Source organism: Polypterus senegalus, chromosome 11 (genome assembly GCF_016835505.1).
Source record: "Polypterus senegalus isolate Bchr_013 chromosome 11, ASM1683550v1, whole genome shotgun sequence".
Taxonomy (NCBI): Eukaryota; Metazoa; Chordata; class Cladistia; order Polypteriformes; family Polypteridae; genus Polypterus; species Polypterus senegalus.
In genome coordinates, this window is record NC_053164.1 from 68959898 (window position 1) to 69104076 (window position 144179).

At 36.6% G+C, this 144179-nt stretch overlaps 3 protein-coding genes and 3 pseudogenes across 3 annotated transcripts in view; 4 read left to right on the forward strand and 2 right to left on the reverse strand.

The window, feature by feature from the left end:
- tap1 (transporter 1, ATP-binding cassette, sub-family B (MDR/TAP)) overlaps nucleotides 1–1080 on the forward strand; it is a 20209-nt gene extending 19129 nt beyond the window's left edge. The window contains 1 exon segment of the mRNA XM_039768949.1: nucleotides 123–1080. Within this exon segment, the coding sequence (XP_039624883.1) occupies nucleotides 123–353 (231 nt within the window). The 3' untranslated portion in view covers nucleotides 354–1080.
- A 10364-nt stretch (nucleotides 1081–11444) lies between these two features.
- Nucleotides 11445–50806, reverse strand: LOC120539141 (proteasome subunit beta type-9-like). Its single transcript, XM_039768947.1, is given in 7 exon segments — nucleotides 11445–11571; nucleotides 11574–11636; nucleotides 34903–35044; nucleotides 38540–38669; nucleotides 44029–44160; nucleotides 46800–46867; nucleotides 50575–50806. Coding segments are annotated over 7 exon segments (648 nt in total). The 5' UTR covers nucleotides 50626–50806; the 3' UTR covers nucleotides 11445–11509.
- Nucleotides 50807–61503: 10697 nt separating this feature from the next.
- LOC120539143 lies at nucleotides 61504–87757 on the forward strand (annotated as a pseudogene).
- A 1849-nt stretch (nucleotides 87758–89606) lies between these two features.
- On the reverse strand, nucleotides 89607–98782 carry psmb12 (proteasome 20S subunit beta 12). Its single transcript, XM_039768950.1, is given in 6 exon segments — nucleotides 89607–89791; nucleotides 90065–90199; nucleotides 91405–91559; nucleotides 97652–97783; nucleotides 98198–98268; nucleotides 98624–98782. Coding segments are annotated over 6 exon segments (681 nt in total). The 5' UTR covers nucleotides 98684–98782; the 3' UTR covers nucleotides 89607–89663.
- Nucleotides 98783–99923: 1141 nt separating this feature from the next.
- On the forward strand, nucleotides 99924–107062 carry LOC120538577 (annotated as a pseudogene).
- Nucleotides 107063–128790: 21728 nt separating this feature from the next.
- LOC120539142 lies at nucleotides 128791–131770 on the forward strand (annotated as a pseudogene).
- The last annotated feature ends 12409 nt before the right edge of the window (nucleotides 131771–144179 follow it).

Genomic DNA, 144179 nt, shown 5'->3' on the forward strand with positions numbered 1-144179 from the left:
CGAGGCTGGGTAACACAGTTAGTCTATAAGTATTTTAGAAATATCCCAGGCAAATGATTAATGCATGGCTGGATGGATCATTATTGAGAAAGTTTTTCTTATTTTGTTCTTGCCTATTGCAGGTGCAGTCAGCCATCTTCAATAGAAGACAAAATTGCTCTATTCTAGTGATTGCTCATAGACTGAGCACAGTGGAGAAAGCGGATAGAATAATTGTGCTGGAGGATGGCAGGGTGGTGGAACAAGGAACACACAAAGAGTTGCTGCAAAACCAAGGCACATATTATCTGCTCATCCAGAAGATGATGAAAGGTTTTGACCGCAGTGGCAACCAGGAGTCCGAGTGTGAATAGAAATTCAGACAAATGACGGGAAAAGCACTTAGGATAAGAATTGGACTAATCTTTCCTTATATAAAAGACTTAATGTTTTATCCAATACAAAGAAAAGACATTTCATCACAGTATTGTGGTGCAGAAGTGAGAAAACAAGTTCTGTGCTTATTTTAATTATTTTATGTTATGGGATAAAGTTATTTTAGTGTGAAGTTACCTGCACATTGTTGCTACCTAAGGTGTAATTTAAAAATGATTCTAGCACTGTAAAAATAATAGTATTGACAAAGAGCACAAGTTTGGTTATTTATAAAAGCTGATTCTAAACTGTTTATTTATCACTGCAGACCTATTATCCAATTTAAAACTCAATTTCCTCACATATTCAAAGTTTTCTAACCAATTTTGTTACCATACTGAAAATTTAAAATGTATGTTTCTTTCAGTAAGATTTTATTTTATTCATTCAGTGAACACCAGGTGAGGTCCAGTTTAACAGAGAGTGATTATTAGACATGTCTGTAAAGCAATTTTGGTCTACTCATTAACCTAATAAGATTGTTTGCTTTAATTCATACCTTCAAGATTACCAGTGCAGACTTAGTTTACTGTAATGCTGACAAATCAATATAGAACTTTCAGAGGGAAAAAAGTCCCAGTTTATTAAGCAAGTTACACTAACTGAATACTGTGTTTGAGGCTCTAGTGGGGCATCTGTGCATAAAAATATTGTTTATTTCCATAATAAGTAATTTTTGTGTTATTGTGTTGGGGTATTACATATTTTCTGACTTGCTAAAATGCTAAACCCTATTTTCAGACCAAAACCGTCAACTGCGAACTCAGTTACTGAATCTTGACTCTTTTGTCAAAACTTTAAACAGTCATCTGGTTTGACTCAATTTGCAAATCTGTTTCATTCTGTTTACAAAACTACAAACACATTCTTATTCAGAAAATATTGTTGTCATTGGTAACACACTGTGCTACTCAAAATTATTCACGCATGTGTCTAATCAGTGATATTATATGTTGGGCCCAATCAATTAACAGGATATAGGCCAGTTTAAATGCAAGTGGCAAGTGTGAATTGAAGAGGAAGGGGAGTGTGTGTGTAAAGGAGGGGAAGACGAGAAGGAAAAGCAAAAGCAAGAGCTGTGATTCCAGATAAAATTAGAGCAGTAATAATAGATCATGCTCTGGTTCATGGCATGACTATGAGAGAAACAGGCCAATGTGTGCAGGTGAATTTAAGCAGATTCTCAGTAGTCTGGACATTCAGAAAAGAAAACTTGTATTATATGTCTTTGGTACATGAAGTACTGTAAATGTAAACAGCTGAATGCCTCAGTAAATCACTCTACCCAATACACTAGAAAAGATACAGAAAACAGTCTTTCTTACAGTGCTATACTATATCTGTGAAGTGTGAATCTTACAAATACAGTATTACAGTATGAACACATCAAACAAAATGTTCTTTTCTTGCAGAATTGAAAGATGGCCACACAAGGGTGGAGGGATATGCAGACTCTCATTATTCATATTGTGCTTCAATATAGTGTAATTCACCTGTGTGAAATACAACAGCACATTATTAAAGACAATAGTCATTTTAAAGAAGTCAAGTGTGCACCTTGGCACAAATGACCATATCCTGCAACGCAACCATACCCGGATAAAACAAGCCTAATGAGTGCAATTTGAGCAACAATATCAATATGTGCAAACTTAAAGTATTACTACAGTATATACTGTTCTGCATTTAAAGGAGAACATGCATACAGAAACATGAAGGCTGTCATGCTACTGCACTTACAAGACTACTCATTTTGCTCTATTTAGAGAATGTTTGAACTGGATTCCATGGAGAGGCTTCATGAATGCATTTTCTTGGATGAAGCTGGGTTTAATATGATGAAAATGAGAAGGAGAGGTTTCAACATAACTGGTGAATGTACAATATAAAGATGTGCCCGCCAGTGTGGTGGCAACGTGACGCTATGTGCAGCCATCAGCAACTGTGATGTTCTCCACTTTACATTAGGGCCATACAACACTGAACAGTGCCTGATGGGGAATCATGCGCAGGCAGAGCATCCTGTGTATATTGTTATTTTGGTTAATGTGGGCTGTCACCCTGGTCCATGAATATGTGAATCAGTGTTTTATAAATGTTTGTCTTCCAACTGTACTCTCCTTTCCTAAACCTCATAGAAGAATTTTTCTCAGCATGGTAATGGAAAGTATATGACTGAAACCTCTACACCTAGGAAAATCAACTCCAGTCAATGGATGTGGTATGTAATAATGTAAGAGTGGAATCTGTGTAATGCTGGATTCAGCTTGCCAAAGGATTCTTTCCCCATTGTCTAGCAAGGGAAACCCTTCCCTTTCACGTAAATCAAGTTCTGTGGCCTGACCTAACCCCGAGGCCTGATAATGAGCCAGAATTATTGATTACAGTTTTTCCGATTGCTTACAAATTAAATTTAAATCCTTCCCACAATCACGAAAACCTGACACTCAAGGAGCAAAACACCAGACCAGATTTGCATAAATATAAGCACATTGTCGGCTTCACACTTTTGCAAAACACTAAACACACTTGTGCACAAAGAAGAAGACAGCCAAATCTGTCTAATGAAATTTGTGCTACATTTGTGGACCATGCAATAAACCACAGACTAACACTGAGGGAGGATGGACTGAGAGTATTTAATTACTAATACCAGACACATTAAGAAAATGTATGTACATTGCAAGTCTATCACAGTCAAGTCAGTAAATGTTTACTATTTAAAGAACCAAAACTGTAAAAGGAGCATTTAAAATGCTAGAGTAGGCATTGTGTGATAAAGTCCTGTACTGAAGAAGGATTTTAACTTGCCCAACCCCAAGCACATCAAAACAATGTAAAATGGGAAAGGGAATTTAACCCACTTAATTAACTATCAGTTTTCCTTCTTCAGTGTCGGTAACAAATTAAATTGTTTGGTAAGGCTCTTACTTTATTTTCCTTTCCTTTCACTGTAGGAGTAGGTCTCTAGCCGTTAGACTTATATCTTGGCACAGATACCAAGTCTTTAAAGATGGTGTCCAATGTTGTCTGCAGTTTTGTTATTGTTGCTGCTCTTGGTTCTTGTGGAAAATTCTTCTTCCATTATTGTGCTCTTTGTGACGTGGTTTTTGCTCATGGTATGCTGTGCTTTTCTCAGTTAGGCTCTTTGCTGTGTCCTCTGCAGCTTCACAGGGACAAGCTTTTCTCTTTTTTGCTCAAGAGTTTAGATGCCGAAGTTTCCTTCTTGAAGTAATGGCTGCTTCTCAATCTTCCCAGTCACTGGGACAAAGGTTGGCTTGGCAGAATGGACCTCAGCTTTCAGGTACACAAAGAGAAGAGATTTTCAGCTTTTATCTCCCAAAGAGAGAGTAACTCGTCAGCTTTTAGGTTTCAGAGAGTGTCTCTTCATTTCAGAGTTGAGTGCAACTATTTTTAAAGGAGGGTGTAAACCTTGGTGACTGGATCAAAGTTGCTTCTAGCAGCAAAATCAATGCCTGCTCATAGATGTGTTTTGTCCTTCAATTTTACTTATCCTTGAGTTATAGGTATTGCTGGCTGCAGTTAGACCCATCTTTCTCTAATCAAAGCCACACATAAGGTAGTAGTGTCTGTGTGGATACCCATTATCATCTGGCACATGTGACAATGTATACCCGGTCAGGCGCAGGTTCTGGCACTTGAGTAATCAAGTAATGATATGATTGTGATACAATGAATACTACAGGCCATATTAAAAACTGATGGTTCAGGTAGTTACCTTACCAACAAGCCAGTCACCACAAACAGAGCCATTACATCTGTCAAAATTACTGTGCTTCAAAATAAATAATTCATGGGTTGATCCAGACAAACAGCCATGACATTTGTCTTATCTTGGCATCACAGATGACCTTTGTGTTAATGGAACATACATATAGTTGAAATGATTCTACAGATTTGTCAGTTGCACATTCAAATTGTGAATCTCCCATTCTACCTCAACCCAAAGGTGTTGTATTGGATAAAAATCTAGTAACTGGGAAGGCCACAGAAGAGCACTGAATTCATTTTGCATGTTTATATGTACTTGATAACCCAATTATTCACAGAAACCTTATTTCTAAAATGCCATATAAATCCTTATTCTGATTAGAGAAATCAGGTTATTGGCCTCTGAGAAACCTGATATGTAGCAGAGGGAGATTTATCTGTGAAAAACAAATATGAGACCATGAAAACTCTTAAACAGGTTACTGTTAAGAACTGTGCAGTCTGCACATGTCCATTGCACTTTACCTTCACTTTCAGCAGCCATGGGTAGAAGCGTACACAAAATGCATTTCCAGAGGCAAATTTTCAGGTGATTGCATTATTCGTTCTCTGAAATAATGTATCTCAATATTTCATAAGTTGTTACATTTATGTTAATGAGCAGAACGTACAGTGCTAAGCTTAACAACACAATCTCGAGGGAAGTAAGGTATACATGTTACAGTAATGTGTGTTAAGTAGTCATATTACTTTTAATGTAACAACCTAATGCATATATTATTAAAGTAATGATATATGAATTATTATTATTCCAGCAGCACTGAGTCTAAGGCAAGAAGCACATGTGCAGCACAGTACTATTTTTTTACAGGGCTCAATCGCAGAGCCAATCAGAACAGAACAGAGTTTGTTGGGTGCAATCCAGTAACAGAAACCGTAAACCTATACATAAAATCTAAATTTGACTGAACATATTTATAAAACAAAAGAAAATCTTCACAGGCATCATGCTTATTTTAGAATTCACAGTGACCAATGATGACATTTAGCTCCTTTTGCCCAGTTTATTGATGATGGAGCATTTTACCAAAAGAGAACTCCAGAAGATTACTTGTGCAATAATGCAGATTATCAAGAAACCAGGTTTCTGTTTTAACTGGTAACCTTAACCTGATTATGTGTGTGCATGTAAACGTGCTGTTTGTCAAGTTCATGAAAACAGTTTGAGATGAATTTCACTTTGTGACATGGTGCATTATCATGCTGGAAGTAGTTATTAAAAATAGGTAAATTTTGGCTATTAACGGATATACATTGTTAGCAAAAATGCTCAAATAGACATTAGATAGATATTCAAGCAATGATTGACTGATAGTAACAGGTTCAAAATGTACCAAGAAAACATTTTGAAACCATTACACCACTACCACCATTGTAGACTGTTGACACAAGACAGTTTGGAATGATGTCACACACGCGATTAGGAGACAACTAAAGGGCCTGAATAATAGTAATTCCATGCCTGACCAGGGGCAGCGAGGTGCACTAATTGTCTCCCTCAATCCCTTACAGACCATTCTCGGAAATCCCACCTGGTTCTGGCTCCACCAATGATGTAATTTCCAGTTTCAGGCTGCTGCTGATGTCACTTCCTGTTCCAGTGCTGCAGATGATGTCACTTCTGGTTCCGACCCCGATGACGTCACTTCCGCTGCTTTTCTTTAAAAACCGCCATTTTAAGGCAGCAATTCAGTTCTGTTTTGGACTCACAAGAGTAAAGAAACCTCGCCAATTTACCTCTTTGCAGCCAGGATATAATATACGGGTGGCTGCCCCAAACCTTTTCATGTCTCATCGTGCTATTTTTGACAATGAATTCATATAGTCACTGCCAAATTCTGACCCTACCATCTGTATACGTCCAGAAGAAATGTAGATTTATCGGACCAACCTATGTTTTGCCAGACTTCAGCTGACCTGTTTTAGTGAGTTGGGGCCAATACAGGCTTAGCATTTTGTTTGTGAGTTACAGGAGTGGAACCTCAACATGTTTTTGCTGTTGTAGCCCATCTTCCTCAAGGTTCAACGTGTTGGGCATTCTGAGGTTTTTTCTAAGTTGCACAAAGTGGTTATTTGAGTTACCATAGCCTTTCTGTCAGCTCAAAGAAGTCTGGCTATTCTTCTCTGACCTTTTCATCAACAAAGTATTTCTGTCTGAAGAACTACCAATCACTGGATATTTTTGTTTTCTCAGACTATTCTAACTAAACTCTAGAGATTGTTGTGCATGCAAATCTCTGGAGTTCAGCAGTGACAGAAATACTCAAACCAGCCCATTTAGCACCAGCAATAATACCATTGTCAAAATCACTGGGATCACATTTTTCCCCATTCTGGTGTTTGATGTGAACATTAACTGATACCCCTAATATGCATCCGCATGGTTTTATCGTTGTACTTCTGCCACAATATTGGATGATTAGATACTTGCATGAATAAGCAGGTGCAGGTGTACTGGTGTTACTAATAATCTGTCCAGTGAGAGTATATTTTAGCCATTAAAAGGAGAATACTAACAGTATTTCTTGATCTTATCAACTAATATCATGGTGTACTCCTCCAAAAGGCAATGCAGCCATTTGTAATAAACACTGACCATCAATCTGTATAAAATGTGCTGTAATTCACTTAAAATTGTGCATCTAGAATATCTTTCATGAGTAAAATTATGCAAAATATATTAGGAACAGTACCCTAACTGTGAACAATACAATCTACCATGCCTACCTTGGTCATATGTTTTGAAATTGATGCTAAAATAATATTCTTGTTGGAGAAGAGATTTTTCGTCTGCCAAATCCCCATTATTCCATTGCTTAGAGTATTAGTGTGTCAGCTACGACTATGTAGCAATAAACTCACTGTGATTTCCTACATTACAGTGCTAGTATTTTTAGTATTTTTGCTAAAAATATTGTTTAGCAGAATTCTTTTTAGTCTTTACACTTACTTTTTGTCAGGCTGCTGATAATAGTAATGTTTTTCTTTTCTTCTGAGAAATTGAGAGATTTCAAACAATGCCATGTGACATGAGAGATGAACTCTGCTGTTCAATTGTTTGTGCTTCCCAGCCTTCACAGCAGAGGCTGTACATTTCAAAACAGGAGAACTTTTTATAGGAAGCTGACATCAAAGCTTATCAGCTATGATTAAAGACATATGAAATATTTACTTGGATTTTTATGAACAGTTTCAAGAAACTTTCTGTTACAGTGCAGCCTAAGTAAGGTGTTACCCTTACTTAAAGGAAAACAATGGCTTCTATAACAGAAATTCTGTCTTATGACACTTGACATAGCTCCAGTTCTGCAGAGTTTCCATAAATCATAAGACTTTTAAGAAGGAATTGGTTGACTTTGACGGCCCTGGTTTTTGCAGCTGTCATACTAATTAAACTTGGGATCATCATGTACCAAAATGAACTAGGAAATGGTGGATACAGAACAAACAAGACATGGTGCAAAGTGCACATAGTGCTTTTATTACCAGTCACAAAGTACAAATGGTACAGTGCAGTCTTTCCATAAATAAGTTGATAACACAATAAGAAACAGTGTTCATGATGGAATTTAAAATCTCATAAATAATCCAATAAATAATTCGTCCATAAAAATGAGGTTAAAATCACAGCTAGGTTATGTCCTATAGAACCAATATGAGCTCAGTGTGACTTTTAAACCTGATGTCTAATCTGCTCATCCTTTAAATGTCTCCTCAGCTTGAGGAGCTGTCCACTAGCAAGTGTAAGTATTGTACACTTCCTATATGCCACCTGATTAATTTACCACTGGGGTACTCCAAGCCTGGCTCACATTCCTGTCACTATTCCATGGCCTTCATCTGGGAACTCTACAAGAGCTACTCCTCACTCTCGCCACTGTCCCACAACATTCAGCAGGAAGTCACTTGGGGTGGGTGGTTGCTTCTGTTCCTTGGGCTCCCATCAAGAGTTATCTTGCCCTATGAGTGCCGTCTGCTCATTTATCCCTTGGGACCTTTTTCTGACTACTTGCCTCCACTCTACTGTGCCAGCTCTGCTATGATCCTGCCTTCTTTTTATTCTTTTACATCTTTAAACCTCCAAGTTTCCGTTCCTTTCTTTGCCCTTCTATCTACCTGCTTGGGCTCCTTTTTATACTAATAAGGATGCAAGTGCACTGATTACAGACCCCTGGGAGCTAATGAGGCAATTGGCTGAGCCATGCGCATCTACATGTGACGGATGATTAGCTGATCTCCCCATCAACCTTTGGAGCTGATCCACAATGTACACCTACACCCCTCTGGAGCCTGGGCACACTGTTTTATATAACTTCCTCTCTTTCATCATATTACCAAATTGAAGCTTGCCATGTCATACTGTGCAAGTCAATAAAAAACAAATGAAAGAATACCACAGAGTCTCCAGTGTTGTTCTTTAATATGAATTGCACTTGATAAAATATAACGAAAGTCACAGACAGTAAGAAATACTGTATACTGTAAATAATAGCAAATACTGGTTATTCAACCAATACAGAAACAAACAACTTACCAAGGTTCAAGGAGAATCCCAAAGCCACTGCAGAGTGAAACCAAAACACTGTACTCTTTTCCTAGTTCTCCAGGTGTCATATATTCATGGAATATAAATTACTGAATAGAATTTTAGGTATAAGTACTTATTTAATGTGCTCATATTTGATTGTATAATAAGGTCTGATGTCAGCTGATGTCAGAAAGGATGTTTCTTGTTCTGTTCAACATAATGAATGCAAGAGTATTCTATGTGAGTCCACTCTCAGGTCACTGCTTAGAGGACACAGAAGCAGAATGGACTACAATGCCTTAAAATCTTACTGTTTAAAACTATAAAGATTGCCTGACTATGTTATACATTTTATGTTCTTTGAGATATATTTTATAATGAAGCATAAATACACAAAATAAAAATGGTGTCTGCTTTATTAATTTAACTGAAGAATTTAAAGTCTTCACAAACCTACTGAGTACAGTTTTACATAACAACAAGTGATGTCACGGATGGGCATTAAAATGTTTTTCTCTGCTCCATCTTTTTGTATCAGAATCAACTGTTTTCACAACATGATTTAACATAACATATAGTAATTAAAAAGGATGTGAAAGAGATGTTTGCTCCTATTGTTTCATTTACTGGTCCACTGAAATATTCATTTCACACTTCACATTTTAAAAACAGAGATCTGAGCTAATATGTTCTGATGATCTACGATTTCTCATTGTCAATTCTTGAAACTGAGAATACAGCTACTCATAAAAGCATGTGCTTTAATTGATATTGTTCTATTCCAATGGCCCATGAAAGCAGAAAAGATGTGCAGACAAAACTAAATGAGCAAAACTAAGGACTTGATCATAGATTTCAGTAAAAACGCTATCCACACTCATACCTGAATCAGAGGAAAGTCTGTTGAGATAGCGTAGTAGATTTAAGTTTCTTGTAGAAACCATCAATGAAAAGCTAAAGTGGACAAAAACATCATCACTTTCATAAAGGATACTCCCAAAGACATCTAAGCAAAGCCTAGATTTATGTATCTCTGTTTACCAACCCCTACAGTTACAGAGTGGTGTCCATACACATTAGATATGTAACGTTCTTGTAAGACGCCTCCTCAACTCAGGCTGACAGAGCACAACAGAGAGTGATGAAAGCTTAACTATAGAAAGAAAATGAGCCATCATATAAAAGTTCTTTCCATAGTTAAGCTGGTTAGAAATTTCACTTCAATGAATTTATGGATTTTAATTTAATTAAATTCATTCTTTTATGGCCTACGATTTTATTTTTAGTCACATATGACCAACAAAATCTTACTACAAGAAAAAAAATATTTATTACTTTTTAGTGCATTTTAGAATAAAATCGTGTTACTTAAAAGTCTAATGCCACACAGTCCTGACACGTTACAAAAATCTTCAATTGGGTGGGAAGGTGATATGACAGAAATTACATTATCAACAGAGTGGAATCGAACCTACAATCTTTAAGTGAAAGTTAACATTCATTTATGTTCATTTCTCATAAATCCTAATTACGGTGAAACCTTACACATGTAAAGTACTGGGAATGAGCATTTCTCTATTGGATAATCGAACCTTCAGTCTCCTTAGAAAAACCCAACACTTTATCCACTGAGCCAATATCGCCAAATCACTGAAAAGAATATTTCACCAAATTTGTGTATAAATGATGAAAAATTGGTAAAATTAAAAAAAGTTTGTGTACATTGGTCTCGAACCATTTGATTGAAAGTCCAACATGCTAACCACTTGAGCAACACTGCAAATTTTTATATGTATGTGTGTAATTGCTAAAAGTATAATATAAAGAAATGAGAAATTTAAATGTGATATAATTAACATACAGATCCCAGGTCAAAACTGATGAAATATTGCATTGTCACTAGAGATCAGGATGCATACAAAGCTTGAAGGAAATCTGTTTGGCAAAAGTGAGTAAAAATTGATTGCTAAATCTGACCTAGACAAATAAAGAGGAAAGTTACACTAAATAAAATCATGTAAACGTCCAGCACACTAAGCACTTGACCAATGCTGCTTAATTTTTATATTGAAATAATATGACAAAACTTCAATATCAATTAAACAAAGTGATTTTTTAAAATTAATTTCTCTGAATTGATCTTAAACCTTTGACCGTTTGATCAAAAGTGCAAAATGCTAACCATTTCACTAACACCACTACTTCATATATTTGTGTATTTGCTAAAAGTATAAGGAAAAGAGAAATTTTAAATTTGACAAAATTAACGTACAGATCTTGGGTCAAAACTAAATTTGAAATACTGCAATATCACTGGAGATCAGCATGCATGCAAAGTTTAAAGGAAATTGGTTCAGTAAAAGTGGGTACAAAATTGTTTGCAAAATTTGATCCAGACAAACAGAGAGGGCAGGATAAAACAATTGTGTAATAAAAGTATTTTCTCTATTGAGAAGCTACATATTATTGTGAGTATAAAACTCTTCCAATGCCAATGCTGAATTATACCAGTGTTTGAAATTGTATGTACAATAGAGGCAAACCTCCTTCTCCTTATAGGTAATTTCCTGTTCTTCTCTCATCGCTGTCAGGAAAGGCTTCTGTTCCTACAGGCATAACACAGGTATGCAAAATAATAGCTAGTAAGAAAGATTTGAAAAAATAATTTGAAATTTGTATGATCTAATAAAAGTGAAACAGTAGAAGATGGTTATTATATTATTATTATTTATTTCAAAATGTTTCTGTAACACAAATATAAATACATTAAAATGTTCATTCATCAAAATATTCAGGAAGGTCTCCTCCAAGAATAACTTTATCTTCTGCACCTTTTCAGTAATGGTCACAAGGTAGATCACACCTCCACTTGAACCATCTCTGCTCATGGCCAATGATAAAGCTGGAAACAAAATACAAATTCAATAAACATACTGGTGTTTCCATATTAAACATTACAACAACAAAATGTTATTAAGTGTATACTTTCTAGTTTTATGAAAGTTTTGATATCCATCCATTCCTTCATTTTCTTATGCTTGCCAACCTAATTCCTGTTTAGGGAAGTCAGAATCTATAGTTTAAAATAAACAGCTCAAAAAAATTAAAGGAATACTTTGAAAACACATCAGATATCAATGGGGAAAAGAAATCATGCTGGATATTTGTACTGATATGGAATGGGTAATGTGTTAGGAACAAAAGGATTCCACATTATTTGATGGAAATGAAAATTATCAACTTACAGAGGGCTGAATTCGAAGACACCCAAAAATCAAAGTGAAAAATGATGCGGCAAGCTAGGCCATTTTGCGAAGTTTAATTGCAGCAACTCAAAATTGTACTCAGTAGTTTGTATGGCCCCATTTGCTTGTATACATGCCTGACAATGTCGGGGTTGGGGGAGAGACATGATCCTAATGAGACGACGGATGGTGTCCTGGGGGATCTCCTTCCCAGATCTGGACCAGGGCATCACTGAGATCCTGGACAGTCTGAGGTACATAATGTCCCAAAGGTGTTCTATTGGATTTAGGTCAGACAAGTGTGGGTGCCAGTCAATGGTATCAATTCCTTCATCCTCCAGGAACTGCCTGTACACACTCATCACATGAGGCGGACATTGCCGTGCACCAGGAGGAACCCAGGAATCACTGCAACTGTATGTCCCTCCATGGATATGCCTCCCCAGACCATCACTGACCCACCACCAAACCAGTCATGCTGAACAATGTTACAGGCAGCATAACATTCTCCATGGCTTCTCCAGACCCTTTCACATCTGTCACATGTGTTCAGGATGAACCTGCTCTCATCTGTGAAAACACAGGGCACCATAGGTGGACCTGCCAATTCTGGTATTCTATGGCAAATGCCAATCGAGCTCCATTGTGCCAGGCAGTGAACACAGGGCCCACTAGAGGACATCGGGCCCTCAGGCCATCCTCATGAAGTCTGGTTCTGATTGTCTGGCCAGAGACATTCACACCAGTGGCCTAATGGAGGTAATTTTGTAGGGCTCTGACAGTGCTCATCCTGTTCCTCCTTGCCCAAAGGAGAAGATACCGGCCCTGCTGATGGGTTAAGGACCTTCAATGGTCCTATCCAGCTCTCCTAGAGTAAGTGCCTGTTTCCTGGAATCTCCTCCACGCCATTGAGACTGTGCAGGAGACACAGCAAACCTTCTGGCAATGACACGTATTGATGTGCCATCCTGGAGAAGTTGGACTACCTGTGCAACCTCTGTAGGGTCCAGGTATTGCCTCATGCTACCAGTAGTGACACTGACTGTAGCTAAATGCAAAACTAGTGAAGAAACAGTCAGAAAAGATGAGGAGGGAAAAATGTCAGTGGCCTCCACCTGTTAAACCATTCCTGTTCTGGGTGTTGTCTCATTGTTGCCCCTCTAGTGCATCTGTTGTTAATTTCATTAACACCACAGCAGCTGAAACTGATTAACAACCCCCACTGCTACTTAACTGACCAGATCAATAGTTCAGAAGTTTCATTGACTTGATGCTATACCCTGATTAAAAGTGTTCCTTTAATTTTTCTCAGCAGTATACATTGTGCAGAGAACACATCAACTGGCAGAGTGGTGGATGTGAGGCTAGAGATCTGCACTGGTAATCAGAAGGTTGATGGTTCAAATCCTGTAAATGCCAAAAGGGATTCTGCTCTATTGCTGAGCTGTGAGAAACGCACTATATAAATGCAAAGAATTATTATTATAACTGCCAGTATGTGCCATGTTATTACAGAGATCATGCAACATGACTTCCAATATAAGTTTAATGTAAACCTTGAAAAACTTGAAATTGAAATCCAAAGAGTTTGGGTACTACCAGACAAACTAATGTTTACAAATGTCATTGTATTCTGTGGTTATTTTTGTTAAGGTAAATGAACTAGCATTCCACTTGAAGTAAGTATTAAATTACGTTACATGTTGCGGAGAGTTTTCACCTTCTAATACAGCATGTACTGTATTATGCAAATGGGATATGAAGTTTCTCTTAATATTTTGAAAGTTGTCATTTTGTGTGGAAATAAACCTAAATGTTTAACAAAAATAGCTATAAGTAAACTCATGTAATTAATCCTAGGACAATGAACCTCTCACTAAGCTTCTCAGTAAAGTTTACCATTTACTTTTTCTTTTTTTTACAAATGGTTACATACATTTCTCAATTCAAGTTCCCTTTTCTAAAACAATTTACGTAAAATAGTTTACGTAACACTGGTTTAAATGGACCAAACTGTGAATCATTTTACATTGTTGTTATACAATATGCATTCAATTACTACATGTCTCAAAATTCATAAACACATTTCTCACTCAAACTCAAACTCAAACATCCCCATTTTTGAAATGCTTAAATATTCATTTCAAAACAGTTAAACTTAAGTTCAAAAGCAAACATAAGCAGGGTTTTCTTCATTTACACAGTAAAGTTTTACTTTTTGTGTTTTAATACAAATGTCTGTTTCACAAATGACTACCAACTTAGATGAAGACCTATCCAGGTGTTCTTATCTCTTGTCATCAGGGTTTCTACAAATTAACTTTGCACGATTTGTACAAACAACATGGAGTCATCAAGACAAATAGAAGTGGTTGGGATAGGAAGAAGAGTGAGCCAGAAATTGAGACAAGTGCATATATGTAGTGGAAAAGTACAGGGAGAAAATTCATGAACTGTAGTAACATATGAAATCAGGGCTACTGTCAAAATCGAGGCTGGTTTGAGAGTGCAGCCAAATCGCCACATTCTACAGCTGTTTCTATTGTGAGAATTTTCTAGCAAATTCAGTAATTTCTTGAACTACAGTAAATTTCTTGAAGTACTTCTGAATGAAGTCCATGATAGAATGATTGTCCTTTTCCTCTTACCAACACCCCCATCCCCCCACCCATCCTGAGCCCCATAGAGGATTTTTTGCTTCATAGAGGTGGAAGGTATATGATCACCATCTGCATAATCAAGTGACCTTAAATGATTTAATGAATGCTGGATTCCATGACATATTTGGAGAAGACTGCCAGGGATGGACAAGGCATTCCAAGTGTTTTTCCCAAGATGTATTACAAGACAGAGACATAAGATGTGATGTGGATGCAAACGTATCCAAATGCTGAAGACGTTGTTCATTACGTCACTGTAATATGTGTGTTCAATCACTATAAGTATATATGTTGTCACACACGCGCGCATGGGAGGCAGCTAAAGGGCTCGAGTGAAGGCAGTTCTGAGCCATGCCGGGATGTGGCAGAGCGCACTAACTCTCTTTCTCACTTCCCTGTAGACCTAACCGGGAGGTTCCACCTGTCTCTCTGGACGTCACTTCTGGGACCGAGCCAATGGAGACAGACCTTGCCAGCTCCGCCCCTGATGTCACATCCGGGACTAAACCAATGAACAATGAACACGTGCCCGACCCTTATGACCTCACTTCCTGTCTCCCCTTTAAAAGCCTTCCCTTTTCCCTTCTGTGTCAGTCTTGTTTTGGACTCTGTTGTAAGCACTTCAGTGCTGGTATTTGAAAGAAAACGAAGTTGCAGCCAGGATACCAAATTACATGGGTGGCTGCCCCAAACCTTTTTCTGTCTTTGACTCGTTTTGTGACAGTGGCGAGTCGGCAGGATGGAGAAGTCCCAGAAGAGAAGGGGACAGGACCTGCAAAACACCCAGGTGGGAGCGTGCGGGCCGAGTATTCAGGCGGGAGGGTGCCCGTGGTTCGGCGAGACCCGGTGCGGGCTCCGCTCCCAGCACGCAGAACTAGGCCATCTAGAGAGGCCAGGGAGTGTGCGGGTGGGGCTCACCGAATTGGGCTGCCCTGGGGGGGGAGACAAGAGGGACTCAGTATGCTCTCTTGGGGGAGAGTGCCTGCCCCCCAGTGAAACCACAGCCCCTTGTACCACCTTGGGGTGCCCCAGACTGGCAGGTGAGTAAAATAACAAGTGGAGGTTGGACCCTGAGAGGCCGACCAGTAAACAAGCCTGGTCCTTATGGGCAAAAGTATGGCAGTGGCTACGGCCCTTGGAAAACAAGCCCTACCAGGTCATTGAGCAGGTAGCGTGCTATCTGCTCCTGAAAGCACTTCCCCAGGGCTTCACCCAGCCGGTCTGGGGCGTGCAGTTTAAGAACATGTCTGAGCTCATAGAGCTTCTGGAAACACAGAGGGCGGCCTCACACTCTGGGAGAGCAGAACCGCCCTTCTGCCAAACTCAGCCGGGTATGTCCCAAGACCTAGCCCCTCCCTGTATAACCCGGAGCTTGCATCGGCGTCCGCGGCACGCAAAACCGCTTGGAGGCGAGGAGGAATGCAGGTGGAGGGGGAGGAGGGCTTGGTGTGCTCTGACAAACCCGTTGACGGTCCCGCATACAGGCGTGGTGATCGTTAACGGGCTTAAAACTTCCGCTCTGCTCGATTCCGCAGCAACATTTCCATTGTTGCCCGCCGCTTTGTGCTACCGCGACAATGGCTAAAATTCAAGACCAGTATAACCTGTGTCCACGGGAAACCCGCTGGTACAGCACCGCCGCTGTGTCATTAGCTACGGAGGATCAGTCCAGAAAGTAACCGTGGCAATCCTTCCTGATCCTCCGCACCCGGTGATACTAGGGCGGGACTGGTCTGACATTAAAAGCGGTGAGACACATACCACTCCCGGGGTTAAGTTGGGCCTCGTTATGGACGGAGATGAACCGTCTCAAGCTGCCTCCACGCCGTGTAATCAGCCGGCAGAGAGAGGTGAAGCAGCCGTCCTGGCTGACGTGGCAACTCCCGGGCGTCGCAGGCTGACACCGTCATCCACCAACGCCGCGGCGGCGCGGGAGGAAACCACGCCCATTGAGGTCGGCGCTGACCCTCTCTCCGTGTTGCGGTTTCAATTTAAAAAGACGCCGGCTTCTTTCAAAGGGAGCAATGGAATGACGACTCCCTGAAGTTTGTAAAAAATGCAGTGGTCCTTGTCAATGGCCAGCGCACTAGTCAGTCGATGCCACAGGGCCCCTACTTTGTGTTAGATAATGACCTCCTTTACCGTGTAGCAATGCATGACGGGCAGGAGACGAGGCTGCTGCTAGTGCCGCGTACCTTCCGCGGCAGGTCTGCGAGCTAGCACACGCCCACCTCCTAGGTGGCCACCTGGGCACCGAAAAAACTCTGGAGCGGATCAAGCTCCGGTTTTACTGGCCAGGAATTAATGAGGAGGTTCGCTCGCTTTTGCGCTTCCTGCCCAGAGAGTCAACTGCGACAGATTCCTAGGAGGGACCGTGCTCCTCTTGTTCCTATTCCCTTGATTGGCGTTCCCTTCCACAGAATCGGGTCGACCTGGTGGGACCTCTAGAGCCCTCAGCCCGAGGACACAAGTACATTTTAGTCCTCGTGGATTATGCTACACGATACCCCGAAGCTGTTCCGTTGCGCTCAGCTACCTCTAAAGCCATCGCACGGGAATTACTAGGGGTATTCGCGCGTGGGGATCCCCAAAAGAAGTCTTGACAGACCAGGGGACCCCCTTCACCTCGGAGACGTTCAAGGAGACTGCCAGATTACTGAAAATAAAGCATTTAAAACCTCGTGTATCATCCTCAAACCGACGGATTAGTAGAGAGGTTTAATCAAACTCTCAAGCAAATGCTACGTAAGGTGGTCAGCGAGGATGGAAGGAACTGGGATCAGCTCCTCCCCCTCGTCCTTTTTGCCTATCGCGAAGTCCCACAAGCCTCCACGGGTTCTCCCCTTTGAACTACTGTATGGGCGACAACCTCGGGGCATATTGGATATTTTGAAAGAAGGCTGGGAAGAAGAGGCTCTTCCCACCACTAACATACTGGAGTATATCGCAGTTACGCGATAGATTTGGAAAGATTCGCCTGTCCTTAAAAGTCACATGGAGGAGGCTCAAGCAGCACAGGTTCGCTACTACAACCGCTGCACGTCTCTTGGGAGTTCCACCCGGAGATCGGGTCATGGTCCTAGTGCCTACCTCCCACTCTAAGTTGCTTGCCCACTGGCAGGGCCCCTACGAAGTTAAGGAGAGGAAGGGACTGGTCGACTATTTGGTGAGTCAACCCAATCGCGGCCAAAGGAGCGGTATATCATGTGAACCTGCTGAAACCGTGGAAGGACAGGGACCCGATCCCTCCTCCGCCAGCCCCGCTCACTCTTCGCCACACACACGACCTTAACTTTGGGCAGACTTGAGACCCAGGCAGCGGCAGGAGCTGGAAACAGTTATCCGGACCGTTCGAGAGGTAGTCAGTGAACACCCCGGAAGGACCTCTCTGATTGAGCACAACATTGTGACAGAGCCCGGGGTTGTTGTCCGAGAACGCCCGTACCGTCTTCCCGAGGCAAAAAAGGCTGAAGTGGAGCTTGAGATCAAGCGCATGCTGGAACTAGGTGTAATTGAGGAGAGTTATAGTCCCTGGTCCAGCCCCATTGTGCTCGTCGGTAAGCCTGACGGGAGTTGGAGGTTCTGCAATGACTTCCGTCGGCTTAACCAAGTCTCCCAATTTGATGCCTATCCAATGCCACGCGTGGGCGACCTCCTCGAGAGGCTTGGACAGGCTCAATACCTGACCACACTTGACATGACAAAGGGTACTGGCAGGTTCCTTTAACGGACTCCGAAGGAAAAACGCGTTTAGTACCCCTAGCGGACACTGGCAGTATCGTGTCCTTCCATTTGGGTTACACGGGCTCCAGCAACCTTTCAGCGTCTGGTGGACAAAGTGCTTCGGCCTCATAACTCATACAGTGCTGCCTACCTAGATGACGTGGTCATCTATTCCAGCACATGGAAGGAACACCTACAGCATGTCCAAGCGGTATTACGGACACTTGGTGAGGCCGGGCTCCGGATTAATCCCAAGAAATGTTTCTTTGGATTAAGCGAGGCCAAATATTTAGGCTACCTGGTGGGTCGGGTACCGTAAGGCCACAGTGCTCCAAAATTGATGCCATTCTGAAATGGCCCGTCCATGAACCAAGCGGCAGGTCCAAGCCTTTCGGGTTAGCGGGTACTACCGCCGGTTTGTACCCGGTTTTGAGAAAGCGCGCTTGACTGATTTAACAAAGAAGAGGGCCCGAACATTGTGGTATGGACTGCAAAACAGACACTGCATTTGGTGACTTGAAGAAGGCCCTTACGTCCGCACCTATTTTGATGGCACCTAACTTTTCTTTGCCTTTCATCCTCCAGGCGGACGCCGGACACAGGCCTGGGAGCCGTGCTGAGCCAAAGTGTCGATGGTGTGAACACCCGTCATGTTCCTGAGCGGAAACTGTTGGACCGGAGACCAGGTATGCGGCGGTGGAGAGGGAGGCTCTGGCGATTAAATGGGCGATCACTCAGCTGAGGTACTACCTGTTGGGCGTGAGTTCACCCTTGTCACGGACCATGCACCTCTACAGTGGATGGCCCTGCACAAGGAGTCGAATCCGCGGGTCACCCGGTGGTTTCTTGACCTGCAGCCGTACAAGTTTTCTCGTTCATCGCCGGGTGCTCTCCATGCCAACGCCGATGCTCTCTCGGTTTACGACCTCTCGGTTAAGGTCGCCCGACCCGGACGGGTCTGGGCTGAGGGGGCCTTGTCACACACGCCGCATGGGAGGCAGCTAAAGGGCTCGAGTGAAGGCAGTTCTGAGCCATGCGGGATGTGGCAGAGCGCACTAACTCTCTTTCTCACTTCCCTGTAGACCTAACCCGGGAGGTTCCACCTGTCTCTCTGGACGTCACTTCTGGGACCGAGCCAATGGAGACAGACCTTGCCAGCTCCGGCCCCTGATGTCACATCCGGGACTAAACCAATGAACAATGAACACGTGCCCGACCCTTATGACCTCACTTCCTGTCTCCCCTTTAAAAGCCTTCCCTTTTCCCTTCTGTGTCAGTCTTGTTTTGGACTCTGTTGTAAGCACTTCAGTGCTGGTATTTGAAAGAAAACGAAGTTGCAGCCAGGATACCAAATTACATGGGTGGCTGCCCCAAACCTTTTCTGTCTTTGACTCGTTTTGTGACAATGTATAAATGTATGTATATTTAATGTGAGCTATACAGATATTTGCATGCTGCAGTAATGGAGTGGCTATAATTTTGTTTTTGAATTACCCTTTGCAAAACACTGGAAAAATAAACAATTTTGATTCAAATGGCAGATTTTCTTATTTATTTTTCTAACATGTTCTGCAGTACATTTTATAGAGAAAAGATATTATTTTCTGTTTCTAAAAATATGTTTCTAAAAGGGAATATATAAAATTGAAAAAAGCAAAATATTCCAAATATAAAGATGATTCATTGTGTATTGTTGTCTGGTTTTAGTATTTTTAGGTCAGTGTGTTACGAGTGTTAAGATGTTCTTATTGGGAAAGAACAATTGTTCGTGGTTTGGAGGAGTGAGTTGGCTTTCAGATGTTTATGAACTGTTTTGGTGCTTTTAGTGCATGTTGAAGGCTGGATTAATCAGGGTTCATAAGTGCATGCTGGCAAAGACAGCTGTATGAGATTTGAAAAACTGAATTCCACATTGAAAAATGAATGTAATGTAATAGCTAAGTTGTCCCAATATCTCTTCCAGATATTATTTAAAGGTTGTCAAGGTTTCCGCATCAGCTGCATGACCCCTTAATTTACATTTGTATCCTCAAGTGTTTCACTATACATCAAAAACATCTGTTTTATAAACTTTATCAATGCCTTTGAGATTTTTGAAGATACGGATTAAGTCCATGTATAGAAGAAGCTTTAACCTTTTCATCTAACAGATTTCAGGTAAGAGGTCAAAGGCTGTAAGTCTTGTCAGGCTGAACAGACCTGAAGTGTATTCATGGAAAGTTAAAAGACAAAACAGAATCCAGAATATTTCACATAATTAGAAAGTGAAGAAGGACCTGTTTTTATAGCCAGTCTGTTTACAGCTTTAAGAAGTCTTTGAGTTCTGTTGGGAATTGATCTTGGCTTGCGAGATAATGAATTAGAACTGTCTGCTTAGCTAGTAGAAATAAGCCAGGTGTATGTGGTTATTTGAGCAAGAAAGAAAGGAGTAGAGTGACTGGCTTTTATTAGACTTTTTTAAAAGAGTTCTCTCAGTTTTAGTTCAGTTGTTGCACAGTTACAAAAGAGTTCAGTTACTTTTCTGACACTTTGGTAAAGAGTGAACACTTTCTATCTGTGGTTTATCTGCTAGACATTTGGAAAAGAGATTTCACTCTCTGGCAACAAATCTTTCTTCTCATTTTTCAATTAAGGATATACTGTATAATCTGTAACTAAGGAAGTAGATAATCTGGGAAATGTCATCTGGAACTGAATGAGGAATAAACTCAATCAGATCATATAATTCTTTGTATTGCTTATAATCCCTACTATTAGTTATTATGCAGATAAATCTGATTTTTAAGTAAAAGCTTAAACTCAATGTCTCTGTCTGACATTATTACTAGTGAGCTAGGAAATTATAATTGATTATTTTTCGTTTAGCTGCGGTCCCTTAAAGGCTCAAAAGGATGTTATTAGGACACCCCTATTGGTGGTCAAACTTGTTTGAAAATGTTTGGAAGTAAAGAAAGTGCCATTCTTTGAGCAGTTTGCTGATATAGGACCCTTGGGTTGAATGCATGGTGTATGAAACAGTAAGATGAGTAATAGCTTACACGTGCCAGTTACATAATTGGTTTTGACATTTCTTCCTAACCCCCATTAAGAAAAGATATTTCATAGTAACAGCATGCTACAGGTGATCTTATAACACAATAAACAGGCTCCAAGCTGTCTATTCTGCTTGAAAATAAAGAGGTTTAATTCCCTTAATCTGTCAGAGCAGGCCATGCCCTTTAGTCCTTGGATATACTTAATTGCTCTTCTCTGTACATCTTTAAGTGCTGCTGTGTCATTTTTTTTAGCTTGGTGACCAGTACTGTGTAATGCGTTATTCCAAATGCAATCTTAATAGTACATTATGCAGTCTGAGCATAATATCACCTGGCTTATATTCAACAATTTGTATAATAAAACAACATCACATTTTATTTGCTTTCAAATTTCTTTTGTATATTGCCTAGACAATGAAAATGTTGTGTCAACATAACTCTGTGACTGATGGCAGCCGGTGCCATTAACTGACCGAACGCCTCTGTAATGGAAGGACAGGTGGAGATCAATCAATGAATCAACATTTATTTATATAGCACATATTCATACAAAAAATGTAGCTCAAAGTGCTTTACAAAATGAATAGAGAAATAGAAGACACAATAAAAAATAAACATAAGTCAACATTAATTAACATAGAATAAGAGTAAGGTCCGATGGCCAGGGTGGACAGAAAAACAAAAAACACTCCAAAGGCTGGAGAAAAAATAAAATCTGTAGGGGTTCCAGACCAAGAGACCGCCCAGTCCCCTCTGGGCATTCTACCTAACATAAGTCAAACAGTCCTCTTTGTATTTAGGGTTTTCATGGAAGGACCTGATGATGATGGTCACGTAGACTTCTGGCTTTAAGTCCACCAATGTTGGTGCATCATGATGCTTTGAGTTTTTGAGATGTCTTATGAAGGGTGTTATCTCCCTCAAACTGCTGTTTAGCAGTTTCCCTGAGTGTAATGGCCCTCGAGTCCCACAGGGCTATATGGGATGTGGTATTGGTGGCTGTTGGGTTCCATGGATGGTAGGTAGAGCTGTGGGAGCTACAGGAACTGCAGAGCCCTACTTTTGGCCTCCACTACACCTGGGAATATTTCCGGTCTTCCTAACAAGCCACCTGGAGTTCTCTCAGGTGTGGCTTAAAAGGTGTCAGCTACCTCAAAGAAGAGAGCCTGAATTGGGAGGAGGTGGATAAAGTTCACCTATGAGGTGTAGAGTAGGAAGAATGCTGTAAGACTCAGGAAGAAAGGGACAGTTGCATTATAGTACTTGTAACTGTGGGTTTCAGTCCAAGGAGACTCCCTGGATTCCTTTACCTAAATAAATGGGCTTCTTTTGGACAGAACTGGTGTCTATGCCAGTTTATATCAAATCGGGGTGGCAGGTGCACCCCTGGTTTCCACAACCCTAAATCCTTTCAGAGGTTGCACCCTGTAAATAGTGTCTCCTATTTTGTTTTATTTTTAAAGTTCGTTTTGTCTGTATGTACCACTTGTACTTTCTACATTAAAATGCATTTTCCAAGAAACCACAATCAACACCAGAAGTGGCAAAACCTTCTGCACGCTACAGGGTATACAGTCAAAGTACTTATTTTATAATGCTTTTCTTTCAAATGGTGCTGGTATATATCCAAACTGCTGTAGTGTATACTGAACTTGTAAAATGATTTGGATAAGAATGCTGTCCAAACGTAAATCAAATGATAGACAGATAGATAGATAGATAGATAGATAGATAGATAGACAGATAGATAGATAGATAGATAGATAGATAGATAGATAGATAGATAGATAGATAGATAGATAGATAGATAGATAGATAGATACTTTATTAATCCCAAGGGGAAATTCACATAATCCAGCAGCAGCATACTGATACAAAAAACAATATTATTATTAAAGAGTAATAAAAATGCAGGTAAAACAGACAATAACTTTGTATAATGTTAACGTTTACCGGTGGAACTGAAAAGTCACATAGTGTGGGGAGGAACGATCTCCTGTCTGTCAGTGGTCAAAGTTGACCCTATAAAGAGAATTTCGCTTTTGAATAAACTTTAGGAGATGATATGTCATTTACATTTTACTACCATAGAGACCATCAATCAAACAGAAGGCAGGGCTCAGAGAATTAAACCTGTTTAGTCTCGAGTAGATGAAGCTACTTAAGGGACATAATCTAGGTCTTCAAAATTTTCAAAGGTATTGATAAAGCAGCTATAGTAGAATTCTTTCAACTTAATGATAATCAAATACTTGAGGACACCAGTCGAAATTAAGGGAATTGAATTTAGGACTGAAGCCAGGAAGCATTCCTTTACAAAGAGTTGTGGGAATCTGGAATAAACTACCAAGATATGTTGTTGAAGCAGAGACCTTGACAACCTTTAAGAAGCACCTGGATGAGATATTGGGACAGCTTAGCGATTATCTAAGCAGACAAGCTTGATGGACTGGTCTCCTCTAGTTTTTCAGATTTCTTATGTTCCTATGACTTAAACCAAAATTAGCAACACCAGCAATATCTCAATAAGAGAGATGTACCAATTGTACTGTGTGGGTAATAGTTTTAAATGATGAACCAAGACTTGAAAGATATATATTTTAAATAGTTCAATAAGAAGTAACTAATTTTTCACTTTTATCAAGGCAATTTCGGTGTGATGTTTAAAGTGGACACTAGACTCAAAAGTTTAAATTATTTATTAGTGTTCAAATGGTCCTGAGATTTAGTTGCTAAAATATTAGGATTACTAACAGAAATTGTGATGACAATTTTAAGACCGCCTGGGGCAATACTAGAGTAAAGAGATGATTTAATAATATCAGTAAAGCAAAAATGAGGGATAATAGGCAAGCCTGCGCTAAAACAGAGTGAACTGGCTTACATTCATCAGTGGATGAACTTCAATTTACTGTTTAACTCTCATACTAAAGATCGCTGACTGAGTAAAATCTGAAAATATGTTGTGTTAAGAAAGTAAGTATTCATTCAAGGTCCCTGTGACTATAATGGTATGCTGTTAACAAATTTGTAAGTGGCATTGGTTTTGGACTGGAAAATAAAACAAGAAAATCTGAAGAAATAGTAAAATAAACATTATCCAGAGACTGCAAAGTGTATTGTTGACAAAATTGTTGAATTTGCACATGTTTTATGCCACCTCAGAGAGAAATGAGGCCCTATTTGCACTATCCATTGCTACAGATGAAAATGACTGTTTTTTAAAATAAAAATCATGTAAAAGCAGAGATATGCACAACCCCTTTGGAGTGCAGAGACCAAAATGGATAGAAGGGCTACTCTATGGGCAGTATTTGTTACTATTTAATGCTGGACACAAATCAGTGTCCACTTTTATTTTTGTGCTTAACAGTTTCACTAGAATTTTGGATTAAACTTTGGGGCATTACAATATTCATAGCCTTAACAAAATGTTTGTGTATAATTGTTGATTATGTTAGATTATCAGAGAAGAACACTAATACCCCTTTACTGCATATTCTTTATTTCCCTAATACAATTAATAAGATGAAAGAGCACATAGAAGAAATCCCATCTAGTTACATGAAATACTAAAACAGTTTCTTTCCATCTTAATAGCAAGAGTTCACATCACATCACATCAAATCAAATATTTTTACATCATAAAGTGACTGTTGTGAGTCATACATGAAATAAGCCACTAGAACTGATCATTTGGTGCCATACACTAACATTGTTTTTGTGCATTAGACTTTCTGTGAGGTAAAGCATAATTATTATGATCAAGAACCATGAAGAACAATGTAAAATAATTTTATATGCTATACTATAAGCATTAAAGCTACTTATTATCAAAAACAAAACAAAAATAACAATACTTTTGTTTTCTATATGTTGACAGGGTTTAGGCTTTATATTAAAATCTTCCCTTATGATTCCATGTTTTGAAAGACTGCAAGAAATCTGTCTTAGTGAAATTTCTTTTTGAAAAAGATAGCAAATCAGAGAGCCATTCTTGACTATGTATGTTTCTGAGTTTAGACTTGAATAATTGAATTTGCAAAAACTTTGTTTAGCAGCTGATGTAGATTGAAGCAATGTACCCAGCATTCCTTGGCACAATTCTTTGGGCAGGTGTATGCAGAATGAAATACTCTTAATTCTGACCATAGGCCAATCTGACTAAACAGAGCTTGAAAGTTAGTGCCAAATCTGACACACATACCTGAAATAGTTCCCTCACTTTTTGCACAGAGCAAGCGGATACTGCTGCAGACATGGAGATACACTCACAGATGCCCACAGTTTTAGGATGTCTTTCTTGGTTTCAATGCACATGAGGCAGAAAATGTTCCTGCTATTAAAAAATATAAATCTTAAAATACTTTTAAAATTGTGGAACATGTTGCAGACCAAGTACACCCCTTCATAGCAATGATATTCCCTGATCGAACACACCCTGCCACACTGTAAAAATATTTCTGAAATTGTCTGAACAACATGATGCTCAAGGTGTTGTCCTGGCTTCCAAATTACTCAAATCTCAATCCAATCAAGAATCTGTACGGTGTGTTGGAAAAACAAGTCAGATTTGTGTCGGCTCCACCTTGCAACTTACAAGGGTTAAAGAATCTGTTGCTAATGTCCTAGTACCAGATATCACAGTATTCTTTCATAGATCTTTTAGAGTCCATGTATCAGCAGATCAGAGCTATTAGTACCAGCCAACCAAACTTTTTGTACTAACTTGCGCTACTGCTAGAATACAAATTTTGCACCAGGTCCACATAAACAATGAATAAAAACTAAAATGTCTGTACATCTCCTGAGAAAAACAAACATTAAGCACTTCTCTGCAGCATACTTCTGTGCTCCTACAGTGTAATGTGTCTCTGTCTCTAGCTTGCTTTTCTGAGCCTTCAAGCTCAACAGATCAAATTTTGATCTTGATTTGAGGGCTGAGCAGTCGGTGCCACTCTTTTCCTTTTACTGTTCACTTGGTTACAGTTGCCACAGTTTAAGTCATAGCAAATAGTGTTCAGACCTTTAGTTACTGCGATTAGTGGCTTCATCATTAATTCCAGGACAGCTTTTAACTACACTTTCCAGGGTCCCACACTTAAAACATTTCATTGGCTTAGAAATTATTATTACCATTATTCAAAGTTATTGTCTGTTTTACCTGTATTTTTATTACTCTTTAATTTAATATTGTTTTTGTATCAGTATACTACTGCTGGATTATGTGAATTTCCCTTGGGATTAATAAAGTATCTATCTATCTAACAAAAGTAATGGATTCAAAACTACAAGCCTGAACTCTTGGAACTACATTAAGCTCTTCATTAACAAGATATGGAATATCATAAACACTTGTCTCCAAAATGAAACCACGTAGTGACTCTGGGTCCAGAACTTAGAAGAAAACATTTTCCAGGAAGCCGTGGACTGTAGAGTTGGCAAAATGCATGGAGACCCTCTCTATATAAGTGTCCCATGAAAAGCACATAGTACAGGTGGCTAGCACATCCAGCACTGAGCATTTTATTATGTGTCACCTTGTTACTAAGAACTATCAGCATAAGCATGACTGCCAACAAGACTTAGATGGACCTTGGCTTTGGGTCATCTCATGGAACACAGGGATAGTGTGGTAGTTGGGTTATCTCTGACACTGGCAAAGTGGAGTGAGTCTGAGCCGGGTGGTGCACATGTGAGTGAGTGGGCTGAAGGGTTGAAGTAGCTGGGCATGCATGGCACCTCAGAAAACCTTTCAGCATGGTGAAAGCACACTGAAGTAATCCAGTGTCCTTTTCAGGGTTACACCAGCAGTCTGGCATAAAGTGGCTGAATCCATTCTTACATCTCCTACATCCCCTGCATCTTTACAATATTTTAACTGAGGACATTTACAATGCCAAGGAAATCTTATCTTGGACACTTATTAGCCAATAGCAGAATACCCGCTTCCTGATTTCTTATTCTTTTGCATGTTTGTCACACAAAATGTTTCTGATCATCAAACACATTTAACCATTAGTCAAATATAACACAAGTAAACACAAAATGCAGTTTTTAAATGATGGTTTTATTATTTAAGGAGAAAAAATCCAAACCTACATGGCCCTTTGTGAAAAAGTAATTGCCCCTGAACCTAATAACTGGTTGGGCCACCCTTAGCAGCAATAACTGCAATCAAGCGTTTATGATAACTTGCAATGAGTCTTTTACAGCACTCTGGAGGAATTTTGGCCCACTCATCTTTGCAGAATTGTTGTAATTCAGCTTTATTTGAGGGTTTTCTAGCATGAACCGCCTTTTAAGGTCATGCCATAGCATCTCAATTGGATTCAGGTCAGGACTTTGACTAGGCCACTCCAAAGTCTTAATTTTGTTTTTCTTCAGCCATTCAGAGGTGGATTTGCTGGTGTGTTTTGGGTCATTGTCCTGTTGCAGCACCCAAGATCGCTTCAGCTTGAGTTGACGAACAGATGGCGGACATTCTCCTTCAGGATTTTTGGTAGACAGTAGAATTCATGGTTCCATCTATCACAGCAAGCCTTCCAGGTCCTGAAGCAGCAAAACAACCCCAGACCATCACACTACCACCACCATATTTTACTGTTGGTATGATGTTCTTTTCTGAAATGCTGTGTTCCTTTTACGCCAGATGTAACGGGACATTTGCCCTCCAAAAGTTCAACTTTTGTCTAATCAGTCCACAAGGTATTTTCCCAAAAGTCTTGGCAATCATTGACATGTTTCTTAGCAAAATTGAGACGAGCCCTAATGTTCTTTTGCTTAACAGTGGTTTGCGCCTTGGAAATCTGCCATGCAGGCCGTTTTGCCCAGTCTCTTTCTTATGGTGGAGTCGTGAACACTGACCTTAATTGAGGCAAGTGAGGCCTGCAGTTCTTTAGATGCTGTCCTGGGGTCTTTGTGACCTCTCGGATGAGTCGTCTCTGCGTTCTTGGGGTAATTTTGGTCGGCCGGCCACTCCTGGAAGGTTCACCACTGTTCCATGTTTTTGCCATTTGTGCATAATGGCTCTCACTGTGGTTCGCTGGAGTCCCAAAGCTTTAGAAATGGCTTTATAACCTTTACCAGACTGATAGATCTCAATGACTTCTGTTCTCATTTGTTCCTGAATTTCTTTGGATCTTGGCATGATGTCTAGCTTTTGAGGTGCTTTTGGTCTACTTCTCTGTGTCAGGCAGCTCCTATTTAAGTGATTTCTTGATTTAAACAGGTGTGGCAGTAATCAGGCCTGGGGTGGCTACGGAAATTGAACTCAGGTGTGATACACCACAGTTAGGTTATTTTTTAACAGGGGGCAATTACTTTTCACACAGGGCCATGTAGGTTTGGATTTTTTCTCTCTAAATAATAAAACCATCATTTAAAACTGCATTTTGTGTTTACTTGTGTTATATTTGACTAATGGTTAAATGTGTTTGATGATCAGAAACATTTTGTGTGACAAACATGCAAAAGAATAAGAAATCAGGAAGGGGCAAATAGTTTTCACACCACTATATATATATATATATATATATATATATATATATATATATATATATATATATATATATATATATATATATACCTGTATATATATATAGCAAAATACCTGCTTGGCAGCGGAGAAGTAAAAAGAAAAGGAAACATTTTAATAATAACGTAACATGATTGACAATGTAATTGTTTTGTCATTGTCATGAGTGTTGCTGGCATATATATATACTAGCAGAATACCCGCGCTTCGCAGCGGAGAAGTAGTGTGTTAAAGAAGTTATGAAAAAGAAAAGCAAACATTTTAAAAATAACGTAAGATGATTGTTAATGTAATTGTTTTGTCATTGATATGAGTGTTGTTGTCATATCTATCTATTTATATTATATATATATATAGCAAAATACCTGCGATTGGCAGGAGAAGTAAAAAGAAAAGGAAACATTTTAATAATAACGTAACATGATTGACAATGTAATTGTTTTGTCATTGTCATGAGTGTTGCTGGCATATATATATATATATATATATATATATATATATATATATATATATATACACACATACATATATATACATATACATATATACACATACTGTATATATACACACACACATATATACATACTGTATATACAACATATACATATCTACATATATACTGTATATACACATATATATACAAATCTACATATATATATTAGGTGGGACTCGATTAAAAAATTAATCCAATTAATTAGAGGCTGTGTAAGAATTAATCTTGATTAATCGTATGTAATCGACACGTAAATTTGCCCCAAATCGCAAATGTTTTTTTTTAATTTAAAACGGTTTTAGTGGGCTTACAGAATCAAATAATAGACATGGACATGAATATTGTAAACTGAAGCTGTTTTAAATTTCTGAAAAAAAGCCTTTAAACTGCATTTGAATTCAAAACAGAAACAAAAATATCATCCCTGGTTAAAATTGGGCAGACTTAAAAATAAAGTGGTAGTTTAAGTACTTTAAGTACATTTTCAGAATAGTATTGTCTTTAAATAATAATAACCAAAATTTCAACATAAAGTGCAGTTTTCTTCTTAAAAAAATAAGTCAGAAACATAAAAGGTAATTTGACCAACTTACTCTTTAAACTCTGAGTAACATTAGCCAAAATTATTTTGTACATTAGGTTAAAACAGTGTGATCATTGAACATTTTGTAATTAGATGTATTTAGAATTACTAACGGTCACAGAAGTCCAATGATCCCCAGTAAGAGCCACAAAGTCCGCTTTCTGTAATGCATCTAATTTTGCTTGCTTTTCAGTGTGCACAAAACCATTCTCTTATCAAGGCTTCTTCGGGAAGTGGAAATGATCAGTCGTAGGAACGCGCTTTATTCCGACTCTAACATTTTTGTAGCTGTGATGTGTGCATCAGTGTAATGGATGTACCAGGAAATCATGCATTGACAAAAGTTCCCGTTTGCTTGGAATTGAAAGTGTGATTAAATGCGTTATTTTTTAACACGTTATGGAGTACATGCATCGAAGCTTCTCAGCTGTGCTTGTGCTAAGAAAGGGAAAATTTTAAAAATAACGTAACATGATTCTGCGTTAACCTAATATTTTTCATACGTCCCAAACCAAGGAGATGCAAAGGTAAAATGAATCAGGTAGCGCGCGTACATAGTCAGTACACCCCCTCTCGAATCGAACCTCGGCGTAGAGGCTTAAGACTCTACAATTGCCACAGCATGTGGCTTGTCTATGCTAAAGTATGTATTGTAGATCGGGTATATATATACATTTATATATATATATACCCGTACCGCAGTGGAGAAGTAGAAGTTATGAAAAGAAAAGGGAACATTTTAAAAATAACGTAACATGATTGTCAATATACAGTAATTGTTTTGTGAGTGTTATTGAATGTTGCTGTCATCAAGGATTTGATTATCATTATTTCTTTCAATCAGGCTCGTATTTGTAGGATGTGTTCAAGTTACATTCCATGTTTGTCAATCGCTGTAAAGATAAGAGGTTTCATTCATCGATTAGTTCCTTACTGCATCAATAAACAGCTCGTCTTCCTTTTATCTGTGATGTGACAAACTGCATGCACGGGTTTTTTCTTACACTGTCTTCCTTTAGCAGGACATTCACTTTTTCCACCGTGTGCTTTGTTTCCGCAGTAGCTGCACTTATGAATATGATTGTATGTATAAGACGCTTCATATTTTTTTGCTGCCTTCTCAATTGTGTAATTCGGTTTTTGTTCAGCACTCTTTGGAACTGTTGCTTTTGTCTGCGCATTGCGCCAGTTCACGTGAGCCGCTTGGTGTTCTTGCATCGAAGGTTCCCAGCTGTGCTGGTGCCATCTCGTGTAATGTCAGCTAAGACCCGCACTTAAAAGTTTCTCTCGCAGTTTCAATGAGTTTGTGCCAAACACCACCCTGACCATCTCATCTTCCTCTGCATAAGCACAGTCCTTCACCCGTGAACATTTACCGGCAGTGTTTGTATTGGATTGCCGCTGATGGACGGCCTTATATGGGCAGGCACTAAATTACAAACGCTAGTGGCAGCCTGTCTATGAACTTAATTTAATATAAACTTACGGTTCACGCTGTGCTTTGTTTCCGCATATGCATCATTTGCTTCATAATGTTTTTCTGCCTTCTCAATTGTGAAATGGCGTTTTGTGCTTGGAGTTCTTCCTTGTTCTCTACGTACTTACGTAGGAGGCGTGATGATGTCACACGAAACTCCCCCACGCCATCTCCAACTCAAGACTCCATTACATTATATGGGGAAAAATAGCTTCCAGTTATGACCCTTATGCGTAGAATTTCGAAATGAAACCTGCCCAACTTTTGTAAGTAAGCTGTAAGGAATAAGCCTGCCAAATTTCAGCCTTCTACCTACACGGGAAGTTGGAGAATTAGTGATGAGTCAGTGAGTGAGTGAGTGAGGGCTTTGCCTTTATTAGTATAGATATATATATATATATTGTGAACGCTGGCGCCGCACAGACAGACGGACAATATATTTTGCACCCACACACTGTTTATTTACAATACTATTTACAGTTTTGCTCACATGCACCCCAGTGCCTTCGTGCACCGATTTCCCAATGTCCAGGCCCACAGTCTCTTGTGCCTTCCTGGCCGCCTCCTGTCCACTCTCAAGCTCGCCAACACTGCCTCCCGACATCCACCGCTGACTGGAGGGAGGCGGCCCCTTTTATGGGGAGCCGGATGGGCTCCAGCTGCTTCCCGGCACTTAACGGTGGCCACACCCCTGTGTGGCAGAAGTGGCGGCTGCGCACCCGGAAGCCGCCCGTGTCTCCCTGGTCGTCTTCCCCCCGGCACTTCCTGGTGTGGCGGAAGTGCAGGGCTCCCGAATATTAGGCCCTGGGCGCCGCCTGGCGGTGGCCACGGGTCCCTACAGGGCTGGGCTTCCAAGCCCTGTACCCGAGGCCCCTGCATAACCAGGACGGACGCCCCACTCGGTCTGGAGGAGGCACACGCCCTCCTCTGGTCCTCAAGGTGTCCCGGCCGGGCTCCAGCTCCAGCCGAGGACCGTGCACGGGATAAACCGGCATCGGGCGCCACCGGGCGGTGACCCCGGGCCCCTACAGGGTAGGGCTTCCATGCCCTCGACCCGTGGCTCCCAACAGAACCAGGACGGACGCCTCGCGGTCTAGAGGAGGCTCCAGCCCGGCCGGGACCACAATATATATATATATATATATATACATACATATATATATATATATACATATGTATACATACATGTGTACATATATACACACACACATATACTATGGGTTGCAAACAGGCAAATACATTGATTTTCTGAATATATAAAGTCACTGTCAGAATATATAAAGTCAAAACTTGAATACATAAAGTCAGCGCGTTATATATAAAGTCAAAACTTTTTCTGAATACATAAAGTCAAAATTTGAATAAATAAAGTCACCGCTGGAATATATAAAGTCAAAACTTGAATATATAAAGTCAGCGCCAGAATATATAAAGTGAAAACCTGAATATTTAAAGTCGCGTCGGAATTTATAAACTCATTCCTGAATATATAAAGTCAAAGTCAAAATATATTGATTGAAACGACTCTGAACTGAAGTAAGTTAACAAAAACGTATTCAGAAAAATAAATAAAAAAAAAACACTGTTCGGTTAATGTTTTGAAAATGATGGTTCCTGCCTTGCCCAGTGTTGGCTGGGATTGGCTCCAGCAGACCCCGTGACCCTGTGGTCGGATTCAACGGGTTGGGAAATGGATGGATATTGCAGCACTGACTTTGTATATTCCGACGATGACTTTATATATTGAAGTTTTGACTTTATATATTCCAGCGCTGACTTTATATGTTAAAAGTTTTGACTTTATATATTCAGAAACAAGTTTTGACTTTAAGTTTTGACTTTATTTATTCCGATAGTGACTTTATATTTTTAACACGTTATGGAGCACATGCATCGAAGCTTCTCAGCTGTGCGATTGTCAATGTAACCTTCGTAAGTAGTGCCTGGAGGATTCAGTGTGGAGAAACTGTAGAGACAGCGTGTGTATTAACTTGTGGATTTTTCTGTGAGTATTTGGTAGCAGTGTGACGAAGTTGCTTCAGAAGACGGCGTTAGGGGATATGATGACGTGACTCCCCACCCGCCTTAACTGTCAATCCCCACAAACACAGTCTTTCGAATTTGCATAAGCACACCCCTTAACCTGCAATTTTAACTTAGTTACAAAGTGATCAAAACTCTCATTTATATCCTGCGTCCTCTCATTAAACTTGTATCCCGCATTACCCGTGGGCATGAGAAACACCAGCGCAGCCTGTCTATTAACTTAATTTAAAGTTTAGGTTTACACCTTGCTTTCTTTCCAAGTAGCAGCACTCATGAATATGGTAGTATATGTCAGTCGCCGCTTCTTATTGTTTCGCTGCCTTCTAAATTATATAATGCATGTTTTCTTCAGCGCTTTTGGAGGTTTTCCTGGTTTTCACGCACGCGTTGACAGTCAGTTCACGTGATTACGTGGGAGGCGTGATGATGTCAGATGAAACTCCGCCCCACGGCTTCGAGCTCAACTCCATTGCAGTAAATGGAGAAAATACCTTCCAGTAATGACCATTACGCGTAGAATTTCGAAATGAAACCTGACCAACTTTTGTAAGTAAGCTGTAAGGAATAAGCCTGTCAAATTTCAGCCTTCTACCTAAAAGGGAAGTTGGAGAATTAGTGATGAGTCAGTCAGTCAGTCAGTCAGTCAGTCAGTCAGTCAGTGAGGGCTTTGCCTTTTATTAGTATAGATACAAGTATAATTTCTTCTCTAAACTTCATTATAAAGAAAATTAGAAATGTTTGAGAGAGAGAGGTCACTTTAGTGAGGGCAGGAAACACCAAAATTTAAACAAGAACATCTTGGATGACTATTTCCTACTCCATACAGTAAGTATATTCATTAAATCACTGGAGTCTAAAAACAATTGATAGCACCTGCTCATTTGTGAGGCAGAACAGATATACCCAAACTTAACTACCAGACCAATTGCAAATAAATATTACTCTAGAGTGCAGGAAAAGTCAGGTGCAATTTTCACACCATACATCGTGCAAGTGATTAAAATTTTCCCATTCTGGCTGCCCTCAGGACTCTCAGAGCTCATTCCCACAAAAAGTGACAAAGGAAGTAATCACAGAAAACAATCACTCATTGATCTTGCAAGGTAAAGAAAGAAAGAAACTATACACTAAATATTTGCTAAAACCGTTACCTGTTTATCCTGCTTGTAATGAATAGTGACACCTAGGACTGATAATTTTATTTAATCAGCTTTGCTACCTTGCTTGTTAACTGCTAGGTTTTAAAATATATTCTTATCATCGTTCTTTGTCACTAGTTTATAGAAATTGTTTAAAATCATGCTCCTTAAGATTGCATTTTTCTAAGCTGAAACATCTGTGAGTTCAGAAATATATAGAAGACACTTACCATTAGTCGCAAACTGAAGGCAGTCTTCTTTTGTCATTCCAGATCTATAAGAAGCATCAACATAGCCATAGATATACACACTTCCTGAGCCTCCAACTGCAAAAGGCTGTCTGATCAACATTCCTCCAAGGGTTCCATACACCTGTTGCACAAAATAATGATAATTAAACCGGACCTTCAGGTTATAAGGCAGCAGTTCTTATCTCTGCACCCTTCAAGAATATGTGTGAATTCCTGTCGATTGACATTTGAGCTTGAGTTTTTAACTCATTGACGCCACTTGTAAATTGAATGCTTTTTTTCTTTGCTTACTTCCTTGATTAAAAGTGCACATATTTATTTGATATTTTGACTAATGCCCTCGCACATTATAAACTTCTTGTCATTATTAGTAGAACATGGAAAAAGTTTCTGCTTTAGTTATGTGCATTTCTTACATTTCCTTTCATCCTACACTTACCCAGATCTTTGTAGACAAGGAACACATATGAAACGCATTTATTCCAAATAACAATATACTGTATTATTTACCCTATACAAACTTCAGGCACCTCACATGCAGATAAGGAGCCTTGGCTTCAGCTAGGAGAGTTGAGCTCCGTCAAGGCGGGGATGGGACAGCAGGCTGCTTGCTGCTTGTGCTGATCAACGATTTACAAAACAAAAGACGAGATGATAGAGGTGCTAAGAGATTTAAGGTGGGTTGGGATTACAAGTTTTCTCATAGGCTTCAGGAATTCTGTTGTTAAAAAACATTGAAAAAGATAAGGAAAAGTTCAAATGAACAAAAACAAGCAAAAATGAGTTGCCCAAAAGACAATCCTACAGGAAACAAGTCCAAATCCACAATCCAAAGACAAAACCAGGGAGAGAAGCAAAATAAACCAAGAAAACCAAAACAAATCATCAAGAATAGTACTATTCACAAACAATCTTCTATTGCTGAACAACCCGCTATATATTAACTACAGGGTCACGGAGTCTGCTGGAGCCAATCCCAGCTAACACAGGGCAAGGCAGGAAATAAACCCTGGGCAGGGCGCACGGGACAATTTCAGATCGCCAATGCACCTAACCTGCAAGTCTTTGGACTGTGGGAGGAAAGCAGAGTACCTGGAGGAAATCCACACAGACATGGGGAGAACATGCAGCGCACGCAGGAGGACCGGGAAGCGAACCCAGGTCTTCTAACTGTGAGGCAGCAGCTCTACCCACTGTGCCACCATATGGTCAATCAAGACATGTAAATTAACAGTACATAACTACAATTATTACAGAAAATACATGAAGATATGAAAAATAGGGGTGGCATGGTGGCGCAGTGGGTAGCGCTGCTGCCTCAGAGTTAGGAAACTTGGGTTCACTTCATGAGTCCTCCCTGCGCCGAGTTTGCATATTCTCCACGTGTCTCGTGGTTTCCTCCCGCAGTCCAAAGACATGCAGGTTAGGTGCATTGGCGATTCTAAATTGTCACTAGTGTGTGCTTGGAGTGTGTGTGTTCTTAGATGGGCTGGCGCCCTGCCCAGGGTTTGTTTTCTGCCTTGCCCTGTGTTGGCTGGGATTGGCTCCAGCAGCCCCGTGACCCTGTAGTTAGGATATAGTGGGTTGGATAATGGATGGATGGATATGAAAATAATAATTGAAACAACAATAAAACACATAAACATGTGTTAATACATAGCACATGCTTGTTGCGGTTGAGCCAGAGTCTCAAGTGCATTTTCTTTTATTTAATCATTCTGTTGTCTTTCAATATTTTTGTATATTGTGTTATTTTTTCATTATTTCTACATTTTATTTACTGTGTTGAATGTTGTGTTGTTTATTGGAAGTTTTGCATTTGTGTATTGTGTTTTCCTTTTTCATTAGTTTGCTGTGTTTTCTTTCTTCTTGTTCTGCTAAAATGTTCAGAAATAATTTCAATCGAGGACTAGAAGATGAAGTGCAAGTCAGGAAACACACTAAGTTCTTAAACCAAGAAATCAAACTAAACTTTCATCAAATTAAAAAACCCTAAATAATATTCAAAATAATGTTACCAAAGAATCCAATACCAGGAGAACTAATGTACAAAAATAGAGCACAAATTGTCAAGGGATTATCCGTCAAACTTGGACAAAGAGGAAGTGAACAGCATGACCTTTATACCATCACACTGCTGATGTCATGTGTCCAATCTGATTACCCCAGCAATGCTGTAACACCAGTCATCACAAAATGGTGCCCATAAAAACAAAATGAAGTCAAAAGAAGACACAATTAAAATCTAACAATGTAACTTTACATTTGCTTTTTATTTCCTTTGTTTTTGCTCCAGTTGTAATACTTTTAAATGTTTATAATAAATTCTTGAGGAACTCCATCTCCTGTGGCCAGATCATAGGTATGTGATACAGTATCTTTTAAATAAAACCTTGCTTTATTTTTCAAAGATATTTACATTTTTTAACCTTTGCTCCAATTTGGGCAAGTGAAACCTGTTACTCCAGATTTGGCTACTATACTTGAAATGGTTAGACCTACTCTATTCGTGCATATCTGTGGTGAAGGAAAGATCTGGCTTTAATTGTTTGAGGCTTTCACCATGTTTCGTGATTTTTGAACATGAAGAATCATAACATTGCTGCCTGTTTAAGCCACTGCATGTATCAACACTTTCTAGGTATGGAAAGTTTGCTGCAATCTTTGTTCTTTTTAACAATTTTCCATTCTGTTGAGGTGCGACAAATACAAGACAGACAGACAAGCCTTTCTTCTTTCAAAATTTTGTCTTATGTCATATGGACAGGATTCTGTGACAAGTGCTTTCCCAGAATGTCAATACTTACAGGGCAAGTCCCAGACCAGTTTGACTGAGATTCTGAGGAGGCCAAACTAAATGACGGACAGTCACGGGAGTTTCATAACTGCCTCTTACTCAGTAAGCAAAATTAAATCTATGACTGAAAATTGCTGAAAAGTCATGTAATATGATGAGGGCTTTAACTGCCTTTTTAGCATCCTAACCATTAATTAGGTCTGCTGAGGTAGCAATGACATACAGAATCTGGTATTTATCAAGCAAACTATTTCTAACTTTTATATTAGACAAAATATAAAGAATTTATTATTTTATGGCATGGATAATGGATTCAATTGATCCCATGCCCAAAGTTTCTGAAAATATGTAATCGTAATGTCAGGTCCCAAATGTTAGTTGGCAAGAACGTGTTTGGCCTGATCCTGATTGTGTGTAATTTTTTCTTAATTTTTTCTTATTTTTAAATCTGTTAATACTGTTTTCTTCTTTAAGTATTTAATATTTTTGTATCATTAATGGAAAAAATTAATTATTATCTCCATTTTCTGGAGAATATATTTCCTATGGGCTCCTCTAATGTGTGAATTGGTTGTATAAGCATAGTCATTGTTGGGCAAATGTATGCACATATGCAAGGAGCAAATTTAGGATCACCATTTAATCTAAAACACATATCTTTTAGGTGTAGAAGAAAAGAGTAACTTAAAAATAAAACCAGGAAAATGACAGAAATGTATAAACTCCAGATAGATAATGACTATGCACATAATTTAAAACACACATTATTAACTTTTTAGGATTTACAGAAATCTACATTACTTGTTCCAATTCACATACCTGCCCACCTTTCTTCTTATCCCACCCTGCCACAATCAGGTGAGCAACCAATTCCTCTTTGTACTTGTAGCTTATATTTCGAACCAGGGTTGCTGCAGCTTTGACGAGAGGAAGCTGTCCCATATCAATACTGCAAAGTGTTAACAATTAAATAATGAATAGTGAAAGGGAAGCAAAAGTGTAAAACTCACAATTAAAATCACAATTGTTCACTCAAAATAGATTGAAAAACATATAGAAGCAATGAGATGCAATAGCATTGACACAGCAATTGAAATAATACGATTTTTCCCTTAAAATAAGCGTATTTGTTAAATGTACAGTGCCTATAAAATCATTGCAGATCAGTTTAAATACCTAGAGGTAAATATCACAAGTAAACATAAAGCTCTTTATCAACAAAATTTCACTGTCTATATGGAAAAAATTAAGCAAGACTTGCATAGATGGTCAACCCTTCATCTCACCCTAGCTGGAAGAATTAACGTTGTTAAGATGAATATCCTTCCTAAGCTCCTTTTTATTTCAAAACATTCCAATATACATCAATAAATCATTTTTTAAGCAATTAGATTCAACAATAACCTCATTTATTTGGAACTCAAAACATCCATGTATTCAAAGAGTGACCCTACAAAGACCTAAGGCAGAAGGTAGCATGGCTCGAACCTAACTTTCAGTTTAATTACTGGGCAGCAAACATACAAGTTATAAACCTGGACACAAATAGAAGAACATACACAGGCCTGGGGCCTCGTGTATAAACGTGCGCACGCACAGAAATGTTGCGTAAGAACTTTTCCACGCTCAAAACGCGATGTATAAAACCTACACTTGGCGTAAAGCCACGCACTTTTCCACGGTACCTCATGTCTTGTCGACGCAAGTTCTCAGCTCGGTTTTGCAAACTGGCGGCACCCAGCGTCAAAGCAGTGCTACTGTTCTTGTGTGATTACTCATTATTTTCATGACACGGCTTTATAAATACACAGAAACTAACCGCATATTGTTTATTAGTGTAATGCATCTGATTGTAATTAACTCGTAACAATATAATGGTCCAGGGAACAGCCATAGTATTCCAAATGCCATAACTGCTTTAGCGTTGTTACTCTCACTTCTTCTTCTTCTTCTTCTTCTTCTTCTTCTTCTTCTTCTTCTTCTTCTTTCAGCTCCTCCCGTTAGGAGTTGCCACAGCGGATCATCTTTTTCCATATTTCTCTCACTGCACCACTCGGAGTATTTATATCACTGTATCTGAGTGTGAATCACAGCAGCAGCTGATCTGCCACGGCAAAACGTTTCAAAGCCTTTCCTGTACGGACCTCGCGGTTCAAAACAGTTTAATCCCAAGAACTTTAAATGCAGCCAATCAAGTGCTCCTTGTAGAACTGTTTGTACTTATAAGTACAATCACCCCACTGTAAACTTGCACTATAGTTATAATATCGCATAACCTGAGCCAGTTTATAAAGCGCGTATTTACATATGATGACGATATCATTTTTAAGGTGAAATGCAGCAAAATATGTTTGTTAAATTATACAGATAAAACTTTAACTTCATTTAAATAATCTATATTCTTCACTGGGAGTGTCTTTAAGGATAGAATAATTAAACATGTACTACGAAGATATTTCAATGTTCTTTAAACGCTTTGAAGAATCGGCTAAGCTTACAGATGGTTTAACTTCTATTACAGAGCTGATTGTATGGCGATCGGTTACTTGGGGAAAGAAAAGCACTGACTGCAGTGACGGCTACGCCAATATATATTGAATATAAAACAGAAAGATAAAATAACAACACAGCTAAAAACGCAGCGACAAATTTCGCAAAAGTTAAATGCTTGTGTCATGAGCACGAGGCTGCTAGTGTCTGCAACATACGTGGCCATCCACCGTGCATAAGATACTTTACTGACATTGGCGGGCTAAGGAGCCAGCCACCGATTCTTCCTCTGCCCAGTGCCACCACAAGCTTAGAGCAGCCCTGAGTACTGCTGCAATAAATTATTTCATCAAGTGAAACATGTTTAATAACGTGCTTTAACTCCTATCATCATGAAAATGATATCACGTATACATCTCAGTATTTTAGTTATTCAGAGAGCTGTAATATTACGAATGTAATTGATTCTGTGTCCAGTTGGAGGAAGAGAGCGGTTTAAGAAACAAGTAGTGATTCACACACATAGAGCACATACGAGTAGAAGATCAAATACAAAACAAAGCATTTAACGTGCTACTTTAATTACGATGTGATTTTAGAAACTGGTTAATTAAACAATTTTAAGATGAATTTTATGATGTTCTACTTTAATGACAAAATAAACTACGTGATTAAAGTGGAAATGTCGAGATTGAAGTGGACATTTCGTGCTTTTTCCCCACCGTGTGGCTTTTTTCTCTGTACCCTAATAAGCTTTCATATGACACTCAGACAGTGGGCTTACAACTCGGCTTTCCACGCGACTTTGATATGTGACTTCTTTTTTATTTCCGGCACTGTGCGATTTTGTGGATGTGAGCTTTCATGTTTCTCCAACACGCTATATCACTCGATCAACTTCCTTTTGTTGATTATACCACGGCTTATTTGAACAAATAGTATGTTTTTCCTTTGCCTCCACTTGGTATTCGCTGAAATTCTTATATTTTCCCGTGCTTTTCCCATTGTCTTTTCACAGAAGGCTGCGCTTAAGGGCGATTTATATTGATTTGCATATTCAAATAGGCGTAATTCTGGGAGGATTTGGGGAGTTACATAATGCGCGTGCACGGCGTTAGTTTTCACGCTGATCGGGATTTATGTAACGGAAGAACGTGGAAGTTGAGTACGCACAGATTCCTGCATCTGGATTTTTCTGTGCGTAAGCACATTTCGGCTTTTGTGCTTACGCCATGTTATAGTGCGATTCTACGCACGGCTTTATACATGAGGCCCCTGGTCCGCAATAGAACTAAAATCCTGCAGTACTTCTTTATATTCCCTGCTTTGTGCCCCAATAAATACAAGTTATCACCAATATACTGATAACCCAACTGTGCTTCATTCACTCAGAATTTGGAACCAATGTAGAAAGCATTTTAAGATGAAGAATCTTTTATCTGTGGCACCTCTGTATGAGAACCACCTTTTTCAACCCTCATAAACAAATGCAGTTTATAATATCTGGAAAAGATTTGGGATTAAATTGCTTAGAGATCTTTATATAGATAACATCTTTGTATCCTATGAACAATTACATTTCAAATTTAACTTTTCAGCAACACATTTCTTTCACTATCTTCAAATTAGGAACTTTGTTAAACAGAACCTGCCTGATTTTCCTCATCTTGCACCCTCCTCTATGCTGGAAAAATATTGCTCAGTTTCAAGAACTCAGACAGCATTTCTGCAATATATACAACCATTTTACATTCCCTCCCTTTCAAAAATCCAAGAGTATAATGGGAAAAAGATCTCTCACTCAACATATCAGAAAAGGAGTGGAAGGTAGCAATGCAGAGAATTCACTCGAGCTCCATATGCACAAAGCATACAATTATTGAACTCAAAATTATATATCAAGCACATCTTTCTCGCTTAAAACTGTCCAAAATGTTCCCAGGGGAAAATCCAACCTGTGAACACTGCAATCAAGTCCCAGCCTCACTGGGTCACATGTTCTGGGCCTGCATCAAATTAACATCATTTTGGATCAAAATTTTAAGTGCCATTCAGACAGCCTTGGTGTCACAATCCCTCCTAACCCATTAACACTGTGTTTGGTGTTCTTCCAGAGGGGCTTAAAGTGGAGAAGGACAAACAAACTGTGATTGCATTCACTACACTACACACAGTCTTATCTTGCTCAACTGGAAGAATCCTAACTCTCCTCTTTTACATCAGTGGGTAACTGATGATTTATATTATCTGAAATTGGAAAAATCTAATTCTCAGTTAGAGGATCTGTGCAGAAATTTTTCAAAACCTGGCAGGATCTAATCAGTAATATTTTAGAATAAGCTCTTAACGCACTGTGGAAGTAATTCTCTTTGCATTTCTTTTACTTCTCCGTTCATCTTTATCCGCCTATTAAACTCATCAATTTATGTATGTTTACAAGCTTTAGTTTTACTCCGTTGGCCATGCTCTCTTTTTCAGGGGTGGGGGTCGATTTGTTTTCAATCCTTTTTGTAAAATTGATCTATTTGTATGGAATGATTACAATAACATCAATAAATCATTCACATCATACTGCTATAGAGCATTGAATCACAATGAATTTGATTTTACTTTATTGACACTGATCAACAGAAAAGACTCTTTAATATCAAAGAGAAAACAGACCTCTGCAAAGTGATCTAAATTAATTACAAATATAAAACACAAAATAATTGATCACATAAGTATTAGCCCACATTAATATGACACACCTAAATCATTACTGGGGCAGCCAGTTGCTTTAGAAGTCAAGTACAGTCAGCTGAAAGTTTCTATTGTCTGAAGAGACCAAAGTTGAGCTTTTGGTCATCAGATTAAATGCCATATTTGGCGTAAGCCATTCACACTGTGATGCATGGTGGTGACAATCTCTCATACTTGGCCAATTTAAAGTTGCTCAGTAACTGAATATACATAAATTTGGAATTTGCCAATAAAAGCTACCTGGAGCAAACCCACTCAGACACATGAGAACATGCATATTACACACAAGAAGTGTGCCAGAATTTGAACCCCGTCTGTTTGTACTATAAAGCAACAGAGATGACCAATGTAACATTGTTTCATTGAAACTGTATTGAGATATATCCATTAATACATAAATAATACCAACCATGACTACTGGTGACTGTAATTAATAATTTCTTCTAATTCCTTGTTAATATATGTTCAATGTTCAAAATAAGTTGTTCTAAAGCTTAGGAACATAAGACATATTTTGCAGACAACAGTCCATTCAGCTTGTTTTCAGTATATCATCACGTCAAGATTTGAGATTATCTAAGATGTACTTGTCAGTAACACTGAAGTTATTTTTTCCTTCCATGTATCAGTTATGTATGAGCTATAGAAGTGATATTAATGTGTTAGAATGAATTTTTAAAAATCAGCCTCGTTTATAAATGATGGAACAAAATAACCATGTGATGCATTTTGCTTATGGTACATCAATGAGGTGAAGTATGCCATTTAAATTTTTATCAAAATGACTTCATAACTGTGAATCTGTTGTTAAAAGTGTTCAGAAAATGGAGAAATGCCTTATAACACAAACCTCTATGAGTACATACTGTATATATGGCTGCACTTTTCCAAGATATGTTACAGCACAATCACTTAATTAATACAAAAGTGTAATGAAAACCTACATGTGATTTACTGAAGAGATCAATAAGGGACAATTCTACCATATCAAAGGTCATGCAATTTATATGAAACAAATTAATTTTAAATATGATATAAAAATTCTGTACACATACTGAAAGTTAAATAACTCTTACCTGTGCAAATCAAGTTGATAATCAACCATGTCAGCAACAGCTTGTGCATCTGCAGCAGACCCTGAGAGCGCACAATACACATTGTCATGGAGTCGGGACAGCTTGTTCATTACTCGGTTGAGTATTTCTTGACTAAAGTTAAGGAAACATGCATAAACAAAATGAAATGAACCCACTTTACCCCATCCATATTAACCAAAAGCTTGAATAAATAAATAAAATACAATTCGCTTTGAAGATGTATGTAAACCTGTCAATTTTGCTGTGAAATGTTTAAATAAATAGACAGTAAGAACACATTTTGTCTAAATAAGATCAGCTAGTAGTATTAATTATCTGGAAATAGTGTTATTTTAAAATATGCACACAGAATTATTAATTTATATATTTTGTTTACATCCAGTGGATTCAGAAATTATTCAGACCTATTCATAATGACAAAGTGAAAACTTGTTCTCAGAAAAGCTTGCACATTTATGCAAGTAAGTGTTGTGATGTGAAATTTTACATACAAGTTGATAAATATTTTGTATGTCTTTATTTGTAATTTAGGCAAAGCATTGTAATATTAGTGTTACATTAGTGAGAAGCATTCATGTTTACCCCTGCCTTTTAGGAATGTATCTCTTTGAATTTTATGACAGAGTTGGGGAAGTGCCTTAAACAAGATTGGCTAATGTTTCTCTGAAGTCTCTCAGTCAACCCCCATAGGAAAGTCAGGCTGCCTAACTGGCAAACTTTAGCTCAACAAATGGTTTTGGGGGATGGCAGGTGTTAAGATGTTCTATTCCCCCATTGGTCTGAAGTATGGCTGTTTGGAATTGGCTTGTATCAGAAGCCTTTAAGTACAATGACATCCTATTGGCTCTAGTGGTTGGACAGAAAACCTATACATTTGCTTACTCCCTCACTCTCTCTCTCTTAGCAAACTGACGCATGAAATGAAAAAGAACAACACAATGAAAAGCACAGCTCGGCAGCCATATTGAGAAAGGCATGCTGCCTGTTCTGAAGAAAGCTGACCACAAATGATGCCTTTCTAGAGACATTTTAAGTAACTAACAAGTCTGTGTGACGCCTGAAACTACACATTACCATTTAATCAGGTAGTATGGTTGCCAATATTCAAATGTACTTTGCATATTGTTATTATTTATGAATATTACCAATAAAACTTTGTTTAAATTGTAACTTAATTCCTACTTGTCTTTTGCTATACCTAATTGCCTGAGGTTATAGATGTAGAAGGGAAGGTGGGGAGAAGTTATATATACCTTATAAACAGTGGTAAGTCTGTGATATTTGAGGCATTCTGACAAAGACTACATATTAACAATACAATAGGGAAGTAGAGCAATATATTTCTCTACCAAGACAAAACAGTAAGTATTCAGACTCTTAATTCAGTACTTTGTACAAGCCAATGTTGACATCAATTACATTTTCAAGTCTTCTTCTACAAGCTTTGCACACCTAGATTTGGGTAGTTAATCACATTCTTCCTTTCAGATCTTCTCAAGATCCAATAGACAGGATGGGAAACATCTATAATCTGGCAAATTCAGGTCTCTCCACACATGTTTGAATTGGTTTGAGTCTGAGCTTTGTGTGGGCCACTCTAGGATTATCTTGACTGTATGCTTAAGGTCATTGTCGTGCTGAAAACTGACCTCAGTTCTGAGCAGCCTCTCTGTTTCTGCTGATGAGAAGCACACACATAGCCTGATGCTGCCATCACCATGCTTCATCGTAGGGATGGTATTATGTATGTGATGAGCAGTGCCTAGTCTTTGCTAGAAGTTCTGCCTAAAGAATTCAATTTTGTCTAATCAGACCAGAAAATGGTTTTCCTCATGTTCTCAAAATCCTTTAAATGCCATTTGGCAAACTCAGAGTGGTACAATCATATTCACCTGATTCATGTTGTGCTACTGAGATGGTTGCCTTGCTGACAGGTTCTCCCATATCAACAGAGGATCTCTGACCAGGGTTCTTTTGCCCAGTTTGTCAGGTTAGACAGACTGCCAACTGTAGGAAGAATCCAGGTGGTTCCATTTTTCTTTCATTTTAGAACTATTGAGGCCATTGAGCTCCCGGAAAACTCAATGCTTAGAAGTGGTTTTATATCCTTGCCCTTATCAATGCCTCCCATCAACTTTATTGTAGAGGTCTACAGAAAGTTCTTTGAATGTCATGGCTTGGTTTTTGCCCTGACCTGCAGTGCGCATTGTAGAACATTATATACACAGGTGTGTGTCTTTCTAAACGATGTCCATTCAGTTCAGTTTGAAAGCTGGATATAATTGTATAACACAAAGTGCTTTAAAAAGCAATCTGCAAACTATTTATGATAAGTTTAGGCATTTGTTTTCAGATGCAGTAAGATGCATTTCTATCTGTGAAGAAATACAAATCTAAAACTAAGCTTTTGTTGTAATTCACATGTCATATTATAAGTATAATCATATGTTCTCTACAATTGTGCTCAACTGTTTATGCATCCACATATATAGTATTTGATTTATTTGCAAACTGTCTCTCTCACAAGTATACTGATAACAAAACGCTCTTACATCCAATTTAAACAAATCTGTATTTTCCAAATATGTCAACACACTCATCAAGACCTACAGTTAAAACATGTATAGTTTGAATCTGACAACATTAGCAAGAATTGACACTTTATTAAATCCATTTAAGTGATTCTCTTAACAATACAATTCATTTTTGAATAAAGCTATAGCGATATTACAACTAATGAACATACTTACCCTGCTGACACTCTTGAATCTGACCCAATCACAACACCCCCTTCAAACTCCACTGCAATGATGGTAGTCTGTTGATGCGATACAAAAGTGTAATTAATGACACCCATTGAAAGCCTCATTAGGAACATGATTAAAAATAAATTCTGCAATTACTATATCTTTTTATTCTGCATAATCACAGAAAGCTTTATCAACTTAATTTTAACAATAAAACATTTATTACAGATGCCAAGTAACAGTAAATGCAGATACTATACATTGTCAAAGCTGAAAGATTTCTTTAATTTATTTTAGCATGCTGAAAAGATCTAGAATACTTATTAATGAACACTGAAAAAAAATAAACTTAAAAATAATTAAAATAAAACAAGAGGCATGTTAACATAATTACAAAAAGAAATCCTTTGTATAAATGCTACAGATTATAGTATTGTTAAAATGTACATCATCTCAAAATCGCAAAATATGAGAACATTCTTTATTTTTCTAATGTAATTGAAACATCCATATATTAATTTCATAAACCTGCATAATCTGTCTACATGTTTCAGGGATATGGAGATTATCTCAGTAGCATCACATGAAAGGCAAGAAGTAACTCTGGATGTCGAAACAGTCTTTCATCAGCAACACACTCTCAAGCCTGCGAGTGGATAAAAATCTAAACAGTAAGCACTATAGAATTTCTGTTTTTATATATGCACACAAGAAATGAATGTGTCATAATTATGTATCTGATTACGGTTTTGTGGATAATTTAGATATGTGCAACTGAAATGTACACAAAACTAATGAGCTGCTCTCTCATTTAAGTTTTACATTTAAGATAATTTCACTAAGCTAGTAAAATAAAAAATATTTAGTATCAATTTATGTGGAACTATTTAAAAGTGTCAGCACATGATGTAGACTACTTACAGTAGTCAATTATGACCCATTGCTCTAAATGATAATGAATGGTTTAATATGTTTTATAGTCTGATTAGCAGTGAAAAATGGTGCTGGTCGAGGTGGAATAAAGTGCAGGTGGAGTTGCTGAATAAATTTTCCTGGGGAAAACCTTTGGCCCAAAATCAAAATTTTATTGACTAAACCCACAGTGAGGAGCAAATATGTATACCTAAGGAAGGAAACTCAGAACGAAACATAGCCTATGGTCTTCCCCTGTAAAAATGAGGAATCTGTGCACAGTTTAACAGAGACAGGTTCATTGGAGTGGATCTATATACCACACAAACAACATATTCAGCTTTATGCAATATATTAAAGTCCCAATGTTGCCAGGCTATATTTGTATAGTGAGTTAAGGTAAGAAAGAAAATATGTATTTTTAAAGGTTGACTTTTTGTCATTAATGGCGGAATGCAAGTGTTGCATCCATCAGCAACTATCAATTTTTCTGCTCTCATGAGTCAAAAATTGTTCTTTTGTAGATGATTGAGTTCTATAATTGAGGTACCTCCTTGCAGGGTTGGAACCACGAATGCTACTTTTTGTATTTTCTGGTTTACTGTGGTGTTACAAATAGATGTTCAGTCCAACATTGGATGGCTTCTTGAATAACTGAAAGATTAAAATGGCATGTAAGCCTGGAAAAACTAACATATTTTTGTGTTGTTCTCTCATGATGAAACTTTTGAAACTTCATGAATTCTGTATATTAAATTGGGTTAATTGTGAAATGAACATTCACTCAGTTGTTTTGGAGTAATGTGTGGTTTTGTGGTAATTTCCTTCCAATACAACACCGAATGAAATTCCTGAAACTCCATGAACCCTATATTTTAAATTTTGTGAATAATGTAAATTAAAGTACATAGCCATTTTGAGTTATTCATGTTTTTGTGTTGTTCTCCCATCACACCACACCCACAAGCCATACTTTCTGCAAGCCATACTTTGAATCACAAGCATGGAATGTAACATTAGGACCAAACCACCAGTAATAGCATATATCTCTGTAGCCCAGTGGCTCTACCCTGGAACTCCAAGTGGACGGAGCTGACTCCAATAGGTGCATGTGGGGACCTCCAAAGCTCAATCTGTTTACATTAGCAGCTAAGATTAGGGTTGTGGGAGGGTCATCTGACTCAAACAGTGATGACTGTCCATTAAGTCAACTCCATGTACTTGGAGCTACAGAGTGGAGGTTTCAGGCAGCAGAGATGCCCAATTCATTAGCATCAGCTGACTCATTTTAGTATGATGGTTAGCTTTTGGTTTTACACCTCTCTTCATTCAAGCTCCCATTACAATCCAGTTTCTCTATGGAACCTTTGAAAGTCCTTAAAATACATGTTTTAGGTTGTATCAGGAGTCATATGCACTAAACATTTCAGTATGATCATTTCCATCATTTTAGAATAATGCTCACATTTGGGGTTCACCCGACATTAAGCATTATTCCAGGATTTATAGATAGATAGATAGATAGATAGATAGATAGATAGATAGATAGATAGATAGATAGATAGATAGATAGATAGATAGATAGATAGATAGATAGATAGTTTATTAATCCCCAAGGGGAAATTCACATACAAATATACTGAGAACCCAAATAATTTCACACTAAAGGAGAGATGATAGTTTACCCCAGTACTCCCTCCCCAATGTCATATACCTAATACTTTAAGTTGGACCAACAGTAACCTACTTGCAAAGCTTGTCTTTTGTTGTCGACATAGTTCTTCCATAGTAACACACAGTACATTCTACTTAATAGCATCAAGTCTAAATGAGGTTCTTAGTGTGCGGACGGGTAAATAAAATCAAAGGATACCACAAAATTTCAAAACACTGACAGAAGGTAGTAAATGTAATCATTGGGTGTCATTTTAAATTTTGTTCTCACGAAATCTAGCTTGGTGGCGCAGTGGTAAGGAGACCAGGGTTCACTTCCCGGGTCCTCCCTGTGTGGATTTTGCATGTTCTCCCCATGTCTGCATGGGTTTCCTCCCACAGTCCAGACATGCAGGTTAGGTGTATTGGCGATCCTAAATTGTCCCGTGTGTGCCCTGCCCAGGGTTTGTTTGTTTCCTGCCTTGCACCCTGTGTTGGCTGGGATTGGCTCCAGCAGACCCCGTGACCCGGTAGTTAGGATATAGCGGGTTGAATAATGGATGGAAACCTAGCTTCTTTTGGATGACTTTGCTAACACCCTGTGAAAACGAAAGAAGAAACCGACGCGGCACAGACGCGGAGTCGTAAAGCTTCTTCTTAAACTGTGTGTAAGATTATTTAAATAATTACCTTATCATTAAATGCGTATATGTAACATCTGTAAATCATGCTCATTTAATTAGAAATCGTCTAGATAAATATGTAGAAGTCAAACAATCTACAGTTCTTAAATGTGCTTTATTTAAATCTTAGCAGCCTATCCCTAAAGTTTCAAGTGCAAAACAAGGAAACATCCCTGAACAGGGCAATAGAGTTTGGCAGCAGACTCGACATGCCAAAATACTGTGGCGAGCAGGGCGTCATTCCATCGTAGTTCTCTTCGTACCCACGCTGAAACACAAAGACGCAACATCAATTAATAGCACTTAGACGGCTTTAGGTATTTAAGAGTAAAACCGGAGTACCCAAAGAAAATCATGCACACGCAAGGAACGTGGCGGTTGGAAGATATAAAACGAAACTATTTTAGTATTTTGTGAAACTGAAACTAATGCAGTACATTACTAAAGAAAAAAAACAAAGCTGCACTGTAAGTACATAAAGTTATTGAGCACCTAAATCATTTTACACTAAAGGAGAGACGATAGTTTACCCCAGTGCTAATTTTCTGGCAAGTCCCGGTCGGGCTGTATGCTGTGGACATTCTGCAAATAGTGCAAGTGAAATATCGGGATCCAGTGCCGTTGATTCAGTTGAGCAGGAATGATCTCCGCGATCGATACTGCATACCTCGAAGGGTAAAACACTGAAATTAGACAAAACTGAAGTGTCACCTGTTAATGCTTTGACGTTAAGCATTTATGACACACCTCAGGGTAGCCTATCAGTTTTATTCCTAACTTGCATGTACTGCCTAGCTACAGATGAGGCTTGTTTTGAGGAACTGTAATTGGCTGGGAAAAAAACCCCAATTGTCTGAAAGTAAAAGATTTCAATTCAGAATTGGCAGTAACTCCCCAAAAGATGCAGAAGTTAATGTTTGCATATACTGTACGCATGAACATTATCTTACTGGTTTCATTTTTTAAATATTTCAGCTGGTAAATAAAAATATTTTCATCACTTTAGAATGAAATCCTGGCCTGATCATTGTAGATGTAGAGACTGATTATTCTCCGTGTTTACCTACGTTCACCCTGTCTGAGTGACTTTGAAACAGATTAAAATACTGTAGTTAAAAATGAATTGGTTTTATGTTGAGATTTAACCACTATAAATAAAATTTCTTCTCTAGACAAGGATCTACTACTTAACATGAATACCTCACAATAAATGACTTTTCCTACGATTTTCAGTCATAATTCACATTTACATAATTTTCAGAAAAATCACAGAAAGGCATAAACAGATGCACTACATTATAATATGTTTAACAGATCCTGCAATTCTGTGACTCACAACAACAAAATCACAGAGTAATTTGCCTGTCATAGGCATGTAGTCCTGTGTTTTACAGCCAATGAATGCTTAACTGGAGGATCCAAGCATACAACACCCTCAGATAGTGATGTTCAGACTGAAAGAGGAGAATTCACAGCAAAATTTACTTTTGCTACTTGCAGGCAGCAATAAAGTTCAATTGATATTCATTATGTCATTATGGTTTGTGTATTTAAGTTTAAGGTTTGCACTCCTTTTCATACCCTACTTATATATATTTTTCAAATATATATTTTACTTATTACTACAATATTTGCTTTTTAATTTTATGCTCTTGCTTTTTGCTGTAATAGCTTGTGAGAAAAAAATTTTGGTCCTACCTGGAAAAACACTGAAAAGTTCTTTGTTTCCAGAGGTTTCTAGCAGAAGGGTTGAAGCTCCAAATTAGACACTCAGATTTACTATATCACAAAAGTATAATCAGAATTTCAAAGATTTTGGTGTTAACAGAAGGACACTTTATCACCTTTGAATACAAACTAGTGTACATTCTCAATGGTTTTCTGCAATTTCTGATATCCATTTATGTAATATTATTAAAGAGACCCTTACTCACACCCCAAATGCAGGTGAAATCTATGTAACAGGTAGCCTAAGATTTTATTGTTTTGTGCAAAGTTGGCATTCGTCAGTGTCTTCAGCATATTGATCCAGTTGGGAGAGCTTATCACAGAAGGTAAGCAGTTAGAGGAAGAGCTTACAACATGTTATGCACAAACACATTGTGGTAAGTATGGTAAATATGTAATATTTTTAAAATATTTTTGCAAAGCATCTCTTCTAGAAATGCACAGATGCAACACCATTTGGCTAATCAGTTTCAGTAATAGATGTAAAAATTCAAAGCTAAATTTTGAGTGATGAACCACATAATACTTTAACACATACTGTAGGCCTGGCAGCTGCACCTCATTTACTAGGCAATTTAGATGTTATACTATTACCATTTTCCATTGTACCCTGAAAATAAAGCCAAGTATGGCTCATAAATCACTCAGGTTTGTAAGAATACCATGCATATTACCATTTATTAATTACTATTATTATTTATATAGTGCCATACATAATCTATTGACTCTTTTTATCTAATGATATGATTGTTAGTCATGATTGATAACCATTTCAAGACCAAATATACAACTTCTACAATAAACATTTATCCATCATATTTAATTTGAAAATACATTTCTCAACACTGTTAGAAAAATAGCCATTAGATGTATTTTACAGATGGAAATCTTTTATAGACAATGTACTTTGTTAGTTTTACAGAGATTCATAATATTAATGATAAAATCGAACATTTCCTTGTAAGCATATGGACAGTAATCATAAACTGATCTTGTGGAGATTAGTTTTTATGGCTGTATAGATAGATTCATTCGCACAATCATACAACAGAGCCTCCATTGTGCTTACATTATTTGAAGAAGTTATCAGCCATTTTGGCTTAACCTCAAGAGGGCATGGTGATCACGGTGGATAGAACACTAAAGTTGCAAGATTTATGTTAGAATGAAGAGGTCTTAATCGAGGAACCTTTATTACTGGGAGAAGTGTTCACAACCGATTAATTGAACAGTTATGGACAGAACTCAATAGAGTTATCTCTTATTACCACAGCCTTTTCTTATTTATGGAGCAACAGAGTATTCTAAATGCTACTAATGAACTACATATTTTCAGTTCTGCACTATGTGTACATTCCCTGGATTCAAACGTCAGTGAAAGAGTTTGTTAATGAATGGAACAACCATAGGCTCTCAACACAAAATGGTATTTTCCACTATAGCTGTGGTAATTAGGAATTTTAAATCCTATTTCTTGCAATAGTTCTGTTCTGGAGAGTATATGAAGTGAAACTCTGCACAATTTTGAAAGTGAAATTCATCCTACACCGTCAGTATTTTAAACAAAGAATAGTACAATAGTCCCACCTCATATTTCTGATCAAGAACTACAAATGTGGCTAAGTAACAAAAGAGATCCATTGGAAAATGACTGATGTTTATATAAACATCTACAATGCTGTATCAAAACATACAATACTATAAGTTTAGATTCAAATGTAAAAGTTATTTAATGGTTTCTTCTGATTAGTTAATAAGACTTAAAGAGTTCAATGCTTGTTCAAAGAAAATTAATTTTCCTTTAAACTTTATAGCCTTTCTGATAGTCACAATGGTAAATATTTTATATGTGTACTAGCCAACCCGCGTAGCATACGCGCATAATTATCAACGTGAACAGTCAGCGTGGCTCACAGCTGCATGTGGACTGTAGCATGTGAACCAAAGAGTGAGGATGTGTTTGGTGACGTGTTTGGTGCGGGCACATGAGCAAGCAGTCGCATGCCTCGAGAGCGAGGGTGGGCGCAGTAGGAGGGTTAGAATTGGCGGGCGGGGCTCTGATCGAGCGTATCCCATGGTCTTAGAATTGGTGGGCGGGGCTCTGTGAGTTGGCGGGCGTGGCTCTCTGTCTTGCTTGCGCTCGCTGTCTTGCGTGCCCTTAGTGAATTATATATATAGACTAGCTGATTACCCAGTGGCTTCGCTCACTGAGTGCAAGGGAAAAAAATAAAATGTAGTATATAAATTATTAAACAGTAAAACATTAACATGAAAGAAGGAAAGATACACTGAGCAGTACTGGAGTGCTTTCGGGTAAATTACATTTTAAAGGTGCTATAACACAACAGGTAAGTAGCACTAACATCAGCTTAAATGTATTTGGATCATCTCTCAGTAGCAGATCCCTTGTGAAAGGCGCTACATGACCGCTGTGGTATAGAAATTACATTTTCTATGTGATCCTGCAAATTTCTGCCTGACAACCTTGCATTATGTGTCTGTGATTTAAGAGAAAAATTATTCTGAGACATGTGGACGCTGCCCTTCCATGCTTAACGGGCAGAAGGTCCAAACAATTCTCAAGTCCAAAACTTAACATGAAGATGTCGGTACATCTTCTTAGATGTAAACCCTTCATCTTCTTAAAAGAATTCATCACAAAAGCAACCTTGAATGTTGTGGGGTTTTAGTGACCTGAACTCACCTTAAGGGACAATAAGTAGTCGTGCAGCACAATTTACAAAGAGAGTTTTGCTTGATGGCACCGATCACACTCATTCACAAAGATTTTCACTCTCCCAGGGGCCGACGGGTCACTCAGTGTCACAAACAGTGCAAGAAGAAGGGACCCCACCCAAAACTGAAAAGCTCGACCGGCGGAGCAGCCCGACATTCTGAACCTCCAAGCGTCCACTTTGTTCTTACGATCCTCGCTGCTGAAGGCAGTGTCGTCTTCACATTGTTTACAGCTCGGCGCAGTTAAAAAGTATAGAAAGGATAGGAAGGATTTTCTCTTCTACTATCAAGTACTGCCAATTAAAAAGTTATAATGCGGCAGTTTCCGTGACTGTCACGTGGACGAATAAATAAAACTTCTCTGTCAGAACACGCCTGGCGGCGAACGGGTCAGCGCTGGGGGCTGGGAGAGGCGACACAGGGCTGGGATCCCGGTTTGCAACCCCCAGACAGGTCCAGTCCAGTCCCACCCTCCGGAAATGACCCTCTATCTGCCGCAGCCAGGTGCTACATGGGCGATCCCTTGGCCTGGTCCAGCCACTCGGGTCCCAACCAGCACCCTGGAAATCATTGAGAGGAGTCGAGCCGGCTCAATAGAAACTCTGGTCTGTACCAGGAACCGAGAAGGAAGGCTGCAAGGGCTCTGAGGGCAGATAAAGAGGCGTTTGTTAGAGGAATCTGTGAGCAAGTGTCACACCATCTGTGGTCTCGCGACCCACGTCCTGCTTACAGAGGAATTGAAGCATTACGCACATCTGAATCTGTTCCTTGGATAGTCATAGTCAGGGTGGCTGATGGAACGGTCCTTACGAATGACACTGTAGTTGTAACCTGCTGGGCTGGCTACTGTGGACGAAGGTTCAAACAAATAGCAGGCAGACACCAATTTAAACAAATAGAATTCTTTTATTTCTGACTTCTTGGTGAGCAGAGTGGCTTTTCCTTACAGAGAGAACGCAAGGAAGGCCCCCAACAAGGGGGTTCAGCTGCATTTATAACAAAATCTTCAAAGAGAATGGTTAGAAAAAATAGATCAGTTCCATCCAAGGCCACAGAACATTCTTTACAAAATTTGTTGATTACAACGGAAAGCATAAATTCTAGTCTTATATTTGGAATGAAGCTTATCAGAAAACTTGCTGCTGAAGCAGCTGGGAAGAGTCAAAAACTGCATTCCACACCAGCAGACCTACTCCATACAAGTACGCTTCTGTTAATAATACCTAGCCACACAGACAACATACAGATTTTCATACAGAAGCTAGCAATAGATTTTAACTTCCATTCCACACTACTTTGAGCAAAATTGAGCAAATCAAAAATAAAATCAGAAATAACTTCAAAATCTATTAGCTTGATATTTATTTACTGTATCAAACATTTTATTAATACTAGTTAGAATTAAAGAAAGATACACTAATAATCATGTAACAACTGTTATCTTGCTATATTTCAGAAAACAATCCATTAGTACTTGCATGTCAAAAAATTAAATCTTGTCTTGATTCTCAAAATAAAGCATCAGAGGGGTTATTAGAAGCCAAATCCAAATCAAGGTTTGATGAAAGAAGGTTTATAAAAGATAAAGTGGCAACACAGGTACTGTGCAGGTGGCAAGTGAAATTTAGATACCAGCAACAGAGTTTCCTTGGTGATGGGTAAGAGATGTGTGAAAGAAATTTCATGAGCTGTCTCCCATTCTGACTTCTAACGGGTCCCTCAAGAATGGAAGGGTAAGGTACAGTTTATTAAAAGTGTATGAGGAGTGGTATGAAGAATATCTTTGAAAAGTAATTCTTTTTATTCAATGAATTTAAAATGCAAGTAGTCCTTGTTCTCTTTTACTGCAGTTCTGAGTTCTTTGACAGTTGATGAACTTACAATCTATGTGAAAATTACAGAATGTGACTTGATTTAGTAAGTTAATCATTTGTCTACAAAACAGGCCTTCATTGACAGGATTTAAAACAGTACAACCACGTTTGTTTGAGCATCTCATAAAAGTGCAACTTCACCTGAAGGACATGTGTACACCTTTAAAAATGTAAGTGTTCTATCAAGGTTTAATTATTCCATTTCATAGATATCGGTACATGTTATTCTAACATAAGATGCATATGCTATTATAAAATATGAAAATAAAAAAGAGAACCTTTTGGATTGTATAAGCCACTTCAAGTCGGCTACATCTTCTAGTTTTTGGTCCATGAAACAATGAATAATAAAGTATTTTTGTAAAAAAAAAAACAGGGATCAGCCCACATGAATCACTGCCTGCTTCATAATAATAATCTTCTCTGAGTGCTGTCAAAAGAGAAAAGTTTAATCTGAAATATGCAGTTCTTTGTAAGTATTTTAATTTAAAGTAACACAATTCTTGTAATTCAAAGACATATTATTCTAAATAAGGCATAACAGCATATCTAATCAAGCAATATAAAAAGTAGCATTAAACTAATAAGAATGCTTAAAATGTCAACAGAATTCTATGGCAGGGTTTTGAAGGTTGATGGGCCTTCAAAAAGAGATGATTGTTTTCGATGATGCATAAGAAGTCCTACAAATTTTCTTCTTGATCTACCAAGGTGAATGCCTGGATAGTAAAAACCCACAATTTTTAAGTGTAATATACTGTGGACGGTGAAATATTTTCAAACTTAGCATTTGTATGCCTGTTTGTTAAAATGAATAAGTCTGTCAAATTATATATGCAGTTTTAGGTGAAATTAAACTAAACGTGGAATAAACTTCAAAAGCAGTTGTACTCCACCAGTCAGCTACCATTTTGTCCTTTTAACGTAAAAATTGCAATTTTAAAGCTGAGAATAACCACTAAGGTAAAGTTTGAGAGATGAAATACCACAGTGACGAGAGCAGGACCTGAAAAGAAAACCTAACTCACGTGCACCTAACTCGCATTACATTATAACTGGAAAAATGTGACACCAAGTTAAAAGTTATGACTTTGAAAGACAACTCAGTTACTGCATTTTACTAAGGAAACTGTATCAAACACGTACCTGACATTGATGGTATTTTCCACAGAAAGCTTCACAAATTTTTTCCTTTGGTCACAAGAATATATGAAAGACATATTGTGCCTTGGCTACAAAATGGGTAAATAGATTGTGAGATGTTCACAGGTCTGAGTCCAAAATAGAACCAATCTTAAGGTTGAAAAGATGGCGGCTTTAAAGGCTGCAACAGGAAATGAAGTCATCAATGGTGCCAGAACTGGAAGTAACGTCATCAATGGCGGCGGAACCGTGCAGGGTTTACCGTGGATGGTCTGCAAAGGATTGAGAAAGTCAGTGCACCTCACCACCCTCTGGTCTTGCATGGAACTACTGTTATTCAGGCCCTTTAGCTGCCTCCCAATTGCACGTGTGTGACAAGGCCCCACTGGCTCAGGAACATTACGAGGTGTTCAACACCATCGATGCTTTGGCTTAGTACGGCTCCCAGGCCTGTGTCTGAAGTGTCTGTCTGGAGGCTAAAAGGAAGCGAATAGTTAGGTGCTTTCAATACTGGTGCTGATGTAAGGGCCTGTTTAAAGTCCCCAAATGCAGCACCTGTCTTATCATTCCATACCGCAATGTTAGGGGCCCTCTTGTTTCTTAAATCACTCAAGGACTAAACAGAGAAATGCCTGGAATTGCCGCTTGGTTCATGGCCATTTCAATATGGCATCTACTTTCGAACACTGTGGCTTTATGGTATCCCAACCCACCAGGTAGGCTAAATATTTAGAGTCAACTTAAAAACATTTTTGGATAGATCCAAACCCGACTTCACTCAGCATCCGCAATACCGCTCTGTATGTGTTCCTTCGATGTGCTGGAATAAATGACTATGTAATATAAGTAGGCAGCACTATACTTGTTATGAAGGAGGAGCACTTTATCCACCAGACACTGGAAAGTTGCAGTAGCCTCATGTAACCGAATGGTTGCCTTTACAAGAAGGCAAACCAAACTTCTGTGCCAGATTTCAACGTTGTCTAAATAATACTCCATTGACATAAATTATCAATTAAAATATTTTAATTTGTTCAGTTGTCTCTAGTTTATCACTACCAAGAAGGAATGCTGTTGTTTTATGTTTCTTTTAATGCGTTTAATAAATTAAAGCCAAAAAATAAGCCATCGAGGGACAACTAATTTACCTCTTGGCCAGCACATTCCAGAATGATGCCCTTCTTCAGAAGAGATTGTTTTCGCTCAATGTCAGTGGGTGAAGTAATTAAACCACGTGAAAAATTTCAGTAAAGAGTGTATACGTTACACTATAGAGGTGTATGTGTTTCATTATACACTGTGTGTATTTCAGTATATAGTAAGCATTTAAGAGTAAAGTGTATTTGTTTTAATATAAGGGGTAACAGTTTTAGTATACAGTTTATGGGTTTCACAGTAAAGTGTGTGCATTTCAATTTAGAGCATATTCATTTAAATAATTGTGTATGTGTTTTAGTGTGCAGTGCAGGCATTTCAGTATATATGTGTTTCACTGGTGTATGCAATTCAGTATACAGTGTAAGCATTTCAGTAGTGCAGTGTTATAGTATACTATATATAGTATACTATGTATGTGTTTCAGTATATAATTTAAGCTTTTAAGGTACAGTGTATGCATTTAAGTGTATAGTGTATGCATTTCAGTATATAATGCATCTGTTTCAGTATATAGTATATGAATTTTCAGTCATCATATCTTATCACGCCACTGCCGTATCTATCTATCTATGTATCTATCCAGGTAAGAGCAGCTTCATTAGCATCCTTAAGATCTTCATCAGTACATGTATGGCCTCAGGAACATTTATGGAGAATATGGTCCATTGTTTAGGTGGGCTCACCACAGGAACATTCAGTGCTTGTTGTAAGGCCCATTTAAATAGGTTGTCCCTTGTTTTGCCCACCTTTGACCTAGCTCAGTTAAGTGTGACCCAGTCTTTCCTAGAGAGAGATGTTTCATGGGGTAGATGTTCTTGAGGTGTGGGAAAAGCTTCATTGGGAGGGCTACAGTCAGTCACTCGCCACCTCTCGAGCCTATGTTTTATGGACTGATTTGGATTAAGGGGTTCCAATGTGGCGAGCTCCGGCGACAAGGTGTTGGCGATTTACCTCCTGGTGATGGTGAAGTGGGTGTCTGGAGTCCATCAGTTACTTGAACTTTTCTGCTCTTGAACTACTTTCTCGTCATACATGGGAGGTGTGATCCCGGGCCACACTGTATAAAGCAGGAAGGCACGTTGTTCGAATGTGCGGTGATGATTCATCATGCACTATTTAGCTCAGGGTCAACCTTGTTGAGTGGCATCCACTTGCAGAGCCATAGCACCATATGTCACTGCAGTTGTAGACCCGCAATTACAGACCCGGAAGTGACGTCTCTGTCGTTTCAAGACTGACTTCGTAAAATTACTTTTGGAAGACTTTGTTTCATGAATGTAAACAAAAACTATTTTCAATTAACACAGATCTTGATGATTTTAATTTTGTCAACATATTAAATGGTTCCCACAGAGCCAAACACAACGTAAATGTTAATATTAATATTTCACAGAAAAGATCTGTATTGTTTAGTTTGATGTATGACACGACCTGATGGCAGAAACCCTCTGAACTTCACAATGATGTGTATTATTTGGTTTGATGTACTTTTTCCTTCTCATTTTATCACTTAATTTCTGAACGGGTCTTTGATCCGACGTTACTTCGGGCTTTGCGAGACCTGCCAAAACCTTCCAAAAGTAATTTTACGAAGTCAGTTCTGAAATGACAGAGACATCACTTCTGGGTCTGTAAGTGAGGGTCAACAACTGCAGGGATGTATGGTGCTGTGGCTCTGCAAGTGGATAGTACTGACCTTGTTGGCATGGGTTGACATAGCCCACACTGGTGCGCAGTACTCTGCAGTTGAATAACAGAGTGCATAGCTGTTGATCGCAGGGTCTTAGGGTCTGCTCCCAAGGTTGTGTTTGCTATGGAGGTTATTCCTGTTGGATATCTTCTTTTAAATTTAAAAATATGTTCTTTAAAAGAGAGTGTCATGTCCAGAGTGATGCCTAAGTAAACAGGATGTTCGGTGTTCTTCAATACTTCGTTATTCCATCTGATCTCTAGAGTTGTGTTTGCTTGTCTATTGTTAAGATGGAAGGTACAGACCTGTGTCTTCCCTGGGATGGCATTAAGGAACCATTTAGTGTAATACTCTGAGAGGATGCTGAGGGCATTGGTAAGTCTCTTTTGGATATCTTGGAAGGACACAGACTGGGAGGCTAAGCAGAGATCATCTGCATAAATGAACCTCCTAATGTTGGTGAACACAGGCTGGTCGTTAGTATAGAATATTGAAGAGAACAAGAACAAGATTCCTCCAGCAATACTTTTTATCGTCCATTTCAACGTAGAACCTTCTGTTGACCAGTAGTGACTCGATTATATGAACTAATGGACTGTTTTGTATGGTTCTAGCAAATTTCAAAAGATGTGCTCAGTGGTTCACTGTATGATAGGCAGCAGAAAGGTTTACAAACACTGCCCTTGTAATTGGTTTCTGCTCAAACCCATCTTCAATGTATTGAGTTAGGTTCAAGACTTGGCGCAACAAGATCCACTGGGGAAAGCCTGCTTGGTCTGGTGACATTTGATCCTCGGTGGTTGGGGATATGCGTGCCAGTATCATCCTTTCATATACCTTGCATAACAGTGAAATTGGGAGATAACTTTTGGATCTTCTGGGTTTTTCAGGTTTCAGTAGTGCCACAACTTTTCACTGAACATTTTCAGTATGCAGTGTATATGATTCAGTTTATAGTGTAAGCATTTCGGTATGCAGTGGATGCGTTTCATTATGCAGTTTAAGCATTTCATTATGCAGTGTATTTCAGTATAGAGTGTATGCAAAGTGGACAATGATTATGTCCTAAACTGCACCTCATATTTGAATCATCTTATACTGTATATACTATAGTGTTCTTAAATGTTACTGTGTGTACACAGTTTACATTTAAATTTTACATGAACCAAAAAGGGTAATTATGAATTGTATTAGTAATTTCATTATGGACTGTCGTTGTGACTTATTTTGATATTGGCCTCAGGTTGCAAAGTAAACACCTGATGATAAAGTACGCGGCCCTGTTACGGATTAAGGGAGTTTAGAAAATGGTATGCGTTTATAAACCGACGAACAAAAGAAATCAAAATATTCGTGGCTCAGTTTATATCGACAATGCAAAAAGTAATATAGGATTTATATTTAGTAATTAAAAAAATGAAGACAACAATATTTTGAAAACGAGTGTGACAAGCGCCAGAAAACACGAAATTGAAGCCCGCCCTCACGCCGCTTAAAATGAAAGTAAAAGTAACAGTCAAATACTTGCGCAGCCATAGTAGAAAACCGGCAATAGTACTTGTGACGTGACAGTCGGTTGAATCGTGTTGTGGGAAAGGGATTTTATTTTCGCCTATTTTTCAGTTTTTCGTCGTTCTGAAACGTGTTAGATCGTACGAATTTTGTTTGATGTGCATGGAATACAGTAGCAATGAAAAGGTTATCATTTTACTTCCTGTGTTGCGAGCAAACAATAAGTTTCTTTTTCATTTCGGGCTGCATCGCCTGCTACGTTTCTTGGACTCGTTTTGTCTCGAATCACTGCTATGTGTTTGGCTGGCTACCCTGGCTCGCTTCACACTGCTGTATTTCATCTCTCATTTGTTTTTCAGTCAGGCAAGGAATAATTGCACTTTACTTCGGCGGGGTGCTGCCGCTTATTTAATCATACTTTGCATATTACCTCCGGGAATACAGACTGTTCAACTTGTCATGTATCGAAAGCCATTAGGGATGCCGACAGGCCTCTCTGGACTGTATTTCAGCCTGTTGTGCAGCGTACTGACAACTGCGGCAATATGCTTCTTTGAAGTGTTAGTTTCTGGAATCGCCGAGGCAAAGCTAAACACGAATGGCAACGGAGAACGCAAGAAACAAGAGGCCCAGGTCCTGTTCAGGAGGGTTATCGGCTATTCGCGTCCGGATGCACCAATGCTCTCTGGAGCCTTCGTCTTCCTCACCCTGGCCGTTACATGTAAGTATAATTTTAGTTAATCAAAAATCTTACCGGTTCAATTTGTCAGACACATAACTGTATTTTACTTTATCTAAATGTTTTTAGCAAGATCTGAAAAATGAAAATATTTGTCAGTCATCAAGGATTGCATTTCTTCTTTAAAGATTTAATGAACTTCCTTCCCTGATAGTGGTAGTAGTGGCTCGGGGTTAAGTTGCTATAGCACAGTGTTAAAATATTTGTTCGTTCCCAGTTTGTACAGTTTTCATTTTGTTCGTGTATTTTAATTTTCAAAGGGAACGTTTTATTTTCCTTCCTCAGCGCAGGTGGATTAAAGTAGCTACTCAAAATTAACTTACGAAGATGGTTGGTTAAGTCTGGCATTCATTCCATAGGTGACTTATCCTCATTGCTATACATTACGGTTAAAATAATGTATGGAGGAATTAACATTTATTTATTATTGATCCTATATTTTTGAAAGCCTATTCATTAATACAATTAGATTGTGAAATGCACTTCAAGCTCATTATATATATAACATTAATTGACTGGTTGTAATTATCATCATGTTTATACTTTTCAGGTGAAATGTTCATTCCTTATTATACCGGACAGGTTGTTGACATCCTTGGCTCCAAATGCGACAAGGCAGCATTCTACAATTCAATTTTCTTCATGGGCCTCTTTTCAATGGGAAGGTAGATAATGACAGAAACCCTTATTTAAAATTGTTTTGTTTGCTCCATATCATTACTTTGAAACTTTGTACTGTATACTTTTCGTATTAATTCTTATTAAATCTGCTAATCAGATAAAACAGCCTTAATGAAGAAGTAACATTATATTTTTTCAGTTACTTACTTAGCCAAGACCACTATACAGTATTTCTAGTGGACCTGTGTTAAACAGTCGTTATCCCCTTACATTCCATAACACCACATGTAGCTACAAGCTGTAGTTGTTTTGCTTCTATATGTGATTCTCATATCAATGTGGAGAAAATTTTAACTCTTTTTCTGTTTGACAGACAGCTTCATCTTGATATAATTTCTAAATTAAGATAGTCATATATAATAATACCCAGCCATAACGTTTCTGTACTTTAATTTGACCACTCCAGATTAACCTACATATAATGCCATTTTGGTTTCACTCAGACAAATTTAACTTGCAATATTTATATTAAGATAAAGTCCAATTCTTAATTTTTGAGCTCTAACATGGAACACTTTCTTTTCCCAGTCCACTAAACTTTAGGAAGAAAATTTGACCTCAGTATACATTGAAGTTCAGGTATCCTCATACAGTGGTGTGAAAACTATTTGCCCCTTCCTGATTTCTTATTTTTTGCATGTTTGTCACACAAAATGTTTCTGATCATCAAACACATTTAACCATTAGTCAAATATAACACAAGTAAACACAGAATGCAGTTTTAAATGATGGTTTTATTATTTAGGGAGAAAAAATCCAAACCTACATGGCCCTGTGTGAAAAAGTAATTACCCCCTGAACCTAATAACTGGTTGGGCCACCCTTAGCAGCAATAACTGCAATCAAGGGTTTGCGATAACTTGCAATGAGTCTTTTACAGCTCTGGAGGAATTTTGGCCCACTCATCTTTGCAGAATTGTTTTAATTCAGCTTTATTTGAGGGTTTTCTAGCATGAACCACCTTTTTAAGGTCATGCCATAGCATCTCAATTGGATTAAGGTCAGGTCTTTGACTAGGCCACTCCAAAGTCTTCATTTTGTTTTTCTTCAGCCATTCAGAGGTGGATTTGCTGGTGTGTTTTGGGTCATTGTCCTGTTGCAGCACCCAAGATCGCTTCAGCTTGAGTTGACGAACAGATGGTCGGACATTCTCCTTCAGGATTTTTTGGTAGACAGTAGAATTCATGGTTCCATCTATCACAGCAAGCCTTCCAGGTCCTGAAGCAGCAAAACAACCCCAGACCATCACACTACCACCACCATATTTTACTGTTGGTATGATGTTCTTTTTCTGAAATGCTGTGTTCCTTTTCGCCAGATGTAACGGGACATTTGCCTTCCAAAAGTTCAACTTTTGTCTCATCAGTCCACAAGGTATTTTCCCAAAAGTCTTGGCAATCATTGAGATGTTTCTTAGCAAAATTGAGACGAGCCCTAATGTTCTTTTTGCTTAACAGTGGTTTGCGTCTTGGAAATCTGCCATGCAGGCCGTTTTTGCCCAGTCTCTTTCTTATGGTGGAGTCGTGAACACTGACCTTAATTGAGGCAAGTGAGGCCTGCAGTTCTTTAGACGTTGTCCTGGGGTCTTTTGTGACCTCTCGGATGAGTCGTCTGCGCTCTTGGGGTAATTTTGGTCGGCCGGCCACTCCTGGGAAGGTTCACCACTGTTCCATGTTTTGCCATTTGTGGATAATGGCTCTCACTGTGGTTCGCTGGAGTCCCAAAGCTTTAGAAATGGCTTTATAACCTTTACCAGACTGATAGATCTCAATTACTTCTGTTCTCATTTGTTCCTGAATTTCTTTGGATCTTGACCTGAATCCAATTGAGATGCTATGGCATGACCTTAAAAGGCGGTTCATGGTAGAAAACCCTCAAATAAAGCTGAATTACAACAATTCTGCAAAGATGAGTGGGCCAAAATTCCTCCAGAGCTGTAAAAGACTCATTGCAAGTTATCAAAGCGCTTGATTGCAGTTATTGCTGCTAAGGGTGGCCCAACCAGTTATTAGGTTCAGGGGCAATTACTTTTTCACACAGGGCCATGTAGGTTTGGATTTTTTCTCCCTAAATAATAAAACCATCATTTAAAACTGCATTTTGTGTTTACTTGTGTTATATTTGACTAATGGTCAAATGTGTTTGATGATCAGAAACATTTTGTGTGACAAACATGCAAAAGAATAAGAAATCAGGAAGGGGCAAATAGTTTTTCACACCACTGTAATTTTAGAGTTACTAGGAAATAATACAGGGAGGAGCTAGGCTGAAACTATTGTAAAGTATTATTATTATTATTATTATTATTATTATTAATGATTAATTTGTTTCTTATTTGAATAATCTGAAAAAATACCTGAGACAAATATTTTGTTCAGTGGCTTTGGCTTTAATAAAGGAAAGGACAATGAGTAGTATCAGAATTAAATTAAGCCATTTTTGTCAATTGTTTTTCAGACTGAGCTGCTTTTCCTGGAAACATGATCTTTCAGTTTTAGCTGCCTTACTAATAATGATGTCTGTTTAAAGTATTGTTCGGAGGTTTCTCTATTTATCCATTAAAAATAAGTAGAAAGTGTACAGTATACCACAGTGTATTTACATGCAGGTGCAAGAAATTATAAATAATGCTTGTCAAGCAAGCAAGCAAGGTTCAAAACATTAAAAACAACATTGTATGATAAACAATTAATCAAAGCCAAAATGATTAATAGTCTAAAACAGTCTTTTATAACAGTTTAAAGAGTCTCTTTAGAATGTTCATCTTCAAGAATGTTCTTTTAAATAAAATGTTGTTAATGTGGTGCTTGTCATCAAATAAAATGGCTGTGGTGACATTACACATACATGTTAATATATGCATAAGAACATCTGCCAACAACAATCATGTCACTGGCATTCACTATCACTAAAGCACAACGCCAGACAAGCAATATAGATAAATAAATGACAGCAATTAATTGTTAAGCAAGTGCTGAGCAGAAAACAGCTATAATATGACAATACAATAAATTATTCCAATAACCTGATGAAATTCCTAGTTTAAGATATAGGGTTGGTTTCTCAAATGCCCTTCACTAGTGAGGAGAGACATAAAGCAATGAGAAGATCTTGCAAGACTCTCGCTGGCTTTCTCGAAATGGGTGACACTCACAATCGTGTAATAGAACTGGTGACTGGCTTCTTACTACCTCAAGAAAAGATTTTTCAGGGGTGAATCTACATGGTTCACATCATGTTGGCAGAGAGAAAATTACTGTTTCTCTACATGATGTCTCCTTAAGAAACCAAAATATTCCTCAGCAGAGTTAAAGACACAGCACTGAAGAAAATGTGGGTCAAAGAATATTGAAAATATATATTGACGGAGTAACTGAGTAGGAAATAGTAAAAATATTGTTAATAATTCAGAACTTATACACTTCAACCTTCCTTTAAAAGTCAAATAAGACTGCAGTTCCTCTGATCAAAAAGTTCTGATTACTCATAAAGATGCCTTTCTACAGGTTCTTTTGGAAAGTTCTGATAGATGTACTTTGAACCAATGCTTTCTCTGGAAGCCGCTTAGTTACTATTGTGTGCAGTGCCTAAACAGTTATTTCAATGCACTGTATATAGTATGGCCTACAGACAGTCAAAATAATATGTTCATGCATATTGTCAAATATGATCAGTGTTGTTGATAGCACACATATTAAAATTAACCCCACATAAACAAACCTCAAAACTGTTTGTAGAAATAATTATCTTTTCTTAAATGTGCAAATCGTCAATGAGAGCAAACTCATTATAAGGAACATTGTGACCACGTTGTCAAGAGCCACACAATATACAGCAATGTGGGTGAACTTCAATCAATATCTTTACTGCCTGATTTATAGTCCAGATGGGTATTCCATGAAGCACATTTATTAAATCAAGACTTAACTGAGTACGCCTCACTTGAATAAACATTGTTTTCCAAACAAGGCACTGTTAGTTCTACAAGTGCAAAATGTTTTTCGTTATCTCAAGATGGGCTTTGGCATACCTGAACCATAACTGAAACTTCTACCACTGTTGTGATACCCAGTGCCACTTCTGCTGAAGGAGTTTGCCCACACCAGAATGTCAGATTGGACAATACAACTTGTCATACACGTCAGTGTCATTTACAAGTGACTGACCTATGGAATAATTAGTATATTACATATCCAGTTACTGTACTAATAGCAACAATTAAAAAATTAAAAATGATTCTTCCATTCTTGTGTGGCATCTTGGCACATTGCTTAGCAAGCCTGCCACAAAGCTCCAATGTCCTGCATTTGATTAATTGTCTCTGTTGGATTTGTGCATACTTTCCTTTTGAGCTACTTCTAACATATTAAAAATATGTGTGTTAGGCTACCTGGAAACGTAAATTTGCCTATTTGTGTGACCTATGATGTAATATTGTCCTATCAAAGTATGGTTCCTACAGTGCACTCAGTTCAACAGGGTTAGATTCTTTAATCAAAAAAAATTTAAAACTGGGTACAGAACCACAAAAATCGTGATTATTGATTTCCCATTCATCTACTGAACCCATTTTTTAGTTCTGAGTTGGAGAGGACTAATGCCCATCTCAAAACAGTTGAGTGTCTGACAGGAATAAACCCTAGACTGGCTATCAGTGAATCATAACTAAAACTCTTGCTGAAAGAAATCCCATGTAGACATTTTAAGCATATGCAAAGTCCACTAACTATATACATATGCAAAATTGTGTGATTTTAATGGTAAAAGTAAAATAATACCTTGATAAGCAATAATAATAACAGGGAAAGCAGGGAAATGTTTGGGTAACAGTAGACTTTTGAGCTGTAGTCATTTACAAACTAGTAAATAAAGAACAAAAGCTACATAATTGTTTTGAGTTAATATACATAAATTTGTATGCTTTCAGTTCCCTTTCAGCAGGTTTACGTGGTGGCTTGTTCATGTGTACTCTGTCACGGCTCAACAAGAGAGTGAGAATTATGTTGTTTAAGTCACTGATAAAACAGGAAATTGGATTTTTGAATCTACTAAAACAGGTAAGAATTGGATTGCTGTTGACAATTAGAAACTTTAAAATAACTTTGAAGGTTTTTTTAAGTTAACTAAATAAATAAGGTATTTTGGACTGAAATCATCATTTTCTTATAAGGCATCCTAATGAAGAGCTGATCAACTGTGCAAGTAGTGTAAATATACACTAGACCATATTTGCCCATTCATATTTTGGCATTCTTGCGGTCTCACAATGTTACCTTGTGGGAAAGAAAGCTTTTGTCTTTTTTCTCTAAAGTCTTCTCACTTGACTATACCTGATGGAAACTCAATGATGCAAACATTGGTTTACTATAGGTAACAATGACTTGTAGCAACCATGATGGCCATAACTGCTAGTTAGCGAAATGGCACATGCGTAACACAATGCTGCACATAGGACTGCACTATGCAGTGTAGTATTCAGGATTATAAAGAAGGTAACTGAAATAAACAAAATACTTTGTCCTCTTTCCTTTGTGCAACACTGATTTTCATTCTAAGCTTTGTGCTTTTAATAAACTCTGAAGGTAATTTTTGTATTGAAGTAACTTATCGTATAGTATGTAATACATTTTTAAATTAAGTAATGCAATTTATAATTTATACTGTTTATACTGAGTAAGATGTTGCATCTTTCAGTTATTTCATTATACTGTCTATCCATCAGTGTTCAAACCTGCTTCGTGCCATATCCAGCAATGAGTAGAGTTTGGGAACCAATAATGAATGCAGCACCAGACCATTAGAGGTCATAGTTAATAATTATTATTGAAGCCTGTTGTCACTTTTTATTGGATTGCTATGTACCATGACCTGGCATCCTGACCTGGGTTTGTTTCTGTCTTGTATTCATTGCTGTCACAAGAGGAATAGACAAGAGGATCTCTACTTCGTCTAGTTATTCACAAACTTTAAGGGGCACAGGTTTACCAACAAATTGACATAATGGTGAATCAAATGTCTTTATAAAGACAGCCAGATATTGAAAGCCCAAATCCAAACATAGGCTACACATGACTCTCCACTACTCCACTCCATTATATCACACAAATAAATGTTGTATTGACAATTGTGAAATAAATGGCGGGACACACAACAAAGGTGTGGGGCAGCCACCCATATACTTTCCCTGGCTGCAAAAGGCTTTCAGTTTTACTACAATGTGTACAGGTTTGAGTCCAAAGAAGAACTGATCAAGTATGGAGGATGGTGGGTTTATAAGGCGGTTCAAGGGAAGTTATGTCATCGGGTCGAACCGGAAGGGACATCCTCGGGCCAGGACAGGAAAATGTCCTCAGGCAGGGACAGTAAGTGATGTCTTTGGACCATACTTGGATACAGGCAGAAGTTCCTGTGTCTGGTCTGCTGAGAGAAAAGAGAAGAGATTTAGTGCAACCCGCAGCCCCTGGCCTGGCGTGGAATTGCTGTTTTCTGGTCCCTTTGGTTGACTACCAAGTGTGTGTGTGTAACACAATATATTACGTAAAATAAATTTTAAATTATTTATACATGGGGTTTACAAACAGCAGATAACTAGCAATTTCCACAGATTGGGTAAGACGAGAAAGTCCTGTTAAAGATTGGCAGGATGTTACCTGTTAAAGAAGGTGACTTGAGTCACCCCATCAATTTACTTCCCTGATAGAGATTAACAGTTCTGTTTTACTGACATGTATTAAAATTCCAATGGAACATTTCATGCTTGAAGAGATAAATGCAAAAAATATTTTTAAAGCTCACATTTGTCTGTCTCTAGTTGATGAATGTGCTAATCCTGTGGGCTTTAACATAGTGTACTCTTGTCGCTGCAGCTTGTGAAATTCAAAAAGAATCAAGCATTCTTGATTCTCGTTTATATAGTCCAGTGTGAATAGATAGAAACAAATAATAGAATGCTCATAAGCGCTTCTATTTAGCTCCATCACTGTTAAAGCGTACAGACCTGAAAAGTTGTCTCTACGTGCATATGGGCCATTAGTATTTCAACAATGAAGACTTAACATTAAACTTTATATAGCCATCATGGAAAACTCCAGCCTTATTGTCACTGAATTTTTGGCTGACACAGAGAGAAAATATAGATCAATAAACTATAGGTGAAGTTTACATAGTAGTCATTAAGAATATTAAAAATACAATATATCTGCGTGAAATATATATATAAGAAAATTTTGAATATGTTTCAAGTTTTCTCAAGATTGAACTGAAAGAGTCAAATATGCCCGTTTAGCTTCTTGTTACTCCATGCTGGTGTGTGCCTTTGGCTTTCTTCTATTTGACTAAAAGTGTTGTGATAGTACCTGACATTATAAGAAGTTTTTGTGTGTTGCCAGCATGTCTAGGCACATGAATGCTGTAGTCTCCTAAAGCATGATATACAGTGGTGATCAATGTTCCCTCTAAGGAGTAGCATATAGTGAGCAAAAACATTGTTTATGAGCGACATTTTGTTTAAGCCAAAAATTTATGAGCACCAATTGTCGCGATAAGTATGAGCGACGCAGTCGGAATGAGCGATCGTGCGGGAAGTATGAGCGACGCTCTGAATTCGTGTGAGCGATCACTCACACGCTCAGCTTAGAGGGAACATTGGTGGTGATGTCATGTTGCATTCATTTGCTTCACTTATTATGAATGGGCAGCACTATTAAAGACTGAGAGCCAAGGTAATAATAATTATTAGAACACCTGATGCAGGCAATTGACATTTAAGATTAATTTATTAACTGAAATAGCTAATTATTGAAATAGGCACCAGAAAATAATTAACAATAACTTAAGAAAGGCAACTAGAAAATTTTGAGTTTTATACTTCATAATCAAAATTAGACATTTCCAATAAGGGAAGAAAACACAATGATGCTAAAAGGAAAGAAGATAAAATGAAGCAAAAATTACAGGAACTGATCTTATTATACAAAGCATTTTTTCAATATAAATAGCGAAAATAAAAATATATTCGAACAATTCTCAAATGAAGGTAAAGACAGAAACATGGAGGGCTTGGCTAAGCTTTATTTTCAAGGAAATAAATTCCAATCGCATACTTTTAACTGTTAAAAATGGAGTACCCTAGAACAACAATAATAAATTCACATGAATTAGTAGCAAGGAAAACATTCCAAACATACCAAACTCCAAACTTAATTTCTAAAACTAATGACTTAATCTCTTTTAGGGCACCACAGAGAAAAAAGAAAGTTACTGAACATCTTAGCAATCAAAGAAATTTAAAATAAAGATAAAAATATGTGCTCAAAAGATTTCAAAATGCAATAAAGAGATTTTGACCCATGTTGACTTCAGCATGTCTCACCGCTGTTTCTAATTAGGTGGTGGTGGTTATCTACTCCAAACAACTGCATCCATTTGATTCTAAAGTGTCTTTTAGACTGACTGTAGTTACTTGGTGAAACCACTGTATTACACTAAATTAATTTTCTTTGTTCATTGAACCAGGTGTGTTACTCATCATCCAGAATTTTTCGAGCCTTGTAGTATATATAGAACGTTATCCTTTTTAAAAGTCCTTGTGCTTAATGGTAACTGATATATATACACGCCTGCAATATACAGATGTGCTTTATCAGCTTTAATTTTAAATATATTTTGCAATTTGGCTCTGTGCTAATCATATAAGCTCAATATGTGCTCAGTAGACATTCCAATATTGTTAGTTTGCTGCTGTCAGATTTGTTTTATTTTATTTGTATTCATTAGCCCATTTAACCTGTATCTTCTTTTTAATTATCAGGAATATATATTGATTGGTTTTACAGTAACTGCCAGTTGATATATACATTATAAATGATATTATTGTCATGTATAAAGTACATAATAGTTAATTCATTAGTTGTAGTGTCAAATTTAATTTAAAACCTACAGAATAAAGTCAAGCCAAAATTTATTTTACTAAGGTGACATTACCTCACGACTATCAACGGATACCACCCTGATGAGTCAATCAGTCGCAATGAATGTAAACATTTTCCTGCGGAGTGTGATTAAAACAGTGGGGTACTATTGCTTATGGTCAAACTTTCATGGCAGTTGACCTTAATTGCTTTTATTGAGGCACCACTTTCTGGACTTGTTCAAAAGATCTACAATACATACTATCAGGTAAGCAGGTTTGTGAAATTTTCTTATTTGAATAAATTTTATTATATACTGCATATAATTATGAAAGCACAATATGCAGTACAATTTTAGAAAGGATAGATTTGTTTTCATGATAATCATTTCATATATTAAAATTACAACAAATCTGCATGAAATGTTATAAGAGACACAGTGATATTAAGCATGGTGTTGTAGCCTTATAGCACTTACACCTTAGGTCAGTTACTGGTTGTGTTATGGTTGTGTTTTGAAATTTGTGTGGGTTTTTTACAGGTGCTTCAGCTTACTTCCAAAATTCAAAGGCACATTGTTAGGTAATCGTTGACTTAAAAATACGAAGGTGTGTGTATGTTGACAGTGTGTATGAGTGTGCCCTGTGATGGGTTCAGGTTTGGTTGTAGTCCTGGAGGAGAAGAGGGTGCCTGGTTCCTCATGACATTGTTACATATAAATCTGGTTTTCAAAAATTACTTTAATTAAATATCTCAATATAGAAATGTAAACATTTTATCACATGTAAATAATGTTAGCTTTTCATAGTTTAGTAGTCACATTAATAATTAATGTGTATACAGAAGAATTGATCCAGAAAAATAATTTATCCCTTTTACAATTAAATTTCATTACCTTATTTCAAATAAAACAAATGTGTGATTATTAAAGAAGATAACACATATATAATTGTAATATTCAAAATGTACAAGTTTGGCATACTCTGTTTATAAAATACTAGTGGTAACCTGGCAGAGATTCTAAGTAGGCGAATGTCTTTGGTATTGCAATAGCAGCAGTAGATCATCAAAAATACAGCCAGGAACAAAAAGACTGCAGAAAAATTTTGGTACTGGTTGTGCGGTTAAGAACTCATTTAATGAAGTGTACAAAAATACAGATGAACTTGCAACAAATGTTAAAAACTAGGTGAAAATCAAAAACTATTTTACTTGACACTGCCTTGTATGTTTTGTTTCAGTGTCATGCTAATCATTTGCTCACACAAGCATGTAATATTTTGATTTAACAAAACTTGAGAAAGAGCAAATAGGTTGCCAATGTGAAACATGAGTATAGAAAAGCACACACCAATATGCGAACATTTTACACTTTACTAAATCATTGTAACATGACATTAATTAAGAGTTTCAGCTAGAGATGCTCTGATCGGTAAATTGGCTTATCACAAAAGCCAATCTTTTCAGTCCCTGCTTTTGTAAGTGTTATGGTAATTTAACTAACTATTGCTAACAGGAGGAGTCATCCTCCTGTGCAGTTAGACAAATAGCTAGGTAAGAAAAGCTACTTTAATGAATTCAGACCTATTTAGTTTCAGTTTGGATTGCTTGCTTGTTTTAAGTGCATCAGCTTACATTTTTAAATCGAAATGTAATTAGATAAAGAAGAATTTGAAATTGCTGCCTAGTAAAAACTGGCTTGTTAACTTAACAGCAAATGTAACTTTTACATGTAAACCTGTTAAGTATGTTAGTCTTGTGTCTTCATGATAAGCAACTTATGAACATTTGCTACATTTGCGGCTTTTCTAAAGATTTGTACTGTGTTTATTGTTGCTGTGTGTTTTAGGAACAAATGACTACTACATTTCCATATTTATAATAACATCTCATGAATTACTAATATCTAGCTGATAACACTGAAGAAAAAACATACTTGTATAAATATAATATGTATATTTTAACAGCAAAAAGCTGTAGTGCAATTAATGATTTTAAAATGATTAAAACTTATAAGTGCATGTATATTTGCATTTAAGCAATATTTAATTTCTATTGTCAATTGATTGTTTGAAAAAAGTATATATACTGTATATGTATATGTATGTATGTATATATATGTATATATATATATATATATATATATATATATATATATATATATATATATATATATATATATATATATATATATATATATATATATATATATATATATATATATATATATAGTGGACTATGGCTGGCCAGTCATCCCGGCCAATAACCCCAGGCCCCCAGGGGGAGCCCTCCCTGCAGCATGGAGGTGCCCTGAATGCCAGCAGGGAATTATGGACATTGGAGTTTTCATCCACAACCTTGCTGGATACCACAGAGGCCCCAAGAAGGCTGCAGGGAGGAGCAGTGAGACTTTTATGTACAACCTGAAAGTATGTCCTAGTCACATGGACAAAGAGACCAACGTACTTCGGGATAAAGAAAAGAGGACTTTTATCTAACCCGGAAGTGATGGGGAATCATGAACTGAGGGATGAAGCACTTCCGGGTTAAGCAGTATAAATGCCTGTGGGAAACCCCAAACAAAGGAGCTGAGCTGGGTGGAAGGGTGGCAATGCGTTTGGGAGAGGAGGATTATTGATTATTATTTATGGTATTGGTTAATGAGTATTGTGGAGAAGAGGGTGCTTTGTGCACTTTGCAGTTCAAATAAAAATTATATTTGGACTTTTACCTGGTGTCTGACGTATTGTCTGAGGGTTCAAGGGAGCGGTAGCGCCCTATCTGTCACTATATATATACTTTCACACAATCAGTTAATTGAAATTGACTATTAAATATTGTTTTGCTGTTAAAATATGCATTACTATATTTATACAGGAATTTTTATTTTTATTATTTCAGTTTGTTTTTCTTGCCATTTCAAATCTTTTACTCTAAACAGCTGTCATCCACAGATGGTGAGCAAATTTTGAAAGTGGCTTTATTTTGCATTAGGTTTTCACAGTACAACAAATTATGTATTCAAATTAAGCTAATTATGTCAGTAAGAAGAAGACAGAATACATGTTTGTGAATGAGAGGGAGGTCAGAGGAATGGTGAGGATGCAGGGAGTAGAGTTGGCGACGGTGGATGAGTTTAAATACTTGGGATCAACAGTACAGAGTAAAGGGGATTGTGGAAGAGTGGTGAAAAGAGAGTGTAGGCAGGGTGGAATGGAAAGAGAAAAGTGTCAGGAGTAATTTGTGACAGACGGGTATCAGCAAGAGTGAAAAGGAAGGTCTACAGGACGGTAGTGAGAACAGCTATGTTATATGGGTTGGAGACGGTGGCACTGACCAGAAAGCAGGAGACAGAGCTGGAGGTGGCAGAGTTAAAGATGCTAAGATTTGCACTGGGTATGCGAGAATGGATAGGATTAGAAATTAGTACATTAGAGGATCAGTTCAAGTTGGACGGTTGGGAGACAAAGTCAGAGAGGCGAGATTGTGTTGGTTTGGCCATGTGCAGAGGAGAGATGCTGGGAATATTGGGAGAAGGATGCTAAGGATAGAGCTGCCAGAAAAGAGGAAGGCCTAAGAGAAGGTTTATGGATGTGGTGAGAGAGGACATGCAGGTGATGGGTATGACAGAGCAAGATGCAGAGGACAGGAAGATATAGAAAAGATGATCCACTGTGGCGACCCTAACGGGAGCAGCCGAAAGAAAAGAAGACACTAAAGTAATTCAAAAGTCCAAGACCGTACAAAATGTTTTCTTTGAAATGGACATTGCCAGGCATTCACCTGTTTTGATGTGAGGCAGAATGCCTTATAGAAACTTTCATATAACACTGCTGTTTAGAAAACAATTAAGTTTTTGTCAATACTATTTTTCACTGTCATATATGGGAAAACTGATGCCAACTATTTAATGTTCCCACCCTAGATATTGGCATCTGTCCAGGTTTTTTAAATGTTTTTCATGTAAGCAGGCAAATATGACATTGAAATTGCAACTTTACCATTTTAGTATATGCTGTAGATAATTGTTAATTATTTTTTAATGAACAGTACGATATTACAAAATGTAGAATTCTAAAAAGTAGTCAGCTTAGAAAAGGGAAAGATAATCAGTTAATGTTGTAATTATTGAAAGGAGTTCATGGTGGTTATGAGTAAATGACATTGACAAGAGTACTCTGTCACATACAAGGGATTTCCTGTGATAATGCAAGATGTCAAAAGAACAATCATGTAATTTATTCTACAATAGTTAGCTGAACATGTTGTGCAAAGATTGAGTACTGCTTCTGCTATTATTTCCCCTCCAGTGAAAGCTATAATTTAAAAGAGGGAAGAAATGTCATTCCTCAGGAGCACCCATGAAATTTTGTATTGTAAAACAGTGAGTTTGGAAATGTGAAACCAAAGTAGATAATTTGTTTATGAAAATAGTACTTAACATCTTTTAATGAGAATAAAACCGTTCTAGTCCCTTGTGACTTTTATGTTGAAATTTGGTACGACTAGTTTGTAATGCTGTTCTTAAATATATTACTTTTATGTTACTGCAATTTTACAACGATGCAAATGATACATAACTTTCTGATTTTTGTTTTGGTAGAGGTTATCAAAACAGGTTCAGGATTCAATTACGCGTGCAAATGAAACAGCAGGAGAAACAATTTCTGGAATAAAACAGTATACAGCTTTGCCACTGAGGATAGTGAAGCTGAGAGATACAATAGCAAATTACTGGATACACATATTTTGAAAACCAAGCGTGACACTGTCAGGGCAACCTATTTGCTTGTCCATCGAGTAAGTACATTGTAAAGTTTTGCCTGTTTTATATTATTATGTGTTATATTTTGAAACTTCATATTATATTGCTTGGCAAAAATCATACTTTGTATTTTTTATATAGCTTATAGATTTGGGAGTGCAAGTTGTGATGCTGTTATATGGGCAACAGCTTATAAAAACAGGTCAGATGACTGCTGGAAACCTTGTATCCTTTATTCTATATCAAAAGAATATGGGATCCTACATTCAAGTAAGTATGCAATTTAGAATTAAATGTGGTGTGATCTGTGCATTCTTTTTCTCTGTCTTGCAATTTTTTGTCTTTTCTTTATTAAAAGTCATTGCAAATAAGAAAAATTGCTTATTCCCTGTATAAAAGACCAAATGTTTATTTATTACTATTCTCTCCCTGAAAGACATTTTTTGTTTTTGAGGTTTTATACCTTGAAAGTGTAAACTCCATTTTGATTCAAGCATTTTCCTTAAGGTGTTTTCACACCTAGACTGTTAGGTGTTTTTTTTAAACTCTGGTTCAATTTGCATAAAAATATGGTTTGGAAAGGGTGGTCTCAGTGCTTGAGGTAAGAGGGGTTGGTTGTAAGGGAAACCATTCTTGGAGGGGCAGAAAATCAGTTTGTGATTGCATGTGAATGGTGGAATGTAACATTGTTCCATGCAATCAAAAATGTCCTTGTGTTTCCTACCACCTCCTCTCTTTCTTCTGTTGGCACCAGTTGTTGGTCAAAATGTTGTCAGTGTTGTAGGGACCAGTGTGGTATTTCTGCAGGACCAAATCAGCACTTGAGATTGCAGCATACATTGTGATATTTGCTCCACTTTGACTGATGACATTTTCTCCCCTGACATGTTTTTACCAGGTTAAACCCTGCCTTATCTAAATAAATGATTTCATGTGGGTTCAGATTAGCCTCCAACTCCATGACTCTCTGAAAGAAACCAAACACAGTATATGAAAATCCTTTTCAGTATGTCCTATTATGTGTATTGTAAGCCATGTTTATATGTAGAGTAGAGTAGTGTAAAACTTTCTATAAAACAAGACATAACAGATTTACGGACAGACACCATACCTGGATGTTTTGGTGCTGGAGTTCCTTGACTTGCTCACTGTTCCTTTCAAAAGGAAGTGTGTGCAACTGTTTCATTGAACTCTGTGTTTGGTCAGAATCCTTGCAATGGTAGTCAGAGTGATGCTTTCCACATTGTAAAATACCAGATTCACCTCTACAATTCTGGTTTGAATTTCTGGTTTATTGCAGTGTCAGTAATTACCATGACAGTGGCATTCTCTTGGTCTTAAAGTATCAGTAACAATTTAAGAAGCCATTATGAAATGCTTACTTACCTTTTTGTTGAAAATTCTGGATAATGGAAGCCATGGTTGACCAGCTGAGATTAGACTGGACTCTTTCACCACCTCGCTCAGTGATAGACCATGGTGTATCACATGGTCTATGATGGTGGTTCTTATTTCATCAGTGACAACAGCTCTTAATCTCCTTTGAACACCACCACCACACATTCTTGCTCCTCTCCCCTACCTCTCCTTCTCCTTTGCCCTGGGCCAACTATTCCTGTGCCGGTCCAAGTACTCCTCTCCCTCCTCCAGCTATTCCTCTCCCTTGTAAAGCCTTGTAAAGACATTATTCATTCTCTCCCTCTCTCTCTGCTCCTCTGTGTTGTTCTGTTTCCAAGTTGAACAAAATTAATCCAAAAGTCCTGTTTTTAAATGTAATTGAAAGGACTTCAATACCTGTCTATATCTCTGATTGAGATTAGAATCAGCTGTGGTTGGTCTATTTTACAAAACTAAATCAGCTATTTCTCAGTGTTTCAATGATCTAATCATTCAAAAATGATCATACTATATTTGAGGTTTTCATTTCAAAATTTCTAGAATGCAAGTAAGTAATGCAAGAAAGATCCATAATTTGATATTGGGTAAACTTGTATATAAAGAAAATTGAAGTACTTTAGAAACATGTTAATTGACTGCATATTTTGTGACAACAGCATGAATTATGTTAATGGTATAGTCCACAACAGACAGATGGTATGCAAATTGTGTTTAGAGTTATGAAAATGATATAGATAGATAGATAGATAGATAGATAGATAGATACTTTATTAACCCCAAGGGAAATTCACAGCTGTTATATGGGCAACTACTACTATATGGGTGACTACAGATTGGAAAAAGGAATGTTAGCGAATGAAAAACTGTAAACAACGTTTCATTTAACTGTTATTTTTACGTTTTACCTAATCTTACAAGCAAAAATATGTCTGTGTTTTTTTGTTTTTTTGTTTTGCATTAGAGCCTTGTGCATATATATGGAAACATGTTAAATTCTGTTGGAGCTGCACGAAGGTTTTTGAATACCTAGACCGGAAGCCTGAAGTCTCCACCAGTGGCACCATACAGTTGCAAAAGCTTCGAGGTCATGTACAATTTAAGAATGTCAATTTTGCATACCCAAGCAGGCCAGATGTACCTGTGCTAAAGGTATCTGTATGACTTTTTTTACTTAAAGAATGGCAACTCAAGGAATGAAAAATAACATATCATTTTGTTTAATTTGCTTTCTTTTAAGAGTAGTCATACCATTTTTCTACCTTAATGTCTGTTAAAATGAGGGTACTCATTTGGATCATAGTAGCCTAGAATATTAATCCAGTTAAAGTTACAGTAAATTTGTTAGGGGTGGTTTGTTGTAGGTTTTAGTATGGTAAATTAATTCTAGGAAATAGTATAATTATGAGGTCTCAGGTAAAATAGATTTTTAGCTGAAATCAAACAAAATCAAAGCAAAGATGATGGCAGATGCATAAAAAGACCAGTGAGAAGCTGATTCAAAACTGAAATTTTTGAAAGAACAAGAGTGTAACATTGACTAAGGCAGAAACAGAAACTTTTTGCTTTGTAAACTGAAATACTTAGTGTCTATCAAACTCTTTGTAGAAATATGTGATTGTGGAGATGTTTCATTTTCATTTTAACTGATAGTAAAGGTTATGCTTTTATGTTTTACTTATTGCCATGTAATAGTTTAAGAGAAAAGCACCACATTATACCCTTTTTAGATGTGCAACTGGAGTGGAAAAACAATGATGCTGATATGTGAGCACATACTCAGCTGCAAGACATATTGTGAGTGGGTTCTTGAGCATAATGTGAATCAAAGATAGAGAAGACACATATTTCTAGCAGAGACAGAGCTAATTAGATGGCAATATAATATATATATATATATATATATATATATATATATAATTACTTAATTATATCTATATATACTGTATATGTATATGTGTGTGTATATATATGTATGTATATATATATATATATATATATATATATATATATATATATATACACAGTATATAATGTGTGTGTGTGTGTAATAAATAATAAATGCTATAAAAATAACAATACTATAGTGTGACTTCATAGTAAACTGGGCCACAAAATGAATGTGATGTAGCAGCACGCTGCTGTTCAATTACAGTAATTTCCTGAACTGTAATAGTACTGCAATTTACTATCCAGTAATTTTCTGTAAATTTACTAAAATAATTATAGTTAAAATTATTTAGTAAAAGTAAAAACAACTTTGCCTGTAACCTACCATTTAAATGACTATTAGTTGAGCTATCAATCATGTTGCCATCAGACATACAGATGATCATTTTTATCTATTGATACAATATCAATATTTAGTCAAAGTCTTTCATGTTATCCCACAAAAAGGAACAGTTGTTTTGTGATGTAAGGTGTACTACAGGTTCAGCATTTTATCAAAAAACCCATCATAAATCAGCTTCCATAACCACAAAATATGCTTCAGTATACAGAGAAATTAGTTTGCTAGCCTTCTTTAAGTTTTTGTTTCTTACAATGCAAAGGCGGAGTCATTAGGAACAATTTCGATGTTGCTGCAAAGGGGATGTTCCTTATTCCTATATACTAACCTTATACAAATTTAGTTTTCTGTGCCATTGTGACTTTACAGCAATACAACTATTCACAAAATTAATCACTGTTTAAATGTAAGTTTACATGCATTTAAATTTTTAAAATCATTGTTTTAGCCATTTATAGAATTACTGTTTTTAACTGTGAAAATACACAATGTGTTTTTATAGTGTATTCACCTTTTTCCTTAAAATTTACATCAAGTTTTGTACATCTTTACATTTCTTCTCCTATCCACCACACTATTTGGTCACTTATTCCTTGTGTCTGTGGTTCACTGTATGAATACAAATTTTCTAATGTTTGTACAATATTAAGCAAGTTTCCATCAGTGCCCATGTAGCGAGGATTTCATTTTTAACTGTTATCTTACCATACAAATACGTAAAACTGTTTGAAAATGCACAAACTAAAAATGTCCCACAGTGTAATATGGACCAGTCAAACACAATTTACAGCAGTTTGCTGTCTTGTAATGGAGGATAGGTTAGCGTGCTGTATTTACATAATACATTTTTCATTAGAGTGTTTTATTGTGAAAAGTTACAGTTACCTTCTCTGAAATGCTGGCAGTTTTTATAGTGTGTATGTATGTGTGTATGTACAGTATGTGTATATGTAATATACTGTATAATACTTTTTTTTTCATTTTTAGAATGTGTCATTGGAGGTGAAACAAGGTGAAATCACTGCTCTTGTGGGCCCTTCAGGGGTGGTAAGACAACATGTGTGTGTCTATTAGAGCGATTCTATGAACCACAGCGTGGAATGATTCTGCTGGATGGGATTCCAGTTCAGAGAATGCGACCACAAGTATCTGCATAGAAAGGTACAAGAATGAGACCAATCTTACAGTGATGCTGTGAATTCCATGCTGCTGGCAATGAACTGCATCAATCGTAGAGAAATTAAAATTTGAAACCGTGGTATACTCTGATATTAGTACATAATTATCTCATAACAGATTGCTTTGGTTGGTCAAGAGCCTGTTCTTTTGCTGGTTCCATCAAGGACAACATTCTTTATGGTCTGCAAGATAATGCTCCTTGTAAAGCAGAAGAAGCAGCCTTGAGAGCTAATGCACATGTATTCATCTCAAATCTGGAACAAAAATATGAGACTGGTAACAATTCACATTTATTCTTCTTGATACTCTTTCTTGTAAACATTCTGAAAATTACATCTTAATGTTTATTTGCGGATGACACACTTCTTAGGGATGCCACAGACAACTCCATAGCTATATTTCAGAGCATTTCTCTTCTGATACTCTGGTTTCCTCCCCAAATCCATAAATATGCATGTTAGACTAATGGGCTACTTTAAATTGGCATGAATGGTTGTACCCTGCAATCGACAAACATCCTGTCCAGTATTGTTTTTGGCATGAGCCTGCTTATTCTGGAGTAGACTAAAGTTCTCTTTAACCTAGTAATGTAAAAGGAATATTAATTAAATCATGTTTTTGCACTTGGGTCACTTGAAAAGTCTCTTACCCAGAAAAATATGAAGTTAACATTTCTGCATATTTAAATTGATGTGTGAAGGATTTGGAAAAAATCAGGTGCTACCTAGGATGTCAGATTCAAAGACAAAATACTCTTCTTTTTGTACTTTTTGTTTTGAGTAGCTTGACAGTATTTCTGAATATTCAGTATTCTGAGTAATCATATCTAAAACTTGCTTCAGAGTTATTAATGTTTTAACTGATTTTTCAGATGTTGGAGAAGGGGAAGTCAGCTTTCTGGAGGTCAGAAACAGAGACTTGCAATTGCACGAGCTCTTGTTCGGGACCCTCAGGTCCTTATACTAGATGAAGCAACAAGTTGCCTAGATATTGAGAGCGAGCACCTGGTAATTATATGTATTTAATTTTTTCTTTTTGTGTACATCATTATTACTTACTGTTTTATCTTGACTTTTCATTTAACTACATCTGGATGTTTTTAATTTATCTGCATAGTGTGCTGAATATTTAGAAACACATGCAGTATTTTCACAAGAGGTTAAACTTGCTATCAAGTGTTTTAAAACAGATTTGGTTTCATATGCATCCACACTTTACTTCACATAGATTTTTATCTTCTTCATGTAACACAGTATTTGTTACATGTTCCGTGATGTTTTTCCACTATTTAAGTATGCCATAAACATTTTTGACTTCATATTATACAGAGAGGGCCTGCAAGTTCTCTTGAGTTCCTAGTATCTCAAGCAATGTACCTGTTCTGAAAGTTAGAAGGGGTGTACCTTTGCATTTTTCTGAGTACATTTTTTAATTAATTATTCAGTATATCAGTTTTTCATATTGCAGAGCATGGTTATATTTGCCTTTTCCCCAACATTTTTATTTAAAAGGCATTTAGTTGTTTTAGTTTTATATAAAACTAGCAAAATACCAGCGCAGCGGAGAAGTAGTGTGTTGAAGAAGCAATGAAAAGAAAAGGAAACATTTTGAAAATAACGTAACATGATTGTCAATGTAATTGTTTTGTCACTGTTGTGAGTGATGAGTGTTGCTGTCATATATATATATATATAAATATATATATATATTTACACACACACACACATAAACATATATATATACATATCTACACATATATACACATACACATATATACATACATATATATCTACATATATACACATACATATACATACACACATACATACATACACACACATATATACACACACATATATATATATATATATATACATACACACACACATATATAAACATATATATACATATACATACATATCTACATATATACACACACAGCTATTTCGTATCAGTGCAATACGCTGCTTGTTAAAATGGATAACTCCTGCTCTTGCGTGCAAGTCTGCGTGGATATTATGAACTATCGTATTTGTTCAAGTTCTATTTAAATTTTAAATAGAAGGAATTTTTATTTAGTCGACAGAAATATCTTTGGTAGGAATGGTAAAAACAGACAGGAATATTATTCGTGAATAAATCAACTCAAACCTTAAATAACTTAAAAGAACAAACATTCAAATTTCTTTACTCTTATGTAAATTTATATAAAAAATAAACTTAGATTTTAAATATCCCAAAAGATTTTGCTCTCCATAAAAATATATCCTTTCAAAATTATACAAATTCAAATATGAACATGCTGCATAACAAAACCTAGAAATATAAATAAAATGTGTTCCTTTCAGCAATAACAAATCAAATCATTAAGTTGTCTTTGCTCATATGTCATTTTAGAGCTGGACGCCTGGCATCTATTTTTGGCAACAGGTTCGTTTATGTTTGGTGTGAGGTTCTGTGTTGTGGAGATTCTCAGGATGGATTGCAGGTGCTCATCAGTGAGGCGACTCCTGTGTGCTATTTTGTTATTCTTTATCACTGAGAAGAGCTTCTCACACAGATATGTGCTACCAAACATGCACAAGGTTCGAGCCGCATGTAGACGGACTTTTTTTGTTCTTCAAAGTCACCAAAGCGCCGTGCAAACTCAGTGCGCTCGGTTTATCAGCAAAGTGCGTATTTGGGAACACCGTAGTGACGACTTGGTTTAACATTACTTGGCAACAGGGAAAGTTGAACTGGTGCATTTGTGTCTCCCATAAAAGCAACTTCACTTGAAATCACTTTGTGATTGTGCACGGGTAAAAACGTCCGCTGAAGTGTCAGATTCTTATTTAATTCTTCTGCTTTCTGTATCTTCTGCATTGCATTCAGGTCTTTCAGCCTCACTGATGAGCACCTGCAATCCATCCTGAGAATCTCCACAACACAGAACTCCCTGATGTTTTGTCTCATAGTGCCGTCTTAGATTAAATTCTGTAATTACAGCCACATTAGCTCCACAAATGAGACACACGGGTTCAGTAAACATATACTCAGCCTCCCATCGGTTTTTAAAGGCTCTATTTTCAGAATCAAGTTTTCTCTTCAGCATCGTGTGGGCTAGCTTCGCAATAACTTGCAGCATCATAAGCTAGACTTAATTTAACGCGATAAGTGTTCGGCAAGGCAGCTGAAGCGCTGCATTATGGGATCTGTAGTTTATTGTGTTACCAGCGCTTCATATACCCGGCCATTAATAACAATAATACAGTATATAAAATGATGAGTTTGACACATATGGACTAAATAGAACTTGAAAGATATATTTTTCAAATGTGATCACGCAATTCAGATAGAGTTGACGACACTACAGCCTGCATGCCTCAATGAGTCATCCTCCCTCGCTCTTACTTTTTACCGTTCATCTAATGAATACACTGAGTATGGCTTTACCAAAACAATCATTGATGGCGAATAAAGTATCCATTATTCAAGTATGTAGAGCGGGATATATATATATATATACATATATATATACCCGCGTATCGCAGCGGAGAAGTAGTGTGTTAAAAAAGCTAGAAAAAGAAAAGGGAACATTTTAAAAATAACGTAACATGACTGTCAATATACAGTATTTGTTTTGTGAGTGTTACTGAGTGTTGCTGTCATCAATGATTTGATTATCATTATTTCTTTCAATCAGGCTCGTATTTGTAGGATGTGTTGTGTTCAAGTTACATTCCGTGTTTGTCAATCGTTGTAAAGATGACAGGTTTCTTTCATCGATTCGTTTCTTACTGCATCAATAAACAGCTCGTCTTCTTCTTTATCTGAGACCTGACACACTGCATGCACGGGTTTTTTACACGGTCTTCCATTAGCGGGACATTGACTTTTTCCACCGTGTGCTTTGTTTCCACAGTAGCTGCATTTATGAATATGCTTGTATGTATCAGACGCTTCATATTTTTGCTGCCTTTTCAATTGTGTAATTCGGTTTTGTTCAGCTCTTTGGAACTATCGCTTTTATCTGTACACTGCGCCAGTTCACGTGAGCCGCTCGGTGTACATGTATCGAAGTTCCCAGCTGTGCTGGTGCCATCTTGTGCTATGTCCATGGCTGTATTTAATGTTACCTTAGTCCTGGCACTTAAAACTTTCTCTCGCAGTTTCGCTGAGTTTGTGCCAAACACCACGCTGACCATCTCATCTTCGTCTGCATAAGCACAGTCCTTAACCCGTGAATATTTAGTGGGAGTTTGCTATTGGATTGCCGCTGACGGACGGCCTTATATGGGCAGGCACTAAATTACAAACGCCAGCGCAGCCTGTCTATGAACTTCATTTAAAGTGTAGGTTTACATTGTGCTTTGTTTCTGAAGTAGCAGAACTCATGAATATGGTTGTATATGTCACTCGCCGCTTCTTATTGTTTCGCTGCCTTCTCAATTATATAATGCATGTTTTCTTCAGCGCTTTTGGAGGTCTTCCTGATTTTCTATGTACTGCGTGATTACGTGTGAGGCGTGATGATGTCACATGAAACTCCGCCCCCACGGCGTTCAAGCTCAACTCCATTACAGTAAATGGAGAAAACAGCTTCCAGTTATGACCATTACGCGTAGAATTTCGAATGAAACCTGCCCAACTTTTGTAAGGAAGCGGTAAGGAATGAACCTGCCAAATTTCAGCCTTCCACCCACACGGGAAGTTGGAGAATTAGTGATGAGTGAGTGAGTAAGTGAGTGAGTGAGTGAGTGAGTGAGTGAGGGCTTTGCCTTTTATTAGTATAGATAACTTAGATAAAACTAGAATCATCAGTTTCTGAAAATACATTACATGTGAAGTTACTTTGTATACTTGGCAGTTGCTACTGGCTGGTCAGCATCAAAGTCAGATAAATTACCAAAGTTTAGTCCTACTCTTATCTTTCTCTCATTCAGAAAAGCTTCTACTCAGGTACTGTTGCTAAAATAGGTTAGCTATGAGAGTTGTGCACAATGGAACTTCCTTTTGTCTCTGACTGCATGCTGTGGGTTTCTTGGCTTGGCTCTTCCTCACATTCATTACCATTTTGTTTTGTAACAATGAGAAAAGTAAACCATTTTTAAAGTAATTCTGAAGCATAATACATTTCTAGTAAAATGTAAAATATATTTTAGAACCATTTATTTATTTCACTATTTGTTGGTTATACTACTTTTTATATCATTAATTGAAACACTTTGCCAGTATAACATCAGCAGTATACTTTTTGACATTATAATAAACAAAGTTGTTTATCTGTAGCTTATATAAGTTTTGACTGTCGTTTTTTCTAGATTCAAGAAGCTTTGTCCAGAATCAAAGGCCAGACTGTTCTTATAATTGCTCATCGTCTGAAGACTATAGAGAATGCTGATAAGATCATTGTAATTGATGGTGGTATGATTGTGGAGCAGGGCACACACCAAGAATTAATGGCAAAGGAAGACTGCTACTATAAGATGGTTCAAAGACTGTTTGATGAAAGTAAGACACAGATAAAGCACTGACCCTCTGTTGCTAGTGCTTTACAGTATTTTGTGAAAAACATGCAGGAAATCTTGAAAATCACAACAGCAAGACTTTATGTGCCTTCTTTTTGTTTACTTTTTGATTTTGTTACCATTATATTTTTTCTGTAAATAAAAATTGTGTAATATTTATTACTTTACTGAAAAAGTAAGTTTGTTGTATACTGGCAAGTAGGATTCACTTTGTTACAAAGATTATAATGTTGCAGTTTATGTATGTATGCATATTGACAGCCTGTGGGCAAAAGAGTTATTACTGAGAAGACTTAGTATGTATTGTAAATACAGAGTGAATTGTAAATGTATTTTTGGGCCTGTAGTGTCTAGAAGTAAAGCTAACCTTTGACTGAATTATATTTTTACATTTTAAGGTTTAATATATATATATATATATATATATATATATATATATATATATATATATATATATATATATATATATATATATATATATATATATGGCAGGTTTGTGTAAGTAACAGTTTTCAGTGACATACCATTTATTCACCAATTACAGTGCAAAGCAGGACAGCAGTACTTACTCTATCTTAGACATCTTATGTAAGAAGATTAAAAACACAACTAATTGTAGTGGAAATTATTATGATTTAGAATCTGTGTGCTCCTCTGAATGTTGTTAGGAGCATTGTGATTTTTATGTAAAGTCCATGTGCAGTGCTCAGTAAAAAGAACATGGATTTCTTAAATGATCACATTGCCTAATATTAAACGATATGTAAAGCTGAATGGTTGTTCTAATCAAAACATTTATGTGCTGTTTGCTTTCAACCCAGTATACAACTTTAATGACAGTATACCACTGGTGACTGCTATTTTGTTTCAATTGATTCATAATCATTTTAATTGGTTTTCATTTGGCCCTCAATCACTTTAAGAGTACATGTGATCTGCTAGATTATTAATTAATTTATTGTTGTTTTTTTTTAATCTTTTTTTCTTTTACACTCCGTGTTGACCATGGTGTATCAGAAGAAAGAGAAAGATTTGTTAGGGCAGATTTGGCTATTAGTGTCAGTGGTGTTAGAAGAATGCATCAAGAATACATAAACAGGCATAATAATATTAAACTTCTAAGCAAGAAACATTTTCAGTGAGAAACAGTTAAATCACTGCACCACTCCAGCATAAAGGAAACAACTGTTTTTTTTTTATTTTGTGGTTTGTTTTCTCTTTTCCTTCTTCCTAAACTGTGCACAATTTTGTACTTTTGAATAAATGATTGGGGAAATGTCAGAATTACAACTGAAAGGATATTAAAATATATTTAAAACTAAAGTGCCGAATCCTGAGTAATCAATACCTAATAATCACTATTTTTTATAATTCAGATTCACAGACAGAACTTATTCTGTATAATCAATTGAAAAGTATGCATCAGGACATTGAGAAAATGAGAAAAGTAGTTATTTTTGATTAGCAATTATTTGCTAATTTTATTATTTATCAAACTATTGATGCACTATACCTAGAAAATACTATTCATTATTAAAACATATTTAGGAACCATAATGAACATTTTTGAGTTTTACATATTTTGTTAAGGTTGGAACCAATTCTAGATTACAAGAAACCCACTGATATGTGTCTTGGATATGTTTTTAAAATACACTTATTACAGTAATCTACAGTGTTCTTGTAAAATAGATAATTAGCCAGTGAATTATTTAGTCAGTGCACTTTATGAAAAAATGTTTCTGTAATGACTTACTTCCCATTCTTATTTTTACATCCTTTGGCTATCGAGCTTTTGTCTTGTTACTGAGCAGGTTCAGAAAACTTTTGACAGAGGAATTCTAAAACAGAACAACTTGCTCATCAAAGGGTTGGGAGGGTCGCATACACGTACACAGGCCCCTGCTTTCATGCTTTAGTGAAATATTCCACCAGGGTCAGGAGTATAGAAGGCAAGTTTGGCAAATTGCTGACACGTATCAGAGTGCGTGACTACAGGTACAACTGTGAAAAGGGCAACAAATTGAACCTTCAGTAACCCTATATTTGGTTGCTGAGTTATGGTGCAAGTTAAAGAGAAACATATATACTGTGCATTTAAAATAAGAAATATAAACAGAACCAGAATAAGCATCAGGTTTGTTTATCTTGTAAGGGCTTCAGCTTATGAAACTCTCTTGGCTTTGGCTTGGCACTGATGGTATACTGTTTCATATTAGGCAAGCAAAAGTTACAATAAACAAAAGACAAAAATATCTTAAAAGTATATTAATTTTATTTAATTTATATTTGGATTCAATTAAAGCAAAGTTATTCTTTGTGAAGGACTGGCAGCTTGTCTCCTGGGATTATTTGGCGTTCTACTCCTTCATCATTTACAATGGCAAGGTGAACAACTCCTCCACTAACATTGTCTCGGTCCATAGCAAGAGAAAGGGCTGCAAGTGCATAATAAAAAGACAATAACATTAATTGAAACTAGATAAGATCAAGACATTTTCTGGATTTTCATAATTTCATATAATATAAACCAATATTTAAACACCTGCCCTTTAAATTTAAAAATAATAGTACTATCATTAAATTTCATCTTACTGATGTATTTTATTCCAGTATTAAAAAATGTCAATTATTATTTAGAAAGTAGCATAAAGATGATAAAGGGCAAGAAAATATCTGCTTTTCTTAAACCAGTTTAACAACAGACATACCATTGGTAGTGAATTTTATGCACTGCTCTCTGGACATCCCAATTTTGAAAGCAGAATCCACATATCCATAAATGTATGTGCTTCCAGAACCTCCTATTGTAAATTCTTGCTCAATAATTGTTCCTCCCAGAGAAACTTGAAAACCTAAAACATGTTAACAGTGTAAAATTATACAAGAATCAAACATGCTATTGTTTGAAATGTGTCACCATTTTACAAACTATTCTTGAACATTTTTGGAACAAATATCTTTATGTATAGGTATACATTTCGGTAAAAGACTTTACTTGTTTTATTCTAAAATTATTTTGGACATGTCATATTGCAATTGTATATACTTCACTATTAAGAATATTAATTGAATTTCTCAAAATAGCCTGGTGCATAAACAGGATTTTGTCTAAGCACCGTCAGCAATGGTCAGCCATTATAACAAGGGCTGGGGTTCAATGCATATTTATTTTCAGTGACCTCAGGACTATAGCATTAAACTGGCACACAATCAAAAGAGGTTCAAGAGATACAGACCTGTCAATCTGTAACATGAAAAAGGAAAAATAATTTAGCTGTATTCAAAATTACACAATTTCCAAGTCAACACAAGCTTTATAACAAAAGCAAAGCAGGGAAACATGCATGAACACAAAGTATTGTTAAATTTAAATAGTTTGAAAATGGAGGGCAGTATTTTGGTATCAAAATAAATTGACCAAAGAAATGAGTGAATATGTTGAAAGCAGGCAACAGAATCATCTTTAGTCCAGTGCTATGTGATACTGGGCTTGTCACATTACATTGGTATGTCTGATTTGTTTAAATTTAGTATAATGGGAATTTAAATGATTATGCTTATAAAATGATTTGAAATAATACAAGTGGTTTTAAATGCATTCACAAACATATTGCAAACTAAATCTTATTTAAATATACACTTTGAGTGTTTTCATTAGATACATTACCTTTCTTACAAATTTTCTGGAGTGAAAATCTACTTCAACTGGCAATGTTAAATATACTATATCTTGTCTTATTTTACAGGTTTATATTATAATATACAAGTTATTTCTTTTGAAATTATTTTTATTACATAATGGTTGTTGGTAGAAATACTTGTCATGTAGGTTACAAAAATATGTTATGAAACTGTCCTATACAATTATTTTCATTAAGCTCTAATTCTGTGCACTTGGACCAGAGACAATACTGACATGATTCTCATATATGATACAGGTCGACCTCAGTTTAGTTGAACTCTTCTTTCAAAGCACCTTCCTAAATCACATTATTTTTGTCTAGTTAGAAATATGCTGTGCAAAATAGGCAAATGAAGTATATTGAACTGAGAAAGATTTATACTATGATTTACCTGAGGACCTTTTTCTTGTCCCACCCAGCAACGATGAAGCCAGCTGATAGTTCATCTCGGTGTTTGTAACACATTTCCTTTAGAGCTGTTGCTGCTGCCAAAACAAGAGGCGGTTCACCCATCTCAATGCTACAAAAACATATATATATGTTAGTAATATAGTTTTTAATTCAGAATAGAGAAACGGTATAGTATATTCAGAGACTGCAAGAGTACAAATAATTCAATATGTTACAAGAAAAAACAAAACAAGGAAAGTAGTTTAGTATTTCAAGTTGTGTAAAACAAATTCAATTAAAATAAATAAGGACAATGTTTTGGCCCATGAGTTTAGAAAAGTATTGAATGCCTATATTTCAATTATAATTAAACAGCGAACAAGTACAGATACATCTGTAGCAAAAGTTGAAGAAAAGAATAGATCTTAAGTCAAATATTTAACTAACAATTAAAAGTGCACCTCAAAGGAAGGTGCTTTATACATATTTTATATTAATAATGTGATGTTGACTGTGGAGTTTATTTAGGTTTAAATATATTAGTATATAAAATTATTAGAATTATGTGCACAATATGTATAATATTTGTAATAGAAATTAACTGAACCTGCACCTACAGAATACTAAATCTCTAATGATGTGTACTATTTAGGGTGCAGTATTAATTTCATGTTTAATTTTTATACCCCATTTGTCTTTACAATTATATCTTCCTTCAAATATTTTAACAGAATAATGTGTACTTGGTCACAGCTTATTTTTGTATGCTGCTGATAGTATAGATTTTGAATGGTTCTCTTTCTTTTTTTGCTTGATCATAAACCATGTATACACACCAATGCATTCCTTAATATAATCAAATCTCAAAGCAGCTTCTAAATTTCCTGAATACACGTTTCAAATAATAACTACATGTTGCATTGTAGGAGAGAATTTAAAAGTTGTCAGTGTTGTAACATTTTAGAATAGTATCAGCTGCTCTCTCCACTCTCTTGGCTAAACACAGCCGAAAGAGACAACAACACCTTCTCTTCCAGCGGTATTAAAACTGTTGTCCAAATTAGTTGAAAAGAAAAAGCAGTAGCTGTGGTGATGAGATTTGTGCTTTGGCTTCTGCAAAAGCTTTGATGCTCTAAAGGTGTCCTCCCATCAGCCCCAGTGCTGGCACTGGTTTTGGGCTGCACCTCTTCCTATACAATACCTCTCCCTGATACAATATATTGCCTATATTTTAAATTGAACTGACGGGAACACATATACAACATTTTGTTAAAACTGGTGCAGCCATTTTGTGCAACTGGCAAACAATCAGACTTCCAAGTTGCCTATGATTTTATTAACATAGATTCAAATTATAAGTTAAAACTGGTTTGTTGAAAACAAATATTATATAAGCTATACATTATGCATTATTAAAAGTGAGCATTAAAAGGCAGCTTTTGTTACAAATATTAAAAACAAAATCGCTATTAAAATAATTAAACGTTTGTAAACACTTCATATTCTGTATCATAAATTATATAAGAGTTAACAGTTATCTGTTATGACTTAATATTAACTAGGCACACAGGAATTAATAATGTAAAATCTGTTGTCAAGAAAGACATAAGTTCCAGTGAACTGTGGTCAGTCAGTCATTGTCCAACCTGCTATATCCTAACTACAGGGTAACAGGGGTCTGCTGGAGCCAATCCCAACCAACACAGGCGCAAGGCAGGAACAAATCCTAGGCAGGGTGCCAGCCCACCCCAGGGCACACACACACACATTCTAAGGAACAATTCAGGATCACCAATGCACCTAACCTGCATGTCTTTGGACTGTGGGAGGAAACCCACACAGACACAGGAGAACATGCAAACTCCATGCAGGAGTGAACCCGGTCTCCTAACTGCAAGGCAGCAGCGCTACCCACTGTGCCACCGTGCGCCCTCTTTCTGATATCCTAGTGTTAATTTCAACAATATGTTCTGTCACTATTTACTGCATTCCTTCTCACCAGTAAAGGTAATGGAAAGCTACTAAGAACTGTAATGTTCTTAAGTTTTCAACATTGCTTTCTTTGCATTTGCCCTATTCATCATATATACTGGACTATATCCCAGCAAGCATCACATGCAAGGCAGAGCACCCAGAGGAAACCTAAACAGACATGCAAACTCTATGTGGGGAACACCCAGGACACAAACCCTAGTCTACATGTTGCAGGCAGTGGCACTACCACTGCACCACTTAATTTTTACATATTTTAACTAGTTGTCTTTTGTGTTAAAGTAAACAAACAAACAACTTTTAATGTATAACATATTATTTTTGTCACTTTTCCAGGCCAAATTCCTAACATTCTTAATAAAACAAAATGAAGATACAGATCACTAAAAATAATACAGGCTAATTTAAAACCTTTTCTTTTCACAACTGTAGTGATGACCAACTTCACAAGACGTGCCAGTCTTATGTTGCTGGAGATTTTAATGTTTGAAATGCATTCCAATCACTGATTTCGAATTATATTGAATTGACAAACTTGAAATTTAATAATAAAATTCTGTAAACACAAATTCACTAGAGAAAAGGAGCTTTTATACTCTGTATGGTGTGGCAAAAGTGTTCATTTGGGTTATAAGATCATTTGTACAAGAATACCTGAATTATTTTAGGGTTTCGTACTGACCTGAATCATTTAAAACCTTTGAATATGTGAACATGTATTTTTACCAGACATTTATCTTAAGAATAAAATGAGTATCTGTGAATTAACAGTCTTTTGCCAATTAGTGATGTAATAAAATTACTGTGATTGTAGAGGTACTTAATTTTTTTTTTTTAAATTTTAAGGTTTTGGTCAGCACCCATTACTGCCATACTGTAATTCTACAGTTTTTTTCATAGTGTATAATTTTTGTTTTAGTTTTTGAATAGTTTTGTTTTCTGTAATACTAGTTGATTTGCGAATTAAACTAAACTTACATATGTAAAAATTGGTATGATTTTCTTTAAAAGGGAGATATCTTGTTATTTTATAGTGACTGTCAAAATCTGTTAAATAAAAAATAATATGTTAAATTCTAGTTTAAAATTGTTTTATACAAGACGATATTGAGCATTTGGAGTAACCTGAAAATCCTGCATAATTAGGTATGTTTTTCTGTAAAAATATGTTTTATTTTACAGTGTGTTAATTCTGCCTAGTCCACAAACAAACACACTGTATTTCCATATGTCTTCAGTACACTCTTAAAAATGAAGGTGCCAGACTGGTTCTTCAGTGTGATGCCATAGGGGAACCACTTTTGTTTGCCAAAAGACTTGTCCACTTGAAGGTTCCAGAAAGAAACTTTATTTAGATCCGTAACAGGTTCCTTAGAGTAAATAACCATGACTAGATGATAACAGATTTGTGAAATCATTATGGGTCATAATTTTAAAAGGACTACGTCCAGGTTTTCCTAATATTTTGTGTCCTACTAGGTAGCCTACCATATATTAAATATTTAAGTTTTGTTTACATGATAGAAAGTTTTTCAAGCACAAGGAACCAACTTCATTTGTAAAGAACCTTCCAGGAATGAAATGCTGCTTTTTCAAGCTGTAGTTCTAGGAAGAACCACACATGCCAAAGAAACATATAGGGCCATTAAAGAACCAGTATGTGTAAGAGTTTAGATGCCTTGTTATGGAATACTACACTGCTGTATATGTTGGTGATCTGTTCTTCTTTTATAGTGACTATCTTCCACAGTTGCAAAACTGAACATGTTAAAAGTTATAGAGAACATTAAAAATGATAGAAAAGGTATGTATACTTTGCAGAGTAAGTTCACCATATGGTAAAAAGAAGATACCCTTGCATTTTTTGGTTTGAACCTTTCATATGATATGGTGTTATATGAAAAAGTTAAACACAGTTTCAGTTGCTTCCTGACTTTTTCCTCTCATAGTAAAAAGTAACTGATGAGAGATTGCTACTGCCTAATTAAATTCATAAAACTGAAAGGAGACAAGGAGATGGCACATTAACTGGTGCTTAAAAATTTAAATATTTGTTTATATTTAGTGAAGTCTGAATAGCATATTTATTGCCCTTTATGCATTATGTGAAGCCACTAAACTAAAGTTCTTACATGGATTTGGCTAAATATAACAAACACAAAAACAACATGGTTTTTGATCAAAAACAAATGCCTCTGATTGATGATGTCATGGGTAGGGTTTTGAATTATTTTGTACAATTTACTGATTGCTATTTTTGATTTCATATGAGTTTGTTTTTAATTGTTATTTTATGACAGTTCTGCATTTCCACTTTGCTGTTTTTATTGAACACAATCACAAGTATATATTACATTTTCTTTTTCATGGCCATGTTTTTTAGCAGTGGCATGCATTGCCATGCAGTCACATGCATGCATCATGACACATACTTTTATATTGTTACTTCTTTTAAGATGGTGGAGCAGTAAAGTTAGTATTTGGACTTTTGGCTTGGTATTTTGACTATAGGTTTCTTGCTTTGTTTATGAACCTTGAGAACTAATTTCTTGTGTTTTTGGTATTTGAAACTGTCCATTTACAGTCACAAACTTTGAAAAAGGTTTGTTGTTACTGACATTATATCTCCTGATATACAAATGATCTGATGGTGTTAACTAATACTGACTTTTCAGTGATCTAAACAAAAAGTGGAGCATAAAATGAACAAAATTCTCACAAACAACAGGAGAAAGCTCATTCATCATTCATTCTCTGAAGCACCTAATCCAGCTGAGGGCAGTGCAATGTACTAATGATAGCTGAATACAGACATTACTGACTAATCACTTTATTACCAGTATGTAGAAAGTATTTCATGTACTACTACTGTCAGGCCTACATCCAATACTGTCTTCCACACAAACTACTGTATTTTTAATTCACTACTGGATGTAGTTTTTGTATCCAAAAGACTCATTTTAGCCACAGCATTTTGCATATATCAATACAAATGCATGTTTTACAGTATTTTTTTCTTATGTGTAAATATGTATTATCTAACTGCCTTACCTTAACCTTTCTTGTTTCTATTTGTCTGTTTTATTTCATTCTGTCTGTTATTAGATGCAACTGAGAAGGCAAATTTAATGTTTTCTTGTGTAAATAGGACTAAATAAAGAAACCTTAAACCTTAAATCTATTGAAGGGCACTTTCGATCATTTATGTTTTTGTCTGCCTGTCCATTTTGACATATTTCAAAGACCTTCTTTAAAAGAGTCAAATCTATGATGAGAATTTATGAAACACTCCTGAAAAATGTAAGAACCCACAGTGTTCTGTAAAGATACTAACTGAATTCTAAAATAAGTCTTGGAAAATAATAGCAAAATAAAATAACAATGTAATTTATTTACTTTTTTAAGATGTTACCCTAAATACTAACAGCTTGCAGTTTTCCAGGTGAAGAATTAATCCAAGGTCCAAAAAGTAAGTGGCAACAATTCACTTGGTATGAAACATTATTGGATCACTCTATGACAGTGGTTCTCAACCTGTGGGCGGGCCAGGAGGCTAAGTAACAAAAAGGGCGAAGATTTGAAAAAAACAAGAATCAAAAATATGAAAAAAACATCTGTTGAAACCAAAACAAATTAACTTAAACTGCATTCTGATACTAGAACAATAAATATAGAGTTAGATAAATGTTGATAGAAGTTAAGTAGGTATAATAAAATATGCATCTATGATATATCATTAATTAAAAAGAACAAATTGGTATTAGTGGGCTCCTTTCAAAAAAGATGGGGGCGATTAAAACTGTTATGAAAACTCGGGTCACAAATATTTAAAGATTGAGAAACGCATGCTCTATGAACAGTAGCCATGAGTTTCAGTCACCTGTGCACCCCAGTGATAATGTAATTGATTTATAGGTGAAATAACCAGACTCTGTAAAAGTTTTGCTTATTGTTAAAGTATGCACTAAAGATTCAATCATTAGTATGCATTCATAAAACAAATCCAACAGGTTTACCATTGTTAAAGAAAAAGAACAGTGTTTCATTGTAATCTGTTGTAAAACTCCATTTAACTAGTTTGGTGAAATACATGAATGAAATATTGATATAATACAATATTGATAAGATTATTCTTGTAGACTTTTAGTGACAGATATCTGTTTATATTTTCACAACTGTAACCGTTTTTCAAAGTTAAAAAAACTGTTAAGCAGCTATCAGATGCATTACCTGTGGAAATTGAGCTGATGGACAACTGCATTGGTTACTGCTTGAGCGTCAGCCAAGGACCCAGACATGCAGCAGAAAATTCTGTCATGGACCTTTACCACCTTATTTATTATTCGTGAAGACACATAAGCTCTACAAACAACAAACAAATATTAATTTATAACACAGTGACTATAGTGAACATCGGTATAAAGCATATGCATATTTAAATGGTTCACCACTGTACTGTAAGCACAGGTAAGTGACTTGCTCTGGGCCAACACTGTAATTCAGTGGCATCACGGCAGAAGTGAAACGACATGTTCTTTACAGTTCAGTTTATTAGCCATTAAGCAACATGTTGTGCCAAAAGGCATGACGGTATGTTTTCAACTTCAAGTGAAGAAATGAACATTATTTGTCGAGTGTTATAAGAAATGTAGCAGTATGAAGAACAGAGACGTGAGAAGCATAAAATATTTGCTGAGATGTGATTTACAGTTTATACTGCATTTACATCAACACCCATCTTTGAATAAATATAAGTGATGTAAAAGTCGTTCTCACCCTCCAATTGACGCCCGAGAATCCGATCCAATCACCACTCCTCCATTAAAGCGTACCGCAATAATCGTTGTCTGTTCAAATAAATTGAAATATATCTGTAACTCAGAATATCTGCTTTCTGCGGAATAACATCTTACACGTACTACCTACATATTGCACTGTACTATAACAAACTATACACACTGGAAACTTTTTGGAGAAACATGCAATCGGTTTAAAAATGCAGAGTAACTGCTAATAAACTAGTTTTCTGAACATTTCCTGCAAAATAAAAAATAAAAATAGTGTCTCTTATTCGCAGTATATTATGCGAATATGTGAAAGCGAAAGTAAAAGATTGTTTTTCTCTATTTAAAAATCTATACAGATAGAGAGAGAGAAAGAGTAATAAAAGGCATATTTTATTAAGGTTATCAGAGTACTTACACCTGTGCTGACTTCCGCAGACCGCCACTCATCGTTACAGTTGTTCAATATTAGACTCATTTTAGTGTTCTCTCACAAAATCGTTTGTTAGTGCGCATCTAATCCCCGCGTCCAATGGAAGTTAAAACGTACGGGGTTTCCAGATTCTGAAACACTCTACGTGTCAGTGACAAACAGCGAATCCAAGTGGCCAATACTGTACATGAACGAATATCTTAAAACGAACACATTTCCAGTCTGTAATAATTACATGTATTTTTCTTATTAAAATGCAGTTATGTAAATTAAATTTAATATTATAATTAACACAACAGTGCTTAACAATCTATTTTTCTGTATAGTCTATCGTTATATATGTTGACATTTGAATTGCTTTAAAATATATTCCCGTAGTAGTAGAAAGTTGGAAAGGCAGTTTGTGTCGCTGCCTCATTAATTTTTGTTTTGGGCTGGACAGAATCCGTGTGAATTTTGCATGTTCCCCAGTGGTTGTATGTGTTTTTCCCACCAACTGCGTTCGCAGAGACACATGCGCGAGATTTCATGTCTAGCACCCAGTGATCCCGAAAGAATCTCCCATCGAACCAGAAATTGATTATTTATACATGGCTGTGATGTGATGTATCGTTCTTAAAACTAGTTTAAACTCCTTATGCATGTAATACCATGTACATCCTTAATGAACCATTTGATTAAAAACGGCCCATTTATGTATGCCGTTCTTGCAACCCGCTCCAGTAGACGTAAATATTCTGAAACCACTCGCCGTGTTTGCCACATGACAATAGCGCTTGCCCAGAACTCCAGTTTAGTAGGAAGAACTGCGTCACTTGAAAATTGAAGTGGAGCGATGAATACTTCGACGTTGTTAGAGCTACCGAAAGGGGTTTTAATTTTGAAAACTGCTTAAGGTAATAACGCGTATCACTTATAAAACTTGTGTGGTGTCTGCTCTAGTAATATATGATTAGTGCAACAAGGGTAAATATCAGGCGAAAGTTAATTTAATATCAGTTTAATTTTTTTCAAAACAGAAAGTGAAAGAAAATGCGTTGCAATCAAAGATTATTCGAGTTAGTTTGCAGATGCAGCTATTCCTTATATATAAGAATAATCTTCTACTACGTTAAGAATTATTGGCTAACGCAGCTATTATTTATAAACGTTAACACTTCGCAATTACGAATTTCATGCAATTAATGTTGTTTATCGTTTTTCTACTAATTTTAATCCAGGTACGAAAAGAAAAAAGATGAGGAAGTACGTTAAGAGGGAAATCTGGTCTTAAAGATTTAGTTAACCAAAGTTGCTTTTTCTTCAACTGATTTACAGAAATTCTTGCTTGGAAGCTTCTGATGTTGGTAAACACAAACCTAAAGTCAAGAAAACAGGCACCACTATTGCTGGAGTTGTTTTAAGGTAATGCTGTAAAATGCAAACACGTACTACTGGGAGACGCAGTGGATAACGCTGCTGATCCAAAAGACCTATGCCACTTGGTTTGAATCTCGACCCGACCACTCTCAATGTGGAGTCTGCACGTTCTAGCCCTCTTTGCATTGGGTTTCCAGGTATTCTGGTTTTCTAGCCGCATGCTAATGACATATGGGACATGTTTTAGGTATACTGTAGTGGGTGTCTGCAGATCCATGGTCCATATGCGTAGGTGTAGCTTTTGAAGCAGTTATAAGTGGTTCTATAAGAATTATTTTGGCACAAATTTTCATAAAATTACCACTACTGTTAATAATAATACATTTTATTTATATAGCCTTTTCTTTTAATTGTTTCTCACTAGATGTAACTGATAAGACAGATGTATGTTTCCTTGTGTAAGTCATTTAATTAAAAAAATCAAAACTTAAACCATAGATGATGGTTCTTTGTTCCTATATTCACTCTTAAAAATAATGGTACCAGAGAGAAACCACTTTTGGTTCCCAAAAGACCCATCCACATGAAAGTTCCAGAAAGCACCTTTTATTAATTTAGATCCATAACAAGATTCCAATCATAAATAACCATGAATGGTTGGTAACAGATTTACCAATGGGTCATAATTTTAAAAATGCTGTTTCTGCATACAATAACACAGACTAAGTTCAGGATTTCTTAATCAGTTAGTGTTCTGCTAGGTAGCCAACTATACAGATTTCAGTCATTTTTCCACATATTAGGATGTTTTTAAAAGCACAATTCCCATTCAGAGTTCTTTCCTGCCTTGTACTCAATGCTACCAGTGTAGGCACCAGTTATAAATATATCTAATCTACTTTTTATCTTATCATGTCTCAAGGGACTGACGATGAATGTAATCAGTTAACAGTCATAAGGTCATATCTTTCTATCGTTCTACACCCTGCTAAAATTAAAAATGCATTTGTTCGAGTTATATGTTTGCTTTTGTTTTCAGGATGGTGTAGTATTGGGTGCAGACACAAGGGCTACATCAGGAGAGGTAGTTGCTGATAAAACTGCTCAAAGATTCATTATATTGCTCCCAATATCTAGTAAGTCTTTCGCATTAAATGCATATTGTAATCTTTTAGTTAGCCAATAAAAGGTGTCATTTTGCTTGACTTTTCACTACATTAAATGTTGTGATGTTTGATTTCCTATTTTGTATAACATAAAAAATGCATTTGCTTGGCTCTGACAAAATACACATTAATACATTGTGTTGGCACAATGATGTTTTAAGACATGTTTTTTACAGTTTAGAACAATGGTTCATGTAGTAGTGCACTTGATATCAGGGTACTGAAATCATTTGCATCATTTTATATTAATAAACAGAACCACTGTAAATGACACATTATTTGGAAAACTTAAAAATAATTTAAACAGAATACATCTTCCCTTTTGTTAATGTTGGATTAATTCACTTCCATGTTGATGTTTTACTGAGTGGTGTGGCATGGAGGTAAAGTGAAGTCACTATCCATGTGGAATATGTGTGTTTAGACAGATGTAGCTGATGGGGTTGTTGGGGGCAGAAATAGTTCCTGGGAGAGGTGGGTGAGAAAAAAGAGCTTAAGCACTAAGTAAGCACTTTAGTGAAAACTTCATCTCAAAGTAAACATTACCTGTATCTTAACAGAACAAATCATTGTTACCTTGAAATGTGCACAAAAGTGTGTAATCATGCCTGTGGTAACCTAATAATATTATTATACCTAGTGTCTTTTCTTAGAAAAGGGTGGGCAATGCTGAGGCCTTGACATTTCTAGGAGTGGCTGAAGCTACAGCAAGCCCTTCCTCCCATAGCATTACCCAAAAGTGTTTTTCTTCTATACCTCAGATATTAAGTGCATTAGGAATTATGTCAAAATGGGTGTGAACGTAATTATGAGTAACTGTACCCATAGACTGGTAAACCATCGATGTTTCGTGACTTGTGCCTGGTGCTACCTGCTACCCTGAAAATGAATAGGGAGAAATTAGAAGATGGATATTTGAGCGAACTGCAGTGGGTTGGCACCCTGCCCAGGGTTTGTTTCTTGCATTGCACCCGGTGTTGGCTGGGATTGGTTCCAGCAGACCCCCATCACCCTGTAGTTAGGATATAGCGGGTTGGATAATGGATGGATGGATGGATATTTGAATGAATATTAGTTATGTTGAAATGCTTGATGTACCTTTTTAAAAATCTATGTAATGCCTGTAAAACTCTAATTAAAATCCAATACCTTTAAAAGACAAGCAGCTTTATGTTTAAGGTAAATTATGTATATAAAGATTGTTGTTACAATAATAAGTATGCCATTAATATAGCTGTAAGGCATGTGCTGTGTGCATACTATGTGCTTGAGCCAGAGAGCCCTTTTAGCAATGCATGTCCATAAAGTTTCCCTTCTCATTGTAGAAAAAAATAATTGGATTTTTCTTAACAAAAAGTATGGCATAAAAATAAAGTCAAGCCTAATTTTAAATATAAATTTATGGTCAGTCAAATATTGCTTCATCTTGAAACAAACTAAAGCTTCATTTATGCATTAAAATGAATGGCACCCTATAAGTCTTGGAAAACCTTCAGCTGTCCTTTTATTATATTAGTGTATGAAGACCCTTTAACAAACAGAAGCAAATTGAATATTGTTAACTATTTATTTTTATAGTGATGTTAATTTAGTTATCCTTCTTTACTTTTTTTACTAGTTGCTGTGGTGCAGGCACAGCAGCAGATACAGAGAAGACAACTGACATGTTGTCCTCAAACCTTCAGCTCCAGTCACTTTCATTAGGTAGAAATCCAAGGCTGATCATGGCTTGTCGCATTCTTCAAGACATGTTGTTCAGGTAATAAATATGGCTTAAAATCACTTACATTTTAGTCAGACATAATGTCATAATTTGGAATTGCTTATTCTGAGCAATATTCTTGAAATGCTTGATGTCTCTTTTTAAAATGCATATAATGCCTGTAAAACTCCAATAAAAATCCAATACCTTTAAAAGAGAAGCAGCATTGTGTTTAAGGTATATTTTGTGTATAAAGATTATTGTCACAATAATAAGTATGCCATTTATATACTAGCTGTAAAGCATGATTAATTCTTTGAACAATACTAAATTTAATTTATCATAAAATTAGCTTTGGTTTTGCCATATTTGCACTTAAGTCATGTCTATAAAGTTTCCTTCTCATTGTAGGAAAAAAATGTTTTCTCTTATAAAAAGTATGGCATAACATAATAAAAATAAAGTCAAGCCTAATTTTAAATTTAAATTTAAGGTCAATCAAATATTGCTACATCTTCAAACAAACTAAAGCCTCATTTATGCATTAAAATGAATTACATCCTATATGCCTTGAATTGCCTTCAGCTGTCCTTTTATTATCTTAACGTATGAAGACCCTTTAACAAATATAAAGAAACTTCCATCCATCCATTGAACAACCTGCTATATCCTAACTACAGGGTCACAGGGGTCTGCTGGAGCCAATCCCAGCCAACACAGGGCAGGAAACAAACTGTGGGCAGGGCACACACACACACACCCACAGAGACAATTTAGAATCGCCAATGCACCTAATCTGCATGTCTTTGGACTGTGGGAGGAAACCGAGCAAACCCACACAGACACGGGAGAACATGTAGACTCCACGCAGGGAGGACCGGTCTCCTAACTGCAAGGCAGCAGCGCTACCCACTGCGCCACCGTGCGTCTTAAAGAATCTTAATATTGTTAAATTTAAGACTAATCAAATAGAGTGATTTTACTATTAGTTCTTTTACTGGTTTCCCCATATATTGCCATAGACACTCATTTGAGGTCAAAGTAACAATATTTTGTTAAGCGGATACTGTACTTCTTTTGATTTTTGTGTATTTGATATAAAGTTGGAGCATTTCATATTTTTACATGCTTTATTAATGAGTCAATTATCACATTTCTGTTTATTAAATATTTTTGTAACAATTAGTCATATTAAAAATAATTGTCATAATAGAATGTGTCCTAAATGTTTCAATGCATATGTTATGAATTGTGTACAACACATTTTATTATTCATTCATTGGCTTTGTCACTTGTTCATTCATTTTCTGAGCCTGTACAGGATAGCTGGTGTTACCAGGAAGGAAAAAGCCCCCAAACATATACAAGTCAATTTCCAGATTCACTCACTTGCACACACAATGTCAATCAAACTAGCCTACAGGTGTTTGGGATGTAAAAGAAACTGCTGTATCCAATGAAAATCAAATCAGACACATGGAGAAAGTGAAAATTGAACAGAGACAGTAATTGAGACCGGGTTTGAACTTAGAACTCTGGGGCTGTTAGACAGCAACAGTAACCACTATGGTTCCTAGCTTAGACTTGCATTTGTAAAAGTAATACTTTTATGAGTTATACTATACACTGCATAATGAATTGTGAATTAATAGTTCTGAGCAACTAAGGTTTGTTGTCTGTGGTTGGGGAGCAAGCTATGGCAAATATTTATTGACCTTTCTTTTAATTATTAATTCTTAGAGTCAAACCTTTAGGATTTAGTAAAGATGTCTGTCTACCTTACTTTACTATAGTTCTAAACTATTGATTGTTGTTTAATAAAGCTGATTCCAATTAATTGCACCATAAAATTTGAAAGAGAAATATAATAATTCTTTTTAATTGTTTTCTGTATCTAGGTATAGAGGACAAATCAGTGCTATGCTAGTCCTTGGAGGTGTGGACTGCACTGGACCTCATATTTTCACCGTTAGCCCTTTTGGTTCAGTTCTCAAACTTCCATTTGCAACGATGGGTATGTATTCAGATGGACAAGTCTGAATTACAATAACAATGAAAATTTCAGATTTCTGAAACTATTTACTTTTGTGTTTCAGGTTCTGGAGATCTTCCTGCTTTATCAGTGTTTGAGGACAGATTTAAACCAAACATGAGTGTAAGTTATGGCATCATTATAATTTAAAACTGGCATAGATTCCTTTACATACAATGAAGCATTTTTTATTGCTTGAATTTGTTTAATTACTGCTCAAGAGGTGATTGTTCTGCTCTTCTCCCCAGTATAAGCTTATTAAGACAAAGCCCTCTGCCTTAAAGGAAAATTCATTTTCATAAGGGAATAAATTTTACTATTACGGTTATTACTTTTTAAAAATAGATGTTACAGATCTCACAGAAAAGGTATAGTTGTTATTAAATCACTGCTTGGTTTTGCCAAGAAGAATGATCTAAAACACTGGCACACTTAAACTGCAATTTCTTTAACACAAACATGGGTTAGATGAAGAGATAATACAACACATCAAGATGCTTCTTAGCTCACTTAGAGATGTGTTGGCTTACTTATTTGAATAATTTCCAACAATTAACAAAATGGTTGCCTCTAATATCTTATTTGTCTGCTCTTCTTGATATATGTAGTCTTATTGTACACTGAGGATTCGAAGTTCAGAACCTAGCTGTTCACAATAACATGATTGTTCAGTATTCAAGGATCTTCTTGGTTTTAGTTTTATCCTCTAATTGGGCACCCCTGGATAATTGTAGATTTTGTTTTACAAAATTAAAAGCAAATTTTATTGATCCTTCTCTTTTCTGAGTCAACATATTTCACTTAAAAGCAGCTGAGAGCTCAGTTTTATTTTTCAGCACGGTACACAATTTAGGAAGTTTTGGATGATTTCATTATAGGACATGATGTACTATATCTTCCTCCCTCATTCATACAGAGCAAATTTAGATTCACAAATTAATTTTACATGGTTATCTTTAGAATGAGAAAGGAAATTGGTGAATATAGAAGGTTTACATATGTTAAGAATAAAATATGCTTCTTTTTTCTAACCTTAGAACTTAGGTCAGGTTACTATTATTTTTCATTACAAATTCTTTTTATATACATTGATTCCTACATTCCTACATTGCACCGTATCTGCTTTTGTTCATGTTGTTTCAACAGTTAGGAATATGACAAAGAATATAATTTAGCTGCTATTGTGTTTTTATTATGTTGTTTTTCCTTTTTGTTTGTTTGGACCATATGTACACTATTATTTGTTTTCTCTTGCTTTCAAAGAAGTTTGCTGATATTCACTTATATATTCCATATTTACATTGAAAACATTAATTATTGTTTTTACTTTTGCAAGAAATTAGTTATTACTTATTTTGCAGACATGAATTGGTACTGAATATAAATTGGCAAGATTTGAAAATATGTTCCATTATTTCAATTAATCTTGGTTGTTAATGGTACTCATATCTCCTTTAATCTAACACAAGGAGGAAGAGGCAAAAAGCTTGTAAGAGATGCAATTGCTGCAGGCATCATGAACGATTTAGGATCTGGAAGCAATGTTGACTTGTGTGTCATCAAAAAGATGAGGTTGAGTATATTCGTCCATTTGAAAAATCCAGTTACAAAAGTCAACGGTAAGTACACAAAAGGATTGTTAATGCAAAGCAGAAATATATGAATAATGTAATAATTTACATAATCTGTTGTCCATTTAAGATGTTTTGTATAAGCATTTTAATTATATTGGCTTTTGCCCTAAACAAACAAGAAAGCAAACTTTATTTTGAATTCTAATTTGTAAATCATTCAAATGGTACATGTACATAAAATGAGAATGAGTAGTCTAACTATGTGACATTGATACATTTAGGCACAAGCTGTAAAACTGCTGCACAAATAAGTTATATCAAGGATCATATAACTAATGCACTTTTTATTTCTTAATAGAATTGGTACATACAAATATCCAAAGGGTACGACTCCTGTTCTGACAAAGACCACTTCAAAACTGGATGTGGAGGTTGTTGAAGAAGTTGTAAAATGATGGATATCTCATAAAAACTGGGACAACACAGAAAATAATACATTAGAAAGCCTTTAATGTGGTTTATGTTTATTTTATTTCATTCTACATCCCTCTGTATTAGCAGGAACTCTAAATAAAATCAGCAACATTTTTTCAGGCTACTGTTTCTTTTCCATGCATTGTGCTAATATTGTGCATTTAATGTAAATGCCTAATACATTAACTACACATCAACTACACTTTGCATCATTAATTTAAATGTTACTATTTGTTTAACATGCTTATAATATTGCCTAGTAAACATGCTCTCAAAATGCCTGTTTATTCTTATGTCCTCATGACAGTGTGGGTCAGCCTCATGTACCAGGTCCCACCAGAAGAATCTGAACCCGACAACTGTCGATAGTCAGTGACCGGGATGAGCGGCAAATGAGGACACCACGCCTTCATTCTCAAATCAAGGGGATGGTGTAAAAGTACTGTAGTTCTTTTATTAAAAGAAACACATCAAAGAGTGTTCAAAAATTTGGCTGTGTAAATAAATAATTTAATCCATAAAAGTCCATTATAGTGAAGGTTAAAGTTAATCCAAATAAATCCATTAAAATGAGGTTAAAACAAAGGCAGGAAACTGTCTTTAAAAACAGATTCACTGTGTGTCCATTCAATACCGATGTCTCCTCAGCTCATTCCATATGGGACTTGCAGCAGAGGTGTCGCCCTGCTGATAGACACAGCTGACCTTCCATGAGTCCGGGTTCGGTTGGTACCATGGTTACAGCTAGATTCCCACTCTGGACCTAGGCTGGGGTCCCCAAAGGCCATGGCGGTCACATTGGGGCACCCAAATGGAACCTCTGACTCCAACTGCCTTCTTGGACTTCTGCGGCAAGCTGCCTGCATCAGCTGTACACTCCAGCTCCCTGAGTCGCTCAGCTGGAGTGATCACCTACAGCAACCCCTGGGCACTGGCCAGCCACTCCTTAAGGGACTCACCACACAGCTTCCTGATTCTGCTCCCGCTCTTTAGCCCGCTCATTCAGTCAAATACACAGGGTCCTTTCGCCTCCTGCCTCCTCTTTGTTTTTCTTCTTCTTCTCTCTCTTTCTCTCTCTCTCTCTCACTCTGTCTTTCCCTTCCCTTTCTCCTCCATTGTATTCTTGTCTCTTTTAATTTTCCCCTCCAGCTCCATGGAGGCTTTTCTTAAATCTGCTACCTAAGTGGGTGCAGGTGTGAGAAGCCGCTCCTTCCAAGGCATCATTGAGGCACCTGACTGACCCACTTGAACCTGCACATGTATATGGTGTGGCCAGCTAGTGCTTCTGCTAACTACAGAGTGAAACGCACTTAAGCACCCTCACACCCGCTTGGAGCCTACACCCAAATGGGGCATGATTATTTATTTAAAATTGTTGCAGCACAACGGACCACACGTCACAGTTCTACAACAGTAATTGTTGATAAAGACACGTATTCTTATGTCTGCAAAAATAGAACATTATGGCATTTGTTTAGTTCTAGCTATGGTGAGAGGAAAGGGTAAGTAACCCATATACAGCGTTAAAGTCACTGTTCAACTTGTGTCATCATGCACTGACCTCCCTAAATATGTTCATAGTTGGTTAATGGCTATCCTGAATGCCTGCCACTTTATTGAAGTGGATTCCATTTATTGAAATAAGGCAGACTAATAATTAAAGTATATAAAAATAAAAAATCATACACATCTCCAAAGGTGAACAAGAAAAACAAAACAATACTGTACTATACAGGTTTTTTTTAAGAGGAGGTTAATACATCAAGGAAAACACAAATTACAAGATGGAAAAATAACAAAAGACCTAAAGCCCAAGGTATCTGCTTATGCAAAAGGATGACCACGATTATCTAGTGAGATGGCTGGTACAGTTATGCACCAGAACTCCAACAGCACCCCTTTCTACCCTTTCTTCCAAATACTGTAACTTCTTTAAACACCTTATTCAAACTCTAGCCTGTTGTTCCCCTACCAGTTGAACTCTTGCCAATAACTTCTTAAAGCCCAAGTCAATTACTAATTCAGAAATGCTGGGTAATCACTTCTAGGGCCGGTTTAAAAGTGCAGATTACCACTGATTGGAGCTCATGTGTACTATCCTATAGCAACTTGGGGTCTCAAAATATTTTAATAAGAGTTTCCTACATTCCTTCACTGCCTTCTGTAACTGTAGCTGTAACTCTGTAACTACAGAGCCTTGGAATTAGGCCCTACGTTCCTCTTACAGTGCTTCATGATGTCTATAGTCAATGGCACCACAGATTGATTATCGTGTCTTATTATGAGATTTATACTTTACTGACTCTAACAGACTAGTGGTAGAACTACAATACCAACAGCCCAGACTTTAATAACTTTGAAAACACTGTTTGCCTTTAAAGGAAGTGTTTATGATACCATGAAAACGAGATCTGCACTTGGTACCCTCTGAAGTGTTTTGTGGTCCTGAACTGAGCAGGTGCAATACCAGGATGTTATACAGCCAGTGAGGAGGGATCCAATGTGAACATACAGAAGTTGGAGATCATAGATGAAGATGTTCAGGGTTTGTTTAAAGAACTAAGGGTGTTAATAAGTCTTTTGATGGTAACAGAGATGTATTATACATAAATATAAGTAATTGGTGACATCAAGAAATTTAAAGCGTCTGACCCTCTCCAAAGCATCCCAAACATGTTCATTTTTGGCACAGGGATAATTCTCTTTGTAAAGCAGGAAGGGACCACAGATTTACCTGAAGCATTAATCTGTCTATAAAAAGCCAGACTTGTTACAACAGATTTTAAAATGCTTCATTGAATTCCAAATGAACCAAATACTTTATGGACATTCACTCATTTAAAACCCCACTAATTTAATCCACTGAAACAAAGAAAGCAGAGTCATGCAGCACGGAAGGCACTTGCATAGGGGAGCATTTTAGTTGCAATCAGAAAGTGCATAGAAAACATTAAGTGTATCTGGAAGAGAAAATATATTTATAGAATAAATATTAAATATGGAAATAATAGAATTAATTTTTAGTTTTTGACGCTTTGCATGTCTTCCCATGTCCTGCGCATTATGAATGCTACTGCATTCAGTTTCTAGTTTATGTGATATTGACTTTATAAGCATAATTGCTTTACAGAGCTCAAACCTGCCTTTCCTGTCTGTTTCTTTTCTGACCTAAAATGTGTTTGAATCCAGATTTGATAATGAATTTCTTAAACATGTCTTACTTAACAGAAACAAAACAATCCTCTATTTTTATTTCTTTGTTTATTTAGCCTACCAATTAATCATTTTTATTACTGGCTTCTCACACTTTAGTCTATTCTTGTAAGTAAGTAATGACACGTGGCTTGATTATCCCAGGTAAATGGTTTTCAACTTGGGATGTATAAAGAGTTATCAGGTGGTCCATAAGGGAATTTTAAAAACAAGCATGAGTAAAGGCAGAGACAACAAAGAGATAGAGGATTGGAGAAGTGCTTCTGTTTAAGAGGAGAATAAGGATTAGCTTGTAGTGTCATGCATTTCAACATGGAAGAAGTGGTGGCCAGATGAATCAACTTTCAATATAGCGCTATACATAGCCCCAATAAATAAAATGAGGGTTAGCATTTGTCCTCTAACTGCAAAGAATATGGCTACAATTATATATAAAAGAATGTATCTCATTTATAACCAACATGTCTAGTTCAGAATTGCTAAGATTGTTCAGATGTCTATCCTGGCTTTAGAAGAGGTTCGGCAGGTACAGTTGGCCATGGTGCAAGGGTGACAAAATAAGCTGATGCATATGTTCATTCATCAAATGTCACATACCTAATAAAGTGATTTGAAATGTGTTGTGTTTTACATATGGCTTTAATTAGTTTATGTAATGAAAATATCCTGAAAGCAGTGTTTCTTTGCCAGTTAATAAAAAGAAACAGCAAATGAACAACTGAAATGTGAACCTGGTAAGATAAATTGGGTAGTCCACAATGATCAGTCTTTATAAAACATTTGCAGAACTCTCCAAAGCCAATAACCCACCACACCCTGCCCCTCCTTTCCAAATTGTTATTACCCTGGAGGAAAATCACTCTTCTCTATCATGCATCAAGCTCTAAATTGTATACTTGTGGTAAATTCAAATTCATTTTATACCACATCCAATTATTGTATTTGTCATAAATTTAAAAATAAATAAAAAGACACACACGTGAAAAAACTATTTGCAATACCTTTTTAAAAGTCCCAAATATGACATTTGGTAGGGTGGGGGCATAAAGAAATATCTTCTTTTGTTTTACATCATAAGAGTTCAGTGTTTAACAATTTAAGACCAAAATAAATGGTGATACTTCCCAATATTTAAATTCCTGGGGTGGACAAGAAGAGTAAAAGGCAGAGAAATCCTGTCCCAAAAGATGTTAGGTTCATAGGTGGTAAGTGCAATTTTATGTTAACTGGGACTTTAACAGTAATCCAGAGTGTTAGCACTTCTGACAGACCAAGTGACATGCTAATTATATTTGGTCTAAATATTCTTTCAATTCTCTTTACCGAAGTAAAATAAATAATCACTCAAGATGGAAAGAATCAGATTCTCTAACAATATTTTATAGTTCACTTAGCACAATACTGGTGTTGGCTTGCAGTGGAATATAGACGACTATCAGAAAACACTAGAGAACTCTCTTGTGAAGTAAATAGATGGTGCTTGATGTTTAATTACTTCAGATAAAGAGAATAGCTTGATGAGATGTACTTAACATGTACCATGTGTTCATCAAATATGAAACACACCTTCACTTTTCTGCCTCTTCCTGCCAATTCAATCTGATGGATATGGTACATAGAAAAACATCTATGTAGATTGCAGAATCTGGTGTCTCAGAGAACAGACATATTCAAAATGCAGAAGATTGTGATTTCTACCAGTGAAACCTATCTTTCACTGTTATCACCTAATTTGTTATACATTGATTCAATATAGGCAAGAAAACAGCTGGGTAAAGGAGGATGGTGGCCTAATTTGGATACCTACCTTTCAATCCTGCTTCCTAGGTTTCTTTTGGCTGAAAATGACAGATTATAGCAACCGCATATTTAGTTTTAGCTTTGTTTTGTTTGATTCAACTTTATTGTCACTTGTACAGAGTACAGTGGAATTTTTGTTTAGATATCTAAACAACACACAACATGTCACAACTAAGTTTAAGAGGATTAAAGTCAGATCCTGAATATTTGCTCTTTAAATGTGTTTAGCAATCATATACTGTGAAATTAGACTGAACAAACAATATATACAAGATTTTATACTAAAACTGCAAAGGACAATATGACACACATTGCTGCCCTTCAGCACCATGATGGAACCTGACACAGAAAAACATTCACCTAATGACACTCAAAATTAATGTATACATGCCCACATGCAAGTATGTGAATGCATTATCATTACAGTTCTATTCTCTTCTTTGTAATATTCAAGTTGGTGCAAGGAAAACTCCTAGGATTAAGCAAAGCAATTCAGATCCGCCTTTGTTTCTTGGGAGAGTTCTGGAGAATGACTTATGAGAGCACAGGGAGGAAAGAACTGGCCAATAAGATCAAGCAAGAACACAAAAGGCCAACACCTTTCAGGTCAAAAGGTACAGATATCTAGCATAAAAACGATTTCAGAAGTAAAGACCTCAGTTTACTAAATTCTTTCCTGAAAGGGAAAACTCCACCTAGTACTAGGCGTTTCTACCCAAAGTGGCTCTAATGTTGCCATTTAGGGAAACCATTGAAGGAAAACTGGTAACCAAGGTGCCAACTGAGGCTATACATAGCACCCTAGAGCTTTACTAGGAGACTTGGACTCAAACCAATAAAAGACATTTTCTTGATATAGTAACTATCTTGAGTCCGTTTACAATAAACTGTTCTTTACTTCTAAAATGGAGAGCCTGACAAGTAAGTAGGTAACTGAATCTATTTTTGGCCAGAGGTCACAATATATAATGGCATGCAAAAGCTTGGGCACTCTTGCTTAAAATGTCTATTACTGTGAACAGTTAAGTGAGCAGAAGATTAACTGATCACAAAAGGCTTAAAGATGACACATTTTATTTCAGCATTTTATACAAAATTACTGTATTGTTTTTACTTTGTACAATTGTACAATGAAAAAGTGCACCATGCAAAAGTTTGGGCACCCAAAGATATTTGAGGCCTCAGGTAACTTTTTCCAAGGTGGTCTCAGACCTTAATTAGCTCATTATGGCTATGGCTTGTTCCCAATCATTGTTAGGAAACTCCAGGTGATGCACATTTCAAAGCTGTATAAATTCTGCTGACTCCTCAAACCTTGTCCCAACAATCAGCAGCCATGGGCTCCTCTAAGCAGCTGCCTAGCACTCAGAAAAATAAAATAATTGATGCTGACAAAGCAGGAGAAAACTACAATAAGATAGCAAAGCATTTTCAGGTAGCCGTTTCCTCAGTTTGTAATGTTATTAAGAAATGTCAGTTAACAGAAACAGTAAGGTCAAGTTGAGGTCTAGAAGACCAAGAAAACTTTCTGAAACAACTGCTCATTCGATTATTAGAAAGGCAAATAAAAAAAACATTAAACTGCAAAAGACCGTAGGAAGATTCAGCAGACCCTTGACTGGCGGTGCAATGTTGTATTATGCAGCGACATCTGAACAAATATGGCATTTATGGTTGAGTCAGCATAAGAAACACTTCCTGAATCCTAGCCACAAAATTCAACACCTGAAGTTTGCAAATGAACATCTAAACAAGCCTGATGAATTTTGGAAACAAGTCCTTTGGACTGATGAAGTGAAAACCAAACTTTTGCTACATTATGCAAAGGTATATTTGGAGAAAAAGGGACCCGAATTCAAGGAAAAGAACACGTCTCCATTTATTAAGCATAGGGGAGGATCAATCGTGCTTTGTACTTATGTTGCAGCCAGTGGCACAGGGAACATGTCATTGGTAGAGGAAAGAATGGATTCAAATAAATGCCAGCAAAATCAGGAAGCAAACATCACACCATCTGTAAAAAAAGTTGAAGTATAAAAGAGGATGAGTCCTACATCAAGACAATAATGCAAAACACATCTTGAAGTCTACAATGGATTATCTCAAGAGGCGCAAGCTGACGATTTTGCCATGGCCCTCACAGTACCCCAACCTAAGCATCACTGAAAATCTGTGGATAGATCTCAAAGAGCAGGGTATGCAAGATGGCCCAAGAATCTTGCAGAATTAAAAGCCTTTTGCAAAATGAATAGGAGAAAATATCCCAAGTAAGAACTGAACGACTCTTAGCTGGCTACAAAAAGCAATTTTAAAGTTGTGATACTTGCAAAAGTGGGTGTTACTAAGTACTGGCCTTGCTAGGTCTCCAAACATTTGCTCCAGGCCCTTTTAATTTTTGGCATTTTGCACCTGTGAATGATGGAATTAAAATGTAATCATGCTTAAAACATTAAAGAAATGTGTAAAGTTTAACTTTATGTTTTTGGTGATCAGTTCATCCTCTGCTAATTTAACTATTCAAACGCACAGACATTTTAAGCAAGGGTGCTCAAACCTTTGCATGAAAATGTACATGTAAATATATTTTTTAATTACTGTGATATTTTAGAAGATGCACAACTGCAAACAGCCAAAATAAAATCTTTCATGATAAACATGTGGGCTGAAGCACACATACAGGCTTGTCCTAAAAATAATAGATAGATAGATAGATAGATAGATAGATAGATAGATAGATAGATAGATAGATAGATAGATGAGTGTACACATGAGGAATGATGTATTACATCAATGTTGCATAATGACATGATATGAATAAACACTGTATTCTTCAATAAAGTAAAAAACCATTTTGCCTGCCTCCCAAGCACCTGATGAGTAATCTCTATTATAAAAAGAAATCCTGGAAAGCAAAAGCAAGCGACGATACATGATCTTCACGCAAGTTCTCGAAAGATATTTAAAAGACCCGAAGACAAAAGAGAGCGGAGCGTCTCTGGGACCGTAAACATGAGACTTGGTGCCGAGACTGTCCCAGGGCTGTCTCGGGACGTGGAACATGAGTTTCTTGCAAGACACGCCCTACTTACAAAAGATATCATATAAGAGTACATCCATCAAAAACAGACAGTCGTAAAACATGTAGTGCACATATACTGTGCTCTCAACACATATAAACCGTATAAGGATAATACGGAGAATAGACACCCAAAGGCGTTGGAGAAAATTACTAGGCAGATAAGAGATAAGTTGTTCGAGTAAAACTTACAAGGGACGCTATTTGCGGATGGCTGAGAAGCTACCAAATCAGAGCATGTATTAAGTATTAAATACAACTCATCAATGATATACGATATGCTTCCCGCATAGTTCTTCGCATTCTTAAAAGCCGAACAGCACATACTGATTTTGATTGTTTGCTTTTTTCTCTCTCTCTGACATTCTCTGCTCCAGATGGAAGGGGTGTAAGCAGAGGGCTGTTCGCACACTGGCCTAGAGGATACGGACGCTCCCCCAAAAAAATGCTGAAAGAATACCTTCACATTGCTCACTTCCATGCAGCTGCTTTGTCACGGTGTTCGATACTTAAAAGTCCAAACAACACATATTGATTTTGATTGTTTGCTTTTCTCTTCTCTCTCTCTCTCTCTCTGACATTCTCTGTTCCTGACGTGCACTCCTTTGAAGAGGAAGATATGTTTGCATTCTTTTAATTGTGAGAGGGAACTGTCATCTCTGTCTTGTCATGGAGCACAGTTTAACTCTTGAAAAGAGACAAATGTTTGTTTGCGGTGTTTTAAAGTCACTGTCTCTACAACCTCCTGTGTTTCTGTGCAAATCTGTGACCCAAGCTTGACAATATAAAAATACAGTAACAATATAAACGCATGGCCTTAACTGCACGGATTTTCACTTTTCACGGGGGTTCTGGAACGCAACCCCACGATTGAGGAGGATCACTGTAATCATCAGAACCAGGTGTAATTAAAAAGAGCAGGACAAACCGAGGTCAGAAATAAAAGGCAAAGAGTAGACAACAAAGTCTTTTCGCATTCGCATCATTCTTATGCACAAAACGTAGATTTACACAATAATAGACCATACACTATGAGAATCTGTGGTCCCAGAACAGTTAAAGCAACGACAAGTTGAATTTCAAAGAATACACAATTCGGTCAGTTGTATATTTATAATCATGGAGAAGCGATGCAAATTTTAACAGGCAAAAGAAAGGTAATGTATATATTCTGCGAATAATATTACACACCAAAGGAGATCGTGATATGCCATTCAGTATTAAAATGTTTACCGTTTACTGTGAGAATAGCTTTTGCTATGACAATCAATAAATCACAGGGACAAACATTAGAAAAAGTTAGATTATTTATTAGATAAACAGAAACAATATTCACTCACGGGCAGTTATACATTGCATTGTCACAATGTGTCTCCAAAAAATATTGTTTTTAATGAAGCTTTAAAGTATAAGTGCAAATAATGAAATTGAAACAATTCCAAAGAAAAAAATTAAAATTGTATATTCGATTAACCGAACACAGGGGTTGGTGAGCAAAGTGAGCAGGGCGAAGCCCCTAGTCTTTCTTAATTTTAATGTTTACTTATTTTTCTTTAACATTTAACTAATAAGTTCTGTGCTGACATACTTCAAAATCATATTTTCTCAGCACAACCACAGCTTATGAATCTCACATACAATATGTGCTGGTTGTAAGAAAATACTAAAACACTCAGCTACAAGAACAGTAGTAGGAAATAACAAACACAAACACATGTTATTTTGTATAGTCACCATTCTATATAGAATAACTTACCAAAGCACTTTATAACTTAATTGCTTTTGTACTGGCAAGTTAAGTGATTTGTTTGGGGAAACAAATAAAATAGAGACAGGAAGTGAATAATACGGTTTAAAGTCCCTTAGATTTAAATACTGCATATACAGTATTATATGTTATTTGTAAAGTAAATAGTGACAGGATTAATAATAAAAGTATAGTAAAAGCTAAAGCAATGTTGTGTAGCGTTTGTTGGTTTGACTAGTGATTTCTAGCTTCTTCCTGCCCAGCACTGGTCCCTGTCCTTGATTTCTGCTCCTTATTGCTTGAAGATGAACAACAGAATCTGCTCTATGCTAGGAAAAGACAAGACAAGCCACTGTGCAGTGCATGACCAAATTTCAAAACAGTCTGTATATTGTAAAACTGTTCAGTATTAAACCATTTTAGACAGAGAGAGAAGTTGGGAGCATGCATTGATAAGCATGTTGCTGCACCCACTACACGACAAACCACCTAAGGATCCCAAATTAGGACCCAAGTGCAGCCATGAAATGGGTGACTCCTCGGCACCACACTAGTTTAAATGAAGTGGAACAGTAAGAGTTTTTTTTTTTTCCGGTGGCTGGAGTGCCAATCCTGACACCAACATCCCTATAAATTGGAGGACGGAGCCACTTGAGGTTAAGGGCCTTACACAAGGGCCCAACAAAGTGGAATCAGGAAAGAAGAATAAATTCTCCAACCTGACTAACCCAATCCAGTGTCACAGAGGGTTGGAGTTCATCTAGGTAGTACTGAGAACAAGGCACCTGTCATGTTTTAACTTGCCTGTGCTCCAATTGTAAAGGATATATCTAAAACCAATTGTAATGTATTCTGATCTTCTAACATGCCATAAAAAGAATAATAGTTTTCAACCCACCAGAAAGATTTTTGTGTATCAAATTTTTGTATCATGTATTTTTGTGGCTGTATTCTACCAAGTAGGTTACATTGACTACTCAAATAACTTGATTAGCCATGATACATTTTTTCTTGTATACCTTTTATGCTACAATACTGGAAAACACATTTCTACCCAAGACCTGCCCAACTTAAAATCTAATTCAGTTTTCTCAGGAAATTAGATATTTAACAATGATGCTGATTAACTTTTATATTAAAAACTATCCAGCATAAAATATGATTAAGATTTCTGTAAGAAATTAGATATTTAAGAATTTTTCTGATGAATTTCATCCATTCAATTTTTGAATCTGAATTTTCCAGTCAATTATTTGTGGGGTTCTGGAGCCAATCATAGCTTCTGCAATGAACACAAAACAGGAGCTAAAGCTGGAAAACACACCAGTCCATCATAGAGTACACTAATGTACTTGTCCATACATGATCAAATCAAACGTTTAAGAATAAAAGAATAAGTAAGGACACTGGATTACCTGAAAAAACATAGATCTTAGACAAAATGTAAAAGTTCCACACAGACAGTGCCTGGGATTTAAAACCAATCTGATGTGACACCATGATGACTATGTCAGTATTTGAATTATGAAATATGTTAACTAGTGCTGCATGGTGGCGCAGTGGTAGCGCTGCTGCCTCGCAGTTAGGAGACCCGGTTCGCTTCCGGGTCCTCCCTGCGTGGAGTTTGCATGTTCTCCCGTGTCTGCGTGGGTTTCCTCCTGGCGTTCGGTTTCCTCCCACAATCCAAAGACATGCAGGTTAGGTGGATTGCCGATTCTAAATTGGCCCTAGTGTGTGCTTGGTGTGTGGGTGTGTTTGTGTGTGTCCTGTGGTGGGTTGGCACCCTGCCCAGGATTGGTTCCTGCCTTGTGCCCTGTGTTGGCTGGGATTGGCTCCAGCAGACCCCGTGACCCTATTCGGATTCAGCGGGTTCGACAATGGATGGATGGATGGATAATAACATCCAAAGACATACATGCATCATAACATGTACTGTATTTGTCTGATTGAAAAGTGTTTCCAGTAAATTGAATGTAAAATATGTCTTCCAATTTTCTATGCACACATTGCTTTGCTTGTTTTCTTTGAAATACTGTATCGGGAATTATGAGGTAAAGTAATTTACTGAAAAGTGTAGAACTTTGTTTCATGCTTTCCAGGTACAGCAGATAATAATACATAAGATAATATACCTAACATAAATGATCTCAATCAGTCCTCATGGTTTTCATGCTTCACGTGAAGGAATTTGTTGATGATGGCCTTCCATCCATCAATGTAGCGACTGTATGGTGTCTTGATCAGGTGGTGATGGAGCAAATCGCCACCACACAGAACCGGAAAAAGAACAGCAAAGAAAGAAGGGGTTAGTATGAATTGCAGAATCATGATAAAATTATAAATCAATTCATATGCAGAATATCAGGGTTACATTAAATGAAGCTATGAGAAAGTCATGTTAAAATAATGAGTTTTAGCAGTTTTTAAAATGCTCCACTGTATTAGCCTGGCGACTTTCTATCGGTAAGCCATTCCAAATTTGAGGTGCATAACAGCAGAAGGCTGCCTCACCACTTCTTTAAGTTTAGCTCATGGTATTTTAAGCAGACACTCATTTGAAGATCTAAGGTTACGATTTGGAATCTAAGGTGAAAGGCATTCCAAAATATAGAATGCAGCGAGATTATTTAAGGCATTGTAAACTAAGCACTATTTTAAAGTCAATTCTAAATGTCACAGGTAAACAATGTAGTGACATCAAAACTGGAGTGATGTGCTCGGATTTTCTTTTTCGAGTTAAGATTCTAGCAGCTGCATTCTGCACTAGTTGCAGCCAATTGATGTCTTTTAGGGTAGTCCTGAGAGGAGTGCATTACAGTAATTTAGTCGACTAAAACAACAGCATGAACTAATTTTTCAGCATCTTGCAAAGTTATAAGGGACCTAATTGTTGCTATATTCCTTAAGTGAAAAATGCTGTAACCTGATAATATGTGGTTTAAAATTTAGGTCAGAGTCAATAATTACCCCATAATTCTTTACCTCTGTCTTGACTTTTATGCCTAATGGATCAAGTTTATTTGTAATACCCTCATTATATCAGTTTTTGCCAATCACTAAGAGTTCTGATTTCTCCCTATTTAGTTTGAGAAAATTACTACTCATTCATTCAGAAACACAAGTGAGACATTGTGTCAGTGAACCAAGAGAGTCAGGGTCATCAGGTGCTATTGATAAATACAGTTGTGTGTCATCAGCATAACTCACATTATGCCTTGAGATAATCTGACCTAATGGAAGCATGTAGATGGAAAACAGCAGCAGACCCAGGATAGATCCTTGTGGGACACCATATAGAATATCATGGGTCTTTGAAGTATAATTACCACAACTAAGAAAGAATTTTCTACCTGTTGAGACCCACCCACTGACTAAGGCAATTTATAAGAATATTGTGATTAATGGTATCAAATGTTGCATTCAGATCTAAGAGGATGAGAACATACAAATGGCCTCTGTCCGCATTAACCCGCAAGTCATTTACTACTTTAACCAGTTTAGTTCCAAAACCTGACTGAAACTTATCAAAAATAAGAGTGTTTATTCAAGTGATCATTTAGCTGCGTAATGACTGCATTTTCTAGGATTTTACTTAAGAAAGGCAGCTTAGAAATAGGCTACACAAGCTACACAAAACAATCTGTTTGTTCTCTACACTCTTACATGGTGCAGAAAAATATGATCTTGTCCCTTCCACGAGAGTGAGGAAATTTGCCATATTGTTCTTTCAGTACACTGGGGATTTTTCACCTGTAGGTAGCATTGGTTCAATTAGGTAGGTTTACAGTTGTGATACTACAGAACTGCTATGAGTGTGAAAATTCTCCAGATCTTTTGGGAAAAAGTAATATTAAAATAAGATGATAAAAGGAGGGAGTTACATTACACTGCTGCTACTATTGTGTCTTCATGGTCTAACGTGAGTGTCGTCTTGTTAGAAGTCATCGGGCCATACACATTCTGGGCCTTTTTCTGATTTAAGTCATCAGGTTTAGAAAGAACCAGAAAATACTCAGAAGTACAAAAGAAATTTGCTCATGGTCATGTATAACCACAGACCCTTATTCTTATGATGATGATAATGATACATTTCTTTGCATTAATGATAATAATTAGATCACTGTCTCTATAGCTGTGTGTATGTTCAAAATGAATTTAAACTAATGTAAGAGTTTTTCTTTCTCTAATCTTTCCATAATAATTCCTTCTCATATTTGATGTTTGTGATATTTGTGTTTATGTATATTTGGGCCAGCATTAGGCTCAAGGGAAAGGTTTTTCATGTATATATTTTTGGAATTCTTAAGAGGCATTTTTATCAAAGGTTTTGATTTTATCATTTTACTGTGATCTTGTTTTCACATGCTTTGCCATTTTGTGTAATGTGCACCTGGATATAGCCACATCGCTTGATATATGACTCTCACCAGCCCTAAATGATAGTGACCCCTACTGCCTACAACCTAGCTTTGGGATGAACTATTTTAAATGAATTTCTCACAATATAATTGCTTTTCAGGGACATGAATTTCTAGTTCTGGCAATAAACATTGGCTAAGACAATGAACTTGATTCTTGTTTTTATTTTGTGTTTGCTGATCAGTATTGCAGTGAATATCTATTTTTTCCTGGGTTTTCCTTAAGCCCTAAAAATTCTATTATATGTCATTGCTTGAGTTTTCTTGTGCAGAGATTACATTTTGACATTAGTTTGTTATTTGGAAGATTTATTTAAAAGTTGCCTTGTTTACACCATTTTGTTTTGATTATAGGTGCTGCCAAGATGAGGGTTTTGTGTCACCTGTTACAATGGTAATGCACCCCATGATGCATCGGGACTGTGCAATGGTATTAAAATTCTGCTCAAATTAATACTTGGATATTTGGCTCAGCATTAATGGTTTTGATGATTGTTTTCTTGTCTTTAGTTTTGACCTTAGCTTTACTTTTCTTACCATGTCTATTCTCATGCTTCTTTTCTTTAAAACATAAGATATGACTTTTTCTTTCCTAGTCAATACAGTTATGACTATAATGTATTCAGTTTGAAAACCCAGCAATTCTAACAACCAATCTTTTGCCTTTTCCCTGGGCTATTTTATCTCCAAGTGCATTTTTGCCTTTTGTCCTTTGAGGTCTTTTTTTCATTACAAAAGGCACTATACAAGGAGAATATGCTTTCTATTCAGTGAATGGGGCAAAAGCCAGTGTGAAATTTCATAAAAAGTGCAACATTTTGGGTATTAAGCAAGGGAATACCTTGGGTCATAGTTGAATTAAAAGTATGATTATGAGAGCGTGTAGGACCTTTCACAATTTGGATTTAGCTTATAGAATCAATCTAGGATAGAACACTTCTGCTGAGTGTGCCCACTTACCATCTAGGTGAATATTTACATAAACTAGATAGATTACTTACTATAATTTTTTTTAAAAAGTTCCTGAATTTGATTAAGAATAGAGCAGAAAGGAGCAGAAAATCAGTAAATGAATTTGTTTGATTTAGTTCTAATATTAAAATAACAAGTGAATCAACCTAGACTTTTGGAGATATTCAAAGTTCACCATTAACATAACTCTATTAATTTCACCATTTACAATTAAATGTATCCTCTGCTTCAAATACATGATTAATGGCAACAGGAAAAACATCATTTTAAGACAGATTTCAGTAAGAAGACTGTTATCAACTGTTATGCTTAAAATAAAGTTATTTCCCAGAACTGGTTCATTTCTTAAGCAGTAAACACTTAATCAACAAATATTTCCACCTGGGGCTTTAATACAAAACAATTTATTTTACAGTCACCTCTAGTACAGTATATGAGATCAAATTATACTCTCTATATACGTAATGGCTGCAGTTTTTATTTGTAATATATTTTGGGTTTATTGTATTTATTTGAAATACCCCAACACAAGAATGAATCACAGAAAAACTAAATATGAGATGATACACAATTTGCTTTTAATAATCATTTAGTTGAAACTTTGATAATATAAGACTGTTACGTGTACATGGACATACCTGAAATAATCACATCTTTTAAAGAGTCAATGATCAATAAGTCTAAACAAAATTAAAGGAACAGCCTCCCTTGGCCCAGCTGTGGCATCAGACCTGAATACCGAATTCATTAAAAGTAATTTTCTTATCGAAATCTTAATTGTTAATTCATCAAAATGAAAATTCTGGCAAACCATCAGGCAACTCAGAAAGAGAAGGCAGAGATTCATGCAGGCTGTTTCCATCAAAGGTGCAGAAATGCTGACTCGGACTAAGGATGTTATCTGGTGGTGGAAGGAACACTTTGAGGAGCTCATGAACCTGATGGGCACACCCTCTATGGAGGAAGCAGAGCCTGAAGCTGATGCGAGATAAATGCCCATTTCCTGAGGGAAATCACTGATGTAGTTAACTAGCTCTGCAGTGGCAAGGCCTCAGGGGTGGATGATTTCTTCCCAGAAATGAAGAAGGCTGTGGACATTGGGGGATGTTGGCTGATGCACCTTTTCTGTTTTGCATAGTGAATGGGGCTGTGCCCCTGGAGTGGTAGACTGGAGTGGTGGTCCCAGTTTTTAAATAGGGGTCAGGAGGGTGTGCTCCAACTCACAGGGGCCAAACTCCTTAATCTCCCTGGGAAAGATTATATTGAGGTACTAGAAAGGAGACTCTGCCCAGTCAGATCCAGGAGGATCAATGTGGATTCTGTTCATGATGTGGAATGGTGGACCAGCTCTTTACATTCATAAGGATTCTGGAGGGACATGGAAGTAAGCCCAATCGATCTACATGTGTTTTGTGGATTTAGAGAAGGCATATAACTGTGTTCCTTGAGTGATTCTGTGGAGAGTGTTGAGAGAGTATGGGAATCCAGGGATCCTAAAAGAACTACTTGGTCCCTGTATAATCACAGTGACAGCTTTGTTGGCATACCTGGAAAAATATCAGTGGGTGTGGCAATTGTCTCCTGTCCTGCTTGTGTGTTTTTAATAGATGGAATATCAAGGCACTGTTGGGGAGGTCACGTCAGATCACACATTTTTGTATATGACATGGTCATGTTGGCTTTATCGGGCTGTGAACTCCAGCATGTATTGGGACTGAGTGAGAAGCAGCAGGGATGAGGATCAACACCTCTAAATCTGAGGCTATGGTCATCAGTGGACTGTCCTTTCTGAATGGAAGGTGAGTTACTGCCTCAAGTGAGGAAGTTTCAGTAGTACCTCTGGGTCCTGTTCATGAGTGATAGGAAAAAATGGTGAGATCAAGAGATGGATTGAGGTGGTGGACACAGATATACAGTTGCTGTACTGATCTGTAGTGGTGAAGAATGAGCTAAGTCAACAGGCAAAGCTCTCGATTTACCAGTCGATCTATGGACCTATGGACATGAGCTTTAGGTAATGACTGAAAGAATGAGATTGTGGGTGCAAGGATACGAAATGAGCTTTATCCAGAGGGTGGCAGGGTGAGAAGCGCAGACATCCGGGAGAGGCCTAGAGCAGAGCTGCTGACCCACCATATCATGAGGAGCCAATTGAATTGATAAGGATGTGTCTTGGACAACTCCTGTGGAGGTTTTACAGGCACAACCAGCTGGGAGGAGACCCTGGGAAAAACTCAAGGCTTGCTGGGAGGATTATAGCTCCTAAATGGCCTGGGAATGTCTTGGGATCCCACAGTATGAGTTGGCAAGTGTGGCTGGGAAGAGGATGTATGGGTCTCACTGCTGTGACTGTTACCCCATGACCCAGCTTTGGATAAGCAGTGCAAAATGAATGAATGAATGAATGAAAATGAAAATTGCATAACAGTAACTCCTTAAACCTTTAACAATTTTAAAATTATACAATATTCAATGTATTTTGAAAGTTTTCTCTGTTTTGTAGAAGTTATGAAAGCTAAAAAAAGTTTACGATATTTTTAAAGATTTTGCTGTAAGATGGAGAGAACTTTTAAATGGAACCTTTACTTGCAATTTTAACTCTGAAAAACAAAGACAGTATTATTTCAAAGTATTTACAGATTTTTCATCCTAAGATTAAACGACAAAGCATTTCTAAAGAATAAAACATAACTCAAAATAATATAGTAGGTTTATGCAAATGCACAAATAAATACACTTTTGTTTGTGGTTATGTTGTAAGCAATCTTTCTAGGTGTCTCTGCACTACATCTAGCATTTTGCATCAAATATTTAGTGTCAGATTTAATTTCTGCAATGTTTATTGGCTCATTAGACATTGATTTTTGAACATTGTACTGATGAAAAGTATGTTGCTTTAACTGAAGTTATAACAGTTAGACACAAAATAAACCAGAAACTTGGAAACTGTTATGATCATTTTCTTTGTACTTACTTTGCATTATTTTTGGGTTTTGAGAACACCAAACATATCAGGTACTTTATAATAGTACAGGATGCACAAATCTTTCAAAAGAAAGGTTTAGATACATGGGATAGAAAGAAAATAGAAATGACTTTCGGAGTGACCCCAGGCAATGTACTGTTTAATGACTAAGTGCTATATAAGTGAAAAGTAGCTGTATTTTTCTTAGCCACTGTAATAATATTATACAGCACATACTTCAAAGAAAAAGGTCCTAATACTAAATATAGTTCACTTGTGAAAAAGTAAAAGAAAAAGATACACTTCCATCATGATCATACAAACAGTAGAAAATCATTGTAAAATTTCATTGTAAAAAAATCAAACTTCAAAAATGGAGATTAAACAATGCATGGCAGTTGTCATAATGTTGCACCAAAACCTTAACATTTTAAAATTAAGAAGCACCAAAAATGTCTCAATATTTTTATTAAATACATTTCAGTTTTGTCTTTGTGGACACACTTTGTCATATTGATTAAATGTCTTCTCATTTTAAAGTAATATTCGAATAACTAATGCATTTAAACAGCTTTGAGTATTTCAGAAATTTCTTCTGATTACTTAATTTTGAAAACTATAAGGATTAAATATGGATAAAAAATAACAAAGGAGTGCCTAAGAAATCAGCAACATGCTGTGTACTATAAAAATATAAAGGTTAGAAAGCTTTAAATAATAAGACTGCTTTTGCATTTTTAGTCTATACAACTAATAGGCACTGTAGTTACTGCAAAACCTACTGAAATAATTAGGTTATAAACAATGTCTAGTCACATTGTATGCTTTATACATTTAACAGCCTTTGTTGATCTACCAAAATCTAAGATTACAGGCTGGCTAACTACAGAATGCAAAAAGGTTTGATGAAGGATTATATGTACATTTAATATGTAAAGATGAGTTTATTGAATTTTGAATTTCACTTTGCCAAAATCATTTTATAACTGATTAAACAAGGTTAATGAAATTAGTTTGCCCCAAAGTTGAAGAAACTCTGAAATCCCTTACAGCCAATTGCCTAATTATTTTAAAATTTCAGAACATCACATATTCAGTTTCGCTTGTTTATAGAGGTTCAATGGTAGCCAAACACTCTAGGTCCCCATCCTCTTCCATCTTACGCGGGGCTTGGGGAGGGATGCACCTGGAGTTTTAGGGAGGAAGGGGCATCCGCCTAGACCGAGCTGTGGAAATCAACCCCATTGTACAATGACATGCAGGTTAGGTGAATCGAAGCTTCGAAATGCGTGTGCGTGTGTGTGTGTGTTCGCCCTATCAAAGATGCGTTCCTTCCTTGAGCTCTATGTTAGCTGGGATAGGCTCCAGCATCCCACGCGACTACGATCTGAATTTATAAGGTTAGAAAATGACATGACATTGCATTGTTTTACTGTAGCTGATATGACAGCCTAATCACGTAAAAACTTAGTAAACCTGATATGTCATGGCAATTTCTTTTCCCCTTTGAACTTGTCTTGCTTCAAGATTTTCCTCTACTTTTGTACAGTACTCACGGAATATTTTTTTTCAACGTGGCCCTAATACGCTTCCGTACGTACACGTATTGATAGGTTTTAGGCAAAGCATATTTATTACACTGGGATCCCTGCGGTCGTAGTACGCTGGGTCAACATGAACAAATCAAGTCTACCAAGCAACTGATGACGTGACTCTGCAAAATTGCCGAAATGTGCGTTCTCGTCAAGAAAACTACCAGCTAAAAGTTAACTATTAATGCGAAATTTTTAAGGAATACCCTTATATCTACATTCAGTATTTACCATACGCAAAACAAATATGCATTAGCACGTGTTCTTTAATGCGCTCTAATCATTTAATGGCCACTGTAAATGCTATATATTCTAAAGGTAACGTTGTAGCCTACAATATCTTTATTTGCAAATTAATTAATAATTTACTGTATAAAAGTGTGGCATAATTAAAGGTGCAATATATTGTTCGTTGTGCACAATAGATACGTTTGCAAATAACTGCCTTTAATGTATTCAGTGGTTTGTTACAAATGGCATAACTTACTTTCAGTTTCATACGGATGTAGAAATTTTACAGTGAGTACGAAAAATGGCTCTTCTGGATGTGTGTGGAGTTAAAGACTGGACAAATGAGAAATATACGAATAAATTATGTGGAAGTTCATCAAAAGTCAATCGTTATGACTTTGCTTTGAAGAACGACCAGTTTGCAGTGGCTGCAGGATTGGATGTGAGTACGGTTTTAGTGTTTTGTGTTTCAATTTCAAATACTTTCACTTGTCTCAAATAGAAATCAAGTATTCATTTTAATAAGCTGATACTTTTTAAACAGCTGCTGACTATTTATATGATTTAACTGGTATTACTTAAAAGTAAACTTTGAATTGACCGACCTGATAAATTAATGTTAACAAGGTTATTTTTCCTGTATTATTCGGCGAGAACGTGCGAATGTTGTGTTAACAGCGAATGCAACTTGTTGGATGAACGCATTCAAAAACTTGAATGAAACACGCGATTTAATTTACCAGAGTTTGCTGACATTAACATTGTTCTTTTTCTTTGAAAAACTGAAGATTTTGTTTAAATAATTTGTAACAAGATAGCAGTGTGCAGCTAGGGCAGATTTACTTTTTAGACTATTTTTAAAACTATTCAGCTGTGTATGTGCTAAACGTGTTGAACCATTGCTAACCCTTTGGATATGTTAGCTTCTTTGAATGATTTGACTTCACGTTAAATCATTTCTCTCTGATACCTGGACGGACTGAGGAGTGTCCATCTAAATAAAACACTGTAATGTACGTCTTACTGATCTGCACTGTATGTGCAGTAATGAAACTTAGGGGTCAATTAAAAACTTTGTATAGATATTTACACAGCATAATTCACGTTTAATTTTATTTTCATTCTGTATACATTTATGAACACTTTACAAGTAAAGACTCTGCAATTTGTTTTCTTTACAGCCTGTTGAATTCCTAAATCCTCTTACATCTGGTGAAGGAGAGGTTAAAATACAGTTGTACCACGGAACGACTACGTTGGCTTTCAAGTTTCAGCATGGGGTGATGGTAGCTGTAGATTCAAGAGCTTCCTCTGGATCATATATAAGTAATTCCTGTGTTTATTGTAATCATATAAATGTCATAAAACAGTTCTTATTCTAAACAACTGGCTGCTATGCTGGCCACTATGTATGCTTCAAGTCTGTGGGAAGCTGGGCCAGAAGCAATAATTCTGAGGAGCCTTAGAGTTGCTGTTACTGATTTTTTCCCCGTTTTTGTTTAGGCTAAAAGAATAAACACATTCTCTTCAGTGCTTATTTTGGTCTACCATGAAATAGGAAAATGTGTTGAACTGAAGAATCGAAAAAATTATATTGTATCTGTAATACATAATATAATTTTGTATTGTTGCCCAGTGACACATTACGTGTTCATTTTAACACTGACATTGCTTTTATTTGTATGCAAATTGTTACATTTTATTACATTGTGTAATATTATTTTTCTTTTTAACATTCCATGCAGCTTTTTATTCAAATGCATTAAAGAGATAAAGTGCGTGAAAAGAATTAGTCAGCAAAACACCACAAATATCTCTTTCTTTTTAAAGGCACTCAGGGATTCAAAAAGTGATTGAGATCAACCCTTATCTGCTGGGAACAATGTCAGGCAGTGCCGCAGACTGTGTCTTTGGGAAAGGGTGTTGGCAAAGGAATGCAGGTATCAATAGCACATGTAGTACATGTTAATATCTGAAATATTAAGTTACAGATATGTGTTTAGAAGTAGAATCCATTCATAATAATATTAGTATGCACACATACAATTATTCTATTCAGTGTTCTGGGAAGCAAGAGACAAAGCAGACAGAAGTTAAGATCACACTCTAAATGAGAAAAAAAACATTTTTCACAGGAGTTTAACAATATGTTATTTCATAGTTTTACAATAAACACATCATGCTTGAATAGGCACCAAAACCTATGATAATGCTTTATGTTGAGCAAAAGAAAAAATATACTTACCAAATTTACTGTCATTTTGATAAGAAATGTAACTGAAGACTCTTTTAGATACCCATCTATGGAGCAAACACAGTAAAACTATTTTCTGTAAAAATATCACATGATTGAAAAAACTGTGAGGATGAGTATTTAAAGTAATTATTTTTTTAATTAAATCTTTGAAAAACCTAATACATTTGGTATTTTTGTCATTAACAGAATTTATAAACTACGAAATAAAGAAAGGATTTCTGTATCAGCAGCTTCAAAATTACTTGCAAATATGGTGTCAGAGTACAGAGGAATGGGTCTATCTATGGGAACAATGATTTGCGGCTGGGATAAAAGGTTAGCTAAGTACTTTTTTGCCCTTCTTATTCTTACAATTTAATATATAAGCAGTAATGTAGGAATCCACAAAAAAAATCAGTCTAGCAGTATTATATTTAATTGTTCAGAGAAAAAGCTGAATGTTTAATTGAATATGAGGAAAATGCATTCAGGTTGATGACAATATATTTTATACTGAGGTTATGTTTTGTATGTGCTCTTTGTAATTGGTGACTGGTACAGATTTACTGATCATGGGATTTTTGTGTTAAATGCACTAAATTCCCAAAGTTTGTGCCTTTAGATCACCATAATTTAGTAATACTTTTTTAAATGTGGCAAGACCTATAACACAATGATGAGCAGTGCTGGCACAGAGCTACAGAGCCCTGAGCTCAGTTTCCAGTTCAGTGACAGCATATGTAAGTTGTGCCCAAGGGTTCTATGGGAACTCCAGTTTTCCTCCACATCCTAAGGACATGCATGCTAGATCAGATTAGATTAGACATTGAACTGGATTTGTGTGGATAAGAGCATGAGTGTCTTTATCCAGGTCTGGTTGATTTTATGCCTTGTGTTGCTAGGATATCCTCCAAAACCCATAACCCTGCATTAGATTAAATAGGATGTAAACTATGACTGGATCTTTGAAATAAATTGAATTTAAACATTTTTCTCATTAAAAGAAATTTAACCAGTGTAAATCAGCATCAATGATTTTGTTTTGCAGTATTGAATAATAAGAGTCCTGTCTTTATGCTGCCAGGGCCCTGGATTGTACTATGTAGATGACTCGGGTATGAGGTTGTCTGGAAACATGTTTTCAACTGGATCTGGTTCTACTTATGCCTATGGCGTCATGGACAGTGGACACAGATATGATCTTTCCGTGAAAGAAGCATATGATTTGGCACAACGTGCAATTTTCATGCAACTCATCGTGATGCTTACTCTGGTGGCACAGTTAACAGTAAGTTTTGTATTTTATGTTTGTTTTCAAACAATAGAAATGAGTTTAATGAAATGTTTTTAAAAATTCAATTTCCAGTTTATTTATTTTTAAATAAGTTCAACTTAGAATTGTGAAAATCAAATGGCTAACTTTATGTTAATTGTTTCAGGACACAAACAAGTCCATTACATGATGCATGAATAAACAACTACATACAGTATACACTCACACTACAGGAGATTCTGACATATAGTATTACTCCGTGGCTTTGGTCTATAACCAGATTGTATGTATACTTGGAGAAAATGCCTGAAAATAAAAACAGAGAATGAGGTCCACCTACTGAATATTCAGTATACCCATGATCTCAGCTTTCACTGTAGTGAGGCCATCCTGTCTTGAGGTTTAGTCACTGCTTTGTCAATTGAGAGAGATATTTCTTTCTACTGATGTATCCTACAACAAATTTTCAAGAATTCTCAAAGCAGTTGATGTTGAACCACATTAACTTGTGCATTCTACAAATCTTCAATCAATCAATGGTAAAAGCAGGTTCTAAGAAGCATTATAATGCTGATTCAAAATTAGCTCCATGTCACAGACTGTGGATATTGGCATTAAGGTACCATACAGTGAACAGTCTTGCCTTCCAGACTTTTTCCAAGGTTAAGTCTGATTGCCGATACTAGCTTCAACATGGCTGCAGTTTGTTTAGAGTTTGCACCTTCTCAACACATCTTTATGGGATTTTCTTTGGGTGCTCTGTTTTATTTTTCCTGCAGTAGTGACTTTAGATTGGCCATTTGTACTTAACTGTGCTCCATGATAGATTTGTGTCCCATCCATGGTTGACTTCTGAATTATAACCAGTGTCATCGGGATAACATCCACCCTTCCTCAATCGTAAATTTAATTAAGCGGCATTGAGACTGTTTTGTAGTTATAGTAGAATAGTGAGAATATTAGCGTTACCCTTTCTTTAGTATGTTCAAGCCAGATTTTAGTAAATTGCTGAATTGCTTGAACTGAGTAAAATCTTTCTTCAAATAATTCTTTAAATACTTTCTTTTACAGTGTACCATATGCGTGAAAATGGGTGGCTTAAAGTTTCTCAAGAAGATGTTGGTGATCTTTTTCACAAATATGCTAAGGACAATGAATAATATGAAAAACTGAAATTAATGTATGGTATCATTAAAATGAACATACTTTTAAGTAGCATATGAAATTACCTCTCTTATAAAGAGTTGTTTAAATTCTGTATTTTTGAAAATCTGATAAAAATAAAAAATGTTATGCCAAACATTTATTTAATTTGTTTTATTCTCTATAGTATATGTAACTAGAGTTGAAAAATAACTTTGCAATTCTGTGACTATAGATTTTATTTAACTTACACACATACAAGCGATTTCTAACTAAAGAAATCAGAAAAATATCTTCAAGCAGCCTAACTAAGGACTATAAATGAAGGTTAGTGCTTGCAACAGGTAGACAAAGGCAGAATGGACTAAAGGAGTCTAATCCATAAATACAATTGTTTAGCAGAACCTGGAAATAGTTCACTGAATGTGCTAAACTGGTACTAATCTATGCATTGCATTTATCAGTGGAAAGTGTAGGGATAAAAGCCTGTTAGAAAGCCGCAAAGTCAAAAGTCATGTAACCATGGGTGTGAAGTTGACTCTGTGACAAGAAGGATACCTTTACATACTGCGAAAGATGGAAAATGCAAAGACCCCACTGATGAAATCTATGAGAATTATATTGTTCCAGTGGCTTTTCTTCAGCTGTATGTATGTATGTATGTATGTATGCACAAAAATTATTATACTGCCTTGTATATTAGAGTGAAATCTTCATTTAAAGCAAGTTAAATGTAGCCTTTCTTTTGTACCATATTTCTCATCTAAATATTTCCTTTGTAGTTAATTGGAATGGACATAAACAATACCAAAGTATGACCTGGAATTGTAAGAATAACCATTATTATTTCTCTCATAGTATTTTTCTTCCTTAAAAAAAACTTCATTATTCAGGTTAAAATTGTAAACTACATTATGAGTAAGCTTGTCTAGTTAGCTAATCTCATATAAAGAATTGTTGATTTTACTATATGAAAAGAAGTCAGCACACATACAAAAACATGGGTGCATGAAACAGAATAATATTAGAAACATAACATCATTTACATATGAATCTTTTTCTATAAAAATAATGAGTGATATATTTTGCAATATTTTATTAAGGACAGATAGCTAAGAGGCTGTCGGCATGGTGGAGCAGTGGTCGCTGCTGCCTTGCAGTTAGGAGACCTGGGATTGCTTCCCGGGTCCTCCTGCATGGAGTTTCCATGTTCTCCCTGTGCCTGTGTGGGTTTCCACAGTCCAAAAACATGCAGGTTAGGTGTATTGGCAATCCTAAATTGTCCCTAGTTTGTTGTTGTGTGTGCCCTGTGGTAGGCTGGTGCCCTGCCGGGTTTGTTTCCTGCCTTGCCCCTGTGTTGGCTGGGATTGGCTCCAGCAGACCCCTTGACCCTGTAGTTAGGATATAGCGGGTGGGATAATGGATAGTTAGTTAAGAGTTCTGTTATATTGTATTTCAATCATGTATTCTTTGTTCAACAATCACAATAAATTGGTGTTAAAAGTGATTCATGTAAAGATGATTTTGTTACTGTTTATAATATAATTATAATTCATGGAGGTCAAGATTAGCGAAATCCTTCAAACCCTAAAACTCAAAAATGATTGTACATAAAGAGAAAAGCAATGTTGAAGGGGATGTAAAAGTCATGTGTTTTGATTATGAAATTGTAAGGATTTAAACTAGAAGATTGCAATGACTGTTTAGCCCATTCAGTATAAAAGGAGATATGTGAGTTTGAACCTGAATAAAGATGAAAGAAATGGGAAAAATAGAAAAGTTCATGTTACTTAAAATAAAGAGAACCAAAGTAAGAAAAGATCACAAAAGATTACATAATAAGATGGTCATACAGTAGAATTGGATACAGGGTGAATTTATTTACTAATAATTTAGTCATTTACTTTTCTTGAGTTAATATTTAGCAATTTGGCAGTTTTTCTGCTTATTTGTCTGTAGGTAAGGTGATTTGTTAAAATTTGAAATTTGAGGTACAGGCCATAAATACTTATGTGATACTTATAAACTGCTCAAAAACTTAAAGGAACACTTTGAAAACACATCAGATCCCAATGGGGAAAAAATCCTGCTGAATATCTCTACTGCCACATCGTTCAATGGGAATGATAATTATCAACCTACTGAGGGCTGAAAATCAAAAATGATACGACAGTCTAGTTCTTTTGCTGAAATTTCATTGCAGCAACTAAAAATGGTACAAAGTAGGTTTTTGGCCCCACATGCTTCTATGTATGTCTGACAACATTTTGGGCATGCTCCTAATGAGACGACGGATGGTGTCCTGGGGATCTCCTCCCAGATGTGGACCAGGGCATCACTGAGCACCTGTACAGTCTGAGGTGCAACTTGGTAGCGTCAGATGGACGAAACATAATGTCCCAGAGGTGTTCGATTAGATTTAGGTCAGGCGAGTGTATGGGTTAGTCAAAGGTATCAATTCCTTTATCCTCCAGGAACTGCCTGCATACTTTCGCCACATGAGGCTGGGCATTGTCGTGCACAAGGAGGAACACAGGACCGACTGCACCAACATAGGGTCTGACAATGGGTCCAAGGATTTCATCCCGATATATAATGGCAGTCAAGGTGCCATTGTCTAGCCTGTAGATGTCTGTGTGTCCCTCCATGGATATATCACTCCACACCATCACTGACCCACCACCAAACCGGTCATGCTGAGCGACAATTTTTTTGAGCAGTATATTAAAATGCCTGCACCTTAAGTCTGCAGTTTTATAGTGCTCTAAAGTCTTTGTGATTTAAGCAACAATATTTTACATTAATCTGTAATATCAAATTGAAATGATACTTACCAATATATTTTTCTCGGCTAAAGGAATCTGTCAATTACTGCTGCTTGAGTATTTGGGCACTTCTGACAGCCTTTTGACTATAGCCCTTGGAAACAGTCAAAACCAATGGCAGTAAGGATTTGTATGGATATTTGTCTTTGTCTAAAACACAAAGCTCCTGAGAAACCACAATGTAGTTAGTAACAAGCAGGGCTTTGTAAATAAATAGACAAGAACTGACTCCCAAGCATAATGGAAAATCATCACTGATAAATCAAGGAACAATTTCAGAAGAAAATATGTAACATTAGTACCTCAACTAAGAGGGACACTAACAAAAGGTATAAACAAGCAACAATAGCAGACTTAAACAGTATATTTCAAAATTTAATGAGTAGTGTAAGACAAAAGGGCAATGCCCATTATGCTAGACTATCGTGGCACACCAGGTCTATTAAGAAAGCAGATTTAATAGGGATGCAGGCATCCAGCTGCACCAAACCCCAACTTGCATTTCAAACTAAGTGAATGAACTCCAGCTTGCAGCAGGACTTCATCTGATAACAAAGGTTTAACTCAGAGGTGACCTGACATCTCTCTAGAGGCCTCTCTGCAAACCTTATAAGGCATGAAATTGACCCAAGCACGGACAAAAACCTATAATTCAAGGGAGCAGCTAAGATGAGCTGAAGAACCTGCCTGTTAAAAGACACTGACTATGTAACTGGAAATTACTTTAATCGAAGCAGGAGAAGGTTCAACCTTCCTTTAAAACTCTCTGTCTGGGATATTCACTGGACACTCACTGGACTCCTGGGGATTCTCTCAGGGCATCCTCTCTGGGATTCTGTCAGGAAGGGGAAATATGCAGCATGACCTTCTGAAACCTCGTCTCTGAAACCTAAAAAGTTATGAGCCTTGGAGAGCTGAATTTGACAAACTCATCTCTTTGTGAACCTAAGAGCTGAGATCTAGTCTACCAAGCTAATCACTTGAAAAGGGAAACTTCAGCATCTAAAGTCTTGTGCCAGAAAGACTAATGCCTTTTCCTATGAAGTGGCAAAAGAAAGCAGAAGGCAAGCTGAGGAAGCAGCACCAGCATTACACTGATAAGGATCATGCAGGAAAGAGAAAGAGTACATCCCAATGAATAAAGAATCTTCCTCTTGAAACCAGAAAAACAAAAAGCAACAACTCGAAAACAACCTCGGACATCAATCTAAAGAGTTGGTATTGTAAAACTACTGTATTTATCTGTGCCAAGGTAAAGTAGAACTCTAAATGCTAGTAAACAGCTAGGCTATATGTTTTATTTTTGTCTGTCTAGTAGGTCTGTGCCCAGTCTTATACTGTATGTCAATATATATATACAATACAATTTATTTTTGTATACCCAAAAATCACACATGGAGTGCCACAATGGTTTGTAACAGGCCCTGCCTCTTGACAACCCGACAGCACTGACTCTCTAAGAAGACAAGAAAAACTCTCAAAAAAAAAACCCTAGTAGGGGAAAAAATGGAAGAAACGTTGGGAAAGGCAAATCAAAGAGAGACCCTTTCCAGGTATGTTGGGCAAGCAGTGGCTGTCAAAACAAAGTGAGTAAATACAATTCAATACACACAATAGATACAATTCAATACACACAATAGAACACAAGTAATCCACAATACAGTACAATAGTGCAATAGTAATATTACAAGTACAGAGCAGAATTCAACAGTAGCTGATATAACATAATAGGATTCAGATTTGTTCAGAGTCCTGGAGACCTCGGCCATCAAGCTGCCTCCCCATTTGGCCATTCCACAGCTTAATCAGTGCTGGGCCAGCCAATCCGATGAAAGAACACCTCTACCCTATGATTCCTGCGATCCTCCATCAGGGATGACTTTACCTTAGACAGGCAAAACAACTTGGCAGGTGGGCCAAGTAAGAGGTGTCAGTGCCACTTGGGTTGGGCGGGCATCCCGACCAGAGGAGGGATGGTTCCTTACCGGAGGCTCAGAGCAGGTAGATAGGCATCCCAACCCAGAGAGGAAGGAGCCAGACCCAGAAGAGATGGCCAGAAGGGATGCACAGACAGCCTGCCAGTTATACAAGATGCCTGGAGATATGCTATTCCCCAGGACACAAAATGGCAGTAGCCCTTCGTATCAGCGCCCATTTAGGAACCAGCAGGGGATACTAGGAGATGTAGTCGGGCAACACAGCCCTGCTGGACCATGGATGCCATTAGAGGGTGCTGTTGGGAGATGCATATGACCGGAAGTGCTTCCATCAGAAAGTGGTCCTGGCACGGAAGTACTCCTGCATCCTTAATAAAAGGTACTGCACTCCCTTATCCAGGCAAATCGGAGCTGGGAGGATGTGGAGCAACACTCTACTGGAGGAGGGCAGTGCGGAGGGGTGATTCATAGGAGAGAGAGAGTGAGAGATAAATTACTTGTACTTGTGCTACTTTGTGGAGGTACTTTTGGTTAATGAACCATCCTTTATTTGAACCCGAACTATGTATGATCGTGTTTTGAGGTTTGGGGCTCACTGATGCCCCAGGATTCCATTACAGAGGGTAGGAATTCAGTTTTGAGTGTTAGCAACAGGCATGTTTTAAAGAATTAGTTTTGCTGAAAATGTGTAAAAAATAAAAAAGGAAATTCAGAAAGTTGTATTTTGGTGTATTAACAGTCCAGACTTTATTGGGCAGCAGGGGTTAAAATATTACCATTGTAGTAATAAGGTGGATCCCAGAAGGATGCTTATGTCAGTTTTATTCAACCAACAAATTGAGGTTATCTAGTTTTATTTTAATTTATGTAGAAACACTAATAATCTTTCAATATAGTGTAAAACAAGATTATTTGCTGAGAACCAAGAGTTTATGATAAGTGATGGAATTTTATGCCTGGGAGAGAAACACAGAAAGTGCAGCTTAATCTCCAAACAGAAATAAGGGAACAATGCTTCAGGTATAGAGTATCTGCTTTCCTGATTAATGTAGAAACAAAGAGCCTGGCACCGGATTGATATGACATATTAAAATGAGGGACAAAAAGCCATTGAATTATTGCAGTAAAAGCAATGATTAAAAATTCATTTTAATGGGATGAACACAATAGAAAACTTTCAATTTCAATGCAAAATTTTCCATTTTATAATTTTATATTTTTACCCTTTACTACTGGTAAATTGCCAGGCAAATTATTATATGATACTTCTGTACATAAAGACATGTTCAAGCATACAGTAACTGCACAGAACTTAGTGCTTGAATAAAATTTGGCAAAAGAACCAGGAAAGCAACTCCCTGAACTACAGTGTAGTGCCAACCCACAAAAATAAACTGAACGTCCACTAACCGTTGGCATTAACACAAAGGTTGAAAAGTAAATGCTGGTAAGTTTATTTTACACTTAACTGATTTTTGTTTGTTTGTTTTGCTGTTTGGTCATATTGGGCTTCACAAAACCTGTAGAACTACAAACTATAATAACTAACAGAATAAAAATTATATATACAGTAAAACTGAATAGCATATCACAAAATGAAAACAATACCATATGTAACAAATAGAATAAATATGGGGCAAAGCAGAATAATATAATGGGATAAAATATAAACCCCAGATGGCCACATGAAACTCCTCTTTTCATCTTGCTAATCTGTCTTCCTGTAGCAGCACACATTTAGTTCAAATCCTTGATATTTGTCTACATATTAGTCAAAGGGTGAATGCCTACGTATATGGAGGAACTTCTGAGGTACTATGCTCCTTCTTGCCCATTAGGGTCTGCTAATGAACAGCACCTGTTGATGGAACCGCTGTGTTATATCATAACTTAATCCAGACTTTTTCATGTGTAACTCCAAGGTGGTGGACTAAGCTGCCCATCTTCATCCAAACTGCTAACTTCTTCAATGCAATAGATAGCAGATAATATATATCTCTGAGTGCTTAAGGAGGTTAGCGAGTACATATATAAACCCTTGATGCACATTTTAGGAAGTCACTGCACACTGAAAAAATTCTGAAGTGCTGGAAAATTGCAATTATTCTCTCGTTATATTAAACAGGTGACAGGGCAGATCCAAATAACTATAAGTCAGTAAGCCTAACATGTACCCCAGGTAAATTAATGGAAAGAATTAAGAAAAAGATTGAGCAACACATGGCAGAACAGGAGCTTTACTGAACAGTCAGCATGGATTCAAAAGAAGGAGGGTTTTACTAAAATGCTAGAATTCAATGAGGAAGCAACAAAATGATATGATCAAAGTAGAGCTTATGATATTATTTATCTGGACTTTCAGAAAGCACTTGATAAGTTGCTACATGAGAGGCTGTTAAAGAAGGGGAGTTGTGTAGATAGGTGCAGAATTAGGCAAAACACAGGAAACAGAGGCTTATGGTGTAAGGAACCTTATCGGAATTGGGTGATGTTGAGAGTGGTATCCTTCAGGGGTCAGTGCTAGGACCACAATAATTTTTAATATACATAAATTATTTGGACAGGAATTTAAGTAACAAGTTTGTTAAGTTAACAGATGATTCCAAGTTAGGTTTTGGCAAATAATTTTGAATCTGTTGAGTCATTACAGAGTGACTAGGAGACATATAGGCTTGTGCAGATATGTGGCACATTAAATTTAAAGTTAGTAAATGTAAAGTATTACACATTGTAAGTAAAAATATGATTTTGGATACACATGAGAGGTATGAAAATTAAAAGTACACCTTAAGAGAATGATTTAGGAGTCATAGTGGACTCTAAGCTATCAACTTCATGACAGTCTTCAGAAACCATTAAGAAGGCTAACAGAATGTTAGGTTATATAGCACGATGTGTGGAGTACAAGTCCAAGGAGGTTATGCTCAACCTTTATAATGCACTGGTGAGGCTTAGCCTTGAGTACTGTGTGCAGTTTTGGTCTCCAGGCTACAAAAGGACATAGCAGCACTAGAAAGGTCCAGAGAAGAGCGACTAGGCTGATTCCAGGTCTACAGGGGTTGAATTATGAGGAAAGATTAAAAGAGCTGACCCTTTACAGTTTAAGCAAAAAGAGATTAAGAGGTGACATGATTGAAGTGTTTCAAATTATGAAGGAATTAGCATAATGGATAGAGACTGTTACTTTATCAATTGAACAACAACACTGGGACACAGTTGGAAACCTGTTAAGGATAAATTTCATGAAAACATTAGGAAGTTTTTCCTTCACACAGAGAGCCATAGACACCTAGAATAAGTTACCAAGTAGCGTGGTGGACAGATTGACTTTAGGAATTTAATGTTATTGTGGTGGAATTAAGTGGATGTGACTGGCGAGCTTTGTTGAGTTGAATGGCCTGTTCTCTTCAAAAATTTTCTAATGTTCTAATTTATTTAAGAAGCATATGAAAACTCTCTTGATCTGTGACTGTCAATCTAATTGATTATGGGTTTGATGGGTTTGATTGTCTTGTGTTATTCTGTTTGGTTTAGAGCTTTTAACTTGTGATAATCAATTTTGTAACTCTATCCAATGACTTTTGTTTCAAAACAGTCCCCAGATTGATGTTTACTTAGTTGTGTTGATCTCTTTTGTAAGTTGCTTTGGATAAAAGTATTTGCTGAGTAAATACAAACATGCCATGTAAAATGATGCACATTAAAATCTAAATTTAACAACAAGCAAACTTAAAAAATGTTAAACTCCTTAATAATTATTTTGAATATGTGTGCTATAAGTAGCTTCAAAACAGATAAGAGTATGAGCACTGCAGGAAAAACCTTTCTCTATCATATATTTACATGTCTTACAGGGCGTAGGGTGAAAGAGCCTGCAGAACAATATATAATGTGGGAAGAGTACTGAGCCAGTGTAGTTAGAACAGTAAAGGGATGATATGCTTGAATAAAAACCCAGGCAGTACAGTTTTGCACATAAAGGAGCTCCCTTTTTCCTTTTATTTGAAAATAAAACATTACAATAGAATGCAGTTCAGTTAAACAAATAAGAATAACATAAAATATATTAATATACTTCAAAGTCAATAAAAACATAAGTTAGATTTTAATCAATACATAAAAGAAAGGAGAGAACAATAGAATAAAAAGCTCTCTGCAAAATAGTTCTTTATATGTGACAAAACAGCATGCAGAGGTAAAGTACCGGCATATTATGGTAATTATAGAATTATATACATGATTTTTGCCATGATCCTTTAAAAATAATTTGATTCTTTCCAAATATAATATACTGTACGACATCACTTTCCCATTGACTTATTGAAGGTAGATTGGGAATTTTCCAGCTGATTAAAAAAGTCTATATATTAGTAGTATGTTATAAGATATTACCCCATGCACTTTGTAATGGTGGCCAAAACAAATTTTGAATCTTTTGTTTTAATGCAGAATGAAGAAAAAGTAGTTTATGACATAATTGAAGCCAATAGTGACCAACGCTGTACAATGGCAAATGATGTGAAAAATGTCCACGCAAAAAGAATAAATAAAATCTCACATTAATTATGACACATAATTCATATGTTAGTTTGTATGCTCAAAAATTTTTGCAAAAATGTTATTAAATGGTTACTTCCGCATTTATCAGCAGACATCATAAATAGAAAAGCTAAAGCCTCCTGGGAAGGACTTTTTGGATTGAAGACTCGCTCTCCCACCAGTTCATTGGTCAAGAGTCCAGTGCTTAATTTAAAAAGTGATTCCAAAATTTGGGGCAGGGTGAAAGGTTTGAAACAGGGTTTAGTATTACTGTATTATTAATGGTACACAGTAATGTTATAAAGATCAATCTGAGGTGATTAATTCAAAGTGGATTTAAAATTGCAACAAACCACAACTCTGTATTGGGATCAGAGCCTGAAACTAGAACAACTTCATTATGAAATGAACATGAACAAATATTTTCCAAGAAGGAACAGTAAAGGTTACAAATTCTTCTTAGTCAAAACTCCATCCCCAGTTATTCTCTTTCTATCAGCTTCTGAAGAAGAGTGACTGAGTGTACTCTACAGAAAAATTGGACTTCACCCTGATTCATCATGGTGTATTTCAGTCACATAATTTGTCTTTTTGTATATTCTCAGCATTTTTCTTATCATACATATACATGACATGTTATCTAAAGAACAGAACACTGAGTGTTAATTGCTATTGTAAATGCATTTAAAGAAATGCAGGTTGACAATCATGTTGGCTTTTTCAAAAATACAGTTTATGTTAGACTTCCTGTCATGTGTACACAGTACAGTGACATTCATATTTGCATTTCTATTTACATATGTGATCACCATGCACCATACCATCACAGTTTTTGTCTGGTGGCTTGAATATTGCTCCATATGCTATATTTAATATAACATTGCAAAATAAAATAGGGGGTGAGGAGTGAAAGAGCCAGGTGTCTCTTCGCATGCAGTTTCACAAAACTGACAGTAAAATTTTGTGTTGTGAAATTTCACAATTGTGTTCATTAATTGGATACAGAACCACAGCAAGAAAGTGTGTGAATCTGTCAACAGACTCCACAAGCCAGGACAGGCCTTCTTTTTCCTACCTGAAAAGGGCCTCTCCCAATGAACTTAACCCCAACTGCAAAGGCCTGGTTTGGCCCTTGTAGCTCTGAAATGGTTTAAGCCTCAAAAACATCTTTAATGTCTCAAAATATCTAATTGCATGGCAAGGGACATTAAACCATAAAAGCCATTGGCTTGCAAAGATCAATCTATAAAATAATCCTTATAAATCTAAAAAGGCAAAGGGAGTTGTATAAAAGCCAATCCAATAGCTAACAAGTCCCAGTAAATAAATCCAATGAAGAATCCAGAAAACAGAGCAAAATTGTTACAAATCCAGAAAATCAACCAAGAAACACAATACTCACTATAATCCCCACCTGCTAGGATACCAGTCACAAAACACAAGCTGCTTAAGACAGTATAAATGTACACATAGCAGCACAGTTATACAATGGAACATGATAAACATAAATAATTACAATGAACATTAAACAAAAACTTTAAACTGGACAAAGGAGGCATAAAAATAAACTAAAACATGGATCAGGGAACACAATATGGCACATAACACTGTGAAACTCAACTGAAAAGAGTCTGAGTTTTAATGTTTTTGTGGGGTGAAAAGAAAGGTATATTCACTCCTAAGGGTTCTGATCAAAATTAGCAAGAAAATTTTCATACAAATTATGCAGCTCAAAGTGCTTTACATGATGAAGAAAGAAAAAAAGACAAAACAAATAAAAATTTGAATAAGGGAACACTAATTAACATAGAAAAAACTAAGGTCCAATGGCCAGGTAGGACAGAAGAAATAAAAAACTCCAGACGGCTGGAGAAAAACATAAAATCTGCAGGGATTCCAGGCCACGAAACCACCCAGCCCCTCTAGGCATTCTACCTAACATAAATGACATTAATTAGTCCTCATTATATTCAGGGTTCACATGGAAGAACTTGATGATGACAGTCATGTGGACTTCTGGCCTTTAATCCATCAATGTAGGGACATCATGGTGCTTTGATTAGGTTGTGGTGGCACAGATCGCCACACCAGAAAACCGGAAAAGAACAGAAGAGAAAGTAGGCGTTAGTACGGATTTTGGAGCCACCATGAATAATCATGATAATTAATTGAATATACAGAGCATCAGGATTAAACTAAAATGAAGTTATGAGAAGGCCATATTAATGTAATGTGTTTTAGCAGTTTTTAAATTGCTCTACTGTATCAGTCTGGCGAATTCCTATTGGCAGGTTATTCCAGATTTTAGGTGCATAACAGCAGAAGGCCGCCTCACCACTTCTTTTAAATTTAGCTCTAGAAATTCTAAGCAGACACTCATTTGAAGATCTAAGGTTACGATTTGGAGTGTAAAGTGTAAGACATTCTGAAATATAAGATGGAGTGAGATTATTTAAGGCTTTGTAAACCATAAGCAGTATTTTAAAGTCAATCCTGAATGACATAGGTAACCAGTGTAGTGACATCAAAACTGGAGAGATGTGCTCGGATTTTCTTTTCCTAGTTTGGATTCTAGCAGCTCCATTCTGCATTAGTTAGAAAAGCGATTGATGTCTTTTTGGGTAGTCCTGAGAGGAGTGCGTTACAGTAATCTAGTCTACTGAAAACAAAAGCATGGATCAATTTCTCAGCATCTTTCAGTGTTATAAGGGTCTAACTTTTGCTATATTTCTTAAGTAGAAAAATGCTGTCCTAGTGATCTGATTAATATGTAATTTAAAATTCAGGCCACAGTCAACAATTACCCCTAAATTCCTTACCTCCGTTTTGACTTTTAATCCTAATGCATTGAGTTTATTTCTAATAATCTCATTATATCAACTATTGCCAATCAGTAAAATTGCTGTTTTCTCTTTATTTAGTTTGAGAAAATTACTACTAATCCATTCAGAAACACAAATAAGACATTGTGTCAGTGAATCAAGAGAGTTGGGGTCGTCAGGCTCTATTGATAAGTACAGTTGTGTGTCATCAGCATAGCTATGGTAGCTCACGTTATGCTCTGAGATAATCTGACCTAACAGAAGCATATAAATCAAAAAGATCAGTGGACCCAGGATAGAGCCTTGTGGAACACCATATAGAATATCATGTGTCTTTGAAGTATAATTACCACAACTTACAACTTATAATCAAGAGAATGTTGTGTGACATGGGGTGCCTTTTTCGCAGTGTGTGTCCGACCCATCTCTATTTTCTTCTCCTGAT